The sequence below is a fragment of the Giraffa tippelskirchi genome, chromosome 3 (genome assembly GCF_054371585.1).
Source record: "Giraffa tippelskirchi isolate mGirTip1 chromosome 3, T2T-mGirTip1v1.2.pri, whole genome shotgun sequence".
Lineage (NCBI taxonomy): Eukaryota > Metazoa > Chordata > Mammalia > Artiodactyla > Giraffidae > Giraffa > Giraffa tippelskirchi.
In genome coordinates, this window is record NC_137277.1 from 161,642,887 (window position 1) to 161,772,754 (window position 129,868).

At 42.6% G+C, this 129,868-nt stretch overlaps 1 protein-coding gene and 1 long non-coding RNA gene across 2 annotated transcripts; one reads left to right on the forward strand and one right to left on the reverse strand.

The window, feature by feature from the left end:
- Positions 1-39,353: 39,353 nt before the first annotated feature.
- MREG (melanoregulin) lies at positions 39,354-108,619 on the reverse strand. Its single transcript, XM_081578199.1, has 5 exons — positions 107,744-108,619; positions 88,670-88,829; positions 44,058-44,148; positions 42,437-42,600; positions 39,354-41,183 (listed from the first exon to the last, which is right to left on the reverse strand). Exons 1-5 carry the CDS (start codon positions 107,836-107,838, stop codon positions 41,049-41,051), a joined length of 645 nt encoding a protein of 214 aa, XP_081434325.1. The 5' UTR covers positions 107,839-108,619; the 3' UTR covers positions 39,354-41,048.
- Positions 73,628-74,909, forward strand: LOC145541537 (uncharacterized). Its single transcript, XR_014079093.1, has 2 exons — positions 73,628-73,708; positions 74,516-74,909. It is a non-coding gene; the product is annotated as an uncharacterized LOC145541537 (long non-coding RNA).
- Positions 108,620-129,868: the final 21,249 nt, after the last annotated feature.

Consider the following 129,868-nt stretch of genomic DNA (forward strand, 5'->3'; position numbering starts at 1 on the left):
TATATAAAATGGCATAGTATTTGCATGTAATCTCCACTATACTTTAAATCAACTCTAGATTACTTATAATACCTAACACAATATGAATGTTATTTAAATAGTTCTAGTAAATACAATGTAAATGCTATGTAAACAGTTACAAGTACACAGCAAATTCAAGTTTTGCTCTTGGCAACTTTCTGGAATTTTTTCCCAGATATTTATATATATGGATCACTTTGGCTCAGATGGTAAAGAATCTGCCTGCAATGCTAGAGACCCAGGCTCCATCCCTGGGTCAAGAAAATCCCTTGGAAAAGGGAATGGCAACCAACTCCAGTATTCTTGTCTGGAAAATCCAATGGACAGAGGAGCCTGATGGGCTACAGTCAGTCCACGGGGTCGAAAAGAGTCAGACGTGACTGAGTGACTAGCACTTTCACTTTCACATTTAATAAACACTAATTGCACTCATCTCACATGCTAGTAAAGTAATGCTCAAAATTCTCCAAGCCAGGCTTCAGCAATACGTGAACCGTGAACTTCCAGATGTTCAAGCTGGTTTTAGAAAAGGCAGAGGAACCAGAGATCAAATTGCCAACATCCAATGGATCATCGAAAAAGCAAGAGAGTTCCAGAAAAACATCTATTTCTGCTTTATTGACTATGCCAAAGCCTTTGACTGTGTGGATCACAATAAACTGTGGAAAATTCTGAAAGAGATGGGAATACCAGACCATCTGACCTGTCTCTTGAGAAACCTGTATGCAGGTCAGGAAGCAACAGTTAGAACTGGACATGGAACAACAGACTGGCTCCAAATAGGAAAAGGAGTACGTCAAGGCTGTATATTCTCACCCTGCTTATTTAACTTATATGCAGAATACATCATGGGAAACGCTGGGCTGGAAGAAACACAAGCTGGAATCAAGATTGCCGGGAGAAATATCCATAACCTCAGATATGCAGATGACACCACCCTTATGGCAGAAAGTGAAGAAGAACTAAAAAGCCTCTTGATAAAAGTGAAAGAGGAGAGTCAAAAACTTGGCTTAAAGCTCAACATTCAGAAAACTAAGATCATGGCATCTGGTCCCATCACTTCATGGGAAATAGATGGGGAAACAGTGGAAACAGTGTCAGACTTTATTTTGGGGGGCTCCAAAATCACTGCTGATGGTGACTGCAGCCATGAAATTAAAAGACGCTTACTCCTTGGAAGGAAGGTTATGGCCAACCTAGATAGCATATTTAAAAGCAGAGACATTACTTTGCCAACAAAAGTCCGTCTAGTCAAGGCTATGGTTTTTCCAGTGGTCATGTATGGATGTGAGAGTTGGACGGTGAAGAAAGCTGAGCGCTGCAGAATTGATGCTTTTGAACTGTGGTGTTGGAGAAGACTCTTGAGAGTCCCTTGGACTGCAAGAAGATCCAATCAATCCATCCTAAAAGAGATCAATCCTGGGTGTTCATTGGAAGGACTGATGTTGAAGCTGAAACTCCAATACTTTGGCCACCTCATGCAGAGTTGACTCATTGGAAAAGTCCCTAATGCTGGGAAGGATTGAGGGCAGGAGGAGAAGGGGACGACAGAGGATGAGATGGTTGGATGGCATCATCAACTCAATGGACATGGGTTTGGGTAGACTCCGCGAGTTGGTGATGCACAGGGAGGCCTGGTGTGCTGCAATTCATGGGGTCGCAAAGAGTCAGACACGACTGAGCGACTGAACTGAACTGAACTGATTTATTGTATTTGTATTTATTTCACATGTAATAAATACAATGCAAATGCTAAGTAAACAGTTGCAAGTACACAACAAATTCGAGTTTTACTTCTGGGAACTTTCTGGAATGTTTTCCCAGATATATGTGTGTATATATATATATATTTAATGGCTGATTCTCGACTTATTAAAAAGGTTGATTTAGGCATCGGCAATGGTGACTTCCACCTCCTCCTGGCTCAGTACTGATGGAAGTGATCTGCTTGACAATCTCAGAAGGACTGTGCAGGTCCATGAGTCTCTTGTAGATCCTCACTGGAATCAATCCCAAGTCTTAGAATCTTCACCACACTGAGTTTTCCTTGTAGTTATTCTCAGTCTTGGTAGGCATCGGAACAGGTCTTTTCACGTGGAGATTCCTTTCCTTTGAGCCTCTGATCAGGTCAGCACATACCTTCTCCAGAGACTTCACGTTGCTGGTGATGGTGATCTAATCTGGTGAATGGCCACCTCTGGCTCCACGGGAGTCTTGCTCGTATCTTTAAAGGCCATGGATGCTGCAGCTTCTTGACCAACTCGTTCCTCCACAAGAGCAAACAGCAGTGAGTCAGGAGCAGGAGTGGGTGGCCCGGGGTTCCATTGCAGCAGAAACTGTGTTTTCCTCAAAGAGCTCCCAGATATTTTTGATCTGAGGTTGGTTGAATCTGTGGATACAGAACCGCCAGATACAGATTGCTACCCGTTCTATTAGTTACCTATTAATATTGTATTCCAAAATTATCATCTATCCTTTTAAAACATAAATTCTTCCTTACCATCTCCAAATTCAAAAGATTCATGCAGTCATGAGTTTAATGTACTATTTTTATTATTTCCTTAACTGACACTTAAAGAATTCTCACTGTATATCAGGTCTCTCTCTAAATACTTTATCAATATTAGCTTATTGAATCTTCACAACAACCCTATGAGGTAGAACCTATTATTCCCATTTTACAGATGAGGAAATTGAGGCTTAGACTGATGAGCAGGAAATCACAGTAGTTAGTAGAACTGGGATTGGAATCCAGGTAGAAGGGATCTAAAACTTGAGTTTCACCTGAGTTTAAGTTAACTCCTATGCTATTCTGCTATATCCTTTTTTAATACAAAATTTTTAAGCTATTAAAAAGTTTTTATTTTAATTCATATACTGTCTCTAATCATCTCATAGACCACTCGGTTTTACATCAACACTTGGAGAAATACCAGCTGAATGTAAAAGAATTCTGGATTCAGAGAAGAAGACTTGATTTCAATTCCCTTTTCACTCCTTACTTGCTTTGTGGCCCTGAGCAAACTTTCTGACCAGCGTAAGCCTCAGTATCCCCCCATGGGAACCTTAGCTAGGGATTCCTGCTTCTCTCACTGGTGGTTGTAGAGACTGAAGAAATCATGCCATTGCAAATGCTTTGGGAAACATTATGGCCACAAGTCAACATCATCCCCTCTAATGATGAAATGGTTAGAATTAAGGAAATGGTGCCCCTACTTTTTCACTACAAGCAGCCCCTGCTGGTTGAAAAATCTTTCCAATAAAAAAGTAGATCCTTACGTTTCCTTTGTGCTGTAGAGGCTGTTGCTGCTGCTGCCGATCCAAAATAAATTACTTCATGAAGTAAGGTCTGTTTATATTATTCCACTACCTGATGACTTCCTGTGTATAACATTCAAATATGAGCAACTCAGCCAAAGGTCCATAAAGCCACTTCCCCCACACTTTACACTTCACCGTGCTAAACATCTGCTTTTCTTGGCCACCTGAGTTGATGAGTTTCAATTTGCACCATGGTGAGGTCCAGGTGTCAGGCGAGGACCCAGACATGTTCTTCCCTCATTGCCTCAAGGGGGGTTTGGTTTATAGTCCCATTTCCCCCACAAGAGCTGGTGATGAGGGAGACACTGCAGCTGGGCGTCATTACCCTCAATCAACGGCCGTGACATTTTTTGAAAGTAGCAGGCAGGTCTGAAGAAGGTTGCATTCTCAACATTTTCAGCCAGGTTGGAGCTGTGGCCATCTGGAAAGACGGATATGAGTATAAACCTCAATGAGGGAACTTCAGTTTTTCTTTCTTTGGGAGCTCCTACAACTTAAAAATTCCTGGTGTCCTCATCCTGGGAGGAACGTGTTTTCTAGATGCAACCTGCAATAGTACACAGGGATCTCATCTCTGTTCCTGTCTGCTCCTCCTCGTGATCCATACGAAGTGAGATAAGGAAGGTGATGCTCGTGGAGTGTATTGATATCTTGGCAGGGACAGTTATATGCGATGAATCAATGAAACCTGACATTACAGATGCCTTTGGGGGGAGGGGGTTCCAGGGGGGTCTCCTACCTGATTGCAACAACCCTTTGGTATCAAAGGATTTGAGTCCTGTGTCCATTCTCACTATGGGGAGCACGTCTCTGTGTAAGAGAGAGCATCACCTGATAGCGAATCACTGTGAATGAGAGGCAAGATACACACAGAGGAAACATCTCCTAAATCCCACCTGGCTTGTCCCTGTGCCTCCATCTGCAAAACCAGAGCCTCCCAACATGTACAGACAGCAATTCTCTTACTGAAACAATCTGGATTGTACCAGAGGTTATTGAAAAAATGATTCAAAATGTGTTGCAGCTATACCAACACACTGATATCCCAGGCACAGCCCTTCACAGCATTTTATTTAATAACACAGGGACCTTCATGGTTTGATAACTTCTCAAAGGATGGCAGTACAAATGGAAAATGGACCAAGAGTGCAAGCTTACATTCTCTCCTGAAAGAGATTCGTGTACAGGGTACTGCCTGTCTGATGCAGCTCTGTCCTGTATACAGTCAAGTCTTGCAAAGAATTGTCCTCAACCTCCTCCATTGCCATGAGAACAGATCATGTTTTTTTTAATGGTCCTGGTTGGCTATAAATAACTCTATTCATTTAACTGCATGGGATTTCTTCTTCAATTGTACCTTTATTGCTGAGATAAATTAAAACTGGATTTTTTAAATTGGCTTCAAAAATGTGACCTGTCCGGGAAGTTCCCCAGCAGTGTCCAGTGGCTAAAACCCCATGATCCCAGTATAGGGGTCCCAGATTCAATTCCTGTTCAGCAAACTAGATCCCACATGCCACAACTAACACCTGGCACAGCCAAATAGTTTTTTTTAAAAAAACAGATCTGTCCTTATATAGATACAGTGGAATACGACTCGGCCATTAAAAAGAATGAAATAATGCAGCAACATGGATGCAGCTAGAGATTGTCATACTAAGTGAAGCAAATCAGAAAGAGAAAGACAAATACCTTATGATAAAGCACTTACATGTGGAACCTAAAACGTGACACAGATGAACCTAGTATCTATGAAACAGAAATAGACCCACAGACATAGAGAATAGACTTGTGGTTACTAAGTGGGAGGGAAGAGGGGAAGTGGGAGAGGGATGGACTGGGAGTTTGGGGTTAGGAGATGCAAACTATTATTTACATACAGAATGGATAAACAACAAGGTCCTACTATATAGCACAGGGAACTATATCCGATCTCCTGGGATAAATCATAATGGAAAAGAATATTTTACAGAAGAATGTATGTAACTGAGTCACTTTGCTGTACAGCAGAAATTAATACAACATTGCAAATCAACTATACTTCAATTAAAAAATCTTTTAAAAATGTGAACTATCCTTCATATCACCCAATATCACTCATTTTATCACTCCCCCAAACACACCCCCTTTTTGCTACTGTGGTTTATATTACCAGACTATGGCCCTAGAGTGCATCCTGTCTCTAAAACCTTCAGGCTTTAGATTCAATCCACCTTTATTTACAAGGGATTCTGCTTCAGGTGCTGTGTTAGACATCTCCCCATGCACTCCCTCATTTGATCCCCAAAGTTTTAAGGTAGGCAGAATGTCCCCATTGCACAAACAGGAAAACCCAGGCAGGTAGGGGAAACAGACCTTGCAGTGGTTGAGCCAGGACATACTTCCAGGTCTACTCCAAGTCCCACACACTCTCTGTTAAATAGAGAACTTCAGCTCCTCTTCCCTCTGCTCTGAGCTACCTCAGCCAGCATCACGAGGTACTTACTCTCTTCTCTGTAGGAAGGGTTCTCTCTCTTTTCCATCCACACTTAGAAGTCCAACCTCACCGGGCTCTTCCAGGACCTATCTTCCCTATAGCTCATATTTCCTCCTTTCCACTGACTCCTCCATCTCCTTTTCTATTGCAGTCAGATTCCTAAAAAACCACATTGTTCAATTCCTACCTGCTGCTCACTCCCTTAAAATTGCCCACCAGAAAGACAGTTTCACTTCACTGCTGGTCTTTTCCTTTATTTTTACTATGTTCTGATTCCATCCAGATTTCAGCCAGACAAGCATATGCTGATCTGTGTGCCAAGAGGAGATATATCCAGATATACACTCTCATCCACAAATTATTTAAAGCAGCTTACTAAATATTTTTCCAGGTCTTTTGTTTCCCTTTTAATTGTTAAACTATTCAAGCCACCTCAAAGTAAGAATTATGTCCTCTTGTTTCCAGTAGTGAGTGCAGGACATACAGGCAATCAAATCAGAATCAAATAAGAACTAGAATTCAACCACGTTTACAAAACAAAATCTCCAAATACCAAAGCTCCCATAATATCAGAGAACAGAAGAAGAGTGATGTTATTTAGGAAACAAAAAATTTTTTGCAAGTTGGCTAAGGTTACACGTGAAAGTGAAAGTGTTATTTGCTCAGCCATATCCAACTCTGTGACCCTATGGACTGTAGCCCACCAGGCTCCTCTGTCCATGGAATTCTCCAGGCAAGAATACTGGAGTGGGTAGTCATTTCCTCCTCCTCCAGGGGATCTTTCCAACCCAGGGATTGAACCTGGGTCTCCTGTATTGCAGGCAGATTGTTTACTGCCTGAGCCATAGAAACCCCACTTTCCACAGATGGAGGAGAGATGAAAAGAAGAAATTGTTAGTTCTGTTAAAAACTCGAGGTAACTGTGTTAGCAGGAATACAGAGGGAAAAACACTCCAGTGCATTGCTGGTGTGAGTGTTACTAACACATTTTCAGTAAAAAAAAAAATGTATTAATATATATGTTAAAATAAAAAATGCACATACTCTTTGACCTAGCAGTTCTACTCTTTTAAAACTAATTCCACAGATTTACTCATATCTTTTCACAAAGAAAGGTGTGTTGTAATATTGCAGCATTTAAAAAATGAGGCAGCTTAATATCATATGAAATGATCTCCAAGATAAGATGTGCAAAAAAGGAATATGCAGAACAACATGTATAAGGTGCTAATGATTGGGAAGTTAGGACACACACACACAGCTGCATTTGAAAAAACTGTAAACCCATGAACACACACATGTACATTTGGACTTGAAAAGACTGTCTCTGGCAGCTTATACCAGAATATTCTCTTAGTGCTTGTCTTTGGGGAGAGGAATTAGGAACTGGAGACCTGGGGTGGGAAGGAAACTTTCTTTCGTTCTACATTTTTACGTGCTGACTTAAAATTTTTCTTTGTGCCAGCATTAAAGTTTTTTTTTTAATTTTTAAGTGAAAAGAATTTTTTTTTTTTAATTTTTAAAGCTTGAGTTAACATGACTTTTTTTAAAATCTCCAGTTTGGTGTTAAGAATGGCTGTAATTTAAATATTTGCAATTAAGTGTGAAGAGTTGCTGTAAAATTTGAAAGGGATGCTTAGGCCAGCTCTGAATTGAGGTGCACCAGCCACAAATCTAAGATGAAAGAAAATTTCCTGTTGCCTCCCATTGGTTTTGAGTTTCACCATTTATAGAACTTTTCAATGAAGTGTTACTATAAGAAGGTAAAAATTACTTAATCCAGAGCCAAAAGCCAGTCTTACTAGTTCACATTCATGTCACTTTGGTCATAACAATGATCATCAGCTATACTTAAAAGATGTTTCTAGCGACAATCTCACTGTTCCATGAAACACATTTCTGTCTTACAGGTTTTGAGTCTCAGGATGTAAGCAAAAACATCCACCAGCCACAGGCCAGTCTGTCTTTATAGCAGATAGAAGGAGCCATCTTAAGGTCAATAAGACTCAAGTCAGTATCACGCCATCATTTCAGCTATGTCTTCAAGCTCTCTATTCCCAACACTCAATTGCAAGTTTATGGCACCAGGATAAGTCCAGACCTTCAGTCTCTGGCTCAGAATAACTTTGCTATACTCCCTCAGAGGTCCCCCTAATACAGTATCTTCTCAGCAATCAACCTCACATCCCAGGAAAGAAGGGGGAATTCCGGAGACCAGGACCCCCTGAACCATCCAGGAGGCACCAGAAGACGGCCATCAGCAGACATCGTGGGACCTCAGGTAGTTCCGGTCCTTGTCACGGGAGTGATCGGAGAGGCAATTTTACAGCAGCCACTGTTGTCAAGTGGAAATAAATTTTTAATAATAAAGATAACAGCAGTGGATTGATACTTTGGCTCTTCCAGAACAGCCGTCCAGGGATATTCCAGCCTTAAAGTGTTATCCGTTAAAGCCAGAACTGATGTTTCCATCCCACCGGGGAACAGTTCAGCCCTTAATCTCTTGCAAGGAGCAATCGACTTGAGAACCAACAGCAGCTGAAGGCCTGGCCAAGGCCAGGTAACCTGTGAGTGAGTGACCACTGAGGAATTGAGAAGTTTCTCAATGTCTCTGTCTTTCTCACTAGTCTTTCTTTCCAACTTCCCTGTAGGTATGGTAAATCCAAATGCATAGGTCTCAGAAACAGTAACGCATTTTCTCTGGGCACCAAGCAATCTTAGAATGCTAAGACGCTTTTAACCACCCACTGTTGCTTCTTCACCAGAGCCTCTGGCATCGATCAAGAAAAGGAGACCACCTCATATGCCCTCCTCAATCTTGTTATGTGCCATCCAAAGACACCTATGGGAGGAGAAATACTCGCAGGCACACGATGTGAATTATGTCTTTACACACCTGATCTACTGACTATTCCTAAGCCCTTGTGCAGTATGAAAGAGAACACAATGCAAGTCAAACCCGAATTGATTTTAGCCAGATTTTTTCAGGAACAGGGGCTTATAAATCACTATATGTGTCAAACGCTGCCCTTTCCCCCTGATTTGGTAATCACTCTCTTAGTAACTTGGGAGATCTAAACTAGACATGTGTAGCTACCATGGGCTTGACTGGGTTATTTATTTAATTCAGCTGAGAATCGGTGATGTTAGGTTCTATTAATTCACTGACAAACGACTTTGAAGTTAATGCTGCAGAGCCAACTTCTTTTTGAGATGTGCAGTAAGAAGTAGTTCTCCATTTCTGGTTTCGCTTTGTTGTTGTCCTAACTATTCACATGAGAAAGCAAAACCCCTCAAATGCTCTCAAGTTTCACAGACATATTTTTCTTCGTATGTTTACTCAGAAAGGAGTCCAAGCCTACAGTTTCATTTTCATATTTTAAATTAACAGCCAGTGGAAGATTCCAAGCCAATCCAAAAATCCTAGTTATTCTGAATTGAAGCTACAATTATGAAAGCTTGTTATAGCCATAAATGATGTCTGGCTTTTAAACTATCTCCGTTGCACAGATATAATTTAGCCACACTTTGTGTTAAAAGAGTTTTAATGATTTTTAAAAGAGGGTTTGTGTCCTTTCCTTTTATTCCAACTGACTTGTTCAAGTTCTGAGGTGCTGAGACCTGGAGTTAAGTGAAATATTGATACTATTATTCATAACGGACTTTTGAAAAATTCAAGTGCAAGAAGAGAATAAAAGCTCTCCACTGTTTGCCTATTGAAGGAAGAGGAGAAACGAGTAAGCAGTCAGAGGTTTCTGATTCAAAACAATGGCCTGTACTAAATTCCTCATAAACAGGTAAATTCTCAAGGATCACCTTTTAACCCCAAGACTAGAGGTTCGTGGTCCCATGACTCAGAAATACCAGCCTGTTTCAGTCACATTGCTTTCCCTCATCCATATCTACATCTCCATCTTTAAAAAGGCATACATTTCTTTCCTATTTTTACCACTCAACTTCAAATGGCCTCTTTTGGTCTGAGCTACAAGATCAACAAAAACCGGTCAGAACAGAATTTTCAGATGTTTTAATTTTTTTCTTTTCTTATCTTTATGAGGATGCTCTGATAAAAGGGAAAAACACATGGCCTCTGAAAACTATTACTTAGAGAATTTCATGGTCCTCCTCCCAGAATGCTCCTTTTACCTTAGATGGTGCTCCCTCCGCATATCCAAGTCCTTCCCACCCTCCAAATTACATTAAGGATGGCACTAATGACATTTCTTCCCCTTATGTGTGTACTCAGTCACAGTCGTGTCTGACTCTTTGTGACCCCATGGACTGTAGCCTGCCAGGCTCCAATGTCCATGGAATTTTCCAGGCAAGAATACTGGAGTGGGTTGCGATTTCCTACTCCAGGGGATCTTCCCCAACCAGGGATTGAAACTGCATCTCTTGTCTCTCCTGCATTGGCAGGCAGATTCTTTACCACTGTGCCACCTGAGAAGCCCCCTTTCGTCCCCTAAGACCTAGCAAAGAAGCAACCCCACATGAGCACAAATAGGACTGTGAAGGGTGATGCTGTCCTTTTCTGCTCTGGAGGGAGCTCTAAATCACAGTCTCTCATGGCTTTCATGTCTCCACAGGATGAGCTCAAGGTGAGGCAGAGGCTAGATAAGATGACATCCAGGGTAATAACACTTAGTCTAAAGCTTAGCTATAACTCTTTTCTCTGAGGCAGTATGCCACACACACCTGTGGTTAAACAATGGCTTCTTTTCATTCTTTCCTGCTCATCCTTCAGGCTATCCATAGACATTTCATCCTGACTTGTTGGAGTTGTCCAAAGAGGAAGCTACTCAACAGCTTCTTTTCCTGAAAGTACAGTCTATTTCCCAAAACAAAATATCACTATTAGATAATCAAACATATATAGGTGTAGGAAAAAATTGTAAAAGACATTGTAATGGTGCCAAACAACCCTTTGGACTGTAGCCCACCAAGCTCCACCGTCCATGGGATTTTTTCAGGCAAGAATTCTGGAGTGGGTTGCCATTTCCTCCTCTAGGGGATCTTCCCGACCCAGGGGTTGAACCTGAGTTTCCTGTATCTCCTGCATTGCAGGTGGATTCTTTACTTTCTGAGCCATGAGGCTGTCTTTGATTTTGAGCTATTTTGTAATCTTATAAGTTGTGGATAATAGATGGTAATGCAAAGGATTCTTGTCCATAGACATTCAAATGAATTTTGTTCCCTGAAGATACAATTGGTTGTTCTCTCCTTCTGCGGAATGAGCTGCTTTTGCACCTACTTGTAAATTTATTGCTGCATTATTGCCTGGTCTTTGAATCTTCCTTTGAATCAGTTGGAACATCTTACTCGTGCCCTCATTCATTAACGATTTAAATAACATCACTAACCCATGTTCATTTTGTATCTGAGGTTCATGATGATATTCTATTTTGAAAATCATTCTTTAACAGGAGGAATCCAGGGGACAGTACAAAACTTTCCTTTACTTTTCTCATTGAGTGATAATCCACGGGGTCCACCTCAGAGGGGCATCAATGGCCACCCCCAACTCTGGTCTCTATGCTTGTTCTCTGCCACCCTCATCCCTAAAGACTTCTCCTTATTTTCAGTCATTTACCCCCACAATGGGCTCCCAGCCAGTCAGTTCCACTGAAGGCAGGAGAGAAGAATATTCTGATGCTTCAGTTTCCGCAGCATATAACAGCTATAGAAAAAATAAACTTTCCTATTGCTAGTGTTAATGAGACCTAAACTCCAGTGGATTATACTAATTCCAATTTTTAGAAATTCCCTCCAAGAAAGGGTGGGAAGGAAGGGCCTAAAATTCCACCATATTGCTCTGTATTATCTTTCTTTCCTGTTAAAAAGGTATGTTGCCCTAATAACTCGTAAGGGAAAAGAATCTGAAAAAAAAAATTATATCAGTTCAGTTCAGTTCAGTTGCTCAGTCATGTCCAAATCTTTGCGGCCCCATGGACTGCAGCAGGCCAGGCTTCCCTGTCCATCACCAACTCCCGGAGCTTGCTCAAACTCATGTTCATCAAGTCGATGATGCCATCCAACCATCTCATTCTCTGTCATGCCCTTCTCCTCCCACCTTCAATCTTTCTCAGCATCAGGATCTTTTCCAACGATTCAGTTCTTCGCATCAGGTGGCCAAAGTATTGGAACTTCAGCATCAGTCCTTCCAATGAATAGTCAGGATTGATTTCCTTTAACATTGACTGGTTTGATCTTCTTGCAGTCCAAGGGACTCTCAAGTCTTCTCCAGCACCACAGTTTAAAAGCATCAATTCTTCGGCACTCAGCCTTCTTTATGGGGCAACTCTCACATCCATACATGACTACTAGAAATACCATAGCTTTGACTATACAGACCTTTGTCAGCAAAGTAATGTCTCTGTTTTTTAATATGCTGTCTAGGTTTGTCATAGCTTTTCTTCCAAGGAGCAATCGTCTCTTAATTTCATGGCTGCAGTCACCATCTGCACCATATACATATACTGAATCATTTTCCTGTACACCTGAAACTAACACAACGTTGCAAATCAACTATGCCATAATTTAAAAAGTGGGGAAGAAAGGTATGTTGCTAATTTGTCTTCCCATTAATGAAGAAGGTTTCTGTGGCTCTACTTTACACTTTCATTCTGTTTCTTTCATGGCTGTTAACCAGTTCTGTGAAACACTGAGTGTTTGCTAGATGGCAGGACTGTCCTATCTGCTAGAAGTTCACAGATTTCAAAGCGCTCCCAATTTTGAGAGAATCACCTCCACATGAACTAAGAGTCTTAACACAATAGAGACATGCAGCCACTAAGAAACCTGCACACTTTCAGGGTCTCTATCTTGAAGAAAATGTCCAGCCTGCGGCAAAATCACACAACCAAAGGCTCAGCAGAGCACTCAAGCCTAAGGTTCTTGACTTCTCTGGCATAGATTTGAATAAACCCAGCAATTTCAGGCTTCCCTGGTGGCTCAGATGGTAAAGAACCTGCCCGCAATGCAGGAGACCTGGGTTCAATCCCTAGGTCAGGAAGATCCCCTGGAGAAGGGAACAGCAGCCCACTCCAGTATTCTTGCCTAGAAAGGCTGCTGAGTTACAGCTCATAGAGTTTCAAAGAGTTGAACCTGACTGAGTGACTAACATGAGACGACAGACAATCTCAGACCAGAACCAATCTGAACACAGAACAGTACAGATCAGGCACTTCTGATGGCTAATTATCAAGTTACTACTAACAATCCTTTTATTGTGCCCATCTTTGTATGAAATATTCCCTTGGTATCTCTAATTTTCTTGAACAGATCTCTAGTCTTTCCCATTCTATTGTTTTCCTCTATTTCTTTGCATTGGTCGCTGAGGAAGTCTTTCTTATCTCTCCTTGCTATTCTTTGGAACTCTGCATTCAAATGGGTATAGCTTTACTTTTCTCCTTTGCCTTTTGCTTCTCTTCTCAGCTATTTGTAAGGACTCCTCAGACAACCCTTTTGCCTTTTTGCATTTGTTTTTCCTGGGGATGGTCTTGATCACTGTCTCCTATACAATGTCATGAACTTCCATCCATAGTTCTTCAGGCTCTCTGTCTATCACATCTAATCCCTTGAATCTATTTGTCACTTTCACTGTATAATTGTAAGGGATTTGATTTAGGTCATACCTGAGTGGTCTAGTGGTTTTCCCTACTTTCTTCAATTTAAGTCCGTTGGCAATAAGGAGTTCATGATCTGAGCCACAGTAAGCTTCTGGTCTTGTTTTTGCTGACTGTATAAAGAGCTTCTCCATCTTTGGCTGAAAAGAATATAATCAATCTGATTTTGGTATTGACCATCTGGTGATGTCCATGAGTAGGTCTTCTCTTGTGTTGTTGGAAGAGGGTGTTTGCTATGACCAGTGCATTCTCTTGGCAAAATTCTGTTAGCCTTTGACCTTTGAAGCATCAATACGAACAAAGCTAGGGGAGGTGATGGAATTCCAGTTAAGCTATTTCAAATCCTAGAAGATGATGCTTTTGAAGTATTGCACTCAAAACGCCAGCCAATTTGGAAAACTCAGCAGTGGCCACAGGACTGGAAAAGATCAGTTTTCATTCCAATCCCAAAGAAAGGCAATGCCAAAGAATGCTCAAGCTACCACACAATTGCATTCATCTCAGAATGTTCAAAATTCTCCAAGCCAGGCTTTAACAGTATGTGAACCGTGAACTTCCAGATGTTCAAGCTGGATTTAGAAAAAGCAGAGGAACCAGAGATCAAATTGCCAACATCTGCTGGATCACTGAAAAAGCAAGAGAGTTCCAGAAAAATATCTACTTCTGCTTTATTGACTACACTTTATTGACTACTTCTGCTTTATTGACTACTATTGACTGCGTGAATCACAACAAACTGTGGAAAATTCTTAAAGAGATGGGAATATCAGACCACCTGACTTGCCTCCTGTGAAATCTATATGCAGGTCAAGAAGCAACAGTTAGAACTGGACATGGAACAACAGACTGGTTCCAAATCGGGAAAGGAGTTCATCAAGGCTGTATATTGTCACCCTGCTTATTTAACTTATAGGCAGAGTACATCATGTGAAATGCCAGGTTGGATGAAGCACAAGCTGGACTCAAGATTGCTGGGAGAAATATCAATAACCTCAGATATACACATGACTCCACACTTACGGCAGAGATCGAAGAAGAACTAAAGAGCTTCTTGATGAAAGTGAAAGAGGAGAGTGAAAAAGTTGGCTTAAAGCTCAACATTCAGAAAACTAAGATCATGGCATCTGGTCCCAACACTTCATGGCAAATAGATAGGGAAACAGTGGAAACAGTGACAGACTATTTTTGGGGGCTCCAAATTCACTGCAGATGGTGACTGCAGCCATGAAATTAAAAGACGCTTGCTCCTTGAAAGAAAAACTATGACCAATCTAGACAGCATATTAAAAAGCAGAGACATTACTTTGCCAACAAAGGTCCGTCTAGTCAAAGCTATGGTTTTTCCAGTAGCCATGTATGGATGTGAGAGTTGGACTGTAAAGAAAGCTGAGCTCCAAAGAATTGATGCTTTTCAACTGTGGTATTGGAGAAGACTCTTGAAGAGTTCCTTGGACTGCAAGGAGATTCAGCCAGTCCATCCTAAAGGAAATCAGTCCTGAATATTCATTGGAAGGACTGATGCTGAAGCTGAAACTCCAATACTTTGGCCCCTTGATGCGAAGAACTAACTCATTGGAAAGGACCCTGATGCTGGGAAAGATTGAAGGCGGAAGGAGAAGGGGACGACAGCGAATCAGATGGTTGAATGACATCACCAGCTTGATGGCCATGAGTTTGAGCAAGCTCCAGGAGTTGGTGATGGACAGGGAAGCCTTGCGTGCTGCAGTCCATGGGGTCACAGAGTCGGACATGATTGAGTAACTGATCTGACTGACTAACAATCCAAAAAATGTCACTGCTTAGCTTGCCTTTCAGGATGACAGTTTGTGAAATACAGGGTTAAGAAAGCTATCTCACAGAGCCTGTGAGTGATGGGGACACTCTGCATTGAGACTCCACATTTAGAGGGGACAGTTCTGGTTGGGCATCCCCTCCTAAAGTAAGTGGGCAATATATTTTGCTGACCTCCAAGAGGCTTCCAGAGTTTGTCATGTTTTATGAGTCATTTTTAAAGTACATTCTAGACCTCCCTCCCTTTCCAAGGTCTCAGGCTTCACTAGGCTTTTAAACTTTCTATTTCATTACAGTACAAACAACACTACTAGCAGGCCTCCTGCTTCTCCCCTCAGGCTATGCAGAATTATTCATACTCAAGGTCTAAAGTGGAAAGGGAGCACGAAGGGAAAACAGATCAGGGAGTGAAAACAAATTAGCAGTCCAAACAGCCCTCTCCCTGCCTGTCATGGAGAAGGCGTTTGGTGTCTCCTCCCAGAGTCAAGGGGTTTTCTGAGTTGAAGATTAAAGGATACATTTTCAAGATTCAGAGAACAGACTCTGAAATGTATATTCACCCAAGGCGACCAGGACAAATCTCACATCTACAGAACCAGGCTGTTCCTTCAGCCCTGCAGGAGTCTCCACGCTGGATTAGCCTGGCATGAAAGTTCAGTACTCTGCACCCACCAGCAACAAGCCGAAAAGCACAGTTCATAGTTTCCTTCATGCTTTAGATGGGAAAAAAGGAAATGAAAGGAAAAACCAGAAAAAAGAAGAAAGACAAGCCATTAAGCTCTCTTTGGGTGAGTTGTAAAACCTTATCTTAAAGCAGTAATTCTCAATGGGGATGATCTTTCCTCCCCAAAAGAAACACTTGGCAAGGTCTCAAGGTATTTTGGATTGTCAAAACTCGGGAGCAGGAGGTGCTTCTGGCATCTAGAGGGTAGACAACAAAGAGGATGCAGCTAAACACCCTTTAATGTCCAAGGCAGCCCCTACAATCAAGAATGATCCAGTCAGTGATGTCATTAGTGATGAGGTTTAGAAGTCTACCTTACAAAGAGTAAGCAATTAAAATAGAATTTTTAAAAAGCTTCTCCCCCACTTTCTCTCTCTCTCTCTCTCTCTCACACACACACACACACACACACACACACTCACACACTTCACCCATGTAAAGATGCACAGGCCCCCACACTCAGAAGAGCCACTGTACTTGTTAGAATCCAATGCTGCTGCCAGGGCTTCCCAGGTGTCACCAGAGGTAAAGAACCTGCCTGCCAATGCAGGAGACATAAGTGATGTGGGTTCGATCCCTGGGTCAGGAAGATCCCCTGGAGGAGGAAATGGCAACCCACTCCAAATTCTTGCCTGGAGAATCCCATGGACAAATGAGCCTGATGGGCTGCAGTCCAGGGGGTCGCAAAGAATCAGACACAACTAAAGCTCAACTGAACACACATGCACCCTGCTGCCATCTTGAAATTCTTAATAATTTTGAGTAAGTCCCGCATTTTCATTTTACCCTGAGCAATGCTTTACTGCAGCAGAACCATGTATTCTCCATGGCACCCCTTTTTCACCCCCAACATTCTACTTCAACATTGCAGTGTGTGTTATTGTTCTGTTTTTAAGACCTCTTTTTGGCTTATGGTGGAGCTGAAGCTGGAAAATATCCCTGTGCCATGGATTTCAAAATGCCTGCAGATGCCCCTCTCTCGCATCAAACTGTGTAGGAAATCCACACAAGGCATCCAGGGGCAGGCAGCAAATTGTGTGACATAAACAGACATTGTCTCAAGGAAGAGAAACTATAGGGACTAAAGAGGGTGTTCTTTCCTGCAAGAGCCGGAGGGCTCTGTTCCAATAACCCTTGTAGAGATGACAAAAACCATCCATCCTGGGCAAGCATCTTAATACCTGTAATCAAAATCAGCTTTCACATCTATCCTCCTCTTGTGAGTCAATATATGTGTGTGTTAGTCGCTTCAGTCGTGTCCGACTCTTTGCAACCCCATAGGCTGTAGCCCGCCAGGCTTCTCTGTCCATGGAATTCTCCAGGCAAGAATACTGGAGTATGTTGCCATTCCCTTCTTCAAGGGATCTGCTCAACCCCGGGATCAAACCCAGATCCCCTGGGAGATTCATTACCATCTAAGCTATCTGGGAAACCCTGTGAGTCATAGAACATATAATGGTCTCCATTGTTAACAAACCTTTGAATGTGCTTAAAACACACTATGAAAAACCCCAGTGAGATAAGAAACCTCTCTTTGTTTCTCGTTAATCACTTTTAGCCTACTCCCATAGGTCCACCAGCAACAATTTACAGAGCAGCTGTGAAGGAGGCGGAAGATCCTGTACACAAGTAATCTTGTTCAGTTTTCCAAATGGATCCCTTACAAGGTCCTGTTTGTGGGATTATCTGTGATGCTTACGTGGAAAAAAACAAAAAACAACAAACAACAAGAGCAACAAGAAATTCAGTTTTTGTTACCGGGCCAGTCTGAGAAACCCTGCCTAAGAGGCCTGGGTCCCTTTGCAGGGACCTGCACAGTGTGTCTCTGCTGCCATCATCTGGTAACACATCCAGCGTCCATTAGCAACTGCCACTCAGGGAATCCACCTGAGCACTTAAGAGCTGCAGTTACAGAGCAAATGGGCTTTGAAAAAATATTAAAGCACAAATCACGGTCGCTGCCACATTAGTAAACAGTTGAAAACATCAATAACAATTTCCAGATTTGCAGGCAACTGACTTAAAACCGCGGAAACAGAGCAGAGCTCAACCCTGTGCTCTGTGAGCAGGCAGCCTGCACTCCAGAGGGACCCACACCAGAACAGTGGGGAAGGCCCAGGGAGAGTCCACAGGCTCTGATCATAGCAGCTCGAGGTCTTCAGAGGTTTTTGTTTGTCTGCTCTTATGAAGGAGAAAAGATGAAAAGCCTTGAGCCCGTTTTTCCAGGTAAAGTAGAAATATGGTCCATCGCCTGCTGTTGTACACAGCAACCCAGACCAGATTTGCAATAATAATAATAGTGATGATGATGTAGATTCCACACGGATATGGACTTGATTCCACCCACTGCTGTATTTCCAGGACTAGAACAACGGTTTGTAGAGGGTGCTTAAAAGATACATGTTTACCAAAAAAAAATGGTCATAGCTGTCATTGATTGAATGCCATATTTTATGCCCAGTCCTTTACCATTCTTATTTCATCTTTATAATAACCTATGAGATATGTATTACTATCCTTTCATTATTGATGCAGAAAATAATATTAAGCAGATTTGGTAATAGCCGGACAGAACAGGGGGAAAATTCATATTATATTACCAGTAGCCCACAAAGAGGTAACTGCATAATAATAATAAAATTGTAGCACTATCTACGATAGCCAGGACATGGAAGCAACCCATATGCTCATCAATAGATGAATGGGTTAAGAAGATGTTGTACACATAGACAAAGGAATATTACCTGGCCATTAAAAAGGAACAAAACTGGGTCATTCGTAGAGATGCAAATGGACCTGTAGTCTGTCATAGAGTGAAGTCAAGTCACAAAGAAAACAAATGTCATATGTTAATGCATATATATGGAAACTAGAGAGATGGTACAGATGAACGTATTTGCAGGGCAGGAATAGAAATACAGATGCAGAAAATGGATGTGAGGACACACTATGAGGGAAGAGGAGGATGGGATGAATTGGGAGATTCATATCAATATATACATACTTCCATGTGTAAAATCATCATGGGAATCTGCTGTATAGCACAGAAAGCTCACCTTGGTGCTCTGTGGTGACCTAGATGGGTGGGATGGAGGGTAGAGTGGGATGGGGATGGGGTGGGAGAGAGGCCCAAGAAGAAGGAGATACATGTATGCTATTGTTGCTGTTTAGTCGCTAAGTCATGTCTGACTCTTCAAGACCCCATGGACCATAGCCCGCCAGTCTCCTCTGTCCATGGGATTTTCCAAGCACACTGGAGTGGGATGTCATTTCCTTTTCTAGGGGATCTTCCCAACTCAAGGATCAAACTCTATAGTCTCCTGAATTGGCAGGCAGATTCTTTACCACTGAGCCACCTGGGAAGCTCTGGACATATGCATACATATAGCTGATACACTTTGCTGTACAGCAGAAACTAACACAACATTATAGTATAGTAAACAACTATACTCCAATAAAAATTTAATAATAATAAAATCAGTTATTGAGTAGTTCCTCTGTGCCAGGATGGCGCTCAGCATTAATCTTATTTACTCCTAAGAACCACTCGGTGAGCTAAATATATCTGGATGGTGCCATTTAGAGAAGAGGATCAGAAAGTTGAGCATTTTGCTGGGACTCGACCCAGGACTGCCTCACCGACATATCCTGACTCTCAGGATACACATCAGGCTGCACACCTTCCTCCAGGATGTCACCCGTGAAAGTAACAAAAACATGAGCCATCTCCTACACAGAATGCTCACCAGCTGACTCACTGTAAGATACTACTTCCCTCCAACTTTAGATGCCTGGATAAAGACTAGACAGAGTCCTGAGAGGTGGCAGTCTGAGGACTCAGTTTGGTTGGTTTACTGGGGAATGGTGTCTCAGTACAGTGATGAAGGTCAAAAGGCTGGAGGAAGAACGCACAGACTATGGCAGCAACTGGACTTTGCAGTCTGGGAACACTGCAAATTTCATAAATTTAAACAAAACTCATGGATACCCACACTAAAAATTGTATGCAAATATTTATAGCAGAATTATTCATAATCATCAAAAAGCAGAAATGATCCAAGTGCCCAACAGTTGATGAGTGGTTACATACAATATAGTATATTGATACAGTAGAATATTAGTCAGCAAACAAAAGGAGTGAAATACTGGTACACTTTACAATATGAATGAACCTTGAAAACATTATCCTAAGTGAAAAAAGTCAGACACAAAGGCTACATATTAAATGATTCTACTTACACCAAATGTCCCAGACAGAAACCACATTAGTGGTTGCCAAGTTGGTAAAGATTCTGTCTGCCATTGCAGGAGACACAGGAGATGTGGGTTTGATCCCTGTGTTGGGAAGATCGCCTAAAGGAGGAAATGGCAACCCACTCCAGTATCCTTACCTGGAGAATCTTCTGCACAGAGAAGCCTTTCAGGCTAGAGTCCATGGTGTCACAAAGAGTTGGACACGACTGAGCACGCATGCATGTTGTTTGGGGTGGAAGAGGAGGTTCTGATATGAAGAACTAGGAGGGAGTGACTGCTAAAGGGAACAGGTTTTCCTATGGAGGAAAGAGAATATCCTAAAATGATTGTGGTGATAGTTGAACAAGTCTATGGATGTACTATTAAGAAAAACCATTGAATTATACACTTTCAGTGGGTGGATTGCATGGTATGTGAATTATGTCTCAATAAAGCTATTACCAAAAAACAATAACAATAGCATATAAAACAAAAAGATTATCAGTAACATTTTGCAGTATTGAAATTCATAATATTGGGTATAATATTGGCACAATTAATTTCCCCACTTACTATCCTAGTTTGGATTCAACATTTTGGGATTTCCCTCACATAGTTCTAAAGAGAATCTTATACATTTGTTCTGTTTGGTGTTAATATAATATAGATTAAAGAAGTACTTTTCTTCTGGGTGTGGTTCTCCATGCAAAGGTTGGATGGTTTTCTGATATTGAATATCTCAGAGTCAATGAGTCTCTGTTCCCAAGTTATGACTCAAAGAGGCTAGCAACTCATGCATATTCTTCCAAAGTTCTTACTGTTGCAGAAAAAGGATAGTTTTGTAGTAGCATCAGTTGTTGAAGGATGAGAAAGGGTGTCCATACTTCAATTAAATGAGAGGCAAGGAACCAACGATGGAGGACCAGAAGTAGTTGGGCCAAGGAACCAACGGTGGAGGACCAGAAGTAGTTGGGCAGATGTTCTGGAAGATTCAGATCCATGACTGCCCACGTCCCTGTTTTTTATCCCTCTACCATGTCAAACCACGTGGAACCATACTGTCTCACACTGTCTCAAGATTCTGACTAGAGAGGTATGCAGGGAGCTTTAGAGCTCTACATTCGTAACTCTCAAGACATTCTGACACAGAGTCAAGGTTGGAAAACACCACTGTGAGCCAGGCACTGTGAAAAATGTGGGTCACAGAAGCACAAAAATGACCAGATGCTATCCTAGAGGAATTCTCTTCTGGGAGCAAGTTATGTAAACAAGCATTTCAATGCAATATGATAAACATTCTGAGCACATTGTTCTGAAAGTACAGAGTGGGCGCTGTCTCTGAGTCATATTTGTGCTGAAGAATGAGGGAATTTTGAGCATTAATATGAAGCAAGCACTCTCCAATGTTATGTGCAATGTTCTATGTTTCCAAATAACTTTTAGTGATCTGCCTTTGAGAGAGACACCTCTTTACCATCCATCATAGAGAGGTCAAAACTGGTTTTAAGAGGCCCATGTACCTTTCGGAGAAGGCAATGGCACCCCACTCCAGTACTCTTGCCTGGAAAATCCCATGGTCGGAGGAGCCTGATAGGCTACAGTCCATGGGGTCGCTAAGAGTCGGACACGACTGAGCGACTTCACTTTCACTTTTCCCTTTCATGCACTGGAGAAAGAAATGGCAACCCACTCCAGTATTCTTGCCTGGAGAATCCTAGGGACGGCAGAGCCTGGTGAGCTGCCGTCTATGGGGTCGCACAGAGTCGGACACGACTGAAGCGACTTAGCATAGCATAGCATAGCATAGCATAGCATGTACCTTTAGTGCTCAGTTTGCTAAAATTATAGTGATAATGAAAGGAAGCTGTAAGAACTTCATAAGTTTTGTTAAATGGCATCCCAGACTATACGCTGTGTGAAGAGAAACCACCTTGCCATGGTTGGCATGTGAGTGTTGCCTGGGTTGCTAGAGGAGGGATCAGAGACTTTATTAAAAGTAGGGAGTGACGAGTAGTTTTGAAGATGGATGATGACCAACGATAGACAACAAGAGTTAGCATAGATTTTATTTAAAAACATTTGGGCTCTGTGAATATAGTGGGATGTATAAGGAAATTCATACAGGGGTATTTTCAGGTTGGAAATGCAAGCTGGAAAGGACCTTGTACTGTCCTTGACATGGGCAGCCTACAATTGTATGCCCAAGGGATCACAAGTATATCTTGATAGTTTTGAATTTTTTATAGAATAAAATGCCTAAAAATATATACAAATTTACAAAACATACAGCTATTGTAAATCTATCTTTAAATTTAATGGTAAATTTTTCTTTTAGATGATTCCTGAAAATACATTTCAAAAGCTTTTGAAAATGTATATGCAGGAGTGGTCTTCAAAAGAGATATGCAAGCCGAGCTAGCAGAAATCGAATTGAAGAGTCCCATCCTAGAAATACTTTTTGGAAACAGAACTGGGTTTGAATGGGACTGTACCATGAATTAGCTGCATCAATCTGGGGAGTTCACTGGACTCTCTGATCCTCAATTTCACTATCTATAAAATGTACATGGGGACTTCCCTGGTGGTCCAGTACTTAAGAATCCACCTTCCATTGCAGAGGATGCAAGTTGGGAATTAAGATCCCACAGGTATCAGGGCAACTAAGCCCATGAACCACAGCAAAGACCCAATGCAGCCAAAATAGAAATTAATTAATTAACTAAATAAAATTTTAAAAGGCCATGAGTCACAACTTGCCAAAAAAAGTAGAATTGTAAAATCTACCTAAGAGGAAGATGAAGTAGATAATTATGTAAAGTTTGATGGTTTTTAAAGTGATGAGATAGTTGGTGGGGTTTGCTCTACTAGTCTTTCTACTCTTGTAATAAAACATTTTTAAAGTGAAAAGTTTGGAGGGTTATAGTGAAAAACCAGTAATGGAGACAGTAAAAGGATAAGTGGTTGCCAGGGTTTAGGGAGAAGGGAAGAATGAATCCTCGGAAGAAGGAGGATTTTTAGGGCAGTGAAAATATTCTGTATGACATGGTAATGGTAAATGCATGTCATTATGCATTTGTCCAAACCTATAAACTGCACAACAGTAGCAGTGAATCCTCATGTAAACTATGGACTTTGGGTGATAATGACATGTCAGAGTAGGTTCAACAGTGGTAGCAAAGGTACTGCTCTGGTGAGAGCTGTTGACGATGTGGGAGGCTGTGTGAGGTAGGGAGGAAAGAGTGTGTGGGAAACCTCTGCACCTTTTGCTCTATTTTTCTGATGAACTTAAAACTGCTCTAAAAACTAAAACCTATAAAAAGGAAAAAAAAATCCATAATGCCGCCAACAACCTGACCTGATGAGTAATAAATGCAACCATTAAGCAAATATTCTAATAGTCAAATAAATTCCAAAGGTGGAAACAATCTAGTACATCAGAGAACTAGATAAAGAAACAAGGAAGACTGAGGCTTCGCTGGTGGCTCAGGGGAGGATCCTCCTTCCCTGGAGGATTCGTAAAGAATCCTCCTGCCAATGCAGGAGACTCAGGTTCGATCCCTGATCCAGGAAGATTCCCACATAACGTGGAACAGCTAAGCCTATGTGCCACAACTATTGAGTCTGTGCTCTAGAGCCTGGGAGGCACAACTATTGAAGCCATTGTATCTTAGAACCTGTCCTCTGCAACCAGAGAAGCCGTGTAATGAGAAACCCTCGTACTGCAACTAGAGAAAAGCCTGTGCAGCAACAAAGACTCAGCACTGCCAAAAAAACCCTAAACAAATAAATATTAAAGAAAAAAAGAAACAAGTAGACTTGAGGGGAAGTGGAGTGTTTTCTTCATCAGAAACTGTTAGATACGCCCTGAAGAAGGAAATGGCAACCCACTCCAGCATTCTTGCCTGGAAAATCCTACGAACAGAGGAGCCTATAAGACTATGGCATGAAAAGAATGAGATGCAACTAAGCACACATGCATGTATCTCAACATGATAAAAAAATAGTGTATAAAAAGCCTACAGCAAACATCATATTCAGCGGTGAATATCTGAAAACTTTTTTCCTAAGATCAGGAACAGAACAAAGATGCCTACTCTCACCATTACTATTCAACATATTATTCCCATATCCCATATATTATGGGATTCCTAGTCAGATCTATCAGTCAGGAAACAATTATACAGGAATTCAAATTGGAAATAAAGAAGTAAAATTAACTCTTAAAAAAAGAAACTGATACAAAAACGATCTTATTTACAAACCTCAAGTGTGAGCTAAGTGACATTCATGCATCTACGTCTCTCCATTTTCTGCCAATTGTCAAATGTTCTGTAGAAAAAGACCACCTCTGGAATTTATTAAGAGAAAAAAACTCTCTAATTCAGTCATTAAAAGAGAGGAAAATTAACAGAACTTTGCATATTTACTCAGGCTTTTTTTTTTCTTTAATTGCATCTCCTGGCAGAGACCAGAGTAAAACTCGATGTTAACAGATAACGGAGTGAGTCAACAGCGGCATCTAGTGTTCAATCGGGTTCTTTCAGCAAAGCCTTTGAAGGGCGACTGGAGGATCCATATGTTACTGTAAGAAGCAAATTTGTTCCTTTTAACCAACCAACCAGCCGAGACCATTCAGAGGCACTTACCTGAGTATTTACAGTGCTGTTTCTACAAACGTTCACAGGGAAAGCATGCAGGTTGTCCCAATTCCAGAGACACCCAACACCTGGAAGCCTTGGAGCATACCGGGAAATAAGGAGTTGGTTCATCCCTTCTGCCTCAGCCTTCCCTGTTTGTATTCAAAGACAGGATGATAAGAGAGTCCCAGGGGTAAGAGCCCAGGGCCATTGCTTAACAGACTTGTCTTGGAGTAAATGGAATGAATAGATCCTGTTTAACTTTGGGAAACAATCTTGGTTTTCCATTAACTTTTTCTTGACATCTTGAACTTCTCAATGAATAGCAAATTCTGAGGGGAACCATTTAACCTATTGCATTCTATAAATAAGGGGTTATTTTTTATCTATGCATGCAGTGGTTTTCCTCTTTTTCCAGGTTTTTTGAAATATAATTGACATCCAGGACTGCATAAGTTTAAGGTGTACAACATAATGATTGACTTACATACATTATGAAATGATCACCACCATAGGTTTAGTGCACATCTGGAGAAGGCAATGGCGACCCACTCCAGTACTCTTGCCTGGAAAATCCCATGGATGGAGGAGCCTGGTAGGCTGCAGTCTACGGGGTCGCTAAGAGTCGGACACGACTGAGCGACTTCACTTTCACTTTTCCTTTCATGCATTGGAGAAGGAAATGGCAACCCACTCCAGTGTTCTTGCCTGGAGAATCCCAGGGACGGGGGAGCCTGGTGGGCTGCTGTCTATGGGGTTGCACAGAGTCGGACACGACTGAAGCGACTTAACAGCAGCAGCATATAGATACAACATTAAAGAAATAGAAAAAATAGTTTTCCTTGTGACAAGGCTAGTGATTTTCAATATTTTTTTAACTAGCAGTGGAACCATTTCCAAGAAAAATGAAATATTTGGAATGACAATTTACAAAGAATAGATAAATTAGGTAAAATAACCCTTAATCCTTAAAATAATCTTAACCCTTAAGAAGTGGTTGTCCCTTTGACCACCTAGGGTATCACCAATCTTTGTGTGAAATTACAGCTCCCCCCCCACCCCCTCTGCCTCTGCAAAGCCACAACCAACACGCTAAGACTATGACCATTGCTGTAGAAGGCACTGACCTTGCACACAGAGCTCATGCTTATGAGCCGTCGATGCCACTGGTGCCAACTCAGCAGACATCTCCCAGTGTCCCATGGGGGACACAGAAAATAGCTTGTGTAGCTTTTTCTCTGTTTTTCACATCTTCTCACTTTAAACTTCAGAGATGAGGCCAGAATGAGAAAGGAGAAGGAAAATGTCAGTGGCAAACCTAGCGAGGCTCAGAGCGCCTCTCCTCCATCATTAACCTTCGTTCTTGAAGCAAACTCTGCCTCTCCTCTCTCATCCCTCAGAATGCAGGCTTCCCTCCTTCATTCTCCCCACTAATATTAACTTAATATCTTCCATATGCCAGCCATCCTATTAGGCACAAGGAATAGATCAATGAGCAAAGATAGATGTGGTGCCCCCCAGCGTTGTGCGGCTAGCATTTTATGGAGCAGGGAATCACCCATTTGATAATCACATAGCCAAATTCAAAATGATGACTGGGCTAAGAACCATGGAGGAAAAGTGCATGTTGTCCTAAGAGGACGTGTTTTACAGTGGGGTCTAAGTTAATCTCTAGCGTCGGGGAAGAGTGTGTTCATGAACTTGGATTGAACTGAAACATGAAGATCTAAAGAAAGAGTGGAAGTTAGGAGCAGTAACAAGCTGAGAGGGAGATGCCTGCAGGGAGCTGGAGAGTGTTCCACATAAAGAACACTTCATGCTCAGGCTAAGAGGGGAGAGAGCGCAAAGGATTCTATGCTATTAGAAGGCCACCTGATTCAAAGAGCTGACTCATTTGAAAAGACCCTGATGCTGGGAAAGATTGAGGGCAGGAGGAGAAGGGGACGACAGAAGATGAGATGGTTGGATGGCATCACCGACTCGACGGACATGCGTTTGGGTGAACTCTGGGAGTTGGTGATGTACAGGGAGGCCTGGCATGCTGCGGTTCATGGGGTTGCAAAGAGTCAGACACAACTGAGTGACTGAACTGTAGCCAACTTGCAGAGTGAGGCTGAAAAGCAAGCAAGGTCCAAAACTGCAGAACCTCACAGACGTGTTTAAAAGTTTGAACTTTTTCCAAAGGATGTTACTTTAAGCAGGAGAGGACATGAACCTCTTTGTATTTTTCAGAAAATCACTTTGCTATCGAAGAATGGAAAGAAAGGATGAAGAAAGGGTATGCACTACTTGCAGAATATAAATACATCGTTGGTGGCAGCTCTGGGAAGCAGGTACTGCTGACTGCCCACCTACCAGCCACCCTCCCCTTCTTGCTCACTCACAGGATTATAGTTTTTTTCAAAGTTCCCGGTTAAAATTATTCACCTTCTCAGATTCCTCTGTATTCATGGCTGGCCCAGTGACCCAGTTCTGGACAATTCCATTATATAAGCAGAACTCTTTTTTTAGAGTGACAGGTACAGATAACATGCCTTTGTTCCTTTGCTCTTGTACCTTCTGCTTCCCTGGATGTAGATGCTAACTCTGTAGATGCTAACTCTGGGCTAACTCTGTAGCAGCCCTCTTGGAGCCATGAGGATTAAAGTCATAGTTAAGGATGAAGAACTGGAAGTAAGCTCTAGACTCAGCTGAATCATGGACTGTCCCACCCCAGACTTTTTTTGTTGCATAATACAAATAAGACCTTATGTGTAGGATTCTCTGTAACTCACAGTTGGGGAATTAGGTAAAAAAAAAAAAAAGGGAAATATGAATAAAGTATGGACTTTAGTAGATAATAATGTATCAGTACTAGCTCACTGGATGTGATAAATGTACCATATGTCAGATGTTAATAAAATAACAAAATTGAGAGTTGGGTATGTGAAAACTTTCGGTACTATCTTTACAATTTTCCTATAATTCTAAAATTATTCTAGGGCTCCCCTGGTGGCTCAATGGTAAAGAATCTGCCTGCCAATGTAGGAGACACAGTTTCGATCCCTGATCCGGGAAGAGTCCACATGATGCGAAGCACCTAAGCCCGTCCACCATATCTATTGAGCCTATTAAAGAGCCTGTGTGCCACAACTACTGATGCCCATATGCCCTAGAACCTGTGCTCCAGAACAAGAGAAGCCACGGCAATGAGAAACCCACATACTGCAACTAGAGAGTAGCCCCCACTCGCTGCAACTAGAGAAAAGCCCTTATGGCAATGAACACCCAACACAGTCAAAAATACATAAATATTTAAAATAAATAAATAAAACTATTCTAAAGTTAAAAGTATATTGAATTAATATTCCCAGTCTCCATGCTAATCCTACAGAATCACACTATCATGAGTGGAATTCAACCACCTTTGTACTTAACAAGACCCTCAAGTTTGAAAGTACTGGTTTAGGCCTAATCTGAGATCTCTGCTACACTTAAAAGGCAAGACCCTACAGGCCACCTCCTTGGCTGCCACAGACAAAGATGCAGACCCTTCCACACACAGGGATATTCTGGATACCCAAAGTAAACATTCAGCTTCTAGAACAATGCTGGCAATTCCTTTTTTGTGTGTATTTTATTAACATCGAATGCCTTTGGATAGAAATCATGAGTTCAGTGTTTTGCCCCCAGATTGAATTTGAACCTCTGCCATAATGATGCTAATAGAGTTACCCCTAATAAAATATCTAAGCTGCAGTTTTGTGCTTCTATGATTAGTAAAGCAAGCATTTGGAGATTTAATTTTTCTTACTTCTTGGCTCCCACTCTTACCCCCATAATCTCTTGGAATAAAAGAGTAATAAAACCAATATCTATAAAGGTTTTCTATGACTCTGTGAAAATTTTTCAACAGGCTTGAAAGAGCAAAATAATTACTTTCTATAATGAATTGCTGACGTGAGTATACAGAAATGTAGTCATTCGTTAGTTGAATTCAGATATATCAGGATCAAATTATATTGCAAACTGTAGCAACACATGCAACAATAGAAGAGGAAGGCGGCATGGTGAAATGGAAAGGAAATTAAACCAGGGGTCAGAGGCCTAAGTAGTAGACGGTGGTGCTGTACTGGCTAGCTGTGTGGTTTTGGAGAAGTAATCTGCACTCAATTTCACATCAACAAAATGAGCAGTTTGGAATGGACAACTTTTAAGACCCTTCTGAACTCTGAAACTTGGAATATGGACTCTCAAAACCAAGAGTATTGGTTTAATAACACAGTATTAAAACCTGCATTTATAAACTCAAAACAATTCATAACTAATAATTCAGAAACCAATCACAAAATATAGGTGTCAAACTTCAGCAGTCTTAATCCTTAAGAATTATATCCCACACAATTAAGAGACACAGCCAATACCAAAGCCTATTTAAAGATGCCTTTCAATTCATTTTGCCACTGTTACAGATGCTGCCATGTGAGACAGTGAAAATGCCCAGAATGAAAGCTGACAGCAAGGAGAGAAAAGAAAAGCCCCATAAAACAGATGTTTTAAACATGAACCAGGTGTTGATGTTTATTTATACCTTGCTTTATAGCTTGACATTGTTACAACTTCAAAATAGGACTTCACCCTGTAGACAAAGGGCAACAGAAGAAAATAGACCAATCACAAAAGAAATAAAAGTGGTAAAGAAGCATATGGAATAATGCTCACTCTAATAAACAGACATGCAAATTAAATCAACAAGGAGGTACCATTTTTTTCCTTTGCCAGTTTTTTCTTGGTATATCCTTGAATGATGACAATGATATGCTGAAACTATATTCTCATACATCATTGCTGGAAAAAGCATAAATTAGTACGAACTTTTTGGAAAATATTTAATGATGCATACAAAATAGGATTTAGGTATTCCTGTTCTGATTGTTTAATTCCACTAAGAACACAAGAAAAAGCAATGAGTATAAAGATGTTTGCTGTAGAAAAAAATTGCAAACAACCACTACATGTTCAAAAATAGATGAAAGATAGTAAAATTGCTTCAGTCAATCAGTTCAGTTGCTCAGTCATGTCCAACTCTTTGTGACCCCATGAACTGCAGCACGCCAGGCCTCCCTGTCCATCACCAACTTGCGAAGTCCACCCAAACTCATGTTCATTGAGTTGGTGATACCATCCAACCATCTCATCCTTTGTCGTCCCCTTCTCCTCCCACCTTCAATCTTTCCCAGCATCAGGGGCTTTTCAAATGAGTCAGCTCTTCACATCAGGTGGCCAAAGTATTGGAGTTTCAGCTTCAACATCAGTCCTTCCAATGAACACCTAGGACTGATCTCCTTTAGGATGGACTGGTTGGATCTCCTTGCACTCCAAGGGACCTTCATGAGTCTTCTCCAACGCCACAGTTCAAAAGCACCAATTCTTTGGCACTCAGCTTTCTTTATAGTCCACCTCTCACATCCATACATGACCACTGGAAAAACCATAGCCTTGACTAGATGGACTTTTGTTGGCAAAGTAATGTCTCTGCTTTTTAATATGCTGTCTAGATTGGTCATAACTTTCCTTCCAAGGAGTAAGTGTCTTTTAATTTAATGGCTGCAATCACCATCTGCAGTGATTTTGGAGCCCAGAAAAATAAAGTCAGCCACTGTTTCCACTGTTTCCCCATCTATTTGCCATGAAGTGATGGGACCAGATGCCATGATCTTAGTTTTCTGAATGTTGAGCTTTAAGCCAACTTTTTCACTCTCCTCTTTCACTTTCATCAAGAGGCTCTTTAGTTCTTCTTGGCTTTCTGCCATAAGGGTGGTATTATCTGCATATCTGAGGTTATTGATATTTCTCCCGGCAATCTTGATTCCAGCTTGTGCTTCTTCCAGCCCAGCATTTCTCATGATGTACTTTGCATATAAGTTAAATAAGCAGGGTGACAATATACAGCCTTGATGTACTCCTTTTCCTATTTAGAACCAGTCTGTTGTTCCATGTGCAGTTCTAACTGTTGCTTCCTGAACTGCATACAGGTTTCTCAAGAGGCAGGTCAGGTGATCTGGTATTCCCATCTCTTTCAGAACTTTCCACAGTTTATTGTGACCCACACAGTCAAAGTTTTGGCATAATGAATCAAGCAGAAATAGATGTTTTTCTGGAATTCTCTTGCTTTTTCGATGATCCAGTGGATGTTGGCAATTTGATCTCTGGTTCCTCTGCTTTTTCTAAAACCAGCTTGGACATCTGGAAGTTCACTGTTCACGTATTGCTGGATCCTGGCTTGGAGAATCAGGAGCGGCGGCTGCGCGGCACAGGAGCTACCCCACTTCCAAGGTCAGGAGCGGCGACCGAGAGGAGTTACCCCATGCCCAAGGTAAGGAGCAGCAGCTTTGCTTTGCTGGAGCAGCCGTGAAGAGATACCCCACGTCCAAGGTAAGAGAAATGCAAGTAAGATGGTAGGCACTGAAACCACAGTCACAGACAACTAGCCAATCTGATCACACAGCCCACAGCCTTGTCTAACTCAGTGAAACTAAGCCATGCCGTGTGGGGCCACCAAGATGGGCGGGTCATGATGGACAGGTCTAACAGAATGTGGTCCACTGGAGAAGGGAATGGCAAACCACTTCAGTATTCTTGCCTTGAGAACCGCATAAACAGTAAAATTGATTACATCTACTCAATATGCAGCTTTGTAAAAATGATGCTTTCAGAAGGTACTTAGTAACAGAAAATATTTATGATCTGCGAAATGTGGTAACCTGTCCATTCTTATATATATATATCTTTGGCTTACATGATGTTTTTAAATTTTAAAATTAGTAACCGTATTTTAAGATGGATAAAATTTACATAAAAATCATGCTTGTTTGGATCTTGCCAAAAAATCAGAATAACAAACAGAACTGAGCCCTTATTCAATGACAACAATCATTTGAAACTAAGTAGTAGCTGTTCCTTTTTCTTTTTTAGGTAAGAAGTGGATTTATTTACAGAGAAACACTCTACAGAGTGTGTGTGGGCTGTCTCAGGAGACTAGAGGCTGTATTTCCTTTAGAGTAAAGTGAAAAGTGAAAATCACTCAGTCGTGTGTGACTCTTTGTGACCCCATGGACTGTAACCCACCAGGCTCCTCTGTCCATGGAATTCTTCAGGCAAGAATACTGTAGTGGATTGCCATTCCCTTCTTCAGGGGGTCTTCCCTGTCCCGGGGATCGAACCCAGGTCTCCCGCATTGCAGACAGATTCTTCAGTGTCTGAGCCAGCAGGGAAGCACTGCTTCAGAGTTAGGAACACATAACCCTCCTTGATCCACAGTCCCTATGCAGTTACCCTCGGAAGCATTTGCACTCATTACCCCGACCTAAATTTAATAGGACAGAAAATAAGTATATACAGATTTCAAATATACCTATAAAAAATGAACCAGGGCTTCCCTCGTGGTCCAATGGTTGGGAATATGCCTTGCAATGCAAGGGACAGTGGTTTGATCCCTAGTTCAGGAAAAGCCCACACATCTCAGAGCAACTAAGCCCTAGCCCCACAACTACTGAGCCCATGTGCAGCAACCACTGAAGCCCAAGAACCTAAGAGACTGCTCTGCAGCAAGAGAAGCCACCACAGTGAGAAACTTGCACACCACAATGAAGTGTAACCCCGGCTTGCAGCAACTAGAGAAAACCCACATGAAGCAACAAAGACCCACCACAGTCAAAAAATAAAATAAATAGGGGACATCCCTGGTGGTCCAGTGGTTAAGACTCTGGACTTCTGATGCAGGGGGCACAGGGTCGATCCCTGTTAGGGGACCTGAGATCCCACATGCTTTGAGGCTTTGCCAAGAAAATAATAAATAAATTAATCTTTTAAAAAAATAAATAAATTAAATAAATAAACAAATCTTTTTTTTTTAAGTGAAACCTCCCAAAATGTTTTGAATAGTCACATTAGAATTTGAGTATCATGGTTTTGTTTTTTACTATTTACTTTTATATTTTTTATATATAAATATTTTACTATTACTTTTATATTTTTAAAAGACAGTAGAAGTTGAGTTAAATCACTGTAACCTTTCAGCAGATGTCCAGTCTTTGAGTAGATATCAATGATCTCCAGCAATTACAAGAAAATGAAGGCTGTAGGTCTTGTCTCCCATAACTTGCAACTGAGTGAAAGCAGATCTTAGCCCAAATTCTTCTAAAGATACAACACTCATTAACCAGGAATTATGATCGGCTTCCTGTAATCCCGAAGTCTCCCTTTTTTCTTTTCTTAGCACCCACAATATTGAAATAAACATTTGAAAGACACTGAGTGAAAGCTTCATTCTTAGGCAGACACAACAATATTCCAGTAACTAAGTGGAACAACTTGGTGTGAGCACTTTGAAGTAGGCAGACGAAGGACAAAAAGGTGCTCTACCCCTCAGCGCTGCTGGTTATAATGGATTCTTTTTTCATTATTATTAATTAATTTTAATTGCAGTATAGTTGCTTTACAATGTCACGTTAGCTTCTACTGCACAACAAAATGAATCAGCCATGTGTATACATGTTACCTCCCTTTTGGATTTTCCTCCCATTTAATATAAGGACACCACAGTGCATTATGTAGAGTTCCCCGTACTATACAGTATGTTCTCATCAGCTGTCTATTTTACACACAGTATCAGTAGTGTATATATGCATATATGTCTTCATCCTTCAAAGAGGATAGAGGTTGGTCAGTCTTTCTAGCTAACCACTTATCTTGAGTGGTTTCATAATTCCTAAGTGGAAAATCATTTTTTAAATGGAAAATCATTCCTAACACTCTTTATGCAACTTGATGAACTTTCTGGTATAAATTTTGACAAAGATGATTGAAATGAGTGAACAACTCTATTGGAAAGTAGTTTCCTGATTAGGATACTTCAAATGCTAAATACATGTCTCTAGGATATATGATAAAAAGTTTACTTACACATTTCACGCTATTAATGTGGAAGAATTTTTTAAAGTAAATTGCTACCTAAAAACTACTGCTGTTGGTTTTTGAAAGAGTACTGATCTATATGTCTGTGCTTTATTTAGCTCTTATAAATCTCACAATTTCATTTTTGTTCTTTTTATAATATATAATATAGAAATATATTAATATGTACACATACATATGTACAAAAGACTGCTCTTTCTAAATTTAACATCACTAAATACTTAGAATTGAGATGAGTAGCAAAATTAGCTAAATCTTATTTAGTTACTAAATAATTAAAGGATGAGAATCAGGTTAAGACTACAGAAAACCATACAGGGTTCTAAACACATCTGATAAGGAAGTTGAAAATTGAAATCCCATATGTCCAGTTGTAGTCTGTCAAAGAAAAATATAGACTAATACTCTGCAAGCTAATAATAACACTCTTTGAAACATTGTAAGAGAAAGTTCAAAGTGGCTGGCCATTTTCACTCTGTACACAGTAATGATTTAGAAATTATGAGTATGCTCCTTTCAGTGCAACTTAAACAGATTTTCTGTGTAACAAATCACTGGCAACAAATCACATAAACTAGTTTCTGAGGCTGTCAATGCAGTCCTTTCCCAGAAGTTACTGACTTCAATGTCTTAGGTAAAGAAAAGTTAACTTTTATGATGGTCTTTAAAAATGATTCAACCAGGCTTCCCTGGTGGTCCAGTGGTTAAGAATCCATCCACCTTGCAATGCAGGTCACACTGGTTACATCCCTAGTCTGGGAAGATCCCACATGCAGCTAAGCCCATGCAACACTACTGAGCCCCTGCTCTAGAACCTGAGAGCTGCAACTACTGAGTCCATGTACTTAGAGCCGATGCTCCACAACAAGAGAAACCACTGCAATGAGAAGCCCTCACAGTGCAACTAGAGAAAATTCCAGGCACAGCAACAAGGACTCAGCACAGCTGAAATAAATAAATAATTTAACCATTTATGTTAAATGAATTTACAAATAACTACCTAATAACCTTTTAAAAAACAATGCCTTAATACCAAGGATAGATACCTGTTTAATACATTTTAATGACTCATAATGAAATAGTATGCATTTCAATAGATAAATGCTCCAGTACAGTTCTACTAAAATTAACATAGAATCACTATGAATGTGTTAGCTACAATTGCAGACTTGCATATTGTGTTGTTGACTCAGATACTGTCAGGATGCGGTTTCCTGAGAAAAAGATTCTGAGATGGAGATTGGCCTGCAAGAAGTTTGCAAGCAAATATGTACAGCAGGGTTGGGAAAATTGTTACTGAGATGTTGTCACAACAAAAGCCTCTGTCAATCTAGTGGGGAGCTCCAGAGCTAGGATAACCCTTCCCACTCCTGCACCAGCTAACTCATCCATAGAAGCAGGATGGTCCGAATCGGGGGACGACCTTGGACAAGGCAGCTCTCACTGGTTGATGGCAATTCCTACAGAGAGACCTGGTTGAGATCTCAGACACCAATACTGCCAGCAGCAGAGAGGATGGATATTTCCGTCCCAAAGGGGGCAGACTAGAGCATCTCCATGCTGCCTGAACTGCTTGCTTTTCATGGCACGTCCTGGGAGAGGCTCCTCCTGGAATCTAGTGTATTTCTTTTCCTGAAGAAAGGCTAATTGGATGACTTACAGCCCCACTGCCACAGTTGGTCTCAAAACTACACCAATACTTATCATCTTTCCCCTCCTAGATTCCTGAACAGCACTCCTCAAAACTGTCAAGGTTACCAGAAGAAAGGAAGGTATGAGAAACTATCACAGGCTTCCCTGGTGGCTCAGACAGTAAAGAATCTGCCTGCCGTGCAGGAGACCAGGGTTCGATGCCTGGTTTGGGAAGATTCCCTGAAGAAGGAAATGGTTATCCACTCCAGTATTCTTGCCTAGGAAATCCCATGGACAGAGGAAACTGGCTTGCTAAGTCCATGGGATCTCAAAGAGTTGGACACGACTGAGTGACTAACACTTTCACTTTCTTTCAAATGCAATACTGTATCCTGGATAGGATCCTGCAAGAGAAGGAGACATTAGGTAAAAACTAAGGTATCTGAATAAACTTGGACTTTAGTTAATAATAATACACTGATAATCGTTCATTCAGTTCAGTTCAGTTCTGGTATTCTCATCTCTTTCAGAATTTTCCACAGTTTATTGTGATCCACACAGTCAAAGGCTTTGGCATAGTCAATAACAAATGTACCATTCTAAGGTACTAAGGTTATTGTTAGTTGGTAATTCATGCCTGACTCTTTGAGACCCCATGGACTGTAGCTCACCAGGCTCCTCTGTCCATTGGATTCTCCAGGCAAGAATACTGGAGAGGGTTGCCATTCCCTACTCCAGATATTCCTGACCCAGGGATCAAACCTGCGTCTTTTGTTTTCTGCCTTGCAGGTGGATTCTTTACCGTCTGAGTCACCACGGAAGCCCCAGGTACTATACTATGTTAATAATAGAAACTTGACATGAGGCATATGGGAATGCTCTGTACTACCTTTGCAACTTTTCTGTAAATCTAAAACTATTCTAAAATTGAATAGCTTATATTGAAAAATAACAGAAAAAATAGATTGTTGTTAGATTTGACCTTACACTTTCATGGGTCTGACAAAACTCCAATTCACTATGAGCAGTTTTTCAAGTAATGTGTAATCATCCCTTGAAAATGGCATGGCCTTACTCCAAGACTCTTGGAGTCTGTATTGTCGTTTTCTTATTGAGCTGTCCATAAATTTCACATGGCATCGTTTTTTGTTTTTTTTTTTTTATCACCAACTTTCAATACTAACGGGTCTGTAGGGTCCTAAGCTACAAGTGTCAGGCAACTTGGCCACAGCCTGGACCTGCAAGCTCTTTCCTGCCCTGCACCTCATTCAGAGCTGGCAGCTTTTCACATCATCCGGTTAAATGGGATGAGTGGTAGTTACAGGTGGCAACATAGAGAGGCCTACCTAGCATTCTGGTGGCTCCTTAGAGGTGTACAATGAAGTAACTCAACCTTCCTTTTGAGGGGATGTTTCAGCATATTGCAGACCGCTGGAACCCTAAGAACTGCAATGAAGTGCCGGGTTCCTGAGATTTTGTAGAATTTCTGTCTCATCCTCTGAACTGTCTTTCGTCAAGGCCTCCGATGCATTTTCCACTTTGCATTTATCAGATCTAATGTTACTAATTTATCTAATTTTACCATTTATCTAATGTTACCATATAAGAACCAAAGTGATACTCTGTGGAATCCAGAGGGTCCAGATCCTTTTTACTATAACAAAGGGTAGGAGAGTCTTAGCTCTGGAGCAATACCAGAAATAGATACTGCTGTCCGTCTCAAGTGAATGCAGTTTCTGAACTTCCTTTCTGATGGGTATGGAGAGAATGCATTTGCCAGATCAATACCCACACCGTAGCTGAGACTGGTTAATTTACTCTCACCAAGATCCCACATCTAGCTCAGCAGCTGCAATTAAGCCTTCTACTTAGCTGAATTTTCAATAATTCACTTTCATTCTCCGATATCCATCTAGTTTCAGGGTCAGAATGGTGAATTGAACGGAATTATAATTAGGACCGACACTTCTGCATCCTTTAGGTCTTTAAGGGTGCTCATCTCTGTTGTCTTTCTGGAATCCAATGTTAATTTGGGTTTACTATCTTGGCCAGGGAGTGAAGCAGTTTCAGAGTCTTCTACTTAGCTTTCTCAGTAGGTTGGTTTTTAACCCATAGGCCAAAAAACGAATGTTGTTTCTGCCAAGTCCCAAGTATGTTCCATCCAGGAATTTAATCTGGAACTGGGGAGATGACCACTGGGTAGATCCATGAACTCAACTGACTGATTGTGAATTAGACGTGGGGTAGGACTCCATTTATTAGCTGCATTCCATGTGCCCCATGCTAAACGGCACACTGTAATGACACTCTTGCCCCTGGGTATCTATGTCCACTTGGACCTCGTGTCCCCTGTCTGCAGTGTGACTGTGTAGACTCCTTTCCCTAGTGTAGTTATCCCAGTAAATAACCACAGGTCCTTTTGAGGGATGACCAGGGGAAGCATTGGCATGTCCCCTTGCAGTGGTGTTTCAAAGTTTCCCCTCTTAGGGATCCAGTCTTTCCTTCAGTCTGTAGTTTCTGGGTCTGGAAAATAGTCAAAGTCTGGAAAGCTGGTAAGAGATCGTAACTTTTTCTTAAACTGGCTGTGTCTGTGCCCTACTTATCTCTTGATCATCCATCCTTGAGATCTTTTTTTTAAATCTTTTTCTTAATATTCATATATTTTTGGCTGTGCTGGGTCTTTGTTGCTATGCAAGGGCTTTATCTAGTCGCAGTGAGCGGAGGCTATTCCCTGGCTGGCAGCATGAGGCTTCTCACTGCAGTGGCTTCTGTTGCTGCGGAGCATGGGCTCCAGGGTGCGTAAGCTTCAGTAGTTATGGCTCTCGGGCTCAATTGTCCCATGGCATGTGGGGATCTTCCGGGACCGGGGATCGAACTGGTGTCCCTTGCACTGCAAGCTGGATTCTTAACCACTTGATCACCAGGGAAGCCTTGTCCTTGAGATCTTTTGATGGTAAAGTGTGAGGAGTATTCTTATTGGCTACCCATCTATTTTGCCCCTAGAGAGGCCATGTTCCATCAACCATCTCCAAATCTCTCTACAGGTACTCTTCAGGTCTGGTCACTCATTATAATTGTGTCCACTTGGCTTCCGACGGTGAAGCCCTGCCACTGGGCCCCTCTTCTTCCATCCCCATTGCTACCAGTGAGCGCATTTCTGGAACAGTCTCTGCCCTAAGGGATACACCAAGCTTTCAGAGATGTTAGTGACTTCTCACCAAAGCATTATCACTTTGGTCAGTAGGTCCACTCTGCCTTCCTAGGGAACCCTTTAAGGAAACATAAATACTTTTTATTGTTGGTTGTAATTATACTCATGAAATAGGAAATCTCGTGTTCTACCTGCTAAATTACAGCCCCACACCCACCCCCCGCTGCTGCTGCTGCTGCTGCTTAGTCACTTCAGTCGTGTCCAACTCTGCAACCGTATGGAGTGCAGCCTGTCAGGCTCTTCTGTCCATGGGATTCTCTAGGCAAAAGTACTCGAGTGGGTTGCCATGCCCTCCTCCAGGGGATCTTCCCTACCCAGGGATCAAACCCAGGTCTCCTGCATTGCAGGCAGATTCTTTACCTCTGAGCCACCAGGGGAAGTCCTCACCCCCTCACTTCCTTGGTGCATGTTAAAATAAATAACTATTAATATAAAATTTTCCATCCATCCACCTGAAACTGCCCTGCATACACACATGAACCCCTGGATCCTGTTCCTGCTGAGCACCTTGTGACTTCTGAAGTGGTCACTTCTGTCACCCTCAAGCCCCTCTCATGTCCTTCTCAATGGACTTGAGCACAGACTGGCCCCTTGACTGGCTTTAGAATGACCAGAGGTCCTTAAGCCCATCTCTCTCAGCCTCTTTATCTTTAATTTAAAGGGATTAAGGAAAGAATATCTGTTTCCTCTTTATTCTTGGAAATATAACACACATTCAACTGAAAAGTAAATATAGAAACATTTTAATTCTTTGCAATGAAAGTTTCCTGGATAATTCCTTTTTATAATCATAGAGACAGTTTTAACCTTACTTATTCATTACCAAAAATAAAGACTATGGTTATAATTTATTCTCTATAGATGCAAACAATCTCCTCTATTTTGACATCAAAAAAGGCAGAAAGACAAAACACAAATTCCATGGACAAGGATGAAAACAGTATGATCTTCAAATGTATTTTGTTAATTTATTGTTTCTTTTTGGTTTGGTTTGTTTGTCTCACTGTATGGTTATCTTGCAAGAGCCTACAGAAGTGAGAGAAAATATCTGCAGGCTAATTTTAAACACGAGAGAGGTATTAAGAACTAAACAAAACAAAATAAAAATGTATTATTTATTTTAAAAAATAAAACTTTTTGTTTACTTATTCAACTACGAAAAATTTTCCTGAAACATGTCAATTAACTGGTCTGCAATGCACTCATAAAGGACAACATGGATCTCCTCTAACAAATATTTTAAACAAAGTATTCACTACCAAAAGAGCTAGTTGGGGTAGGGAAATCTTCCAGTCACAATCCCCTGCACAGACTACATACAAGTTACTTTTAAACTTGAAGTCAGAAAAGCAAAATCTGTAAAAGTAAGAATATTGCCATTATTTTCAGCAATCTACTGATAAACCTGAAAATTTCTTTTCAATACAATGAACCCTGATTTCATGGCAAGCTCCTTGCTTAAGGGGCTATTAACTTTTGAAGCTGAGCTGCTCAACCTGTGGCAAACTGTATTGACAGAAATGCTCCATTCTGAAAATCATCTTCAGGATGGAAGAAAGTCCAGCAATGACTTTCTTCAATGTAACACGGCCAACAGAGTTGCAAATATGCACGAGAGGACTCTGGGCAGGTGTAACCCTCAGTCAATAAGCTGGAAACAGGCTAAAGATAAGAGAAGACAGTGAAGGTCAAATATCCCCAATAAAATATCAGGCAGGGGCTTGTGGACCAGAGCTGGACACTATGCAAAAATGAGGTAACCAGATATCAGTAACGTTAAGAATTTGAGATGGCTGTACCACAACTGAAGACAGAGCTTTTTACGTGGAGTTCCGCTTAGGATCATTCTACTTAGGACTCCCTCCTGAACAATACTCCTAGATATTTCTATTATTTGGTACACCTAAACTTCTGGATATTCTCCAGCTGATGCTCCAAACACCTCCAAGGTTCTGTAGGTGCTCCAAAATCAAGGAAGGTCACATCATGCCTCTAGTGTTTTGGTGTTAGCCTATATTATATAACAGTTATTTAAAAATTGGAAATCCATATTGGGGCTCAATGATGGCTCCAGTAATCTTATTAACTAGAATATCCCATTCTCCCAATAGGATCAGTGGTCAGAGCTCATTATACAACTAAAACCAAAATGGGGGCAATAGAATCTAATCACCCATAGTAAAACAGCCCACTGACCAACTCTCTGATGCAAGATCACCAGGACATTTCAATGCAACCTCAACATTTCATAGAGTTTCATGATGACCAGCTATCCAGACTCTTAGGTTTTAGTAGGATTCAAAATCCTTTTTCTCTTAGCTAGCTCTCTTCTTGCTCATTCTCGTCTGCACGCATTTGCCCAACTTTGGTTGGTTGTTGAGGTCCAGTGGAAGAATTTCCATTCTGCCTGGTAGCTTCTCCTTTAGGGACTTGGAAAAGGAAAGTACTGCAGTTCTTTCTGGCCATCTGCCAGGCATGGGACCCCAGCCTTCTTGGGGTAAGTTCGACTAGCAATTTTAAAGAACTCTTCCGCAGCATCAAGTGCAATGAGTCGGTCCTGCCAAAAAATTAAAAACAAAAGTTGTTGTCAAAATGAAAACAAAGCCGTGTCTGTGGCAAAATTCATCTAAAAATCACATCCATCTAGAAATAACAATGAGTGAGTACAACATTTATTAAATTTTTCTCAATAAATTTAGAGACACTCCTTAATCACTTACATTCTCCAGGAAACATTCCCCTGCTCTTAGAGTCCTTTCAAATCATTTTTCAATCTTAGGTTGTATACCCACTATTTCTCACATCTCTTGGACCTAAAAATGGTTTAAAAAGATGACTGCACAACAAAATTGGCTGAAAAATACAGATTCTTGAACTACAACCCAAGTCTCAACTGGTCTAAGTGTATTCCAGAAACCTGAAGTTTTAAAAGCCCTCCAAGTGATTATGATGTGCTGGCCACTGGACACCAAGGCATAAGATGCCAGCACCATCTGCACCTCATACCATGGTGAAGTTCATGGGGTCAGAATGATGAGTAAGTATACGGACTAATAGAGAAGCAAAAATTTAAAGCAAAATCAGGAACCTAAATGTCCATCAACAGAGGAATGGGTAAAGAAGATGCAGTACATCTATACAATGGAATATTATTCAGCCACAAAAAGGAAAGAAACTGGATCATTTGCAGAGATGTGGATGGACCTAGAGACTGTCATTCAGAGGGAAATAAGTCAGAAAGAGAGAAACAAATATTACATATGAAAGCATATATGTGGAATCTAGAAAAATGGTGCAGATGATCTTATTTGCAAAACAGAAATAGAGACAAAGATACAGAAAACAAATGTATGGATACCAACAAGGGGGAAAGGGGAATGAGTGGGATGAATTGGGAGGCTGAGACTGACATATACACATTATTGATACTGTTCATAAAACAGATTAACTAATAAGAACTACTGTATAGCTCAGGAAACTCTACTCAGTGTTCTACTAACACAACATTTTAAAGCAACTATGTGAGATAAGTTGCTTCAGTCGTGTCTGACACTGTGCAACCCTATGGACTATAGCCTGCCAGGCTCCTCTGCCCATGGGATTCTCCAGGCAAGAACACTGGAGTGGGTTGCTATTCCCTTCTCCAGGGGATCTTCCCAACCCAAGGATAGAATCTGATCTCTGAAATCTTCTGGATTGCAGGCGGATTCTTTACCATCCGAGACACCCTTCAAAAGGACAAAAGCATCTATATTCTAATAAAAATTAATTTTTAAAAATTACAAAAAAAGTAAGCAGATTGACACTTACCATAACAAAGAGATATCTCTCCGAGAGTTCCCAACTGGTTGGGAAAATACTGGTCTCTTCAGCCAGTCTCAACAGTATTTCCCGAGCTTTCCTTGTGTTTTTAGAATCACTGATGGTGCTCAGTTTTGTCACTGACAACAAAGAGTCTGCTTCTCTTTGAAAACCTGTGTAAATAAATTAAACCCTCATGTGAAGCAGTCACAAGGAGACAACAGACCTGCAAGGGATGAGGGGACCCGTCGATGGCTTTGGAGTAAATACGAGAAAACTGAAGCCCAAGGCACCACGCTCTCTGCTGCCCTGCAGCTCAGAGGTTGGTCGGGTCTTTAATTAAAATGCTTTTGCAGTTTCTTTGTATCAAATTTTCTTTATTTTTTTTATTTTCAATTAGTTTATTTATCTATTTTTTAACTTTACAATATTGTATGTGTTTTGCCATACATTGACATGAATCTACCATGGGTGTAAATGTGTTCGCCTTCCAGAACCCCTCTTCCACCTCCCTCCCCATCCCATCCCTCTGGGTCATCCCGGTGCACCAGCCCCGAGCACCCTGTATCACACGTCAAACCTGGACTGGCGATTCATTTCACATATGATAATTTACATGCTTCAATGCCATTCTCCCATATCATCTCGCCCTCGCCCTCTCCCATAGAGTCCATAACACTGTTCTATTTATCTGTGTCTCTTTTTCAAATTTTCTTTGTTAACCTTTCCCTCCAAGTTAAGCCTCTGCTACTCACCCACTGACTGCCTGCCACCCACTTTATCAGTTTGGAAACCCTCCTCCCATTTCGTACTCTTCACCTCCTCCCCTGTCCCCAGAATTCCTACTTGCCCCCTCAACCTGCAAAATGGTCATCTTCAGGTCCAGACTCCTCCAAGTCCAGATTCCCTCCCCCAGGGCAATATCGTTGGCTGGCTAAATTACTTGTACAAAGGTCTAAAAGACTCACAGATTTAATACAAGCATAATATAAGCAACAGGGGATACCAACTTGGTACCCACATTTGCGAAGTTATAACGCCAAGGTGTAATGTTCTCTTTCAAAGGAGAAGGACTGAGGACTTCAAAATTGATAAATTCATTTTTTCTGAACATGAAAACAAGCTTCTTTATAATGTGAGGGCCATATTTACTGAATTACAATCCTGGCAGAATTAAGAAAAATCAATACCCAATAGCTACTCTAATACACAGGTATTTGCTGTCTCTCTTACCAGTAATATTTCTCCCAATCTGGTCTATCTTATAAAGCTATCAGAAATTGGCAAATCACTCCATTTAAATCAATCAATGTACAATACCCCCAAATTCAATGATCTTGATTGAATGAATATCCCATATGATTTCACTGCCCTGTGCTACTTGATAGTGAAGACAGATGGGGTAACACATGGCAAAATATGTCGTCAAGACAAGGTCTGATGATAACAGAAACATCAGATGTTTATGCTGGAGGATACAGAGAGGATGGCATTGGGAAAACAATTAGTACACAGTAGCCTTAATCAGTCAGTTACTGACATTCCTTTTATAAAAACCAGGCTGGAGAAAGTAAAGAGGAATAGCCACAACTGGTTATTTTTGCCATTTTATAATCACTTTAAGACTCACCTAAATCTTCTAAAATGCGTTTCCATCTACTTCTCACTTCCCTTCGAATCTGTCGCAGGGTGTAGATATCATAATTGAGTTTTTGCCACTCCTATAGGGAAAATTAAAGTTCAGTTTTATTTTTACACTTCGGCCTAAATCTGTATCTAATTCCCAAAGTTAACTTATTAATGTGTGTGGTTCTCCTCTTCACTAATCTTCAAGGCATATCCCAAAAGAAGAGAAGGAGCTTGGTGAGATGAAGTCAGCAGGAATACATCACCTCCATGTCTGGAATATCAGCTATGTACCAGGTGACGTAACACATCTCAGAAACTATCCTAATTAACCTCTTCACATTATCTAATTTCCCAACTACAGTGATAGCACCTATAAAGTGGGGATAACAACAGTGAATATCCCATTTAAGAATGTTATAAAGATTGAAGGTATGAAAAAAAAACCTTTTATATATAAAATACCCACACACTTCTATATATAAAATACCTGCACACAGTATTACTAAAGACTTTTTATAGATAAATAAACTGATGCCCAGAAAGTTTACTTAGCTAATACAATATCATCCAGTTAATAGGTACTGGAATTGGTATTTGAATCCAGGTCTGACTCAGAAGTTTCTGAGAAAAAATGACACCCAAAGAATTTGTATCTTCCTTTGTTATCAGAATACAGTGGAGTTGGGAATCCCAAGTTTCTTGATTTCCAGCCAATGTTTCCTTCACCATATTTCAGCACTGCTCTCTTTCATTTATATTCCCAAGACAGGATAAATGTTCAAGCACTCAGCAGAACTATTAAAAGGTTATCTTTTTGAAAACTTCAGCCTTATGGGTAGTAGGTCATCATTGTTATTGTTATTCAGTCACTCAGTCATGTCTGACTCTTTGCAACCCCATGGACGCCAGGCATCCCTGTCCTTCACCATCTCCCGGAGCTTGCTCAAACTCATGTCCATTGAGTCGGTGGTGCCATCCAACCATCTCATCCTCTGTCATCCCCTTCTTCTGCTGCCATCAATCTTTCCCAGCATCAGGGTCTTTTCTAATGAACTGGCTCTACGCATCAGGTGGCCCAAGTATTGAGCTTCAGCTCCTCAAACAGAACTTAAATCTTTCAGGAACGTTGGAATCTTTACTGAGCTACAGATTTCTTTTAAACACCATGGAAATTTGTTTTCAAGGAGCCTTGTCTATATGGAAAATTCATTTTATAGAGTATACCTTTTCTGCTTCGCAAGAAATTAATCACACAATTATGCTAAAGTACAGCTTAAAAGAGCATCATTCTAAATGCTCAATTTGAGACTCATATTATATGGTATTTTGACTCCTCTAACTGAAAACATTTCAGTGATGCCAGGCTTGCCTTGCTCATCCCTAATCAACTTTCATGACTGGTTAAGAGAAATCAATTGAGCTGCCACTCCCAAACATTTATAGATAACCACTCTAAGAAAGAAAAACTAGCAAAATAAAGCATGTTTGGTTATGATTGCATTTTAAATCTTGTATCTGAAGGTACAAAGCCATCAGAAGGTCATGGATTTCACAAAACTATAGTTCAAAAAGATCCATGTTCACAGCAGCACTATTCACAACAGCCAAGACACGGAAACAACCTAAATGGACATTGACAGAGGAATGGATAAAAATGATGTGGTACATCTATACAATAGAAGACTACTCAGCCATAAAAGACAATGAAATAATGCCATTTGCAGCAACATGGATGGACCTAGAGATTATCATACTAAGTGAAATAAGTCAGAAAGAAAGACAAATACTCTCTGGTATCACTTATATGTGAATCTAAAATATGACACAAATGAACCAGAAACAGAATTGCGGACACAGAGAACAGACTGGTGGTTGCCAAGGGGAGGGGAGTGGGATGGGATGGATTAGGAGTTTGGGGTTAGCAGATGCAAACTGGTATATATAGAATGGATGAACAAGGTCTTACTGTATAGCACAGGGAACTATATTCAATATTTTGTGATAAACCATAATAGAAAAGAATATGAAAAAGAACATATATATATATATATACACACATATATATATATATATATAATGAATGAACTGCTTTGTTGTATAGCAGAAATTAACACAACATTGTAAATCAACTGTACTTCAATAAAATAAAACTGTTTTAAAAGTTCATGAATTTCAGCTGTTTTTTATTAGCCAGGAAGTGGTGAATCTGAGTACTCTTGCCTGGTCCTCTGTTTTTGATCAAAGGTGTGTATGCACATGCATATGCATGAGTGTGCAGTGACTGGAGTCAGGGTGAAGCCTGTGACACTGGAGGGCAACGTTAACTGGGTCATCTCAGAAATGTGCAGTCCTCACCATGTCTTTAGCACCATGTTAAAGCACTCCCATCCAATGCCCTACAGACTGTCTAAGTATTCGGTACAGCATTGCCATTTTCACTGGATGTGTCATTCAGTATATACAGCATCTTGGAAAAGAGTACGGAGGGTTTGAATTCCAGTTCCATTACTCATCAAGAGCCTAACTTTGGGCAAGTTCATAAAGTGACAGCATGTCACTGGCCTAATCTGCAGTATGGGATAATAATACTGCCTTCCTCTCGGGCTTATTATGAGGATCAAATGCTTTCATGCAAGCCCTGAAAATAGAGCTTGGTGCACATTCTCCTCCAAAGCAGTGCAGGCACAGCTAAGAAACAAGACTTAGGATGATTTCTATTACAAGGACTGAGGACATTATATATGGCATGAGGCAGTACCTCATCGGTGATGACCTTCAGAAGAAACGTTTCTCTGTTCTTGACATCAGGTAGGATTTTGCTTTCCCCGAAAATTATTTCACTGTTCTGAACACTGAATTTTTATAACTGATTGGTTTCCATGCTTTCCTGAAAACGTAGAGTCCTATCATGGAAAATGTACAGAATCTTGAAAACATTTTTGAATTATCAGAAATTTTTACTACTTTTTATATCTTTTTTTTTCTTCTCTTTTCTAGTTTGTGCTCTCTCATTGTAGTTTCATGTGAGTTAACTTAAGTCCTTTCTGATTTAAAAAAGATTATAAACATATAAAAGATTACACAGAGCAGCGCTGTGCTTCTTCTTGATGAAACTGACCCTCCTTGCCGGACTAAACGACAAGCGATCAGAGTCCTGATCGTGCTGGATAGAGACTCACTCAATCAATTCGCAAGTAAGACACTTTATACATTCACATAACCTTAAATTATCTAACAAACCACTAGGTGGCTTCATTACCTTGTGATGGAAAGTATCTGCTCATTTTTCTTTAGCTCCTTGGGCTTATGGTCAGAACTTCTGTCCTGAATTAAGTGTAGTCAAATCTCTCTTTTTCAGACACCCATTCATCATTGGGTAATCCAGGCTTCAGATTTTTTTTTTTAATCTTTCTTTTCTTGCTCTCCATCTGTCGATTATTTTGCTATTCCTCAACACTAACACTTAATGTTACACAAACTCATTCCATTTCACTGTCTGTTCCTCTGATAAACTGTCAAGGAGAAGCAACGATGCAACATTTTAAAATCTGCTGAGGATGGATGCATGCGATAAGTGCCTGTTAAGATTAACAGAATGAAACTCAGCATTTCATAAATCCACATTATTACTGTCTTCTTTTGACAGAATAGTCATGGATAATCATAAATGAAAGCATCTGAAAGCTTTGTGCAGAAATTAAAGCTCTAAAACCAGAAGTAGCTTGGGCAGAGTTTTAACAAAGAATTGGCTTTTGAAAAAATAAATGATAAGAGGAGGTTTGAATTTCTTTTTAACATATGATCCCAAAGAACAGAATCTAAATGTAGCAAATAAGAACGGTGATGAACAAAGTCTTACCTACAACTAAAGACACTAACTCATTTATTCCTTAGTATTCCTTAGTATTAGAGAAAACAAGTCTTATGATACCCTTCTACATTTTAAAAATTGCACCAATTTTCTTCAGACAACTTGAAAATAACAAGTCAAATATTCTTCACAAGTGACTTGACACTCAAATCTACTAGACATCAAAAGTTAAACTCTTATTTTCTAAAATAATCTTTGTTTACTCATATTTCTGAAGTAATGCAATGTGGTCATTGTGATGCTATGGCCTGAAAGTTGAACAATGAGTACATTAGCAGAGGTGTAATCAAAGAAATCATGCAAATTTAATTTCATAAGATATCTGGGAACCAAGTAAAACTGAAAAACATCTGATTGAGAAAGAGCAACTGAAGATACTCAGCTGAAGCCTTGAGGTTTTTCTCCTCTCTAGTTGTTGGCCAGATCAGATTAGAGCTGCTAGGTAAGAAGGGTGAGGCCAAACATGAAAAGCAGAACAAAGCACAATTGGCTTCCACCATCAGGAGCCAGCTCTCCTGCAGCTTTTCCATCCCACGAGCTGGTCTTGACCTTGAGCTCTGATTTAAGCTCCAGGGGTCATCTTCTCATACACAAAATTAAAACATCTTATTCACACCTGTTCTGTATTATTGTGAGGTTGTGGATACACGGCACAGTTAAAAAATACTTCTTCTTCCTAAAATGGAGATTTGTACATTTAAAGAAATGTACTCTAACAACAGATGACATATACTTTAAAATCATCTTATACTTTTAGGAGCAACTTCAAAAGATATTAATTTATTTTAATTATACAAATAATATAATCACAAAGAAATAAAAATTCAAAGAGAACAGAGGGCATAAAATGAAAACTTGCTGCATCTACTTGGCTTGAGTTGGGTTACATGCTCTTCCTTGAGCCAATGGGATATGCTGATTGGCTTATGTTATTGGATTTCAAGCCAAGAACCCCTTCAAAGGATTCTGATTTTGTTGCTCTGAGAGGTGGGTCCCAAGCACAGATATTTTAAAATAGTCCCTTATTGGTTCTAATATCTAGCCAGGGTTGAGTTTATTAGCTTAAGCCAATCAGTGTCCTATTTGAGCTGTCGTGCTGGAGAAGACTCTTGAGAGTCCCTTGAACTGCAAGGAGATCAAACCCGTCGAAATCAGTGCTGAATATTTATTGGAAGGACTGATGCTGAAACTCCAATACTTTGGCCACCTGCTGCAAAGAACTGACCCATTGGAAAAGACCTTGATGCTGGGAAAGACTGAAGGAAGGAGGAGAAGGGGATGACAGAGGATGAGATGGTTGGATGGCATCACTGACTCAATGGACATGAGTTTGAGAAAGCTCTGGGAACTGGTGATGGACAGGGAAGCCTGGCACGCTGCAGTCCAAGGGGTCACAAAGAGTCGGACATGACTGAACAACTGAACTGAACTGAATCAGTGTCCACGCTTAGAACTGAGATGTAACTGTTCTCGCCAAAGGAAATTTGGGACAAACTTGATAGACTGATGAGAGAAAGGGAAAACAAGTCTTGGAGAAGCAAAGATCAAGCATCTGCTTGTGGCAGACAGATCAGTTACCCCAGGGTCTGTATTATGTCTTGCTTGTTTGCTACTGGAACCAAGATTTTATTTGGGGCTGCAATATGCCAGCCCCAAGGGACAGATCATGATCTGTGCAAATGCTAGTGAGAATCTGTGTCCCTACTTGTCCACCTCCCATGCAATGAGACAGAAAGATGGAAGAGCTATATTGCCCCATGTACCCACATGTATCATACACTGTGTACATCCCTATGGGAATTCCCACTTCAACTCAACATTCACATTAAAAGAAGACTCCATAAGACTGTGGCTATAATAGCATTATATTGCAAAAATTAAACATCTAACTCAAGGAACTACAAGGTGCAGAGTAGTCAAATACTTTTACTAGCAAGTGACAGCTTTTTGATAAAACGAATTCTTTGAACATTGTAACTGCTATCTCTTTCCTTTCAACTTTCACCAATTCATACGTATCATCTTATGCTACTTTCTACTCAAAATGGAGAGTCTCCAAAAGATATAAAAAAAAAAAATGTTGACTGCTTCTCCCATTTCATTTTCTTTCATTCTGCGGGTAGATAAGTAAGAAAAAGACATGTGATATATGGGGGTGAGGGAATATCTGGATTTTAATAAGCCTCTAACAGATTCTCTCATGCTTGCTTTGCACAGAGAAATGTGAAGTGGATAACACAGACTAGGGTAGTCTTCCAGCTACTGAAGAGCATTCAAAGCTGTTGATGTCAGCCTGGAGGAAGGTTTTTAGTGACACAGGAAAGGGCTTGGTTTCTGAGCCTAGTCATTTTCATCAGGTACTGCATGGGGTCAAAGGTCACAAAAGTAGCAGAGATGACTAACACAGGGAATGTGAGAATCAAGGCTTGAAACCTATAACAAATAAGGCCTATGATATAAAACCTATAAACTGAAATTTATTAGCAGCAGTTCATGCAAAAGACACGTCCCTGCATCTGGTCCTTTGGCTATGTTGACTTTTTTCAATCTAAGAGTTGGGTGCATTTTTATTTGCTCGTAATAACAAGAACTAATAACTTTATTCCTTGTTCCAATGAGACTTGTTCGCGTTAGTGGAAGCCACAGAAAGATCGATATAGACGGAACTTTCCACACAGGATTAAGGTTTTCTAAAAGAATGGTATCTCCATCGCTAGAGCTCCAGGTGATAGTTGCTGTACTTTAGGGGCTTCCCAGGAAAAAGAAATGCAAGAAAGCAAAACGGCTGTCTAAGGAGGCCTTACAAATAGCTGTGAATAGAAGAGAAGCGAAAAGCAAAGATAAAAAGGAAAGATAAACCCATCTGAATGCAGAGTTCCAAAGAATAGCAAGGAGAGATAAGAAAGCCTTTCTCAGCGATCAATGCAAAGAAACAGAGGAAAACAATAGAATGGGAAAGACTAGAGATCCCAATGGCAACCCACTCCAGTACTCTTGCCTGGAAAATCCCACGGACAGAGGAGCCTGGTAGGCTGCAGTCCATGGGGTCACTAAGAGTCAGACACGACTGATCGACTTCACTTTCACTTTCGTGCATTTGAGAAGGAAATGGCAACCCATGCCAATGTTCTTGCCTGGAGAATCCCAGGGTCAGGAGAGCCTGCTGGGCTGTTGTCTATGAGGTCGCACAGAGTCAGACACGACTGAAGTGACTTAGCAGGAGCAGCAGCAGAGATCTCTTCAAGAAAATTAGAGATACCAAGGGAACATTTCATGCAAAGATGGGCTCAGGGAAGGAGAGAAATGGTATGGACCTAACAGAAGCAGAAGATATTAAGAGGTGGCAAGAATACACAGAAGAACTGTACAAAAAAGATCTTCATGACCCAGTTAATCATGATGGTGTGATCACTCACCTAGAGCCAGACATCCTGGAATGTGAAGTCAAGAGGGCCTTAGCAAGCATCACTACAAACAAAGCTAGTGGAAGTGATAGAATTCCAGTTGAGCTATTTCAAATCCTGAAAGATGATGCAGTGAAAGTGCTGCACTCAATGTGTCAGTAAATTTGGAAAACTCAGCAGTGGCCACAGGACTGGAAAAGGTCCGTTTTCATTCCAATCCCAAAGAAAGGAAATGCCAAAGAATGCTCAAACTACCGCACAATTGCACTCATCTCACACGCTAGTAAATTAATGCTCAAAATTCCCCAAGGCAGGCTTCAGCAATACGTGATCCATGAACTTCCAGATGTTCAAGCTGGTTTTAGAAAAGGCAGAGGAACCAGAGGTCAAATTGCCAACATCTGCTGGGTCATCGAAAAAGCCAGAGCGTTCCAGAAAAACACCTATTTCTGCTTTATTGACTATGCCAAAGCCTTTGACTGTGTGGATCACAATAAACTGTGGAAAATTCTGAAAGAGATGGGAATACCAGACCAGCTGACCTGCCTCTTGAGAAACCTGTATGCAGGTCAGGAAGCAACAGTTAGAACTGGACATGGAACAACAGATTGGTTCCAAATAGGAAAAGGAGTACATCAAGGCTGTATATTGTCACCCTGCTTATTTAACTTACATGCAGAGTACATCATGAGAAATGCTGGGCTGGCGGAAGCACAAGCTGGAATCAAGATTGCCAGGAGAAATATTAATAACCTCAGATATGCAGATGACACCACCCTTATGGCAGAAAGTGAAGAGGAACTAAAGAGCCTCTTGATGAAAGTGAAAGAGGAGAGTGAAAAAGTTGGCTTAAAGCTCAACATTCAGAAACCTAAGATCATGGCATCTGGTCCCATCACTTCATGGGAAATAGATGGGGAAACAGTGGAAACAGTGAGAGACTTTATTTGGGGGGGCTCGAAAATCACTGCTGATGGTGACTGCAGCCATGAAATTAAAAGACGCTTTCTCCTTGGAAGGAAGGTTATGACCAACCTAGATAGCATATTTAAAAGCAGAGACATTATTTTGCCAACAAAAGTCTGTCTAGTCAAGGCTATGGTTTTTCCAGTGGCCATGTATGGATGTGAGAGTTGGACGGTGAAGAAAGCTGAGCGCAAAGAATTGATGCTTTTGAACTGTGGTGTTGGAGAAGACTCTTGAGAGTCCCTTGGACTGCAAGAAGATCCAACCAGTCCATCCTAAAGGAGATCAATCCTGGGTGTTCACTGGAAGGACTGATGTTGAAGCTGAAACTCCAATACTTGGGCCACCTCATGCGAAGAGTTGACTCATTGGAAAAGACCTTAATGCTGGGAAGGATTGGGGGCAGGAGGAGAAGGGGACGACAGAGGATGAGATGGTTGGATGGCATCACCGACTCGACAGACATGGATTTGGGTAAACTCTGGGAGTTGGTGATGGACAGGGAGGCCTGGTGTGCTGCGATTCATGGGGTCGCAAAGAGTCGGACACGACTGAGCGACTGAACTGAACTGTGGTGTTGGAGAAGACTCCTGAGAGTCCCTTGGACTGCAAGGAGATCCAACCAGTCCATCCTAAAGGAGATCAGTCCTTGATTTGGGTGGGCTCTGGGAGTTGGTGTTGGACAGGGAGGCCTGGTGTGCTACAGCTCATGGGGTCACAAAGCGTTGGACACGACTGAGTGACTGAACTGAACTGAACTGGTGGCTCAGACAGTAAAGAATCCACCTGCAATGCAGGAGACCTGGGTTCGATCCCTGGGTTTGGGAGATCCCTGAAGGCAAGCATGGCAACCCACTCCAGTATTCTTACCTTGAGAATCCCCATGGACAGAGGAGCCTGGTTATAATCCATGGGATCACAAAGAGACACAACTGAACAACTAAGCACACAGCACAGTGAAAATACACTATGTAATTTATAATTTCTAGAAATATAACTTCTGTAGGCTCTTTCAACATAATATATTCCTTCTGTGCCGCCTGGAAAAATTAGAAAAGGATTTGAAGACATTTACAAAAAAAAAGACAGTTAGACAGACAGTAGACAGACATAGATAGATAATATTGACAGAGTACTTACAACTTCCCAGGTACTACTCTAAGCTCTTTATATGTATTTAGTTAGTTCTCATAATATGACATGTATGAGATGGATTTTCTAAAATATTTTTATTTATTTGGATCTTATTTGCAGCAGGCAGGATCTTTAGCTGTGGCACGCAAACTCTTAGTTGCAGCATCTGGGATTTAGTTTCTGGACCAGGGATCAAAACCTTGGCCCCCTGCACTGAGAACACAAAGCCTTAGCTACTGGGCTACCAGGGAAGTCCCAATGAGATGGATATTATTATAACATTTGAAAAATGAGGAAACTGAGGCTCAGGGAGATGAAGTACTTGACCAGGTGTACACACCAGTAGGTAAGGAGCTGGGATTTCTGACCCAGGCAGTCTGGTTGTAGGGCCAACATGCATAGCCACTGTCCACCCTGTCTCTTCAAACAGGAAAGCCGGGGGGGGGGGGGCGGGGGGCGGGTGGAGCATGAGCAAGGGAAGAAGGAAGGTAAAGACGAAAGAGCAGATTATTAGAACAGAGATCAACCTGAAGGAAGAACTAAGAAAACACAATTAAAATCATGGAAGAAAAAAACTTTTCTAAAAGCAAAGTATTACCAGGCTTTAGGCAAGAATGCAGCCATCCAAGAACATTCTTCTCAAGGGTTGACTCCCTGGGAGTCCTTCTTTGGGGGACTTCCGTTCCGCCTCCCCTCCTCGGAGCAGGTGGAAGGACCTCAACCCCCCTCAACTTTCCCTCTCCCACACCCTCCTGTCCACCTGGCTACTGTCATCTCTGAGAAGTGAGACAAAGGCAAAACCACTCCCTTCAAGATGCAGACGGGGTGGGCAGTGAGGGGTGGCAGAAGCCAAGATCTGAGATTCCGAGGACAGAGGAGAAAAGGTCAGTATCTGGGACCGGGTTGTGCTTGTCTGCAACACAGAGAGAGCTGAGAAACTGCCCACACTTTTCTGTAACTAGACTTCAGAACTGAGAAAGGCCCCAAGTTTCTTAGACTCACCTACCTACTGGGTACTTCCTTTGCTCTTCCCCTTGAAGCCCCGTCACTCATTTCAGAAGGAGACGGGTCACACTGTCTCCCTTCCCTTGGAAAAGTCCCCGGAAAGCTGGTGGCCCTCTCCTCCCAGGCTTCCGAGCTGACTGGGTCATAGGACATTTAATTTAGAAACCTGGCCAGGGCCACAATGGGCTCACAAGACCAACCACAGTTTCCCTGGCTCATGTGACAGAGTGAGCTTCTTCCTTCCAGAGTTCATCAGCTGGCATCTCTGAACAAACACCCAAAAGCTTCAACCCCAGATGCCAAATCCAAGAAATGGAGTTCTGCCAGGAACTGGCTCCCTCTTCCTGAGAGGTCAGAGGGTTTCAATGACGTACTATCAGGACGCCCTTCCCTTTACCCTGCTTCCTCTAATGCCACGTGGTTCTCCACCCTCTCTTCTTGGCCACGTGGCTTCAAAGGGGGCTTCCAGAGCCTTCTCTCTTCCTCCTCATCCCCTTACTCATCAGCGCCTGGCCATCAGCTTTTCAGACCTGCTACCCACGGCAAGTACCAGGGTCTGTCCCTCACCTCCCCAGCTCAGGAGTAACCCGACAGGAGTGGCCTTTCCTAAAGCATTGGATGCTGATGTGCCCCACACCCACTTCTTCCCATGCCTCCCCAAGTCTCTACGGGAAAGAAGCAATAAGCATCTACTAAGTGCCCTTCAGGACATCTGGTGGGGTAGGGCCCCATTAGTCCCCCCATACGGCAGAAGAAAGGTCTGGTTCTTGCCTAGAGTCAGCCAGCAGGAGGTCTGAGGTTCAGACTCATTGCCTCTAAAGTGCCTCCTCCCACTCCACTTCCTCACTCTCCTCCCTCCCTCTGCAGGTCCTTTTCCTCCTCTGCCTCTTCTCGTGCGGTCCTCTCCCAAGGCTCTGTGTCGGGTCTTTTCCTTTCCACCTGCCTGGATGATTTCCTCTAATGCCCCCACCTCTGCTGTCACTAATTCCCGGCCGGTGACTCCCAGGCCTCCTTCTGGGGCCCTGAGCCCAAGCCTCAGGTCCAGGTCTCCATCGTCCCCTTCCTGTCAGATGCCTCCACATGGATGGGTGGCTGACCCGGCCACTGGACAGAACCCAGGCTGACTCCCCACCGGCCTCCACCAAGCCAGCGCCGGCCCTCTGACACTCCCAACGAGGCCGTCTACTGCTCACTCCCCTTCCAGCCCACCTTCGCATCATATCCAAAGGACCCAGTCCTGGTCCTTCTGCCTCTGTCACAAGATTCCTCTCTTATCTCTCCCCACTGCCTCAGCCTTCATTGGCCTGAACAGCTTCAGTAAAGGTCCCTCTGCTTCCAGAAGCTAACTACTCCAGTCTCCTCCCAACCAGCTATCTTCTGAAAGGTCAGACTGGGTCATTTCTCTCACAGAGAACTCCAGTGGGTACCACTTACTGAAAAAGCAGTGTCAGTCCCAGACAGGCTCTCCACCTTGACCCTGTCTGCCTCTGACATTCACTCCTCCCCACATTCCACTGTCATCTAGATCCTACCCAGTCTTCCAGGCATAGCCAAATGCCGCCACTTTGAGAAGCCTTCGCCTTTCTTACCAGCTCAGAGTAACTGCTGCTTCTTTTGAAATTCCTCAGCCCCTTTATGGGAACTGCCACAGAGTTATTTACTGTCAAGATATTGTCATATAGGGGTTTCCCAGGTGGCTCAGCAGTAAAGAATCCACCTGCCAATGCAAAAGACACAAGAGACATGGTTTCGATCCCTCAGTCGGGAAGATCTCCTGGAAAAGGAAATGATAATCCGCTCTAGTATCCTTGCCCAGAGAATTCCATGGACAGAAGAGTCTGGTGGGCTACAGTTCATGGGGTCACAAAGAGTTTGATGCAACTGAGCACACACATTGTCACATAGGCACTTGTAATATCTCTTTCACTACTAGATTGTGGGCTCTGGGGTTACAGGAATCTGGATTCACCCATGCCGTACACAGTCCTCTGCACACAGCAGGCGTCCCAGTGGGTTGGCTGAACTCACGTGAAAATGACAATTCACAGAAAAGCCACCTTCTGCTGATGACTGAGTGCCTGCTTTGAATCTAGAAAGCAGCACTAATTTTTATCAGAAAAAGCCATGTAAGTTCTACTTCATGTGGATTCTGAACAAGGCAGGTTTATATAATCAAGATAGTTTGATCCCCATATTTTGGGGAAGCAGAATAAATTCAAGAAAGATGAAATAAAACAAAATAACCCATTCACCTCTCCTGCTCTGTGCTGATCAAGCAGCTGACATTTGAGAAGTACTTTTCACATATGTCTCTTTATATAACAATAGACATTGAGGCTACACTGTGAGGCAGGCCTTGTCCTGAGCATTCCACATGTGTCCTTGTTTTCATTAGAGAATCTGATGAGCTGGGTTTGTGGATCCTTTTCTAGAGGCGTGTTAAGTGAGACCCTAAGAGGTTAAACAACTCAGCTGCGACCTCACAGCTGCTAAGTAGGGAACCTAAAATTTCAACTCAAGTCTCTTTGACTCCTTAACCCATGCTTCTCCCAGTGCCCTAAGGTGCACCAGTTAGGCCCAAATTTAGCTCATTCCATGGCCCTTCCCTGTCACCAATGTGGAAACTGGGACACAGAGAAAGAAAGGGAACATAATGCAGGGACTTTCATTCCTGAAGCGGCTCTGGCAGGGCCATTCGGATCCAGAGGACAGACAGGCCCCGCCCTGCCCCCCACACACCCCTGACCACACACCCCTCACTGCCCAGCAACCAGGTCCCAGTGCAAGGGGCCTTCGGGGAAAGGAGAAAAGAGGAAATTATGCAGAGGAAGCTCAGAGCTTGGTCTGGACAGAGTCAAGGCCACTCACCCAGGAGAGGCACCCTCCGTCAGGACTATAAAAGCCCATTCTCTCCACCTTCCACCCTACGGTGCGTGAGCAGCAAAGACAGGACTGTATTTCACTGTTCCTAGACTGCCACTCCACGCATCAGCCTTCTGCTTCCACCTCGGCCCAAGTGGCACAGATCAGATGAGAAAGTCGGTGTGTTAGAGGAGAAACCGCAGACCAGATGAACACTGCAGATCATGGTGGTAGGGCGTGGAGGCCAAGGAGGATCCAGTGCCTGGGGACCTGGCGCTCAGTGCTTGGAGGCTCCAGAATTTGGAGGGCCCTCCAATAGCTCCCAACAAGGCTTGGCCTGATTGAGGCAGGAGGGAAGGGGGCAGGGCACAAATGTTAAATGAATGACATAGCGGGGCTTCCCTGGTGGCTCAGTGGTAAAGAATCTACCTGCCAATGCAGGAGACGCAGGTTCGATTTCTGTTCTGGGAAGATCCCACATTCCTCAAAACAACTAAGCCGTGTGCCACATCTATTGAGCCTGCACTCTAAGAGCCCAGGAATTGCAATTATGAAGTCCATGTGCTGCAACTATTGAAGCTGGCACGCCCTAGAGCCTGTGCTCCACAACAAGAGAAGCCACTGCAATGAGAAGCCCACATACCTCAATGAAAAGTAGCTAGCTTTCCCCTCACGGCAACTAGAGAAAAGCCCTTGCAGTGAAGAAGACCCACAACAGCCAAAATAAATAAATAAATAAAATTATTTTTTTAAAAAAAGAATGACATAGTTGTTGAGGATGCAACATGAACTGGTTAGAACCTACTAGGCCCAAGATGGCAAAAGATTCAACTTCCAATAGACCTTGAGCCTCATTAGATGCTCATTATAATACATTAGCATAGGCTAAATGATACACCCACCAGCACCGTGACAGTTCCAAAGCCAACCATAAAAGTGGGCAGTGGCCCAATTCCTGGAAATCTCTGCCCCTGCCCCAAAATAGTTGGAATAATCCCCCTACTCATTAGCCTATGAAATTACCCAACCCATAAAAACTAACCAACCCCACATCTCATGGCCTCTTGCCTTCTGAGATGGCCCAAACTCTGTCTGTGGAGTGCGTCTCTCCCTGAATGAACCTGCTTTCCCACTTAGCTCTCAGGGCAGAGCCCTCTTGCTTGCCCATTTGTGTCTTTCATAAGCAACCTGTATCATTAATCTAATTCTTGCCTATCACTTGGCCTCTTGCTGAATTCCTTCTGTGCTGAGACACAGAGAACCTGCTTCATTAAGTCCTGTGATCAGACGTGCAGTTTCCTTTTTTTTTTTTTTTTTTAATATTTATTTGGCTGCATTGGGTCTTAGCTTGCACCCTGCAGGATCTTTAGCCAACTCTTAGTTGCCGAATCTAGCTCCCTGACCAGGGATCGAACCCAGGTCCCCTGCATTGGGAGCATGGAGACTTAACCCTGGACCACCAGGGAAGTCCCAGACTGTTTCAGCTGGGCGACTGTGGGTTCGAGTCCCCTCCTAAGCCAGAGATTGTGGGTTCCCATCTCATGTGTGGCTGAATTCCAGTGCCTTCCAAAGGAAAGAAGTTAGAAGAGTGGGCTCAAGTCCCAGCTGAGGTGAGCCTGGGTTTGGGTCCCAATCTGAAGTGTGCAGTTTCATTACTGCTTCAGCCCAGACATCTCGCTACTCTGGAACACCTGCTCTACGCAAGACCTTCAGTCAGTAACTAAGGCCTATGGAAATGAACCTTTTCAGTTGAGAAGGTCAAACTCTGATGAGGTTCTCTCTCCCCCAGTCTCCTCAGACCCACCAATCCAGTGGGATAAGAACAATGCAGGGTATGCAGATTCAATTCCTGGTCAGGGAGCTAAGACCCCACAGGCCTTGTGGTCAAAACAAACAAACAAAAAATTGAACAGAAGCAATACTGTAACAAATTCAATAAAATTTAAACTTTTAAAATGGTCCACATAAAAATAATCTTTTAAAAAAATAAAGCTCATATTTAAAAAAAAAAAAAAAGGAACAAGCCTGTGACTTATAGGTTTGCATCTCTGAGCAAACTCTGGGAGATAGTGAAGGAGGTCAGGGGAGCCTAGCATGCTGCAGTCCATGGGGTCACAAAGAGTCAGACACAACTGAGCAACTGAACAACAACTCCTTCCTACTGACCTTCCAGAGCCATCTACTTGCCTTTTCTCTGAATCCCGGAGAAAGGTGGGCCTTAGCTGGGTGAGCCTGCTGCAGTGATCACTAGGCTCGGAGATCCCCACCCCAGATGCTCTAATTAACAGGAGTCCCCCAACCTCCAGGCCACAAACCAGTACCTCCTGTCAGATCAGAGATGACATTAGATTAGAAATAGAGTGCACAATAAATGTAATGCACTTGAATCATCCTCAAACCATCCCCCCCATGCCTGGTCTTTGGAAAAATTGTCTCCCACGAAATTGATCCCTGGTGCCAAAAAGGTTGGGGACCTCTGCTCTGATACTTAAAAGATAATAAAGTGAAACTTGCCCGAGGTCTGGCAGTTTGGGCAGTTTGACCTGACCTACCAGGCAGAGCCTCAAACCCCAAATAGCATCCTGGAGTTCCTGCCTGAGGCACCACGGAAAAGTACATCCTGAGATGGTTGGATGGCATCACCGACTCAATGGACATGAGTCTGAGCAAACTCCAGGAGATGGTGAAAGACAGGGGAGCCTGGTGTACTGCAGTCCATGGAGTCGCAAAGAGTCAGACACAACTGAGCTACTGAACAACCACCACCCCTGGTTGCTAATGTAGATCCACTGCCCTCTGCGAGCTCTTGTGTTAAGATCTAGAACCAGGGCTAGAAGTCTGACCCAGAACAAGTCAAATGCAATTACCAAGTAATGCTTTTCCAACTCTCCCTGCTTATTTATGGTCCGCAGTTCCACTGGAGTTCTGGAAACAGACTGCCTTGCAGCCAGTGGCCACTGACCTAATTCTTTATCTGGTTTTAACCAGATTAAGCCGAGGGATAGCTTGCAGCTCCGGCTGTGGATGGATGCCAGCAAAGCCACGGATGGGGCTGTTAAGCAAAGAGATTTCAAGTCAGTCTCGTCGAATTTGGGGGGTTCCAGCCCACACACAGTTTTAGCGATGGGAGAAGGGCCCCACTCAGGAAGCGATCTGGCCAACACGGCCAGTGGAAAGAACTGGGCCTCCGTGTTTTCCTGTGACACTGTAACTCCTAATCAACTCACTGGAACCCATTCTCGGTTCTGCTGCTCAGGCCACGGCAAGAAAGAAACAATTAGTTGTTGTCACTAAAGGCAAAGGATAATAAGTCAATTCCTGTGCATGGAGTGGAAAGGGGGGCTTGAATTTCTGGCAAGACAGAAACAGCCAATTACTTGAAGTGTGTACCATCGCGGAAGGGAGCATCTTCAAAGTACCGAGGCAAGTCTGGATGTAACCATGGATTGTCTGCCTGCAAAGTCTAGAGGGCATCACAAAGGTTAGCCCCTCACCCTCAGCCTCTAGCCCTGGGCTGTGCAATATGGCAGCTGCCGGCCACGCCTGGCGAGTCAGCACCTGTAGTTAGGCTCATCCAAATGGAAAGATGCCGTAATGTAAATACATGCTGAAGAGTGGCAGTTTGCGAAAGGACACCTCTTTATCCAGACCTTACCAGAAAACGTTCCTATGTGGGTCCATAAGAAATGCGGGTTCTTTCCAGGTGACAGTCCGGGGAGAAGTCACTGCCCCTATCATTGGTGGTGTGTCTTTCACTGTCTAAAAATGCTTTTGTACCATAATCTCATTTAACTGATACCTATACCTAGACAAATGTCATACTACTTTGAAAGACCTCCGAGGCAACAGAAAAATAAGTAATTTGACTAAATAAAAACCTGAAACTTTTATTCACGGAGAAAAAAATAATAATATTAGAAAGGCAAGTAACACAGTGGAAAAAGCATTTGATGCAAGTATGGTGTTTAGTCACTCAGTCATGTCTGACTCTTTGCGACCCCATGGACTGTAGCCCACCAGGCTCCTCTGTTCATGGGACTTCCCAGGCAGGAATACTGGAGTGGGTTGCCATTTCCTTCTCCACTGATACAAGTATAGCAAGGGATGAATATAGAAAGAACAGAAGCCATGGATAGATAATTCATGAAAGGATCAATTAGGAAATAAGTATCATACCCTTCAAGAATTCTCAATGAAACAATAAATTTTGTCTTGTTGTTGTCTAGCCAAATTCTATAAGAGCTTCCCTGGTGGCTCAGATGGTAAAGAATCTGCCTGCAATGCAAGAGATCCGGGTTTGAGCTCTGGGTTGGGAAGATTCCCTGCAGAAGGGGATGGCAACCCACCCCAGTATTCTTGCCTGGAGAATTCCACAGACAGAGGAGCCTGGCGGGCTACAGTCCATGGGATTGCAAAGAGTCGGACACGACTGATCAACTAACCAACCCTTACTAACCCTTACATTTAGCCAAATTATCTATTAAAAATAAAAGAAAATGAAAACATCCAGTGCTGGGAAGGGTGTGGTGAAAGGAGCTCTTTTGTATTGAGATTGAGTTATGAAATTGGTGTTACTTTATTTTTTTTCACAGATAGTGAAAACTATTTGGCAGTATATGTCAGAGTATATAAAAATGGATAAAATCTTTAATCTATGAATTCCAGTTTGAAGAATCTAGCCTAAGGAAATAATCTCAAATGCAAAAAAGGTCAATGCAAATAATGTGCTTTAAAGCACTAATTAAAAGGTGAGGGATGAAAAATGACTTAAATGATACATTAGTGATTAGTGTTAAAGCAGACTATATATATTTATCATAACATATTTTTGAAACAATAGTGTATATATTAATATTAGTATATATACATTATATACATATACACACATAATATATAATAGTGCATATAGATAATACATATATACATAAAATATGTATATACAGTCTATATACATAATATGTACACTATACATAATATTGTGTATATATGTATTATTATGTATATACGTAATACTATGTATAGTGTATATACATTACATATATATATATATATATATATATATATATATATATATTCTTCCTCTGGAGACAGGAATGGCAAATATTCTTGCCTGGAGAATTCCATGGAAAGAGGAGAATAAATATATACATGTCTGCACATGTCTATATATATATATATATATATATATTTTGTCTCAAAGCAAAAGAAAAATGCAATAAAGTAGTATAATAGTGTTTAATCTAAGCATAAGATTATGTATATATGATTTTTTTCCCTACATGTTCCAAATTTTCCATAATGATCATGTACTGCTTTTATATTCAGAATAGAAACTTTAAAATCCTCAAGGATTATTTTTATTGATTTTTATTATTTTTAATGATTTCCTTTATTAACCTAACCAAGTATCTAATTGCTACAAAAATAGAAAAATCTAGCTATGGGTATCACTGTAAGTCTAATTTATTTTAAAAAGTATTTACCATGTTCTGTATTGCAATGCACAGACCTTAAGTCACCTGATTTCAACGAATTCTGCTGAATTGAAAAGCCTGTCAATAAGTCTGCAAGTTCCTGTGCATGTTACAATATTTAGGTGAAAACACTGTTGCTTCTGTGGGCATTTACTCTGAATTCAGGATCTCTGCCAACTTCAAAGAGGAGGAGGAAAAGGGGGAAAGAGCAAGGACAAGATGATACCCGAAGTGAGCGGCTGGTACAACTCAGTAGAGCCAGGCAGAGAGACAGCAGGGGAAGGAAGGAGAGAAAGGAGGAAGTTGTCATTTGCTTTGAAAAACTAACAACCCCCCAAATCTGAAAGTTCCCTATTTTTTTTAACAAAAATACTTCTCGTTTTAGTGACAACCCTTTCTGTAATTACTCTTTTTCCATACTTTACTACCAGGAACCCAAATTATAATTGTCCTTCCTTTATTTGAAAGCTGCCAAATTGCTTTTATTTCTGCCTGACCCTGAATAATTTCAGTTCTTTACACCTTCAGTAGTTAAACAGCTGGCCCGTGGTCCATTTACTGCCTCTGTGTGAGTGTGCGTGTGCGTGTGTGTGTGTGTGTGTTGAGGGTAGGGATGGGTGAGCCTCCCCAAAAAAGGAAAGAAGGCAGGTGCATGCATGCATGCTAAGCTGCTTCAGTCATTTCTGACTCTGCTCAACCCTATGGGCTTCCACAGGAGCTCAGTATTAAAGATTCTGCCTGCAGTTCATGAGTCACAGGTTCGTGACACGGGTTCGAACCCAGGGTTGGGAAGATCCCCTGGAGAAAGGAATGGCTACTCACTCCAGTATTCTTGCCTGGAGAATCCCATGGACAGAGGAGCCTGGTGGGCCACAGTCCATGGGGTCACAAAGAGTCAGACACGACTGAATTGACATTATGGACTGTAGTGTGCCAGGCTCCCCTATCCATGGGATTCTTCAGGCAAGGATACTGGAGTAGGTTGCCATGTCTTTATCCAGGGGATCTTCCCGACCCAGGGACTGAACTCGCCGCATTGGAAGGTGGGTTCTTTACCAGTAGTGCCACCTGGGAAGCCCAAGAAGGCAGGTAAATCTATCTGATTTCCTTACCAAGTGAACCTCCAGGTAACTACACTAACAATAATTGAGAGGAAGAAAGTTCAACTACAGAATACCCTTAGCAAGATGTCTCTGCCATGGGATGACTTGGACTCAAGATCAAGTATCTTTGGGGTATGGCCCCTGGAGAATGCCACATATTCTACAGAATAATGAGGGGGTATACAACAGAGCTCTTTCATAATTTAAATGCTTTGCACTGTGTGAAGTAACCCCGTGAACCTCACTGTGCATCGCCTAGTATTCTGAGTCAGGGATGCATGCTGTGGGGTGCAGGGGGCCCTAGGGAGACATTCTCAGTGTCTCAGACTTCTCTCTGCTTCTCCTGAGCCTCTCAATTGTCTGTGTCATTGAAAGTGCTAGTAAAGCCTGGAGGAGGTGGTGGTTTAGTCGCTAAGTCATGTCCGATCCTTTGCAACCCCAAGAACTGTAGCCTGCCAGGCTCCTCTGTCCATGGGATTTCCCAGGCAAGAATACTGGAGTGGGTAGCCATTCCCTTCTCCAGGGAATCTTCCTGACCCAGAGATCGAACCTGGGTCTCATGCATCACAGGCAGATTCTTTACCAACTGAACTCTCGGGGAAAGTTTGACACTGTGTAAAGTCTATGATTCGTGTGAATCTGATTTAACAATCTGCGTTCACCCCACCTCTCCCCTCACTTGATTCCTACTCTCTAATTTTTCTACTCTAGACCTGCTCTAAGTGATCTATGTCCTTTTGAAGACATGGACCTGTAAACTGAACCACTGCCCAATCACTTGAAGAACATCTCCAGCATATTATACCCCCAAGGACACACCGCGGAGTCACAAAGACCCTTTCAAAAGAGGCACAAAATGCTTGCCCTGTCACCTGTCAGCGATGACAGGGTTCCTATAACAACTGGAAGTTATTATTTAGAGTCAAGCCTTGTAAAACATTTTTCCTTACAATTCCAGTATCTTGCCTGCTGTCCATGTTTTACTCCTCTACCATCTTCAGCAGAATCCGAAGATGCCGCTCCCCCCACTCAAGTGTTTGGAGGTGACTCTGACAAAGCCCCAAGCATGATATAATGCCTCCGCCTCAAGGCAAAATAATGGCTTAAGTGGAAGCAGTCCTGTAATTGCCTGGAAACTCACTGGTTAACACATAGTTTATAATTACTCCAGTCTTCACTGGCTGTCATAGACACATGGATGACCCTTTGCCAAGCCAATTAGGAAGCTGCCTTCATGAATCCTAAATTCGGCAGCCATTTCCAGTTTTCCAGACCTCTGCCTTGTCAGTCACCTGCTTGTTTCCTTATCAATATGGCAGGCTTTAATTAATTCAAACAAAGCCCCTAAAACAATCCCTCTGTATTTAAAATTCTCAGAATGTTAAAACAGTGGCACCCATCCATGGTAAAATGAACATGTTTAGAAATGCTAGGGTGTTTTTTAAAATGTTGACTAATCTAACATGATACATAACTGTATAGGCATTTTTCAAAAGAAAAAAGCATCAGGAATTGAAAGCTATTTTGCACCCATAAAAGAAAAGGCTGAAAGGGTCTCTCAGGTTCCAAAGAGGATGTCTTCTTCCAAAGTATCATCAAGCAGTGGATGTGTGGAGCCCTCCTCAAGGGGGGTTAGTTATGTGTCCTTGTTGTCTGAAAATATAACCTGCCACACAAGCATTTGAGCCAAGTATGTTGTCATTGTTTGGTTGCTAAGTTGTTTCCTACTCTGTGACACGTAGCATGCCAGGCTTCCCTGTCCTGTCCTTCACTATTTCCCAGAGTTTGCTCAAATTCAAGTCCATTGAGTCAGTGATGCTATCTAACCATCTTATCCTCTTTCACCCTCTTCTCCTTTGGCCTTCAATCTTTTCCAGCATCAGGGTCTTTTCCAATGAGTTGGCTCTTTGCATCAGGTGGCCAAAGTATCGGAGCTTCTACTGAGCACCAAACCACAAGCAAAGCTTGGATGGTGTCAAGCCAGATACTAATATTTTAGGGTTTACAAGACACATTTAACGGCTTTTCATATTTCACAACACATACTTTACAAAACATATTTCATATGTTTACAAGACATATTTAATGGTTTTTCCAGTAGTCATGTATGGATGTCAGAGTTGGACCACAGAGAAAGCTGAGTGCCAAAGAATTGATGCTTTTGAACTGTGGTGTTGGAAAAGGCTCTTGAGAGTCCCTTGGACTGCAAGGAGATCAAACCAGTCGGTCCTAAAGGAAATCAGTCCTGAATATTCATTGGAAGGACTGATGCTGAAGCTGAAACGCCAATACTTTGGCCACCTGATGGGAAGAGCTGACTCATTGGAAAAGTCAGACACAACTGAGCGACTGAACTGAACTGACAAAACACAAGGGTCTCCATCACAATTACTCGTCTTTGTCACTGAAGCACCAAAGCATCCAGAAAACACATATAAACAAGTGGGAGTGTCTGTGTTCCAATAAAACTGGAATTTGGCCCGTGGACCACAGCTTGTCTAGACTGTGGAGAGACATGTGGCATGGGGGAGCCCAGTCCACCTGACTGACTCTCAGAAACACTCCCACCCCCATTCCCACAGTGCACACATCTCACTCAAAGGAGGTCTGGATCCTTAAAATGCAGACACCCAGGATGACAGCACTTAACATATCTTGCGTTAAAAGCCGCATCAGTGCTTCATGGTTCACAGGCCTTCAAGCACAGAAACTTCTGAGATCATGTCCTCACTTCGCCCTTTAGGTTCTTGCCTTTCCTAAGACCAGGGCAGTTTCAATTATATCTGTTTTCTGGTAGATTTCATGGAAGAGGGAAGTGTGAAGAGCTCCAAAAATAACAGAAAAAAAGTTTCAAAACCACACACATACAGCAAAGCATTGACCCATGCTCAAGCTCTCAGTCATGATGCCAATGTGAGAACTATTTTAAGGGTGTTGAGAACTGTGAAGCATCTGAAATTTGACTCACAAGCCTAGAAACTAATATGGTCTCCTGCCACAGTTTCACGAGTGCTGGCAAAAGACACAAGATTCCAGGGTCAGAGACAAAGAATCCAGCAGGAGCAGATCAGCATTCTTCATGCCAAATCCCACCCAGTGATGAGAAGAGAGCTAAATGATGCCTACATGTGCAGTAGGCTACATTACAGGAAAGGAACCCTAAACTCAGGGAACCTGACCTTTTATAATGGGATAGACCCAACCGCCCTTTGCTCCAGAAGGAGACCTGGCTCCACCTCCCAAAGCTGTTCACTGTAAAACACCCTGACAAGACAGTCCAGACAAAGGGCAGACAGTGTGCCTCTGCTCAGGGTGTGTGCAGAGATGAGGATTCCCTTGGAGATTCTCGTATCTCGCAATGGAGAGGAGAGGCATGGTGGAAGGCCAGGCCTGCTCAGGACTCCCAGGGAATGCAAGCTGCCCAGATTAGAAGTAACTGGGGCCAGAGAAGAACAGATCTTGCAAAAGAACCAATTAGCATTTCCTATTTAATTAATTCAAAAGCACTCCCTACCCCTTCTAGAATTCAAAACCCTCACTGTGCCGACCAGGCCTGAGGGGTCTGGTCCTTACCAGTCTGCTCAGGGTCATGCAGCACAGATCCTCCCCTGGCTCCCTCTGCTGCAGCCACACTGGCCTCCTTGCTGTCCCCGGCACACACAGCGCTCATCCCTGCCTCTGAGCCTCTGCACGTGCTATTCCCTCTGCTTGGAATGCCATTTACAAGGCTCAGTTCCCAGCCCCTTCGGCTCTCTGCACTGAGCCCAAAGCCACTTTCTGTTCCCTCATATTATCTTATTTTTCTTCCAAATGCTTATCACAACTGAAAGGGGAGAAGGTTTTGTTACCCTAAAACATATCTCTTTGGCATAAGGATTATTGGGTTGGCCAAGAAGTTCATTCGGGTTTTTCCATAAGATGTTACAGGAAAACTTGAATGAACGTTTTGCCCAACCCAATATTTGCGGTTAAAGTCAATCAAAACCCATCAGATTTAAGAAAAGTTTTTTTATTTCCCTTCAATCACCTAAATTTATATTGGAGAGGAGGGCCTGTACCCATAATTATTTTTATCTAGGAAACTTATCTGCCTAACAATGAAACTTGTTTTTCAAACTTCTCCTCTGCCTTCCCATGAATGGCTTTCCTCCAACTTTGAACCCCCAGACTCCTACACCCCTTTTCTTCACTCAGGATGTTACATAAACTTCAGTTATGTGGTTGCCCTTTGAGTCTTCATATCTTTATGGGAATCTCATATATACATAATTAAGTTTATTTTTCTCCTGTTAATCTGTCTTATATCAATTTAATTATCAGTCCAGCCAAAGAAGGGAAGAAGGGAAAATTTTTCCACCGCTACATAACCTTGTATTGTTGTTGCTCAGTCACTAAGTTCTGTCCAACTCTTTGTGACCCCATGGACTGCTGCACGCCAGGCTTCCCTGTCCTTCACTATCTCCTGGAGTTTGCTCAAACTCATGTCTAATAAGTCGGTGATGCCCTCCAACCATCTCATTCTGTTGCTCCCTTCTCCTCCTGCCTTCAATCTCTCCCTGCATCAGGGTCTTTTCTAATAAGTCAGCTCTTTGCATCAGGTGGCCAAAATACTGGAGTTTCAGCTTCAGCATCAGTCCTTCCAATGAATATTCAGGGTTGATTTTAATCTTTAGGATTGACTGGTTTGATCTTGCTTTCCAAGAGACTCTCAAGAATCTTCTCCAACACCACAATTCAAAAGCATCAATTATTTGGCATTCAGCTTTCTTTATGGTCCAACTCTCACATCCATACATGACTAATGGAAAGACCACAGCTTTGACTATATGGACCTTTGTCGGCAAAATGATGTCTCTGCTTTTTAATACACTATCTAGGTCTGTCATAGCTCTCCTTCTAAGGAGAAAGCAAAACCTACTTTATTTGTTGTCAGTGTCCTTTTAATAGAATGTAAGCTCCCTGAGGGCAGACTCTTTAAACACTGCTATAGCCACAGGGTCTACATCTGATGACCAAACAAAGTTACTATTTGTGGTCCCCATTATGGGTTGAACTGTGTCCCCTCAAAATTTGTATGCAAAGTCCTAACCTCCAATGCCTCAGAATGTGACTTTATTGGGAATCAGTGTCTTTACAAAAGTGATCAAGTTAAAATGAAGTCATTAAAGTGAGCCCTAATCCAATATGACTGATGAGCTTGCAAGGAAGGCAACATGTGCCAGAAGCACACTGTACGTTGCCACGATAGGTTAAAAAGGTGATAGATAGTGCCAGACTTCCCTGGTGATCCAGTGGCTAAGATTCCACACTCCCAATTCCAGAGGCCTGAGTTCAATCCCTGGTCAGGGGACTAGATCCCACATACCACAACTGAGGGTTCACATGCCACAATTAAAGATGTCATGTGCCTCAACAAAGATCAAAGGTCGTGCGTGAGGCAACAAAGACCAGGTGCAGTCAAATAAATAAACACTTTAACAAAAGAAAGGAAGGAAGGAAGAAAATAGGCCACCGCAATGAAAAAAAAGAAGAAGCAATAGTGCCAACTACTCTCCACCCAATAGAGAATCATCCCTCTGAAACACTTCAGCGTGTACCTTCTAGTGCTTTATGTTCAAAGCGTTAGTCATTCAGTCATGTCTGACTCATAGCGACCCCATGAACTGTAGTCTGCCAGGCTTCTCTGTCTGTCGAATTCTCCAGGCAAGAATACTGGAGTGGGTTGCCATTCCCTTCTCCAGGGAATCTTCCCCAACCAGGGATCGAACCTGGGTCTCCTGCATTATAGGCAGATTCTTTACTGTCTGAGCCACCAGGGAAGCCCAAATGCTTTCTATCCCCCCAATGTCACTTTAAAGCAGATAAAAGATAAATAGCATGTCATGGATCAAAATACGAAGGTGAGAACTGAAGCATCAATGAAAATGCTGAGAGTTCAAAAACATTCAGCAATGAAAAACCTAGATACATGTGGGCTTGAGCCAGTTCCTCTCAGTGACTAAATCTTACCCTACATCCGCCGAGACGTTCACTTTAAATACAAGCACAGACAGGGGTGAAAATATGAGCAAGCAAAATGCAGAGAAGGATGGACCAAAAAAATCAGGTTCTGCTTGTTTCCCTACTGGGACATGTTACAAAGCCCTGCCCTCTGCTTTCCATGGTTGGAAGAAGAGCCAGGAGCAGGAGAAACAAGAGAGGAAGAAAAGACCTTTCCAAACTAGGGCAGAAGAACAGGCAGTGAGTGGTGTGAATGGCAGCCAGTGTTTTCACATCAGCAGAGGATCTGCCAGCTCAAAGGGAGATGGCATTCAAATGTCCCCGCCTTAACCTGACCTCAGTCAGATGGTTAGCATATCCAGGCACCCCCAGCTCATTGTCCACATTCTTGTGCAGCTCAAGGCTGGTGCTTGCTGTGCTTGATGCTGACTGCCAGTCCATGTCAAAGTCCACCCCTTTCAACAATTCAGCCCTTGAGCCCCACAAAATCCTTCGCAATAAGAAGCAGACTGGCTCATCCAGTGCCCTGACCTCCAACCTCAGGGCCCTCAGACAGGATTCTACCCTACCCCAGGAATCTCACATGGCATGCTTCTGGCAGTGTTTCCAAGGTGATGAGGTTGCTCGAACCCCAGGCCAGGACCAAAAATCACAGTGACATCAGGCATGAACACATCTGGACACCCAGCAAGAAACCACTACACCGAGGGACCTCTCTGCTCAGAAAACCTCTACTCTTCCTCACATTTCACCAGTGATGATGAGTTTGGGGTCACACAAACCCTCCTTCAAGTCATTCATACTCTTCACTGAATTCCTCTAGCTTTGACCTAATACCTGTTTCTTTTTAATTTCCAGTTGAGTTGAGCCTACAGAGAGTAAAAGGATGTTGAACTGGGTGGAAAGATGGGAGGAAAAAAAACGTTAGCTATGGGATAACTGGGGGTAGGGGGACCAGGCTTGATGAGGAGCCAACAACAGGGGCACAGCCAGAGGGTACCATGAGAAGAATCTTGGTGGCGGGGTGGTGGTGGGGGGCTCGAGAAGTCAATGGGGCCCCAGAAAGGAGAGAGAATAGTTCTGCACTCGAAGGTTGCCCATCTTGGGGGTGACAAATACATCCCTGGGTAGCTCAGTCTTACTTCAAGCAGTCTCCTGTTTGCACATCACCCTTTTTCTCACACCCCATCACCATTCCCTCCAGACTTCTGCCTAGAGGTAAATGGATGATGGCTGAAGAGCATGGCCTACAGTCATTTCCCAGAAGGAAAAAATACAGAAACCGCACTGACTTTAGACAGATGATAGTCTATGCAGTGTAAGATGACAAGAGGGCATTTTAAAACTTATTTTCGCACATTGCCAAGGCTGGGCTGGAACAGCAGACACCCTGACCAGTCCTTGGTCTGAGGGTCTCTCTCTTCTTACAAGCTGTTGACACTCCCATCCATAGCTCTCCTCAGAGTCCACCAAGCTTTAAGTGACTGCTGGCAAAGAGTCAACATATAAAAGCTCGTGTCCTGGAAGCATGTCCTGTGTTTAACAACAAACTCAACTGCAGGGACATTTTATTTCGACCATTTGTACATGGTTTCAAAACTTCCTGGTAAACTCGCCAAGGCTGGCAAAAACAAGTAAGAGTAAAAAGTAAACTCCGAGAGACTGAGGTGCGTTCAACTGCACAATGAAACACAAAGTATCCTGGTGGGTCTGTGAGGCCTTCCTCCTGCCTGGCCCCTCCCTGATGACTGCCCAGCATCTGGGCCTAGGGAAGCGGCAGGAGCACAGGATCTTCTGGTTCTTGGATCCACAGCTAGGACAGAAGACGTGGGGCCCAAACACACACTGCCCACTGCGTGTGGCCTCCTACAACAAACCACATCCATTGGAGAAGGAACCAGGTAAACTTGACTCAGGTCCACTGAAACTAGTTCCAAGTTATTTACTTTTTTAAGGCTTTGTCTATGCTTACTTAAAAATAATAATAATAACTTGGAGCCAGTTTCAGTGGATTTTTTTAAAATCTTTGTGCTTACGTACCCACTCCAGTTATGACTTAAATCAAATCTCTAACGATTATACAGTGGAAGTGAGAAATAGCATACTAAAATGCAGAGACATTACTTTGCCAACAAAGGTCCATCTAGTCAAGGCTATGGTTTTTCTAGTAGTCATGTATGGATGTGAGAGTTGGACTATAAAGAAAGCTGAGTGCCAAAGAATTGTTGCTTTTGAACTGTGGTGTTGCAGAAGACTCTTGAGAGTCCCTTGAACTGCAAGGAGATCCAACCAGTCCATCCTAAAGGAGATCAATCCTGGGTGTTCATTGGAAGGACTGATGTTGAAGCTGAAACTCCAATACTTTGGCCACCTGATGCGACCCTGATGCTGGGAAAGACTGAAGGTGAGAGGAGAAGCGGCCGACAGAGGATGAGATGGTTGGATGGCATCACCGACTCAGTGGACATGAGTTTGATTAAACTCTGGGAGTTGCTGATGGACAGGGAGGCCTGGTGTGCTGCAGTCCATGGGGTCACAAAGAGTCAGACACGACTGAGCGACTGAACTGACTGACTGACTGACCCACTCCAGTACTCTTGCCTGGAGAATCCCATGGACAGAAGAGCCCTGTGGGCCACAGTCCATGGGGTCACACAGAGGCAGACATGATTGAGCAACTAACACACACACACATTTACTTAATTTTCAAAAAATATTTTAATGTTATTGGAGTATAATTGATTTACAACATTGTGTTAGTTTCAGGTGTCCTGTAAAGTGATTCAGTTACACATATACAAATAGTCATCATTTTTTAGATTCTTTTCTCACATAGTTATCACATAATACTGGGTAGAATTCCCTGTGCTATACAGTAGGGCCCCTTCGGCCATCTACCTTATATATATATCAGTGCTGGTGTGTTCATCCCAAACTCCTGATTTATCCACACACCCCTCAACATTTCCTCTTTGGTACCCGTTAAGTTTTTTTTCAGCATTTATAAATCTGCTTCTGTTTTGTAAATGAGTTCATTTGTATCTTTTTTAAAAAATTAGATTCCACATGTGAGTAGTATCGTATGGTATTGGTCTTCCTCTGTTTGTCTTACTTCACTTAGTATGATAATCTCTAGGTCTAGGCTCCAAGTTGTTTAATAACAACAATGACAACAGCAATGTGGTAAACAAGCTTGGGAGTGACTTTACCTGACCTCATTTCTAATTAAACAGGAGGATTATTTCAAGAGCGGAGACCCAGTTTGTATTCATTCATAAGCCAACTGACCTGCCTCTTGTATTGCAAACGCATCAAAGGGCACAGCTCCCTCCAGGGTGGGGAGACAGCGTGGTCACGTGGTCTAACTATGCTATAACAAGTTACCCAGGGACTGAATACCTAAATGGAAGGGTGGTTTCATACCAAGAAAAACATGATCTCCTTCCAGAACACTCTGGGGATTTTAGGACTGAGAAGTCACAGATCTGAGCCCCCAACAGAACCGGCCGGTGCTGCCATCCACCCCCTCTCCCCCCAGCTCCCACTCCCCACATCCACTCAAAACCAGAAAGCTGTTTTTACAGAGGACTCCCCTTAAGCCTTCCGCGATTCCCCAGCTGAGCACATTCACGCCCTGCAGTCCCAGCGCACCAGTATCCAGGGCTCTGGCAGGCTCCGTGCAATTAAGAGCCATTTTCAGTTACTCTAAGACGAGCAAGACCAATCAAAGGAAGCGGCGGGGGAGGGGCAGTGGAGAAGGTGGGGGTGGGGAAGCAGCGGACCACCGCGGCTCTGTTCATTACCATGTGAATTCACAGGCGGTTGGAGGGGAGGTAAGCTCCAGAGAAAGAGCCTGCTTTAACAGATGAATCTTAGAATGTTAAAAAGATAAATACCAACTGACTGCTTCATGCACATTCTGCCATTCAGTCCATTTTGGCAGGACTCCTCAAAGCGTGCTCCAGGTTCCTCCTAAGCTATCTCTCATTTTCTCTCTTAATCTCTCTTGTCTCTCCCTTCCTCCCTCTGTCCTTCCCACTCCTTACCCTTTCTTCAACATACCCACACTAAAACAAGACAGATTAGAAAGACCCAGGGAAATAGCCTCCACAAAGTGTGCTGTGAAATAATTATTTTATACCAAGTAGATGTACACAGAAGGAAAACACACGTATGTACTGCTGTCAGATAGTAAAGATCATGAAATTAAGAGAGCAAGTATCCTTTTTTCCACCCACTTCTACTCCCCAGAGGTCACCAAGGCTAAAAAAAAAGTTCATAGGTGACCTTTCTATGAAGAAATTTTATTGTTATGTATTAGCATACATATACTTTTATACAAATGGGATATTTTTCTACACATTATACATACCCACTTAGCAATAGATCATAACTATCTTTCCAAGGCAGGATCTGTAAATCCTCATTATTTTTCTCAAGATAAATATTTTAATGCAACATTTTTTAAAAATCAACATCAAAAAAATACACAGTGAACAAATAATAACATTTTTCAATACAAACAGTATAACTGACCTTTCTTTTTGCCTCAAGCTTCAGTCTGGCTCATCACAGCACTGCTTTCTTTTTATTGTTTTTAAACCTCACTATTTTTTAACCATCAAATATTTTTATTTCAGATGTTTACTTTTCAAAACACTACTGCAAAGAACACGTATCTTTGTTTAACGGTATAAGAACATGTATAGGATGGACTGCCAACAGCAGAACTGCCCAGTGAGTTGATGTAACTTGGATTTGATACTTAGGCTACTCCACCTTAAAAGAATTTCAAGCCAAGGAATGGGGCCAAAAGGACTGATGAGGAAGCAAGGAGCTATTTTGATCACAAGGGATACCACTCAGAAGCCACCACTTCCCCTGGGCTCTCTCCTTTCTGCCAAGAGGAAAACATATAACTTTACTGAAGGCTTTACACAATCTATTTAGGCAGAGATTCCTCAAAGCTCAACAGCCTCCTCAATTTCCATGCCCTCAGTCCAGCTTTATATATTAAATAACAAATTAAGAAAATGAATGTGTCTTTAATTTTAGAAGTGTAGCTGTCCATAGGCAACACAGATGACATCACTAATGGACTGAGAAAAGAGTCAAGAGGTTTCCATGGGAGAAAATGGGATAGGAGGACTTGCTGAGCCTTGGCAATGCATTAAATTCTATCTGCAATAAATCTACATAGATTATTTCACTGGAACTGAAATGGCTAGAGATCTTACCTTCCATTACTAATCTGCTGGCTCTGTTGGGTATCTGCCTAGCCTCTTCAGTTTAAAATATCTGAAATATCTCCCTTGCCCTCTGGAGAGGGAAATGGCAACCCACTCCAGTATTCTTGCCTGGGAAATCCTATGGAGAGAGGAGCCTGTCAGGCTGCAGTCTATGGAGTTGAAGAGTCAGACAGGACTTAGTGATTGAGCACGAGCACAGTGTAATGTACTTAGAGCAGCACTGGGTACACAGTGACTGTTCCACTGATGTCAGATCCCACTGATCTCTGATCCCTCTTCCCCGGTCACCTTCTAGTGTGATCACTAGTTTCCTTTATATATTTCATTATATGGGACAGGCTGGACAGATTAGTCAAGTTTATGGCCCATCAAATGGTTACATACATTTGGGTTTACATGGCAGTCTCTTGCAAATTTGGTTAGTGTTAGTAAAATCCTCTATGATGGTCCATCTTTGTGTCAAGTTGGCTGAGTCACAGTGCCCAGATATTTGGGCAAATATTCTGGATGTTTCTCTGAAGGTATTTTGTGTATGAGATTAATATTTAAATTAGCACACTGGGAGCAAAGCAGATTACTCTCTATAATGCAGGTGAAGTGAAAGTCACTCAGTCGTGTCTGACTCTTTGCGACCACACGGACTATACAGTCCATGGAATTCTCCAAGCCAGAATACTGGAGTGGGTAGCCTTTCCTTCCTCCAGGGGATCTTCCCAACCCAGGGATCAAACCCAGGCCTCCCACATTGCAGGCGGATTCTTTATCAGCTGAGCCACAAAGGAAGCTCAATGTGGGTGGGCCCTACCTAATCACTTGAAGGTTGTGATAAAACAAAGATTACTCTCCTCTCTGCAGGAAGGAATTCTGCCTTTGAACTTGAATTGCAACTACCCCCTAAATCTCCAGCCTCCCCCATCAGATGCTGACTCAACAAGCCTCCACAACTGTGTGAACCATTTCCTTTAAAAATAAAATGTAAATAGATAGGTAGACATGGTAGAATGACAGAGATAGATAAGATAGAGAAGTAGACATAGATAGATATAGGTATAAATATACAGATACAGAGATATAGATACACACACACATCTTCCTGCTTCTGTTTCTTTGAATAATATGCTCCCTAAATTCAAACAGCTCTATGTGCCTTGAGAAAATCAACTGCAGAGACCTGCAAAGCTGATTACTAGATCTGGGGCGGAAGTGACACACCCGCGGTATTATAAGCCTGTGAGATTTGCATGAGCAAACAACCCTGGCGTACATGCCCATCACACTGACCTAAGAACAGTTTTGAAATTTAAAGTGGGTCCTTACTTTGAGGAAAGCAGAAATTCTAACTCATGGCAAATAGAAATCACTTCGTCCTTGTACTGAGTTGAGAGGAAGGAGACTCAGGAAGAGCATAAAGGAGTTTTCCGCATTAACACTAAATAAACATCAAGACTAGAAAATACTAGACTCTCGGGGATATGCAGAACTGAAAGCACTCATCTGAAATCAAGCTTGCCTAACTGAACATTAGACACATTGTTTCTAATAAAATTAACCAATAAATAGGTTAGACACATTAGGCAGAATTTTGTTGAAACAAATCCTAAATAGCAGATACCCTGAAAAATCAGACACACTGGTATTTTTTGAAGAGGGAAATAAGTTGGAAAGTGTTTTACATTCTTCTCTATAAAGTTCTAGGCCTCTAGGCTTATTTTACCACATGATTATTTTTGCTCCCATTTAAAATAAAGAACAGAGACAATCATACAGCTATCTGCCCTAAATCCTCAGATCCTGTAGCTCTTCTCCTCCCCAGAGGGAAGGGCATCGAACTCTGAGTCAGAAGCCCATTTCTGCATGCTATCAGGAAGAGAAAACCTCTTAGTGTCTCTCTCGCACATTCTTTTCTTTTTTTTAATTTATATATATTTTTGGCTGCACGGGGTCTTAGTTGTGGCATGCACGATCTTTAGTTGTGACATGTGGGATCTAGTTCGCTGACCAGGGATCGAACCCGGGGCCCTATGCGTTGGGAGCTCAGAGTCTTAACCACTGAACCACCAGGGAAGCCCCTCTCACTCTCTTTTTTAATAAATGACTCATCTACATCAAAAGACTGCTGTGAAAATCCAGGTATTGTGTGGAGGAGGCTCCCTGACTCTACACAGGCAGGTATTTCTGATGATCTCATTTGTTCAAGGAAAAACCAAAGTCATCACCGAGGTAGTTCACTGAAGGCTTAATTTGCTGATAATGCCTCATGTTTCAAATTTATAACTAGTTAACTATAACTTAAAAAAATACAACTCTTGAGGCAGTTGGATCACAACAAACTGTGGAAATTTTCTTAAAGAGACCGGAATACCAGACCACCTCACCTGCCTCCTGAGAAATCTGTATGCAGGTCAAGAAGCAACACTTAGAACTGGACATGGAACAACAGGCTGGTTCCAAATAGGGAAAGGAGTACATCAAGCTTGTATATTGTCATCCTGCTTATTTAACTTATATGCAGAGTACATCATGTGAAATGCCAGGTTGGATAGAGCACAGGATGGAATAAAGATTGCTGGGAGAAATATCAAAAACCTCAGATATGCAGATGACACCACTCTTATGGCAGAAAGTGAAGAAGAACTAAAGAGCCTCTTGATGAAAGTGAAAGAGGAGAGTGAAAAAGTTGACTTAAAACTCAACATTCAGAAAACTAAGATCATGGCATCCAGTCCCATCACTTCATGGCAAATAGATGGGGAAACAATGGAAACAGTGAGAGACTTTCTTTTCTTGGGCTCCAAAATCACTGCAGATGGTTACTGCAGCCATGAAATTAAAAGATGCTTGCTCCTTGGAAGAAAAGCTATGATCAACGTAGACAGCATATTAAAAAAAAGCAGATACATTACTTTGCCACCAAAGGTACGTCTAGTCAAAGCTATGGTTTTTCTAGTAGTCACGTATGGATGTGAGTTACACCATAAAGAAAGCTGAGCGCTGAAGAATTGATGCTTTTGAACTGTGGTGTTGGAGAAGACTCTTGAGAGTCCCTTGGACTGCAAGGAGATCCAACCAGTCAATCCTAAAGGAGATCAGTCCTGAATATTCATTGGAAGGACTGATGCTGAAGCTGAAACCCCGATACTTTCACCACCTGGTGCGAAGAACTGACTCATCTGAAAAGACCCGGATGCTGGGAAAGACTGAAGGCGGGAGGAGAAGGGGATGACAGAGGATGAGATGGTTGGATGGCATCACCGGCTCGATGGACATAAGTTTGAATAAGTTCTGGGAAATGGTGATGGACAGGGAGGCCTGGCGTGCTGCAGTCCACGGGGGTCACAAAGAGTCAGACACGACTGAGCGACTGAACTGAACTGAAGTGAACTGAGGCAGCTTTATGGTTTCTGTTTCTTCTCAGGCCTAATTGCTTTATGCAAGTTGTAAAAAAACTAACGGGGAGATACAATTCTTATCATCAAATGATCCTGCACATGAGCACAATAAACATGTGGTCTGCCCTCTGGAAATTCACCAGCATAAGCGCGATAACTTAGGAAACCCAAAAAATGCAGCCACCTGTTACTGCGACAGTGAAGTTCTAGTAATGGAAAGAGATGGACAGCTCCCTGCCCTTCTCCTCCAGGCATTGCATCTTCCTGGAGGTCCCCAAGGCATTGTCCATCTTCTCTGTCACTGACCTGTCAGTACTCCCAAGGTGTATTATCTACTACTTTTCTGGAACTCCAAGGAAAGGAGGCCAGTAAGGACAATCTAAAGAACAGGAATATAAAGAGGGCCTGGCCATTACATGTTAGCATGTGGATGCTCAGGAAAAAAACAGAACTAAATTCACATACAAAGAGCTCTCCCAGTCTTCTGATCTCTCTGTTTCTCTTCCGTGGACAAGTGGTTCAGAAGGAGGCTCTGCTAAGACATCAGTTGCTTCTGGGTTTATAACACTAATGCTAATATTCAGTGGTGGTGAGTGGTCCACAGCTGCAACTGTCTCTATCTGGATGTGAAAACTGATCAATCTGAAGTCATCAGCTGTTTCATTGATCATTGTGGAGGTTAAGAAAGGTGATCTTACTAACAAGTGTTGGTGAGGCTGTGGATAAATTAGAACTCTCACGCTTTGCTATTGAGAAAGGAAAATGGTACAGACACTGTGAAAGAGTAAGGTGGTCCCTCAAAAAATTAAACAAAGAATTACGGTATGATCCAATAATTCTACTTCTGGGTATGCACCCAAAAGAATTCAAATCAGGGACTCAAGCAAATATTTGTATACCCACGTTCATAGCAGCATTACTCACATTGGCCAAAAGTTGGAAGCAACCCAGATGCCTGCTGACAGAAGAATGAACAAACAAAATGTGGTTTATACATACAATAGAATGTTCTTCAGTTTTAAAAAGGAAGGAAATTCTAACACATGCTACAACATGGATGAACTTTGAGGATCTTAGGCTAAGTGAAGTCAGCCAGTCACAAAAAGACAAATATTGTATGATTCCCTTAATACGAGGTACCTAGTATAGTCTCATTCATAGAGACAGAAAGTAGAAAGGTGGGTTTCAGGGGCTGTGAAAGGGTAGGAGGGAGTTATCGTGTAAGGGATATGGAGTTCTAGTTTGGGAAGATGAAAAGTCCTGGAGGTGGATGGTGATGATGGCTGCCCAACAATGTAAATGTACTTAGTTGCCACTGAACTGACACTTAAATATGGTTAAAATGGCAAATTTTATGTTATTTATATTTTACCACGATTTTTTTTTAAAAGGTGATCATACATCCCAGCTTGTCTAGAGCAGTTTCAATTTATATCTTTGGCCTGGCATTCTCGGTGGCTCAGTGGTAAAGAATCTGCCTGCCAGTGTAGGAGACTCAAGAGACACGGGTTCGATCCCTGGGTCGGGAAAATCCTCTGGAGTAGGAAATGGCAACCCACCTCAGTATTCTTGCCTGGAAAATTGCATGGATTGAGGAGCCTGGTAGGCTATATTCCGTGGGGTCACAAAGAGTCAGACACAACTGAGCACACATGCATATACATACTCAATATTAGGAAACTTCTTTCTCTTTCTTCTACTTTTTTAAAAAAATTTTTTGGCCATGGCATGCAGCATGCTGGATCTTAAGTTTCCCGACTTGGGATCGACCCTCGGTTCCTGCACTGGAAGCACAGAGTCTTAACCTCTGGATGACCAGAGAAGTCCTCCCCCTTTCCTCTTAGTTAAGACCTTGTGATCATGTCCCAAATTGGACAATAAACAGTAAGAACTCCCTGAGGTCAAATAACTAACTATTCAGCGTCATCTCAGGACATGGCAGAGGTATGACTCTCATCCCCAACTGTCTAATTCCAAAACGCATGCTTTTCACCACCTCACATCCTACTGAATATCTAATGATTTTCCCTTTGCCTGCTTCGTTTTCTGTCTCAGCTCTGTTGGCTCACACAGAGTTTTGATGTGCTACCTACTTGCTAAGAAACACGTATTACCTGAATGCTAATATCCAAAATGCTTTGATTTTTTTTTTTAAGTCAGGGGTGGGCAGAGAATAGAAAAGAACATTACAGACAGACAATGTCTTCTGGTGGAGCCCAACAGATCTTTTGTACCCAGAATGCTGCCTGAGGTGTTAAAAGTTCCCCAGGCAGCAGCACCTGGAGGCTGTTGCGTCCACTGCACAACACAAGTTTGCTGTTTTGTTAAGTCTCTGAGTCGTGTCCAACTCTTTGTGACCTCACAGACTGCAGTCCACGAGGCTCCTCTATCCATGGGATTCTCCAGGCAAGAATACCGGAGTGGGTTGCCATTCCCTTCTCCAGGAGATCTTCCTGACCTAAGGATCAAATCCAGGTCTGACGCACTGCAGGCAGATTCTTTACTGTCAGCCACCAGGTAGGCTGATACTAAACAAATACCAACGTCATCCACTCTGTGATTCAGTTGGTGCAGGGTGAGGAACAGTTGACAAATACACAGCCCAGGGCAGCTACCTGGCAGGAAGTCAACACCCATTTGGCTTCCCTGGTGGCTCAGATGGTAAAGCATCTGTTTGCAATGCAGGAGACCCGGGTCTGGGGTGGGAAGATGCCCTAGAGAAGGAAATGGCAGCCCACTCCAGTACTCTTGCCTGGAAAACCCCATGGATGGAGGAGCCTGGTAGGCTACAGTCCATGGGGTCACAAAGAGTCAGACACGACTGAGCGACTTCACTTCACTTCACTTCAACACCCATTTGATTAACACCCATTCACTTTGTCTTTGACCAAAAAGATTCCACTGAAGCTCTTTCTAAAGGAGATGGGGGCAAGTGTTTCCGTTCATAGAGACTTCCAGGTCATACACACAGGCTGAACTATGATCCCAATTGCCTCACTCTCAATGCCTTGGACAGATGACCGAAAGTCTCTGATCTTATGTGTCAAAACTCCTTCATAGGGTTACTGTGAGGCTTGAGTTTTTGTCTGGAGCACACACATTAAGAAGGGCGCTTCTGCTCAGCACCCAGCATGATCCCCCATAAATATTATTACCTAGAACACAGAGGATAAGACAACTTGATTCTCAGATTCTAATGAGTGCTTTTATTCTCTCCCCCTCTAACCCAAATAGTCACTAGCAAAGTCAAATAAAGAATGCTTGCATGCCTGGATGGGAGAGGAGTTTGGGGGTGAATGGATACATGCATACGTATGGCTGAGTCCCTTCACTGTTCACCTGAAACTACCACAACATTGTTCGTTAATTGGCTATACCCTAATACAAAATAAAAAGTTAAAAAAAAAAAAAAGAATGCTTACATTCAACAATCTGGATCATCTGCATCCTAAACAAAGAGGCCTTTTGAGAAGCCCGGAATTATCTAGAGAATCGCTTCCATTTTCCACTGTTATTTTGCTCCTTGATGCTTGGCTTAAAACTTACAGTCCTATCGCCAACTGTAGCCAGTGTTCACCCACTTGTAGAGAAGTCAGAGGGCCTGACCAAAGCAAGCCCCACCCAGCAAGTGGAGACTTGGAGGGAGTGATGCAGAGCCCAACCAGAACATCCCACCTCCAAGCGCTTCCAAGTGATGTGGCTGGTACCCAATCATCTCAACCCTCTCTCCACCTCCTCACATCCTCCGACCAGACATTCCAGTTAACTCGCTTGTCCTTTCTTTTAGTACCAGGGATATGACAGGCTGAGCGTATAATCCAGACGCTGCAAACAAACCCCTGGGAACATCTGTCGCTCTTTTAAACATTTTATAGGAACTGTTTACAATGCCTGGCTACACTCTGCCAGCAGGGAGTCCTGACACACAGGAAGAACAAACAAATTGTAAACAGGAATATTTTATGTTTTTGCCTGTAAAGTTTTGAAAAATAATAACATACAGCCCATTCCCTGGGGCTCAGCAGAGGGAGATTTTCAAGTTTTCACAGGATCCCTTGAGCCACACAGCATCTGGTATTCACGTGGCTCCTGCCAGTGCATAAACACTGCTTCCCTCAGTGATAGAAGGTCATCATCAGAACGAAGTACATTTCCGAGCACATAATTATTTAATAGCTTTAAAAACAAGCCTAGCATTTCTATCACCGATTGTGCCAAATAAACATTACCTATTTTGAACCAAAATGTTCCTTAATCGTGTTTATGAGAACAGTTTGATTTTCAGCACTCACATTCTTAATCAAAAATCTAAGTATTTCTGAACAGAGTAAAAATCTTAAAGCCATGCACAAACTCCTAAAAGATCTATTACTGAACCATCGGAAGAGGCACCGAATAACAAGACGAGAGAACACTAAACAACGAAGGGCTAAGAAGAAACAAGATGAAGAATCTTGGAACTAATAAAACCGAAACACTTGGTTGGAGTCTTAACCAGCTGTACTCAGTGTGTAGATGCATAATGTGGGAAAGGTGGATTTTGACAGGGACCACTTTCTGAACTTCGGTCACAACCCCCAAACCAAACACAGTTCTCATCCTACTGATGTGAGACTGCCTTTCACATCACTGGTTTCAAAAAGTCACAGAAATAGACTTTGGATAGATTCCGCCCGTGCATTCTGAAATCTTCATGGAAGCACATACAATATCTAGTCCTCTCTTACAACTTCAATCATGGTGCTCATTACATTTTACGTCTCTAGATTCACAAAGTCCAGATTCAGATCCTGGCTCCATATTTCAACTGTGTGGCCTTGAACAAGTTGGTTCAAAAAGAAATAATAATGGCATCCACCTTACAGCTGTTGTGTAGAGGAACTAATGTATGTCAAGAGGCTGAACAGGGCTTGGCACAGTTTTCATTATTATCTTAAAGGGCAGGCTTGGTCAGTATGATTAGAATTATTTATACAAAACAAATAAATATGGTGCAATGATATTTCATTAACCATTATTAGGCCCCCTAGAATACAGAGTGTTATATGAAGTAGACAGCTAGGTTAATGAGAATGAACATAAGAACAATGATTTATTGACATGATTTTGTGGTTGTTTACTATTTTAAAAAAAATTTGTTGGTGGCTTGGAATGTGGGGTCTTACTCCCCAACCAGGGATTGAACACGCGCCCCCTCCATTCAAAGCACACTGGACCACCAGGGAAGTCCCTATTATTTCTTAGTTAAGCATAAAATATTTTCCAAAATTAAAGACAAGAGCAAAATTTTTCCACTACTTGGAGGTCTGTAAATGTGTCAGTTCTTCTGCTGTCTTCAACCTTTTGAAGGCTTGTGTAAATGAGTGGATTGTGTTAGAATTAAATAGTGTTACTATTTTATTTTCTGACACTGCAAGTAACTTTAAATTCAGGCCATGTTTCATTATTTGCCCTCCTATATATCGTCTTTTCTGATTTTTTTTCCACTTTGGGACAACACTGCAAATTTAGCCTTAACTATATTCATGGCTCTTCTCCCACCAGCTCCAGATTCAGTAAGGGAATGTAGGTGATACACACACTGTTTTGCAATTACTCTTCAATTTTCAGAGAATTCCAAGTACAGACGTTCCTAGGTTTTTCATGCTATTGCTGCTCAAGGAAAAACATAACGTTCGATTTTCCTTAATGCCTTGCTTGAGTTTCTAAATCGTCCTCATGCAAAAATATCTAGGGTTCCTTATTCCTTAGTAGGTGGAATTTGTTTTTCTCTCAAAAAACTAAAATCCTCTATTTTATTAAAATTTGTGCCAATTTTATCCTGCATGAAAAAGAAAATAAGCAATAGATACACCCACCACCAGCTTTCTACTTCTACCTTCTAAATTAACAGTTAGTTCATTTTTCAATCCTATTGAACAAGTAACAATAATATTGAGTAGTAGTAGTCTGTATTTTTGCCTGGAGAATCTTGTGGATAGAGGAGCCTGGTGGGCTGCTGTCCATGGGGTCACACAGAGTTGGACACGACTGAAGCAACTTAGTATGCACGCATGCATGCATGCATTGGAGAAGGAAATGGCAGCCCACTCCAGTGTTCTTGCCTGGACAATTCCAGGGACAGAGGGGCCTGGTGGGCTGCCGTCTATGGGGTCTCACAGAGTCGGACACGACTGAAGCAACTCAGTAGCAGTAGCAGCAGCAGCAGCAGCAGCAGCAGCAGTCTCTATAGTAAACATTAAGTATATAGCCCGTAAACATATTTTGTTTAGCTGACACATGTTTAATGTGAGCTATCATTTAATAATCTGAACATTTTATATGTAAATTTAGAGTTTTAGTTTCTTCTAAAAATCCAGAGTTCTGGCACTTCCAGATTCACAGTCTCAGCATGGCAAATAGCTATCTGGAGATCAGCAGCTGCTCCTCTTAAACAATGTGTGAATTTCCTGTGTTAGTCAGTTCTGCACCCTGAAGTGTTTTTCCTAGGTTCTTTCACAAAGGAAGCCCTAAGACAATTCCTACATTTTAAATACACATGTACTCTTTGATCCAGTAATTCTACACCTGAGAAAACAACAAAAGATCATACAAGTATATATGTATACCCACTGAGGCATTGCTTCTGCTCCTAACAACAAAAAACCTGAATCAACCTAAATAACAACAGGGACTGTCTGAATAAATCATGGGAAATCAATGCAAGAGAACAGAGAGCCCCTCAAAACAATAAGGGAAATCTACACATGGCGAAATGGAAATATGTCCAAAATACATTATTAAATGGAAAAAAAACAAAGTACAGAATGATATGTAATATATGATCCAATCTGTGGGGAGAATGATACTGGGAAAGATTGAGGGTAAGAGGAAAAGGGGGCGACAGAGGATGAGATGGTTGGATGGCATCACTGACTCAATGGACATGAGTTTGAGCAAACTAGGAGATAGTGAAGGACAGGGAAGCCTGGTGTGCTGCAATTTACAGGGTTGCAAAGAGTCAGACACGACTTAGCAACTGAACAACAATCCTTTGACATGCATATCATACTTTTGGTAGAAAATAAACTTTTTTTAACCATGTGTATATATATTCTTGCCTGGAGAATTCCATGGACAGAGGAACCTGGCAGGCTACAGTAGTCCATGGGTCGCAAAGAGTTGGACACGACAGAGCAACTAACACTTTCACTTTCTTTTTCATATATTATGTATGCATGTATGTATAGATGCTGCTGCTGCTTAGTCACTTCAGTTGTGCCCGACTCCATGCGACCCTATGAACTGCAGCCTTCCAGGCTCCTCTGTCCATGGGATTCTCTAGACGATAGTACTACAGTGGGTTGCCGTGCCAGCCTCTAGGGGATCTTCCCGACCCAGGGATCAAACCCAGGTCTCCTGCATTGCAGGCAGATTCTTTACCACTGAGCCACCAGGGAAGCCCATATACCTTAAAATACATACTTTATAAACACCTTTATATGTATAGGGCTTCCCTGGTGGCTCAGCTGGTAAAGAATCCACCTGCAATGCGGGAGACCTGCAATGCAGGAGACCTGGGTTCAATCCCTGGATTAGGAAGATCCCCGGGAGAAGAGAAAGGCTGCCCACTCCAGTATTCCGGCTTGGAAAATTCCATGGACTCTATAGTCCATGGGGTTGCAAAGAGTCGGCCACGACTGAGCGACTTTCACTTTACATGTATATATGTGTATATGTGTATGTATACACATAGATATAGTGTGTTAGTCACTTCAGTCATGTTTGACTCTTTGCAATCCCATGAGCTATAGCCTGCCAGGCTCCTCTGTCCATGGAATTCTCCAGGCAAGAATACTGAAGTGTATAGCTATCCCCTTCTCCAGGGGATTTTTCTGACGAAGGGATTGAACCCATGTCTCCTGCGCTGCCGGCAGACTCTTTACCATCTGAGACACCAGGGAATATATTTATATATCTATTTTACACCTAAAAGAAGGAAGCGCTATGAGTAGACATTTCACACCATTTCATCATCATCACCACATCATCACATCTGCATGTAGTTGACCTGATGGCCTGTCCTGGTTGCAGGGTTTCTTTCTCTAGAGTTAAACTTGATGTTACTTTTTAGGCAAGGAGAAGAAACAGCCTTCAGGAAGGCCCTTCACAAAGGCACAAGAGCAGCACAGAAGGACACAACGGCCTCTTTGGAAGCTGTCCTTATTCAGAGCGATTTGCAGCTCACGTTGCCTCCTCCACTGATTCTTCAATAGCAAAGGCAAACAGGGCAGAGAAGCTAGAGCTCCTCTGAGAGAGCTGCCAGGGCCAGGGCAAACACCCTGCAAGCCCCTTTCCTAGTTGGCAGGAGACCCTGCCAGGGGGAGAGGGAGAGGCGTATGACATGCATCATTTCTCTATTACAATCACAGCTTTGAGCAAAGTGGGGAAAGAAAAAAAGAACTGGTTCCATTCTCACCAGCAGAAACCCTAACTGGTTAGCCCAATAGCGTAGGGTAAGGACTATCTCTTCCCATTAAAGGAAAAACCAGGTCATGCATGCATCGCTGTCCATATGCTCAGGAAGGGCAGCCAGGACGGCTGTTTCTGGTCTAAGCAGCCTGTATGATATCTTTCGAACGTTACCAGCAGAGGAGGGGATTGCAGTGGGGATAAGGGAAGCCGGGGTAGCAGGTGTGTGGCCACTAGCAGGATGTTGGTGGTGGTGGTTTAGTTGCTAAGTCGTGTCCGACTTTTTTGTGACCCCATGGTCTGTAGCCCGCCAGTTCCTCTGTCTATGGGATTTTCCAGGCAAAAATACCAGAGTGGGTTGCCATTTCCTTCCCCTAGTCTTTGAGTTAAGCCCTGTGACCAATATTTTGTAGAAGTGATCCTCAGCAGGACCCCACAGCCAAGGAAGCATGCTCATCAAAGCCACTGGGGGACTCTCCAGCTACCCTTACCCCAGGTCCTAAGAACCAGAGGCAATTGTGATTCCTCACTTTTAAGTCCACCTCTATCCCCCTAAGGTACCCCAGGTCACACTAGAATAGAAGGACTGGGACACGAGGCTCTTCTAAAAGTTATTGGGACTTCCCTGGCGGTCCAGTGTTACAACTCCTCACTTCCACTGCAGGGGGCAGGCGACTGACCTCTGGGCTGGGGAGCTGAGATCCCACATGCCATGTGGCCAAAAAAAAAAAAAATTTATAGCCTGCTACAGCATGTTTTGGAGAAAATACAATTAATAATCAAAAATATAAAGAAACCTACATAAGAAACAGACCTCCCTTGCCATAACTGCCCCATACACACACATTCTGGTACTTTACTTCAAAGCAAGAGCCTGGCATTTTAAATGTCCCTATTCTTCTCAATTACTATAATATACAAAGGAACACATAAAGTCATATCTAATATAAGTATCTACTCAGAACTAACAGTTGAACACAGAAGTTAGAAAACTTAGGCTGTATTATATGGAAAAAGACACCCATAATATAACATTATACTGTATTGTTATAGTATATAATATTACTTTTGAGAAAAAAAGAGAAAATAAAATATGATCCCTTTTGCTGTTTTCTCTTAATTTATGAGGTCACCTCCTTTTCAATAGTCTAGTGCTCCTGTATCAATAACCTTGATTAAAAGTCCATTAAGAGTGGTTTCAAGCCTTATCACACAAATCATCTCAAATACGCCAGATACACTATTTGATCAATAAGCACAATTCAAGAAGATAAAACAGAAAAAAAACAAAAACAATTCAGGCTCCATTAATTCAAAACTGGAGATGATACAAAGTACCCTCCAAACTTCAGTCTGAATGTTGAACTGCGGCTTGCCAAACAACTGGAAAGATTAGACATGGACTGGTTAAGCTATTTAAGACCATAAAGTATCTTCATGATCTGAACAGCATTGCCTTGCTGTTTCCATACAGTTGCAATTTATATCATTAAAGCAACAATTAGAAATCAGTCTTATCTGTATATTAAGCAGGTATACCAAGACCAGCTATAATTCATGACTAGATGCTGCTAAAAGACCTGCCCTTCGTTTCACACATATCATGCTTCATTCTTTTCTCTATTTCAAGCTGTTCTTCTCTATCATTGCTCTCTTTTGCTGTGCATTACCATCTGCACATAGCAAGATCTCAAAAGCTGCTTACCTCTGAATCTTTGGCCTGCTGATTACGAACGACGATCAGGTTGTACAGGATCCTGTCATCGTCTGCCTCCGTGTGGGACACGTCGTGAGGCATACTCCACAAATTCTTTTCATCATCCCTTGCCAGCGTGGCTCCAAACGAAGAATATGGATTGCTACCACTATGGGATAGAAAAAGGGGGTGTGAGGGCTTTGAAATACATATTACATATAATACATACATTAGGCTTCCCTGGTGGCTCAATGGTAAAGAATCCACTCGCCAATGCAGGAGACATGAGATCGATCTCTGGTCTGGGAGGATACACGTGCCGCGAAGCAACTAAGCCCAAGAGCCACAACTATGGAGCCTGTGCTCCGCAACAAGAGGAGCCACGACCACAACTGGAGAGTAGCCCCTGATTTCCAAAACTAGAGGAAAGCCGTGCAGCAACAAAGACCCAAAATAATTAACTAAATATATATATACACCACATGTAAGTAACATATAAATTAAAATGTATTACATATTACATAATGTAATGATAGCTGATGGTGAACAGTGCCACCAGATTCATGGTCTCCGAAGGAGAAGATTTAACTCTGGGACCAAAGACAGGTCTCAGTCACTCAGAGCTTTGTGTGCAGAATTTTATTTAAAGTGACAGGACAAAGAAAGCTTCTGACATAGACATCAGAAGGGGGTAGAAAGAGTACCCGCCTCACTAGTTTAGCAGGGCCTTATATACTTTTCTGCTAGCTTCTGAGAACAGAAAAAAAAAATACCTCAGGGCTGTGAGAATTTTGCACAGACCATTTCCCATAACATACATCCCAGGATGACATCAGCATGAGATTAGCCAGAAGGAACAGGTTAACTCAGAGCTCAAGGCTGTCGAAGTTTTTACCCAGACTTTCTCCCATAACATACATCCAAAGCTCGAAAAAAGGCAGGTCCTTGAATAAGAGATACTGCTGCCTATGAGGCCTACTTGTCTAAGGCAAAAGAATGTGAAAAAGAAAGAATGTTTACCTCTTCCTTAAAGGGGGCCTTAGGCTTGGACTTCTTATCAACCTGCCTAAGTTAACTCTCCTTAATGCTTGCTCCTTGGAAGAAAAGCTATAACCAACCTAGACAGCATATTAAAAAGCAGAGACATTACTTTGCCAACAAAGGTCTGTCTAGTCAAAGCTATGGTTTTTCCAGTAGTCACGTATGGATGTGAGAGTTGGACTATAAAGAAAGCTGAGCGCCAAAGAATTGATGCTTTTGAACTGTGGTGTTGGAGAAGACTCTTGAGAATCCCTTGGACTGCAAGATCAAACCAGTCAATCCTAAAGGAAATCAGTCCTGAATATTCATTGGAAGGACTGATGCTGAAGCTGAAGCTCCAATACTTTGGCCACCTGATGTGGAGAACTGACTCAATGGAAAAGACCCTGATGCTGGGAAAAATTGAAAGCAGGAGGAGAAAGGGACGAGAGAGGATGAGGTGGTTGGATGGCATCACCGACTCGATGGACCTAAGTTTGAGCAAGCTCCGGGGGTTGGTGATGAACAGGGAAGCCTGGCGTGCTGCAGTCCATGGCATGGCAGAGTCGGACACGATTGAGTGACTGAACTGAACTGAACTGAAGTTAACTCTCTCAGTAACATAACAGTTGTGGTGGGAGGGTTTACCTGTTGTGGAGCACGGGCTGTAAAGCACAGTGGCACTAGTGGTAAAGAACTCGCCTGCCAATGCAGGAAACTAAGAGATGGGGGTTAGATCCCTGGGTCAGAAAGATCCCCTGGAGGAGGGCACGGCAACCCACTCCAGTGTTCTTGCCTGGAAAATCCCATGGACAGAGGAGCCTGGTGGGCTTCAGTCCACAGGGTTGCAAAGAGTCAGACATGACTAAAGCGACTTAGCATGCACACACAACATATAAATATATATTCCAAGCAAAAGAATCTGTGCTGCTTTTAATAATGAAGCATAACACAACAGAACAATTAAAAAATCACTTTTAAAACAACAGAGGACAGCTAAAATAGGATATCTGGCAGAGGTAATTTTACCATGTGAAACATGAAATTTATCATGAGTACCCTGGCAGCTAAGACAAAAAAAAAAAAAAAGGACTTCCAATGAGGAATAGAATTCTCATGTGATTAAAAGAAGCAAACGATTAATATGAAGAGATGAAATTTTTACTGGTTCTGAATTCAAGGAAATAGAGTGAATTCAAAGTACAATGGTATGTATTAACATTATCTATCAAATTCCTCACGACAAGAAAATTAAGTAATAAACATGCATATCTGAATACTTTCAATAAGCAGTACTGGATGTTGAGTAAGGATTTCAGGAACCACATGCTGACACCTGTGTCATGATTTACCCTTTCTGAGGCAGAATCTATGTTTACGAGGAGCTGAATGACAGAGTGTCATACCTAGGACATGCTTATACAAAGACCTGGTTAACTTCTGTGGGACTGGTCAGGTCGGGTCATGGTGGGGTCATCCCCTTCATCTGACATCAATAATATGTACAAGTTACTTACTCCATGTTACTCACAGGGCTTATAAAATTGTGAGCAACACAGACGTGGTCCCTATCCTTGAAACTTGGAGTCTAGGGAGGGACACAGAGTAATGAATGATCACATGACAATATAATTAAAAACAGTGGTAAGTGCTATAAAGGGGGAATTCAGGGAGCTGCGAGAGGTAGTGGGGATAGGCATCAGGTAGGTGTTGTGAAAAGGGGATTTAAATGAGTTTTAAGCTGAAAGACAAGAAATAGAGTTCCAAACAAAGAACATGGCATGTTCAAAGGCCCTGAAGTAGGGCGAAGGTAGGAAAAGAAGGCGGATGTTGGCTCATGAGTGAAAGAGAAGCTGAGGTGGCAGTTGGGGCCAGAGAATCTTGGCTCTGCAGGCCATGTTTTATAACATTCTTTAGAAATGTGGTCTTTATTCCTAGGAGCTAGGTAAGATCTAGAATGGCTTTAAGAGGACTGTAATGTGACATGAACAATATTACACCTTTAAAGATTTTTCTGGCTGACTTATACAAAAACACTAAGAACGTGGCATCTGATCCCATCACTCCATGGCAAATGCAAGGAGAAAAAGTGGAAAAAGTGATAGATTTTCTTTTCTTGGGCTCCAAAATCACTGCAGATGGTGACTGCAGCCATGAAATTAAAAGACGCTTGCTCCCTGGAAGAAAAGCTATGACAAACCTAGACAATATATTAAAAAGCAGAGACATTACTTTGCCAACAAAGGTCAGTATAGTCAAAGCTATGGTCTTTCCAGTAGTCATGTATGGATGTGAGAGCTGAACCATAAAGAAAGCTGAGTGCCAAGGAATTGATGCTTTTGAACTGTGGTGTTGGAGAAGACTCTTGAGAGTCCCTTGGACTGCAAGGAGATCAAACCAGTCAATCCTAAAGGAAACCAATCCTGAATATTCACTGGAAGGACTGATGCTGAAGCTGAAGGTCCAATACTTTGGCTACCTGATGTGGAGAACTGACTCATTGGAAAAGACCTTGATGCTGGGAAAGACTAAAGGCAAAAGGAGAAGGTAGGGGGTGGCAGAGAATAAGATGGTTAGATAGCATCACCAACTCAATGGACATGAATTTGAGCAAACTCTGGGAGATGGTGGAGGACAGAGAAGCCTGGCATGCTGCAGTCCACGGGGTTGAAAAGAGTCGGACACACTCCGTGACTGAACAATGACAACAACAAAGATTACTCAAATTCACATAGTCAGAAAGTACACTGGGGACTTTCCTGGTGGTCCACTGGCTAAGAATCCCAGCTCTCAATTCAGGGGATCCAGGTTCTATCCCTGGTCAGGGAACTAGATCTCAGATGCTGCAACTTACACCCAGCCCAGCCAAACAATAATTTTTTTAAAAAAATAAAAGAAAGTCATTGGCAGATGTGAGGGGCCAGAAGTGGGAGGGAGGTGGGGAGGGGGAAGGGGGTCTTAGTGTTTAATAGGGACAGAGTTTCGGTTTAGGAAAGTGAAAAATCAAAGAGATGGATGATGGTGACAGTTGTACAACAATGTGAATGTACTTAGAGCCACTGAACTGTACAGTTAGATACAGTTAACATGAAAGTGAAAGTCACTTGGTCGTGTCCAACTCATTGCGGCCCCATGGACTGTACAGCCCATGGGAATTCTCCAGGCAAGAATATTGGAGTGGGTAGCCTGTCTCTTCTCCAGGGGAATCTTTCCAACCCAGGGATCAAACCCAGGTCTCCCGCATTGCAGGCAGATTCTTTACCAGCTGAGCCACAAGGGAAGCCCAAGAATACTGGAGTGGGTAGCCTATCCCTTCTCCAGCGGATCTTCCTGACCCAGGAATCGAACCAGGGTCTCCTACATTGCAGGTGGATTCTTTAACTGAGCTATCAAGGAAGACCGTGGTTAATATAGCACGCTTCATATTATGTGACTTTTACCACAATTAAAAAAAAAAAGATCTTTCTGGCTACAGTGTGGAGAATGCTTCAGAAGGGTGAAGAGTGGACCTGAGGGATTCATTAAGACGGAACTGAAGCAACTCAGGTGAGACAGGATAGGCATTACCCTGCATAATCCAGGAGCAGGAGAGGGTAGAAGCTCTCTGGCTTTTCACCTGGATGGTGAGTGATGCCCTCGTCTGAGGCAGAGCTACAATGCCCCACGGCCATAGGGTGGCCAACAAATCTGCAGGTGTGATGGGAGGGAATGGCAAAGGAGGACAGATAGTGGGCGCCTGATAAGCAGACAGCATCTGGGAAGGAAGGATAAGAGTAACTGACAACTGGGCCGAAGGTAATGTTAAGGTTTAAACCAACATGAAACATTCAGAAGTTGGCAGTAAGGAGATGTTGCAACAGGAAGCAAAAGTTTGGGTCTCCAAACTGGTGTTCAGCACAGGAATCCTCCCAGCTAGGGATGGACTCCAACACTCGAGTAATGAGGTCCGGGTCAGGCTTGGGAGAGCCAACCACGGCCTGCTTGTGAAAACTGGGACAGAGAAGGGATAGGAGCTTGGAATCAAGGTCTACAGGAGGCCAGCTACCTGAATGGATGCTGAAAAGTGCTCTTGAAGTCTCTCCAGTTCAGAAGTGCAGGGGCTGAGACTGCACAGAGTGATCAGAACTATGGAGAAGGAGCGACTTTCAGGGAGTCAGACACAGCTCAGCCACAAAGTTGTCAGAAATTCCCTGTTTTCCCTTAGCTGCCTGACCCCACAAAAGCTGAACAGAGAGACCCACCACCCGCTCCTTTTAAGAATGATTAGCCAACAAATGGGGAGGCAAATGATGCCTTGGTGCCCATACGAGCTTTACCAAGCATGTCTATCTCATTCATTCATTCATGCATTCATTTATTCAACTGTATACTGCTACTGGGCTGGGTGCTCTAGGAACTCACAAATAAACAGGGCATTGTCCCTGTTGCTGGTGTAACTATAATGCAAGGAGGCAAGTGAATTTTCTTTTTAAGTGCAAACAGAAGGTTGTAGGAACAGAGAAAGAGAGACACATTATGTGTGATGAGAAGGAAGTTCAAGAAAGGTTTCATGGCATAGAAAGTAACCCAGATGTGAGGAGTACACAGTCTTTCTCCAGGAAGAGAGGCAAAGGGAATGGTGTTCTTGACAGAGGGAACACCATCTGCAGCGTATGGAAACTGAAAGTGTCCGCAGGGTGGGGGAACTCCCAAGTGTTCACGCAGGGCTCACCACACAGGCTCCCAAGGAGCTAAATGGAGAGACAGGAAGAAAAGGACATTTGGGGTCTGCTGGAGTTCAAGTTTTGTTCTGTGAATGGTGACAAGTTATCGAAGCAATTTTGAGCCCTGTCAGGTCTGAGTTTTACAGCAACAACCCTCAATAAAGAAGGAACAGGGCTTAGGAGGCTGTCACAATCAACGGTCACAAGAGGGTAGGTGTGGCTTTCCTGCCGTGGTCTTTGAGTTCCTAGTGTCGGGGGCCTGGGGGCCACTGTGGGGGAATAGTGGGGCAGGAGAGGGGCAGGGCTGCCCGGCAGAGAGAGGAAGATGCCCCACAAACCAACCACAACCAGAACAGCTGGTTCAAATCTGTAATTCATGCGAGTTACAGAGAAGATTCCTTTGGGGCATAGGAAAGGTGGTATTCTATTGCTAACTAAGTCTATGTTTAATTCAATACATTTTGAAATACTGGCTGGGGCATGAGTGAAGGAAGCTGTGGGCTTGAGAAATAGAGGTGGGAACAGCAAGCGTGGGTTCCTGCAGCATCAGAAACTCAGTCATGGCTGCCCTATTGACCCCAGATGGGTAACACGGAAGTGGGAGGAGGGGAGTCAGTGCTGACCGCATGAGGATGATGCCTTTATGGAGGACAGGAGGAGCCACGGCTGACCTGCACACCTGCAGGACATGCAGAGAGCACTCAGGATCTGGGCTTAGGACCGAGGACAGGGCAGGAGACCTAATGTGGGAGAAACGCTCATGCATCTCCATTACCGCAGAAGCCAGGGCACCAGAAGAAGCATCTGGAAACAAGGAGGAAGGAAAGGGAGGGAGTGAAGAAGGACCTCAGGGGAATGGAAAAGGAGACTACAGAGAGCAGGAGAGCCCAGGGAGCAAGAACGCTGGACAAAGAGGAATTCTCCAGAGCAGGTGGCACCGGACAGCGTCAGAGCGTGAAGAGCATGAACTCCAACGTCTTTATGCCCAAACAATTTTGCGGCCAGTGATAAACCACACAGCACTTTATCCCAGGTCCTCCACACCCTATCCCTCCCTCTGTACAACCATCTGAGGTCTCAAGGGGGCAGGTGACAGTGACGCTATCCCACTTGGCAGATGGGGACGAGACTACAGTTGTTTGACTTCTCCCGGGACAGGATGGTCCCCACCCTCCAGCACAAGGTCCCTGATGGGGCATCTCTAAGCAGCCACGGTCATAGAGTTCATAGAGTGCGTCCAAGTGCTGTGATGGGATGGGTCCTCAAACACAGCGGCTCAGATACTGACTCCAGGTGTGAAGTGGTTCCCGACTTCCCTGGGAAGCAAATTCCCCTGGGACTTCTCCTCAAGGCATCCAGACCCCGGGGGCACAGTTTTCACCAGGACAGTACACACCCCTCTCAGATTCTGAAACCTGAGTTACGTTCCAGAAACTCAGTCTTTCATTTTTCCCCAAATCTGTTTCATTTGCTTGTCTCATCAAGTTGATAGGTTCCACGCCTCTAAGGTAGGGATGAAAAGTGAAAGTGTTAGTTGCTGGGTCATGTCCAACTCTTTGTGACCTATGGACTATAGCCCGCCAGGCTCCTCTGTCCGTGGGATTTCCCAGGCAAGAATACTGGAGCAGGTTGCCATTTCCTTCTCCAGGGGATCTTCCCAACCCAGGGATCAAACCTGGGTCTCCTGCATTGCAGGGAGATTCTTCACCATCTGAGTCACCAGGATGTACCCAGTATTTCTTAACCCACATCACCTGGTGGGGGCGGGTACAGACAAGCTGCTTTACAAGTACTTTTAAAAGTTACAGAGCTGTGACCCCAAAGTACTAAAGGAAATCCCAGACATAACTCATTAAAAGTTCCCTAATGCAGGAGGTTTAGACATTAGCTAGTATCTACTTGAATGGGTGTGTGCTCAATGGCTCAGTTGTATCCAACTCTCTGTGACCCCATGGACTCTAGCCCACAGGGCTCCTCTGTCAAATGGAATTTTCCAGACTAGAATACTGGAGTGGGTTGCCATTCCCTTCTCCAGGGGATCTTCCTGATCCAGGGATTGAATCTGAGTCTCTTCTGTCTGCTCTGGCAGGCAGATTCTTTACCATTGTGCCACCTCGGAAGGTGATAAATAGCATCTGACCTTGAATAATCTAGCCACTTGTGGCTTCATAAGCCACAATTTCTTGGCTTGTTTTGAGAAGATTATGACAGGTGCCTTCTTGGCCAGTCGCTCATTGTTGCTTAGTAGCTAAGTCATGATCGTCTCTTTGCAACCCCATGGACTGTAGCCTGCCAGGCTCCTCTGTCCATGGGATTTCCCAGACAAGAATACTGGAGCAGGCTGCCATTTTATTCTCCAGGGAATCTTCCCAACTCAGGGACCAAATCTGTATCTCCTGTATCAGCACGTGGATTCTTTACCACTGAGCCACCTTGGCCAGTCAGTCCTACCCTCTCACAGTCAATCAGTTAATCAATATCTCTCTGTCTTCTCTCTCTTCTCCCCACCCCACAAGCACGCACACATACACACACACACACACACACACACACACACACACGACTCTAGCCAATGTCTAACAGTACCATCCATCCTTAACCTGAAATACTGAAGGCAGCTCTGTAGGAAGGTCAACACTGGCTTGTTTGGATGTCTCCTGACAGGCAGTGCCTCTCCAGCATCCCCTAATTAGGAGCAGTGCTGCCCTGACAACCCATGAGTCTCAGACTCTGCCTAGTCACTGATCCTCTCCCCAGGGGACAATATAAAACAGGAGAGAGAACCAAGGGCTTCTGCCCCAGGGTGAGCAATGACTCTCATCCGAGTGATGCTCTCAAGCTTGGGATCTGGGCGGCTATCCTCCTCTGCAGAGCATCCCCCTATGCCGCTTGGTTGCCTCCCTCACCTGGACCTCGCTCCCACCACCTTCTTCTTATCTATTCAAGTTACAAACCTTGTTTGTTTGAAGGCCTAGAGAGGTGGGGCGCACCACTAAATAAATCATTAAGTTAATAATTTCACCAAAACACCAATCAAGGTAAAAGTGAACGAGGACCTGTCAGACCAGCCTGGTTCCCAAGATCCCTGCTCCCCATTCCTTTCATCTTGTTCCACCACCCAGGCAAGGCAGCATCCGCTTTGTTTTAAAACTTTGAACCCTTAGGGTGGAGGGTCCAGAGCGAAGAAAAACCTAAAGCGAACAACTAAAGCAGCAGCTTGGGAACCTCTGCACACTCAAGCCTGTAAAGCACTGTGGGATCTTTGTGTAAAGCGAACTCGTGCAAAGGCCCTGGGGTCTGGGACAGAGCCCAGAAGGACAGAAGGCAGGGAGAAGAGGGCACTGAAACGGAGCTTCACTCTCCCTCCCTCCTCTGTAAAATAATCTCTAAAGGTTCTGAGGAAAGTGAGAGGGGCCGTTTCGCCCCTGGCCACCATCTGCTGATGATAAATATTTTATGAACTTCGGGCATCTGAGAGGTGACTCTGAAGTTACACATGAAGCGAAGCAAAAGCTGCTTTTCCTCCCAGATGGTAAGATGAGCAAAGTCTCAGGTTCCATACCCAACCCCACCTAGGGCGTGAGGCCAAATCTCTCGGGATTCTTTTCTTCCAATCTAGGGCTAAGGGAGACTCCAAGCTTAGAAACACCAATGTTAATCCAATGTTTGAACATGATTGAAACCCAAGTCTAAACATTGTCCCATGGATCCTGGCGCTTTTCTCATTGTTTAACCACCTGGTCTCATGACATCCTTCAACAGAAGAACTATCTACGTTCTCAATATGTAAGAAGAAAGACTCTGGGTGCTTTTCTGGGCCCTGCTTGCTCCCTGACATGCTCTCACCCTTCAGGCCTTCCCATCCCAAGGCTGAAACAGAGCCTCATGTCATCACAGGTTTCATTCACTGCTTTAAATGCTTCAAAGGCTTGAAGATGGTTCTGACAAAAAGTCTGTGAAGAAGGCAGGGGAAGCATGATTTTTCTGTCTCCCAGATGTGGAAACACTGGTGCTCGGGAAGATTAGACTCAGCCCTTGGTCTCTGCCTTGTTTACACTAACTCCTGGTCTCATGGCTTTGAATGCCATCTTCTTGAGGAAGAGTCTCAAACCTGTAACTGAGTCCCCAGCTCAGACCACGCTCTCAAGTCCCAGACTCCTGCAAGGCCTGCCTTCTTCCCTTCTCCATAAGGATGCCTGGTCCACAGCTCAAGTTCAACATGGTGCACCAAGCCCCCGACCTTCCCTCCAAACCTCGCCACCAACAGTCTCCCCACCTAGAAGATGGGAAACCTAGCCTTCCCCAGGCCAAAACCCTTCAAGTCATCCTTGGTTCTCTCACCCTCAACATCTAATCCAACAGAAAATCCTACTGACCATACATTAAACAAATGCCCACCTCTACCACTACCACTCCCCAGGTCAAAGAACCTCTGTCTTACAAAAGAATTCCTGCAATTTTTTTTCACTGATCCTTTTTCCAGGTCTGGAAGATCCCATGGAGAAGGGAATGGCTACCCACTCCAGTATTCTTGCCTGGGAAATCCCATGGATAGAGAAGTCTGGAGGGCTACAGTCCATGGGCTCGCAAAGAGTCGGTCGGACACGACTGAGTGACTAACACTTTCTTTCACTTTCACCTTTTTCAACCACTGCCTCTACCAATTCTCTTCTTAACACAATTAAAGTGATCTTTTCCATATGTCAATCAATTCCTGTCACCCCCTCCCTCACAACCCTCCAGCAGCTCCCATCTGACACAGAATATAAGCCCAGGTCACACTGTGGTCTATAAGCCCCACATGACATGCCAGCCACTCTGGTCTCTTTGCTGTTCCCTGCACCCACCAGTCACGCTGCCAGTCACGCTGCCATCTCCAGGCTCTTGCACTGGCTGATTCTTCTACCTATAATAGTGCTCCCTCCCCACCCCCACCCCCATATCCACATGCCTCGCTTCCTCCCCTCCTTCATATCACTGTTTAAATATCCCCTCTTCAATGAGGCTTACCCCGACCAATCTGTGTAAAATTGCATGCATGCTCTCCTGCCCCGGCTCTACCTCCATATTCATGGGGTCTACATCCCTGGGTTGGGGGAGGTGCAGAGGAGATGGTGGTTTCTGGAATCAACTCCCTGCAGATACCTAGGGATGACTGTATTTGTTTACCTTCTGATTTATTTATCAATACTATGTTTACTGTTTGTTGTGCTCCCCTAAAACCATAATGAAAACCCCCTGAGGATAAGATCTGTATCTCTTTTGCTCAGTGATGTATATGGAGTGCTCAGAACAGGACCTGACACTTAATGGATGCTCAATTTGTTGAATGAATGAACTGTGACTTCCCAACGTCACAGGGCTCTGAATGGCAGGAACGAGGCTGGAATCCCACTCTCCGGACTCACAGACAAGCTCTTAACATCTTTGAGCTGTTTAAATTCATGAAGGTGGGGCTCAGAGTCTTCCAGAGGAAGCAGACAGTAAGCATATATATTCATGTCTGGTGGTGATCAGCCTCTGAAGAAATAAGGGTCAGGTGGAGCCTGGTGGGCTGCCATACGGGGTCGCACAGAGTCGGACACAACTGAAGTGACTTAGCAGCAGCAGCAGCAGTGAAGGTGAAAAGTACGGTTTGAAAGAGGGTGGTCAGAAAAGATCTTTCTGATAAAATAACGTTAAGTAGAGACCTGAATCGAGGGAGGGAGTTTCCCGGGTAAGTGAAGGAAAAACATGCTAGGCAGGGAGGGCGCTAAGAGTGTATCTGAGGACCCAGGAGGAGGCTAATGTGGCTGAAGAATGAATAATTTGCCCTTATGTGCTGACTTTAAAATCTATACCGTTTGTAATAGCCCCAAACTGGAAACCACCCAAAAGTCCACCAACAGAAGAATGGGTGAACCAGAGGGAATGCATCATAACATCCATTAACAGAAGAATGGGTGAATCAATGGGAGTACGCCATAAAGCAGTGAGAACCACCGACGGCATGCCCCAGCTTGGACCGAGCTCACGAAGTCGAGAACGCACACAGTTTGATCCTACGTATGTAAAGTTTAAAAGCAGGCAAAACTAAAGTCCATTTTTAAGGTGCATACATAGGTGGAAAAGCTATCAAGAAAAGCAAGGAAATGACTATCACAGAAGTCTAGATATAATCAGGGGTGGGGGAGGGGGTTGCCCACAGCTATCTCTTGCCTTGGGCGGTGGTTATAGGAGTATCCATCCATCTTGTACCTGTTCTTTTTAAAAAAAAAGTTTTGTTTTTTTTCATGTGGACCATTTTTAAAGTCATTATTGAATTTGTTTCAATATTGCTTCTTTTTTACGGTTTTGTTTTTTGGCCACAGGGCATGTGGGATCTTAGCTCCCCAACTAGGGATTGAACCTGCACCCCAGCACTGGAAGCAAAGTCTCAAACGATCACCAGCAAAGTTCCTGTAGTTGTGTTTTACACTGACATGTGCTTGTATGTTTTCAGTCTTTGATATACAAACACAAGATTTTAAAAGTTAAGAAAAAAATAGTGAGAGGCAATTCCGTAAACTCTTAACTCCTTTCCAGGCAGTACAGGGGTTCTTTAGATATATACAGTCTCACCAAAATTATTTTCTAAAAAAAAAAGACACCCAAGAACAGAGTGCAGGGCATATTATTGGTGCAAAACAGATATGTACTGTTGTTGTTCAGTCGCTCAGTTGTGTCTGACTTCACAACCCCATGAACTGCAGCACGCCAGACTTCCTTGTCCTTCACTAACTCCCGGAACTTGCTCAAACTCATGGCCATCCAGTCAGTGATGCCATCCAACCATTTCATCCTCTGTCATCCCCTTCTCCTCCTGCCTTCAATCTTTCCCAGCATCAAGGTCTTTTCCAATGAGTCAGTTCTTCGCATCAGGTGGCCAAAGTATTGGAACTTCAGCTTCAGCATCAGTCTTTCCAATGAACACCCAGGACTGATTTCCTTTAGGATGAACTGGCTGGATCTCCTTGCAGTCCAAGGGACTCTCAAGAGTCTTCTCTAACACCACAGTTCAAAAGCATCGATTCTTCAGTGCTCAGCTTTCTTTATAGTCCAACTCTCACATCCATACATGACTACTGGAAGAACCAAAGCTTTGACTAGACGGACCACTGTTGGCAAAGTAATGTCTCTGCTTTTTAATATGCTATCTAGGTTAGTCATAGCTTTTCTTCCAAGGAGCAAGCGTCTTTTAATTTCATGGCTGCAGTCACCATCTGCCGTCAGCTATAAGTATACATATAACCCCTCCCTCTTGGTCCTCCCTCCCACGCTCCCCCTATCCCACCCCCTAGGTCATCAGAGAGCAAAAAGCTGAGCTCCCTGTGCTATACAACAGTTCCCACTAGCTATCTACTTTACACATGGTAGTGTATGTATGTCAACCCCAATCTCCCAAATCATGCCACCCTCTCCTTCTCCCACCGTGTCCACACATCTGCTTACTATGTCTACGTCTCTATTCCTGCTCTGCAAATAGATTCATCCATTCCATTTTTCTAGACCCCACATATATGCCTTAATATACAGCTATCAAATTTGAGGCAACTTGTCGCAGCAGTCCTGGAACCTAATAAAAGGTACCCCACTGTTTCTTTTAATTAACAAAATGAAATCTTGGGTTAAAATGTCATTCGCTATTTTACAGACAAATAAACAATGATCCAGCCATTCCAAAATGATCCATTTGCATCACTGTCCTGTCCTCAGCGCATATAGATATTTTGTTGTCATTGTGATCATTCCTTTCTACTTGAGAAAAACAGTGCAGAGAAGAATGACTTTCTGAACTTCAAAGCTTACACAGATGATGGACAATATGAACACTACAGGATTCATTCCTAAAACTGGGATGAGGGTGAGGACAGTGAGACTGAAAGCTTTGGCTTTTTTTTGGACAGAAGCCTGGTGTCAAGCCCATATCAGGCCATGGACCATTTCTCCAAGCCTAGACTTGTTCTAAGCTTCCTGGTGTTAGAAATGCCTATTCACATATTTGCTGGTGAAGCCGACCTTGGCAGCTGAATCACAGTCATGATTCACACATCGTAGGCCTTCAGGCTCCTTCCCAGGACTACACACAACCTTGCTGCCCCTCTATTCCATGTCAAACAGAATTTCAGCTGACATAAGCCCACAGAAAGAAGACAGTCTGCATCAAGCCTGGAACAGCTCTTCAAGGCTGCACCTTAAAGTCAGATGTCTTCCCTGGACAGAAGCAGCAGCTAAGGTTCAAGGAAGTTATGAGACTTCCCCAAAGTCCCACAGACAATTAATAGTTGGGACGAGGACTCAGGTCTCCTAACTCCCCCTAGGCTTGGCTCTTAAGGTCAGGTTGCCCCTGCATCCAGGTAGAAAAATTAAACTAAGGAAGGACATAGAAGAAAGGTGAAAAGGAGAAAAGAGTCACAATGGGCAGGAGCTAAGGCTAGTGACATCTACCAGTGTCTAGGATATAAACACTATCAGTTAAATTTGGAAACCGTTTGGTAGCTTTCCGAATTTTCTGCAATGCAAGGCATAAACTCTGAAGTCAAACAGACATGGATTCAAATTCTGACTCTCCAACTTACCAGTTGTGACTGTGAACTAATTATTTAAACACTCCAAGCCCTGAGTTCCTTACCTATAAAATGGGGAATAAATAACACCTATTTCATCTGGTCACTGTTGCTGTTTTAGTGGCTAAGTTGTGTCTGACTCTTTGGGACCTCATTAACTAATTAACTGCAGCACGCCAGGCTTCCCTGTCCACTGTCTCCCAGAGTTTGCTCAAACTCATGTCCAGTGAGTCGATGATGCCATCCAACCATCCCACCCTCTGTCGCCCCCTTCTCCTCCTGCCCTCAATCTTTCCCAGCATCAGGGTCTTTTCCAATGAGTCAGCTCTCCACATCAGGTGGCCAAAGTATTAGAGCTTCCACTTCAGCATCAGGACTTCCAATGAATATTCAGGGTTGATTTCAATCTTTAGGATTGACTGGTTTGATCTCCTTTGCTGTCCAAGGGATTCTCAGGAGTCTTCTCCAGCACCATAGTTCAAAAGCATCAATTCTTCAGTGTTCAGCCTTCTTTATGGTCCAACTCTCACATCCGTACATGACTACTGGAAAAAAACTGGAGTTTCCTCAAATTAATGTCCATTGAGTCAGTGATGCTATCTAACCATCTCATCCCTTGCTGCCCTCTTCTTTTGCCTTCAATCGTTCCCATAGTGACAGATGATAGAACGCATGGCCTTTAATCTTTCCCATAGTGACAAATGACAGAATGCATGTAAAAAAACCTTATACAATAGCACAATACAGTATGCTCCATTTATACAAGCTTAAGAATGCTACACACAGATTCAGTGTCGGGGTTACTTATGCAGGGCAAGGACAATGCAGTCATGGATGGATACACAGAGGGCTTCCACTCTACTGTTAATGTTTTTTTTTAAGGTGGGTGCTGGTATGTGGGTATCTGCTCTTTTATTCTTTATAACATTTTGTTCCAAATGTATTTTTTAAAATTTACACATAGGAAGAAATTAATATATTAACAGCTATTATAATTTTTATTAATCAAAAAGTATTCAGTTCTGACTCCATGTGGAGGACTGTGCTGGACACAACAGGGGATGCTAAAATAGTAAGATTCATCCCCCCTCCCCAATCTAGATTAGAATCTACAGTCTGACAGGGGTCACAGCCCCCATCTTACAAGTGAAATAATACCAGGGAGAGTGCAGTAAGGGACTTAAGGGGTAAACAGAAAAAAAAGAGACACCATAACTGTCTGGGGAGACTTTCTAAGACTTCATCATATAGGCGGCAACTGAAATGGGCCTTAAAAACCAAGTAGAATCTTCAGCAGTAGAGCAAACAAAAAAGATGTCTAGCTAACAATTATGCCACTAACAGCAACACCAGAAGGGAAACCAGCATGACTAGATGGATAACAGGCACAGAGATGAGAGAATGCAAAATCAGAGGCCAGAGAATGAGGAAATGGGAAATCAGGCCCGGATGGTCAGCACAGGGGCACTCCATGTACACCGAGGAAAGAACAGCAGACTTCTTTCTCTTGTAACTTTCAAGAGAAGAGTTTTCATATAATCATGCAGGGGAAGGAACCAGATCTCATGATGAGTGGGAGGCGAAGAAGGAGGTGGGGGTACAATTGACTGTACTTTAAAGACATCTGCGCCTGACACAAGGGAAAGCAGAGGATGCCAGCTAAAGAAAACAGCGACATGGGGATGAATTTATAGTTGGGGGAGGCCCCAGCATATTTCCAGAGAAAGGGCAAAGAAAGAACTCATGGGACAGAAAAAAATATAGATGCAAGCCAGACTACTGACAGCCATTCCCTTTAGGTACAAAATTCCAAAAAAAGAAAACAGAGCAAGATCAAAAACACAGGGACTTTCCTGGTGGCCCAGTGGTTAAAAATTTGCCTCACAATGTGGGAGACACCAGGTGGATCCCCGGTCAGGGACCTGGGATCCCACATGCTGCGGGGCAGCGAAACCCATGCACTGCCACAACTCCCAAGTCTGTGTGCCACAACTAAGACTTGACGCAGCCAAATAAATAAATAAATATTTTAAAAAACCCACAAGTGGCAATGTCAGACTGGCACAGGAGCTGAGATTAAAAACTAGTTTTGCTGAACTAATGAGATTCCCTGGTCTGCTTTGGAAAAGGACTGCAGGTGACCATGCACACAAATGATAACCGTCTTCCTTCCAACCATATCTCTTCCAGCACTATTGCCTTGGGGTATGAAATAAAGCTTGATAACCACTGTTTTATGATGGAATAAAGGGTTCAGTTGAGGGCAGGCAGTGTCTGTATAAAATCCTTTTTTATAAATGAAAAAAAATGACATGAAGAATGAAGTTCTTAACAAAATAAAAATTAAGACCATCTGGCCACATGACTTCACCACGTCAAGATTTCAAACCAGCCACTTTGGAAAACAGCCTGGCAGCAACTCAGAAAGTTAAACGTAAAATTTACTATGTGACCTAACAATTCCACTTCTAGGTATATACCCAAGAGAATCAAAAACATATGTCCACACAAAAATTTGTACACTAATGTTCACAGAAGCATTATTATAAGAGCCAAAAAGTGGAAACCACTCAAATATCTATCAACTGATAAATAAAATGTAAAACATCTATACACTGGAATATTATCCAGTGATAAAAAGAGTTAAGTGTTAATAAGCCTACAACATGGATGAAACTTGAAAACATTATGCTAGTGAAAGAAGTCAGATGCAAAAGGCCACATATTGAAGGATTCCATTTACACAAAATGTCGAGAATAAGTAAATCTCTAAAGACAAAAAGTAGATTAGTGGCTGACTGCAGGCCTGGGGGATGGCAGGGAGTGTACAGGGAGGGAAGGGCAGCAAGTGACGGCCAAAGAGTATAGTGCTTCTTTTTGGAGTGATGAAAAATGTCCGGAGTTAAGAGTGTTGATGACTGCACAGCTCTGTGAATGTATTAAAAAGCACTGAACTTCACATTTAAAAAAGATTTCAATCTAGACCTTCTAATGACTTGGGCAGGAAAGAACATGCTATCTATCTATACACTGCATCCCTTTGAGGTACATTCTATTATCATGCCCATTTTACAGATGAGGAAATTAAAGCACAAAAAAGTTTCATAACTTGTGCCAGGTCACCCAGGCTGGAATTTAACCCCAGGCAATCTGGCTCACGAGCACTATGCTATTCCGCCCCAACTGACTCTAAAGTCTTAAAATCACTTGCAAATTCGCTGACTTAAAGTGTAAACCAAGGCAGGAGAGGGTTGAGATTTTAAAACAACCAAAACTATTATCTTAAACAGCAATTCCCAACAGAATATTGAAAAGACCCAAGGCTCTGAGAATGAGACCAAGCTGAAGGCTGTTATTTCATGTTACTATGAATATTAACAAATTGAGGGTATAATCCAAGCCTGAAATTCCAGATTGCTATCCACTATTTTAAGACTAGGGGTAGATTACTGGGTTTCGCCCTGCTCAGAGCAGTCTAATAATCGAAGTGGGAACACCATTGCAGGAGCAAACAAAAACATTGTGTATGGTGTGTATATTATACACAGAAAACAAACAGGACATACATGTTTACGTACATATGTGCTCACTAAACCGTGAGGCGCAAATAGCAAGTTCTAAACCCTGAGTCATAGGAGAGAAAGATGAATTAAGGACGAAAAAATCAAAGGCTGTTTGAGGGGAACTTGAAAACTAGCATTTAAGAAGTGGCAGGAAGAATAAAGGTCACCACTTGAAACAAGCTTGGAGGGAATAAGAAGCTTAGATTGTTCCTAGAGCAGTAAGGATGCCTGTCTGATTAAATCAAAGAGTGCACAGTGTGTAATATACCGGAAAACAGGAGTGGACAGGAGGGAAGGGGTTATGTAAGATCTCAAAAGTCAAGAGGAGTGTTTGGACTTGGTAGAGTAAGAAAAAGGAAATCGTGTTTTAAAAAAGTTGTGAAAGCTTTATCATATTAGGTGCATATTTCATAAGAAACACTGGCTTCCATGTTTTTGCCTATGCAACCCTGGAATTTTGCTTCATCTACCATTACCTAATTTCATTTTAAATATTTTATTTCTACCCTATCTACACCCAAGTCATGCCGAAATGAAACCTTAATTTCAGCAGTCAAGATATAAAAATAATTGCTTACAATCACATCCCTGAACAAAGCTGTGTTGTATGGTCCCTTCACAAAGGCACTTAGCACATTGCTAACGTGCATTAATTTCCTCACACTTAATAGCTTAATCTGTCATGAGTCAACGTTCCAGTAGTGTCCCTTGAGAAAAATATGTATTTTTTTTAATGTGAAAAATATTTCCTTGCTCTCCGTCACTGTAAATGTCTTCTCTTCCTAATAAAATTGAATGATAACGTATCCAACTTTTTTCCTCGGTAAAAGAAATTCATAGTCGCCCATTTCCCTGAAATATGCCTATGAAACAGACAATCACAGTTGTATTTAATAGGACCCCTGGGCAAACTTCTCTCGGGTAGTTCTCTGCCAGGGAACTGCACCCGAGCTCTTGTCGTTTCCCACACGCATCTTCTTGGGTCTCAGGCGCCTCCAAGGATTTGTGCATTCTGGCAAAAACTTTACCCAAGGAACAACCCCCAAGGAGCAGTATCTCCTTTAAGGAACCAAGGGGCTTAGTCTGTGCCTCCGTGTGAGCTTAAAACAAGCGCACCTCCCCAGCTCACGGGGAGCACACGGGTACCCTCAGTCCGTGGCGCCCGGCGGCGGCCAGGGAGCCCCAGATTACGGCCGGGGCGCACGCACCCACCTGACCAGGGGCTCCTTCTCCGGCACGGCGGGCTCCTCCAGGCACTTGCAGGGGCAGCAGCAGCACGCGGTCCTCAGCCAGTCCCTCAGCCCCATGGAGAGCGAAGTACCCCGCCGGCGCCGGGCGACTCGCGGGGAGCCGCGGCGGCGAGAGAGCGCGGCTGGGGCGCGGCGACCCGACCGGCGTCCAGGTGCGGGGACAGTGGCGGCCGGGGCGTCGCGGGCCGGTCCGTGCGCATCCCGCCGCGGCCGGGGACGCGGGCGAGGCGGGAGGCGCCTCCACGGCCCCGGAGCTGCGGAGCCGCGCGCTTTCCTCCACTTGGGTTTTGTTTGGGGCGCGGGTTTCTTTGGGGCTTTTCTTCTTGCTCTTTAATTCCCCGGGCGCAAATTGGGGCGCATGCGTCCCCGAGACGCTCCGCTGCTGCCCTCTAAGGAGGAAGCCGGGACTCCAGCCGCCAGATGGCAGAACCCGAGGGCGCAGCTGGGGATGGGGCTGGGGGAAAGAGGAGCCCGCCCCCGAGTCACAGAGCACGAGGTTGGGCTGGATCTATTCATACGTTTTATTGGCTTCACTCCCGGAGGAAATAAAAGATCCTCCTTCCCACCCCCCACCCCTTGCCTTCAAAGCAGAGGTTAGGGCATATTTTTAGCGAGTCAGCCCCACACAGGGTGAAAGTTAGCAAAAATGGATTCATGCATTATAGAAGTGAGTTTTTTAAGTACTACGTTCACAACGAATTTTAAAAAATTGTTTTCAAGTCTCCCAGCCCCTGAATAATTTTCTCAAAAAAGGCAACCTCTGTCATTAGCTTTTTGACTTCCCCAGTGGCTCAGTGGTCAAGAATCCGCCTGCCAGTGCAGGAGAGGCTGGAGAAGCAGGTTGGATTCCTGAGTCAGGAAGATCCCCTGGGGGAAGAAATGGCAACCCACTCCAGGATTCTTGCCGGGAAATCCCATGGACAGGTGGGCCTGGGGGGCTACAGTCCATGGGGTCCCAAAGGGTCGGCTGCGACTGAATTTTTGACTATTTTCCAGATTTAAAAAACACTCTCACACATATACACTTAATGCTTATGGAAACGTGTAAGTATAGGCAAACACAGCCTTTTTCCTTTATACTCAGTGCCATACTCCACACATTTCTGTCCCTGGCTTTTTTCACTCAGTTTACAACGGAGATTGTCCCACCAGCACATGAAGAACTTCTTCTCTATGATTTCTTAACAGTTGCATTTATGTAGTTGATGCCCTTATGTTTTTTTAACCAGATCCCGATGGATGAATAACTTAAGTTCATTACAGCCTTTTGTTATTAAAATAATGCTGCAGCAAATATCCTTGATCTATGTGTTGGGACATGTATATCTTTTGAATAACTATTTGGCAGTTGAATTTCTGGGTCATAGGTAAGATGCCTTTTTAATTTTTGATGGATCTTGCCAAATTCCCCTCCAAAGAGGTAATTCCAGTTTACACTCTGACCGGCCACATCTGAAAGTATGTTTCCCTAGACAGCCACCAATGCTATGGAATTTTCATCTTTGTCAATCATGTTTATTCAACAAATGTTTATCAAATATCTGTATGTGCCAGGCATGTTCTAGGCTCTGGGGACACAGCAATGAATGAAAGAAATAAAAATCCTTACTTTTTTGGAGCAAACATTCTACTAGGGGAGTTAGACAAATGAAATACATTATTGAGTGTGTTAGAAGGTGATGTGTACTATGGAGAAAAATAAGACAGGAAAGGGGATAAGCGGTGCCAGGAAGACGTGTGTGTGTGTGTGTGTGTGTGTGTTTGTGTGTGTGTGTGTGTGTGTGTGTGTGTGTGTGTAGTGTACTGGGGAGAGGAGTGGTCACTGCAGTTTTAAATGGGGTGGTCAGGGAATGCCTCCCTGCATGGTGACCCCTTTAGGGAAAGACTTAAAGATGATGAGCAAACTAGCCCTGGTTTCATGGGGAAGAGTATTGCTGGGAGAGTGAAGGCTGCATGCAAAACCCCAGAGGAGAGAAAATAAACAGTAGGGTGCCCAAGAAAGAGCAGGGGTTCCAGGTGACCGAGAAAGGAATGAGCCAGGAGGAAGAGTAATAGGAGATGATAGGACGAAAGGCCTCTTAGGACGTGGTAAGAACTCTGGATTTTGTCCCATGTGACTGAGCAAACTTTTGGAGGTTTTTGAGTAGAGAGAGAGATGTGGTTTTTGAGTAGAGGGATGGCAATAGGATCCATTGACTGCTCTCTTGAGAAGAAACTGGGTAACAAGGACTGTTTTAGAAGAGGCAAGTGGAGGCCATCCTAATGACCCACGTGATAGATGACCATGATTTAGACCAGGGAGGAAGCAACTAGAGGTGGGAAGAAATAACTGGATTCTAAATGGAATTTGAAGGCAGAGCCAATGAGATTTATAATGGATTGGAAATAAAGTATAAATGAAAGACAGGAGTGAGTCCAACGTTGGGGGCTTACAAATTGTGAAATAGAATTGTGTTATTGATTGTGATAAAGAAGGATGTGGGGTGGGCAGGTTTGAAGAGGCGAGGAAGAAGAGCAAGAGTTTATTTCCAGAAGTGTCAATTCTCATGGGCAGTGTGTTCATTTAAAAGTGTGTTACTACATCAAAGTTTATCCTGTTCTGGCTACATTATGAGGCCGAAGGAACTTATCAAGCGCTTATTCATTGAGAGGCTGGCTACTGAGAGTTAAGGAAGGATAAAAAGAGAAGGTTCCTTAGAGCTCTGACTTAGCTGGGGAAACAGGATAGGGACCCATCATGAAAGGTTAAGAGGAATGACAGAATGCCAGTTGTCACCAGGCAGCACAGGGCTGTGGTATCGAATCCAGCACCGTGTCCTTGATCCCTTACAGCTGTGCCAGCGTGGAGACTGTCATTCTTGATAGCAGACTTGTTGGCAGTCGGGCAATCCTTTTGGTGGATGAACTTTTTCTGAAATTGGATGTTGGATTGAGTTCACTCACCTTTGTTCAGGTAGAAAGTGGACCAAGGGGGCTGCTAGCAAGAAGATGAAAGCTAGCATCTGACAACTTTTATTAACTACTGAAGTTGGATTTGTTGAGAATGGAGAAATCAGAGAAAATATTCAGTTCTTGGAAAATACAGGTTCTCTGCCCTTTACTAACCTTGATTTTAGGCAAGTCACTTAATTCATCTTTTTTAAGAAGTTTTATTTACTTATTATTTCTTTTTGGCTGTGCTGGGTCTTCATTACTGCACGCAGGTTTTCTCTAGTTGTGGAAAGTGGGGGCTACTCTCTAGGTGAGGTGCGCAGTCTTTTCATGTTGGTGGCTTCTCTTGTTATGGAGCACAGGCTCTAGAGGGCAGGCTGAATAGTTGTAGCGCTTGAGCTTAGTTGCCCTGCAGCAGGTGGGATCTTCTCAGACTAGGGATCAAACTCAGGTCCCCAGCAGTAGCAGGCAGGTTCTCAACCACTGGATCACCAGGGAAGTCCCACTTAATTTTTCTGAGCCTCAGTTTTCTAATTTGTGAAATGGAGATGCTGAGTCGTGAGACTCAGAGGAGACCATTGGAAAGCCATAAAGTACTATAGGAAGTAGTAGAACTCAACACAGTCGACTAAATCCAAATAGTAAGGCCTGCTGAGCAAATGTCAGTGCCCGTACTGCTTGGATGACATATGACAGTATTTCTTTTCACATTTGTACCTTTGCAGTGTGTGGGCATCTTTCATGTGGTCCATTTCAGACTGGATATTTCTGGAAAGCCATAGAACTATGTCCGTTTTAACAAATTTGATCAGAAGGTTAATGCTCTTCCTTACTAAGGATTACATCTAGTGTTTGCTTGCTCTAACAACTATTAATTTTTGTAATTAATGTTAAGTGTTAAAACTTTTAAATGAAATATTCCTCTAGAAGACTGAAATGTTACAAAGTTCCCTGTGATCACTATCCACAGTCCTATCTCCTTTCTAGCCTCCTCAGGGTAACCATTATTATCACTATGCTACAAACCTTTTTTGGACCCATACACACACGTATGTTCCCTATAATGTATACGTACCATCATTGTGTATGTTGTCCTTTTTTGGCCGCACTGTGAGGCGTGTGGGATCTTAGTTCCCCAACCAGGGATCAAACTCTCGCCCCCTGCAGTGGAAGTGCAGAGTCTTAACCACTGGACCACAGGGGAGTCCCTACCTCATTTTTGGTAGTGAGTTTGGTTTTAATATACAAGGCATGCAGTCATCTACCTGCAAGCTTTTTCCACTTAATGTCTCGGAGATATAGCCTTTTAGTACACATAATACTACCTCATTCTTCTTAACCAATATGCATCCATGCTTAGTTGTTCAGTCATGTCCAACTCTGTGCGACCCCATGGACTGTAGCCTGCCCAGGCTCCTCCGTCCATAGAATTTCCCAGGCAAGAATACTGGAGTGTGTTGCCATTATCTCCAACAGGGTTAACAGATGTGAATATTCTATTTATTAGTTTTCTAAAGATTATTATATTGGTGTTCTCAAGTATTAATCTTCCCAGAAGTTAAATACCTTCATGATTTCCCTGTTTTTTTTTTTTTTTTGGTAACTTGAGGAATGACAATGTTACCAAACTCTGCAGCTTCAGCTTATAGATAGCTGAGACCACATTTTGACACCCCCACTTCCTGTTTCAGATTTCATTAGCAGGAGAGCAGCAAGCTTTCCTTTTTTTAGAGTGATGTTATGTTGTTCCTCCTGCCTGAGTTGATGCCAACACCACCCACCACTGGCAGCAACATCTGACATTTACCAAGAGCCCTTGAGCACCTGATGTTGTGGGAGTGGGCAGTCCCCTGGAACAACTGGTGACTCAGAGACCCATCAGCTGCTTGTTACAAGACAGAACTGCCATCCTATAGTATCAGATTTCTCCATGGCAGAGAAAACTAGAGTTTGCTTTGAAGACAAGAACTGGACACAACTGAGCAACTAAACAACAGTATAGTTTGAAGTCCTATTTCTTTAAGAACTTACTGAGAGTTGGAGAAAAAGGCATACTATACGCAGGGTGGGAAAAATTCTTGCGTTCCAACACCATACAATTAGCATTCCACAGAAAAACTATGCTCGCAGCAACATTGCTCAAGTTGGTATCATTCAGTTATTCATTCAACAAATATTTATAGAGTCCAGTACTAGGATACAGTGGTGAACTAGAATGTAGGTTCCATTTATGAAGATGGGGATATTGCTTGTTCTTTGCAATATTCTAGCACCTAAAATAGTACAGACCTATCACAGAGAATAAATAGAAACATATGCTGTATCACAACTTTTAGAACAATGTAGGTACATGGTAGACACTCAATCAGCATTGAATAAATGTTGAATAAATGTGTGTATGAAGACAGAAACAGAGCTAATGAACCCAGAGTTTGCATTATGCCAGTTTGTGAAGAGTCTATTAATGAGCTTCCCAAATCCAGTAAAGACTTCAAAAGCATTGTCTTCCTTAGAGAAAAAAGACATCTTCTGAAACAAACAAGCACTCCAAGCCAAGGCCAGCATTATCATCCTCCCCAAGGGGCCCAAGATGGACAGCCCACATGCCTTCTATGGGACTCTGCAAAGGTCCCATCAGAGAGTGGACTGGATGTCACCAAGGTAAAGCCAGGCAAGGGTTCCTGTTGGGTCTGTTGTTTCTGCCTCTGCGGTGTGCCTCAAACCTCCTTTTGTTACCACCTCTTTTTTCTCCTTTAGGGAACACACCCCCCCCCTTTCAATTACATGAGCCAGGCAGACAGTGAAGGCACTTCCCCCACCTCTCAGTCCCTGATCTCCAATGAGGGATGAGCATGAGACCAAGATAGACCAATCAGACACTCTCCCTGAAATCTGCAACTTAAGGGCAAGGACCCAAAGATGGAAAATAATCAAGTTGAGATATGAATTATTTGAGGGACATCATCTTGAAGAGGAGGTCCAACAGCAATGAACATATTTATACCTGTAGCATTCCTGGTCCTGTATTTTCCAAAATCTAGACCATTCTAGCTATTTAGTTTTCCCATCATTCTGTGGGTTACTTCATAACTTGTGGATCGGTAGTTCTTTTTTTGCTTAAGTAACTAAGAATCAGATTCTGTTGCTTTCAGAACTAAAGGGCAAGGCAAAAAAGGGTAATTGTGACAGGAGAGAGAGAATTAAAGAGTTCTCTTTCAAGCCAAGCACAACAGTTCACTTTGATTTAGTCAGGTGAGACTTTTATTTCTGTTTCTCTACTTGGCTTCTCTCTGATGAGAAACATTCATTATCCATTATCTGAGAATTTGTCGGTTACATCACTCTGTGGTTTCCCATAATACTTTCTAAATTTTGAAACTATTTTTATTTGCTATAGTTTGCTGGTCAGTTTCACTTCCTTCCCTCCTCCCAAATGTATATATTCTGAGAAAACCTTAATAATCAGTCTTTGTTCCTTTTTAGTTCTAAGCAACAAACATCTTGTCTCTCCTCAAAATTTAGTTGAATGTCTTTTTAAAATAACTTCATACTTAGGAATACGTCAGACCTTTTAAAAAGAGGCCCTTGGAGAGAATAAAAACACAGTAAGCTAGAAAAAGGTATAAAGCATAAGGAAAGATTCTCCAAGAAAACTGGATTCTTACAGTCCCAACGTGAAGGGAATCTAACCCTGCTGTGTCTCAATTCTATGTAATATTTTTTTTGTCTAGATTTGTGTGATCTCTGTGATAATCCTTTGGGTCTTAGTTCACTAATTTTAAATGACAGAAACATCACTCAGACTAGTTTAAGTATAAAAAGAAATTTACTGTCTCAAGTACTTGAAAATCAGGAAGTCATGCTAGCTTTAAACATAAATGGATCCAGGCAATCAAAAGATTTTAAAAAAGGGCTGGTCTTTGCTAGAGACAGAAGGTTTGTGTTTCTCCCTGATTGATATGTTGACACCTAAGCCCCAATGTGATGGAATTTGAAGATGAGGCCTTTGAGAGGTGATTAGGTCATGAGGATGGCACACTCATGAATATGACTAGTGCCCTAATAAAAGGAGCTTCCCAGGTGGCACAATGGTAAAGAATCCACCTGTCAATGCAGAAGACACAAGAGATGTGGGTTCGATCCCTGGGTTGGGACGATCTCCTGGAGAAGGAAGTGGCAACTTATTCCAGTATTCTTGCCTGGGAAATCTCATGGACAAAGGAGCCTTGCAGGCTACAATCCACAGAGTCACAAAGAGTTGGACATGACTGAGCACTATGCACCCAATAAAAGAGACCCCAGAGAGCTCCCTCACTCCTTCTGCCATATAAGGACAAAGAGAGAGGATAGCTATGTATGAACCAAGAGGCAGGCCCTCACCAGACACTGAATCTACTGGTGCCTTAATCTTGGCTTTTCCAGCCCCTAGAACTGTTTATAAGCCACCCAGTCTGTGGAATTTCAGTTACAGTAGCCCAAATAGACTAAGTGGAGAAGGGAATGGCAACCCACTCCAGTATTCTTGCCTGGAGAATCCCATGGACAGAGGAGCCTGGCGGGCTACAGTCCCTGGGGTCACAAAGAGTTGCACACGACTGAGCAACTGACACACGGACACACAAACAGACTAAGACGCTTCATTGTCTTCTCTGGGCTCTGAGTTAGTGACACTCTCAGGCTCTGGGTAACACTGGATTTCATCATCTTTTCTGCTGATAATCTCAGCAGAAGATTAGGAGCTCCTTCACAGGCCTAGGTCCCACTTTAATTGGCCTGAAATGGAACCAATGCTCTTTCAGAGGGAGGAATATACCTACTGAGTCTCAAGTACACCTTGTAGTGTTCAAGTGAAGAGGAATGGGGGAGAGAGAAAAAGTAAGCCGAGTGGGAGGGTTTCCTAATGAAAACCAAATGGAGCCACCAAAAAAGGAATGGATGCTGGCAAGGGAAAACAACATATGTCATCAACCCCTGTGGCTGCAGTCCGGATTAGGTGAGATAATACGCAGAAAGCACTTAGTACAGTTTCATGAAAAATAGGAAGCACCCTGTAAATGCTAGCCATAATCACTGTTGTTAATAAAGCATACGTACTTTAGTCAGCTTCTAACCTATCACTTTACACAGCCAATTGTGACCACCTAAATTTATCCAATTTAACAAACACTTGTGCTCTGTTGTGCTTAGTCACTCAGTCGTGTCCGACTCTTTGCCACTTGATGGACTGTAGCCAGCCAGGCTCCTCTGTCATGGGGATTCTCCAGGCAAGAATACTGGACCAGAGATCAAACCCAGGTCTCCTGCATTGCAGGTGGATTCTTTACCATCTGAGCCACCAGGGAAGCTCCAGAATACTCGAGTGGGTAGCCTGTCCCTTCTCCAGGGGATCTTCCCAACCCAGGAATTGAACCGCTACATGTGTGCTCAGACGTGTCTGACTCTTCGTGACCCCATGCACTGTAGCCTGCCAGGCTCCTCTATCCACGGAATTTTCCAGCCAAGAATACTGGAGTGGGTTGCCATTTCCTACTCCAGGGGACCCTCCCAATCCAAGGATCGAACCCATGTCTCCTGCGGCTCCTGCATTGGCAAGCGGATTCTTTACCACTGTGCCCCCTGGGAAGCCCCAACTGAACTGGGATCTCCTGCATTGCAAGCAGATTCTTTACCAGTTGGGCTACCAGGGAAGCCCAAGAAGCACTTATTCAGTGTCAACTTTATAAACATGGCATTGTGCTCAACTTCTTATGAAATCAAAGATGGAAAATAAATAGTACTCATCTTCAGAGCACTACACAAAGCAAAAACTGGAAAATAATGAAACAAGTTGCTCATCTGTGCCCCAACACACCCATCATTTTAATTCTTGCAATGTGCCTTTTCTTACCTCACTTCTGACTTCCCATATTTAACTGCTATGCTTAACTATGCTCTCATAGCTAACTATCCTGTCATACCTTTACTAACTGCTGCTAAGTTGCTTCAGTCGTGTCCAACTCTGTGCGACCCCATAGATGGCAGCCCACCAGGCTCCCGCGTCCCTGGGATTCTCCAGGCAAAAACACTGGAGTGGGTTGCCATTTCCTTCTCCAATGCATGAAAGTGAAAAGTGAAAGTGAAGTTGCTCAGTCATGTCCGCCTCTTCTGGACCCCATGGACTGCAGCCTACCAGGCTCCTCCATCCATGGGATTTTCCAGGCAAGAGTACTGGAGAGGGGTGCCATCGCCTTCTCCGTCTTTACTAACTATGCTCCCACAGCTAGCTACCCTTGCTATACCCAACTATGTTCCCATAGCTTATTATACTGCTCCTTCTAACAACGGCAACCCACTCCCGTACTCTTGCCTGGAAAATCCCATGGACGGAGGAGCCTGGTAGGCTGCAGTTCGTGGGGTTTCGAAGAGTCAGACACGACTGAGCGACTTTACTACTACTTTTTCTAACAATACCCCCACTGTAACTATATTCCCACATCTAACTGTACATTTATCTAACTCTACTGTCATACTAACTATCCTGCTACAATAAACACTTTTCAGATACCCAGAGCAGCTTCAATTCTCATATCTTCAGATGTAATCTAGAATCAGACCTTTTCCCACCTCTGGAAGACCATCTACGCCTACAATCCGAAGAATTCTATATTTTCTAAAATCTCTCTATATTCCACCTAACTAAAGTTAAGCATAAACCCAGACCTTTCCATCATGCCACAATTATTCTAATCCAATTAAATTCACCTTAATAAACATTTATCAGTGTTTGTGGCTCGGATGGTAAAGAATCTGCCTGTAATGCAAGAGACCGGGGTTTAATCCCTGGGTCAGGAAGATCCTCTGGAGAAGGGATTGGCTACCCATTCCAGTATTTTTGCCTGGAGAATTCCATAGACAGAGGAGCCTAGCGGGCTACAGTCCATGGGTCGCAAAGAACTGGACACGACTGAGTGACTAACACTTTCACTTTTCAATAGCAGAAAATTTGACAATTCTGAAGCAGCGTTAATCACTGTCTTGTAGGTGTAATAAACTGGAGGGTGGTTGTTACATTCATCAAAACATACAACTATTTTATCTGAATGAAGGGAGGCAGCCTGATGCACCAAAAAATAAATAAACACTTATTAAACATCTGCTATACACAAGGTGACACAAAGTTGTATAAGACACGCATCAAAAACTATAGTCATGGAGAAAACATGACCACCATTCATATTTGCTATGAAAGGCACCTGAAAGTTTGCCCCTACTTAAACCCAGATCCTACCAATATGAGTGTTAATAGACAACCAAATTTATGCCAATGAGTCTTCAGCTTCCCATTCATTTATATTACCTCTTCCTCCACAACACTCACAGAGATACATATACAAACAGACCAGAACTCTGCAACTTTTCCACACTAGTTCTACCACTGTAAAAGGACTAGGTAAATCTCCCCATCAGTCCTGAATAATCATTGGAAGGACTGATGTTGAAGCTGAAGTTCCAATACTTTGGCCACTTGATTTTGAAGAAGTGACTCATTGGAAAAGACCCTAATGCTAGGAAAGATTGAAGGCAGGAGGAGAAGGGGACAACAGAGGATGAGATAGTTGGATGGCATCACCGACTCAATGGACATAAGTTTGAGCAAGCTCTGGGAGTTGGTGATGGGCAGGGAAGCCTGGCATGCTGCAGTCCATGGGGTCGCAAAGAGTTGGACAGGACTGAGCGACTGAACTGAACTGAACTGAAATTTCCCCATGAAGGTTGCGTAATAAACCCCCTGTAATTCTCCATGCTGCCACCTTGTGGGCTTCTGTTGTAAATGAACTACAGTTTCTCTGGAGATGGGGCTAAGGATCTGACATAGCTTAGAAAGTTACCACTTAACAGAGGAAAGTTGTAGCAGCTCCAATGCCTGTGTAGACTTGGATCTTTAAGGGCCAATTGAATTGTAGTATTCAATTTGGAGGTTTAAACTGGCGCAAGGCTAAACTCTAAACCTATGAGGGCACTGCTCAAGTGAGCAATAAGTCCTCTCTTCTCTTGACTTGCATGGGCCAAACAGCACTGATTGCTCTTTTAATCTTTCATTTGATCTTATTAACCATTGCTACTTGATTTGTTAGCTTGAAAACCACAGAAAAGAGCAGAGGCTATTACATATATTTCTTGACTTATATAAAAGGAGTAACATAGGTAAATGATTAAGGTGGAAGTGCTTTGGGTTTTGCATTTTAATATTTTATTTTGCACTTTACCAACTTTAATAAATCTATCTTTGAAACAGCTGGAAGACATAGATTCAAAGGTATGCATACAATTTCCCAGAAGAACATTTTGGCACATTTGGCTTTATTATTTTTCTCTTCTATACACACCTACACACCCCTATATCTATATATGTTGTCAGTTGGGTTTTTTTTTTTTGCCTATTTAAGATAAAATTGCAGCAATGAAGATTCATCAGCCCTAAATAATCTGATGTATCTTCCAGGCCTAAAATATGTTCTTATATAACCCCAGTGTAATTATTATCAAGTTCAAAGAATTTAACATTAATACAACATTATTTTTAAACATATACAATCAATATCCAAACTTTACCAGTTGCCCCAATATTATCCTTACATCAACTCTTTTTCCCAATACAGAATCTGTCATAATCTCATTCATTTAGTTTTTTTATGTTAAACTTTTTATTTTGAGATAATTATAAGAAATAATACAGAGAGACTTGAGTTTTCCCATCTTGTGGGAAATATGTGGCACATATCCCAAGCAGGATATTGACACCGACACAGCTCATCTCAATACAGGACGTTTCCATAGACTCAAGAATCCTGCAGGTTGCCCTTCATAGACACACTTGTTTCCTTCCTGCTCCACCCTCTCATCAACCTCTGGCAACCACTATTCTGTACTCCACTTGTGTTAACTGTCATCTCAAAAATGTTATATAAAGGACTTCCCTGGTGGACCAGTGGTTAGGACTCTGAGCTTTCACAGCAGGGGGCACAAGTTCGATCCCTGCCAGAGGAACTAGGATCCTGCAAGCTGTGGAGGTGCAGCCAAAAAACCCAAAATGTTATACAGATGAAATCACACAATATGTAACCTTCAGGAAATGGCTTTTCTCACTGAGCTTAGCTCTCTAAAAATCCATCTGGGTTGTTAAGTGTATCAGTAAGTTTGCTCCTGTTTATTTTAATGGATCACAGTTTGTTTATCCATTCCTCTGTTGGATAATATCTGGGTTATTTCCTGTTTTTGTCTATTACAAATAAAACTGCTATTAACAATAATAAAAAAAGAAGAACTGTCTTCATTTGGTGAAAGGTGTTAACAGGTCGTTGGGCTGTGCAAAGATTCCCTCTGATAGATGGTGTAGAAAAGGGGGAAAAACAGGACTACATTGTTCTACATAGAGATGGAGGCTGAGTATGAGTGTGAGGAGCAGGGGTGGGGACAAGCTGGGACACACAGGATGGAGCAGGAAGGAGAGAGGCCGGTACCAGAAGAGCATCGGCAGTGAGTTGTATCTGAAGGGAGGTGGTCTTCTGCACCTCCATCACAGAATAGCACCATATGCCAGTATTCAGACAAGGAAACAGAAACTCAGCAAGTTGATAGATGCTTAATGCTCTGTTTGGCTGGAGTTGACACTCTTTTAAGTATAAGCCATAAGGGTCCTTTCCTATGACTGTAAAGACTGCTACTTAAGTCTGTAAACTCCACTTTCCCTTCCCTTGCTGAACCCCACATCAGCTCTGCCTGAGCTGTTCCAATCTAGAAAGGTGTTCGTCACTTCAGGCAAGGGTTTTACATAGAGCCACCCTCCGTGTACATCTTTCCTATACACCCTATAAGAGGATAAGTTGTCCTGTTTTTGTTTTTTTGTCCATAGGCTACTTTAATCATAAGGACTCCTTAGTTAAAGGGAGACCCATCCTTGCCCAGGTCATATTAAATGTTGATGGTTTCCTGCCTCTAGAAAGTGTATTATAAAGATGAGGAACTTCCCCTGGAGAAGGCAATGGCAATCCACTCCAGTATTCTTGCCTGGAGAATCCCATGGACAGAGGAGCCTGGTGGGCTACAGTCCATGGGGTCGCAAGAGTCGGACATGACTTACCGACTAAACTACTACTACTACTACTACTACTTCCCCCAAATCCTTATATATTGTCTTTCTCCCACTGCCGCTTGAGAGCAGTCTCTCAGAGCTATCTGAGCTGCTGCCTTCTGGGCTGCAGTCCTCATTTTGCCCCAAATAAAACTTAACTCACACACAAAAAAAGGATAAGGAACTTGTATAACAATTTAACCCCAAATTTGAGTATATCCCTTTCCTGATTCCTAGCACCACTGAGGTCCTTGACAAGGCGAAAGAACCCTTGAACATGCATATCTTGGCCAGGTGGGAGAATGATTTCCATGGGAAATCAGTTCAGTCGCTCAGTCGTGTCCAACTCTAGAGACCCCATGGACTGCAGCACACCAGGTCTCCCTGTCCATTACCAACTCCCAGAGCTTGCCCAAACTGATGTCCATTGAGTCGGTGATGTCATCTAACCATCTCAGCCTCTGTCACCCCCTTCTCCTCCTGCCTTCAGTCTTCCCCAGCATCAGGGTCTTTTCTAATGAGTCAGTTCTTCACATCAGGTGGCCAAAGTATTGGAGTTTCAGCTTCAGCATCAGTCCTTTCAATGAATATTCAGGACTGATTTCCTTTAGAATGGATTGGTTGGATCTCCTTGCTGTCCAAGGGACTCTTAAGAGTATTCTCCAACACCACAGTTCAAAAGCATCAATTCTTCGGCGCTCAGTTTTCTTTATAGTCCAACTCAGATAAGACTTTTGATTTCCCTCGTGGCCCAGACGGTAAAGCGTCTGACTACACTGTGGGAAACCCGGGTTTGATCCCTGGGTCAGGAAGATCCTCTGGAGAAGGAAATGGCAACCCACTCCAGTACTCTTGCCTGGAAAATCCCGTGGACAGAGGAGCCTGGTGAGCTACAGTCCATGGGGTTGCAAAGCGTCAGACACGACTGAGCAACTAAACTTTCAAATAAGACTTAACAAATAAAGAAAAATCCTTAACTGCTCTCCATCCAATATCCAGAAGAGAGGTTGCTTTAAAGACGTTGAAAAGAGAAACGATTTTAACTTGGAGAGATGATCTCCGGTACAATAGCAAGTCTCCAGTAGGAAAAAGCTAAGCTTTTCAGCTTAGAGAAGGTGCCTGCCTTCATTCCTCCACTGGAATGCCTCATGGAACCATGCAAAATTTGGGACTATACATTGGGTTTCCAGGGAAGCAGACTCTTGAGATGGAGTGAGTTTACAGAAGATTAGCAGGAATCACTCAGGGTTTACAGGAGGCGTAATGGAAAGCACAGGGCTTCCCAGATAGCTCAGTGGTTAAGAATCTACCTGCCAATGCAGGAGATACGGGTTCCATCCCTGGGTCAGGAAAATCCCCTGGAGAAGGAAATGGCAACCCACGCCAGTATTCTTGCCTGAAAAATGCCACAGACAGAGGAACCTGGCGGGCTACAGTCCGTGGGGTTGCAAAGAATCTGACATGACTTAGGGACTAAACAACAAACAGTGGAGAGCACATGTCTTACAGGAGGTCTAGCTGGGAGTACTCAGAGGTATAGGAGGCTTAGTGAGGCACACTCATGGAACGGAAGGGAAGAAAAGGGAGCAGGGCTGGGTCTCAGCCAGCTCTATGGGGACTTCACGGCTGAGGTGTTCTGTGTTGGTACAAGAGGGCTGAGCCTTTCTACCTCCATGATATCAACCTCTGGATGAGGGCCACCTGGAAAGGCAACATGACCTTGGCTAGGGCAGCTCCCCAGCAGAGATTGGCTGGCAGGGGGCTGGTAGCTGCTGAGGGCTGACTGCTGGCAGCACTAGTAGCTGCCCCAGTAACTCCTTTATTCCTGAGGAAGATCTGGGTGGCACATCATAGCATCCATTGCTTGGCAACCCCAAGACCTAAATTCATCCCCCTGGTCATTCCAGGAGCTCAGAATTTCCTTCCTCTGTAAATGCCAGGAATTCTTGTATCAGATTACTTCAGAGTAAGATAGGCTGATCTTTATTTTCTTCCTCCTTTTATTGTAGTAACTGTAGTTACTGTAGTAAACTGTAGTAAACATGTTAAGTTCTCTAGGCATTATCACAAAGCCTTTTGCTCTTAAGAAGGAACATTTTAGAAATAAGGTCAAGAGAATTCTGTCCAACAGTGGAGGCAGTCTCACCTACATAAATTGATTAAAAACATATGCTACTATTTGGATGAACCTCAAAAGCATTATGGTACATGAAAAAAGCTAGACACCAAGGATCACATATTGTACAATTCTATATACATGACATATACCAGAATGGGTAAATCCATAGGGACAGAACTCTGCCTGATTGTTGCCAGGGCTGTAGGGAGGGGAAATGCAGAGCAACTGCTTTATGAAGTTCCCCTTTGGGAATATTTTGGGACTAGATAGAGGTGGTGGTTTCAGAACACATGGACATACTAAATGCCACTGAATTGTTCATTTAAAAATTGTTAATTTTATGTCAATTTCACCTCCATTTTTTAAAAATTTGTTTTTAAAAAAAACCTCTTCTTTGGAAGCAGTGTGTTATATTAAAACTAACCCTCTACTGCAGGAGCCTTCACTTTCGAGTAACTTGTTTAGTCGCTAAGTCATGTCAGACTCTTGGCGACCTCATGGACTGCAGCCAGCTAGGCTCCTCTGTCCATGAAATTTCCCAGACAAGAATACTGGAACAGGTTACCATTTTCTTCTCCAGGGGATCTTCCAGACCCAGGGATCAAACCCTGAGTCTCCTGCACTGACAAGCAGATTTTTTACCACTGAGCCACGGGGGAAGCCCCTTCTGAGTAACTAGGTATTATCAAAATGTTGTTAGTTCAGTTCAGTTCAGTCGCTCAGTCATGTCCGACTCTTTGAGACCCCATGAATTGCAGCATGCCAGGCCTCTCTGTCCATCACCAACTCCCAGAGTCTACCCAAACCCATGTCCATCGAGTCGGTGATGCCATCCAACCATCTCATCCTCTGTCGTCCCCTTCTTCTCCCGCCCCCAATCCTACCCAGCATTAGGGTCTTTTCCAATGAGTCAACCCTTCGCATGAGGTGGCCAAAGTATTGGAGTTTCAACTTCAACATCAGACCTTCCAATGAACACCCAGGATTGATCTCTTTTAGGATGGATTGATTGGATCTCCTTGCAGTCCAAGGGACTCTCAAGAGTCTTCTCCAACACCACAGTTCAAAAGCATCAATTCTTCGGCACTCAGCTTTCTTCAAAATCTGTCCTCAAAGTAAATCTAGATTACACAAGGCAAGTCAGATACTACTATTTGTTTTTAAAATCAAGCATCCTAGTCAAGCAGACACTGAATAAATCAAAATTATGTATAACTATAAGCAACTCATTTAAATGTGACAAGTAATTTCTATTTACAACTAAAGGGTATTTTCCTTCAAAAGGAGCTTGAAATATTGTGATTCACACAGCCTCAAAAATTTGTTGAAATAAAAAATAATGTTCAGAGATTTTAGAATCTCCAGAATGATTTGGAAACGCATACTCCAAACAAACAATTTTTAAAAATACTTCATGAAAATCATTCATCTTTTATTGGTAAAACATGAATAAATGCATCTGATTGTTTTCCTTTAATGTGTTTGGTATCTGGAAAACAAGAAATAGCAAAAGTTCATGTTCTACACAAGTGAGAGTCAAATCAGCTATCCCGTCTCCCATCCTCTCTGAAAAAACAACCACTTATAAATTTCATTGTTTTTCTAAAGCTTTCCAAATTTGAAGATTTTGTATAAAATGCTTTCTAAATTTCAAAACACATTTAAAACGTACTATATAATGAAATTTAAAATTTTAATGTTTACCTGAATTTTCAAGAATGCAATGTTCTTTATTTTTTCTTCAGTACAACTTCTTCATGCTAAAAATTTAAAATTTGAAGCATGGCATTTTGAATTCCATACAAGAATTTATATCTCTCACTAAAACTAACTAGCTAAAATTTCATGTAAATATAAAACATGCTTTAGATTGAAATAAACTACATTTGAAGTGTGTTGTTTGTAAACCAAAGATGCCTTTTATGAATTGACTCCAAAAAACTTAGACAATTCAAAAATATATACAAATCAACAGCAAAGTTTCTACTTGATCTTTCTAGGCAGGATTTAAATGTCATATCTTGATGTTTTCCCAGTTATTGTATATTAACTTAATTCTACTTGATCTTTCTATATTCTAGATATTTTCTCAAACATACTTGAAGTTTGAAAATTTGTATTTGTATACCATCAATGTAATATATATTTGAATTTATCCTCAGTTATTCGAGAAATTGGAATTCTACCTTAGGGTTGCCTATGAGTAAAATAAAGATCATATACCTAGAAATGGGTAAAATGGCAAGCTATATTATATATATATACTATAATTAATTATATTATATTAAAAATATATATATGGTGGTGGTGATTTAGTTGCTAAGTCATGTCTGACTCTTGTGACCCCATGGACTGTAGCCCACTAGGATCCACTGTCCATGGGTTTTTCCAGGCAAAAATCCTGGAGTGGGTTGCCATTTCCTTCTCCATATAATATATATGGCCACATTTTAAAAAGAGGAGAAAAACAAAGATCGATTTATCTACCTGAGAGAGAAAGAGAATTCTATTTCTGATTATTTTCCCTATCAGTATATAGAACTATATAGACCACTCAATATTTACAAATAGCAATTCTAATTAAGATAGTAATACAATCAAAAGGACATGTCATGTTCTTAATTATTTACTTTTAAAATAAAAGGACTCAGATAGTTTCATGGAAGGTGATATAAAGAAGGATTGGGGGAATTCCCTGTGGCCCAGTGGTTAAGAATCCGACTTTTAATGCAGGAGACACGGGTTCAATCCCTGGTCAGGGAACTAAGATCCCACATACTGCAGAGCAACTAAATCCATGCACTACAACTAGAGAGTCTGTGTGATGCAATAAAAGATCCCATGTGCCACAACTAAGACCTGATGCAGCCAAATAATAAATAAATAAATACTAAAAAAAAAAAAAAAAAATGGATTGAGGCTGCTAAGTTAGAGCAGACAAGGCAAATGATTAAAACCAGGCAGGAAGTGTGATGAACACTTCCCACTGCCCAGAGGTTGGCATTCCAGGTCTAGCAACAAACCTGTTTGCAGGTCTAGAAACTCAAACTTGTATCTGTCTCTCCAGAGTTCAAAGAATTCAGGGATGCTGAGTCATGCTCACAAACTCACCAGAAGTTGAAGGATGTGGCCTAGACTTACACACAACTCTCAAGCTGGCTGAAAATTCCTATGCGCCAGACCAGTCCATTAGTTCCCTTTAGCAAAGCTGTCCAGAAAATCAAAATTTATTTATTTTTGGACATGGTTTTGGAGGAAAGGGAAGTGGTTTAATTTAGCACTGAGAGTCTGATGTATCTTTCTGCAAAAGAGGGATGTATACACCAAGCAAGATGCCGAGTTAAGCAAACATTTGCAGCCCAAGGAGGGGGCGTGTGCCTTACGGCCAGTGGTAGGTGAGCACTACTGTTGGTGGCCACATGGGTTTCTCTTATGCTGTCATGGTGAATCACTGTTCCTCTTTTGAGAGTGATCTATGTTTTTCTGTTCCCATTAATATTTTCAATTAGATTAAAATTAACTTTCTGAGAAATGACAGGACATTTGAAATTTGCCCTAAAAATCAAGTAGGAGAGAGAAAATTTTGGAAAAATATAGATCATTATTAAAACTGGGTTGAGGCATGATGATATTATTCTCTTTACTTTAACACGTGTTCAAATAGTTCCATTAAAATTTTTTCAAAATTTTATTTCAAAAATTATTTCTTGATGTCTTGGTTTTGGTCATTCTCAGTATATGGCATTGGTCACAGGCTCTAATGCTAAACTCCTTTAATTCAAATTCTACTGCCATTTGCTAACTGAGATCTTAAACAAGTTACTTGATTGTTTATGCCAGTTTCCTCATTGTAAAATACTGTTACTGATGAAACCTACCTCACATGGTTTTTGTATGGTTAAAATAAGATCATTCATGGAAGGTGCTTGGCATTGTCTGGCATATAGTAATCACTCCATAAATGCTAGTTATTATTATTCATCATTAGTGATTCTGTAGTTTAACTTGGTGGGCAATGTATTTTTTATTCTCCAATTTGAGCTCAAAAGCCAACTACAAGGCCCATTCCTACACACACACACACACACACACACACACACACACACACACACTTTGCTCGTTCAGCAAAATGTACTCTTCTGTATCTACTAAAATCTCTCTAGTTTCATTCCTCCAAATGAAATAGTAAGAACTAATTAGTAAGAATCAGATAAAGGTAGCCACCCTCTGAGGTCCCCTAATCTCCATCTCAACAATGGAGAAGAGAAGGCTGCTCCATCTCTTTTCCCTTCTTGCCACAGTCAATCCCACTAACCCCAAATCCACACTCAATGCCTCACAAGTGAATCTTTTTGCAGGAAGAAATAGACTATACTTCTTGGTTAAAGAAGAAGCTGAAGAAACCTACCAAAGCAAAGATTTGATATATAGCTCTTAATTCAGAGTGTTAAAATTACAGGGTAAGGAATTCTGATTAACATCTACTCTGAATCACCCATAGAAATGTCTTTTTAAAATGTCTTTGCTATTTAAGTCCATGATAATTAGTAGCATTTGAAAGAAGGTGATTCTGTTGAGTCATACTTAGAACTACAAACTCTAAATAAATGTGTGATTCAGTCAGGACAGATGAAAAAAGAAATGGAATGAATCAAAATATGCAAGAGAAACCAGGAATATTGTTTTTACTTTGCTGATTTGAGTTTTTCCATATTTACCAACTGGACATCATGTCCCCATTCAAATATATGAACTCAGGTATATCAGTGTTATCAGAATATCAGATGGACTAGAGTCCATCACTTGCAACCCTCCATGTCTCCTCAACTGGCTTGTACTAGAACTAACTGGCCATGTTGACTAAGCCAGTGTGGGAGGCTGGCCAGGAGCTTGGATGGGTTACATCCAAGGTCTACAGGGCAGAATTCAGTTTAAGAAGCAATGGCTTTGTATCACCAAATACATACTCCATTTGGAACCTGGTCTCCCATGTCCTCTGTCACATAAACCACTAGCTGTCCAGTGAAAAGTCCTCCTGTTTCTCCCAAATAACCCTTATTTATAACCAACTAACTCTTGCTCGTGTTACCCTCTATCCAAGTAATTAATGAGATCATTTTTATTTTGTAATTGTGTTTATTTTAAAATTTTATTGGAGCATAATTGCTTTACAATGTTGTGTTAGTTTCTACTGTACAGCAAAGTGAATCAGCCATATGCATACATATATCCCCTTTTCTGGATATTCTTCTTATTTAGGTCAACACTGAGTAGTTTCCTATGCTATGCAGTAGGTTCCCATTAGTTATCTAATTTATGCACGCGTGCATGCTGAGTCCCTTCAGTCATGTCTGACTCTGCGACCCCATGACTGTAGCCTGCCACACTCCTCTGTCCATGGGATTCTCCAGGCAAGAATATTGGAGTGGTTTGCCATGCCCTCCTCCAGGGGATCTTCCAGACTCAGGGATCGAACCCAGGTCTCCTGCATTGCAGGCAGACTCTTTACCACTGAGCCACCTTATACATAGTATTAAGTGTGTATATGTCAATCCCAATCTCCCAATTAATCCCACCTTTCTTTCCCCGCTTGGTGTCCATACGTTTGTTCCCTACATCTGTGTCTCTATTTCTGCCTTGCAAATAAGGTCATCTGTATACAATTTTTTATTTGGGGAATTTCTGAACTTATCCAAACACAGAGAGAATAGTAGGATCAGCCATATACTGTATATACATATATGTGTATATATATACATATATAGCATATAGAGTATCTGTCACCTTGCTTTAACAATTACTACCGTGCTTCCAATGTTGTTTCATCTGCTTCCTGCCTCCCCACCACCATTTTTTCCCTAAACTGGAGTATTTTAAGGCAAATCCCAAAACCAACATTTCTTCCCTAAAAGGTAAAGGCATTTTTTAAAAAATGTAACTACCATGCCATTAGCAAATCTAACAAAATGACCAGTAATAATTTGACATTGCCTACTAAGACCCAATCCACATTCAAATTCCTCAATTATCTCAAAGCTGTCACCAGAGTAATTAAGTGGTGGAAGCTAGGATTTGAACCCAGGCAGTTGGGACTCCAGGAGACTCTAAAATCCATAACTCATGGAAAGAGAACCCACCAAGCACTCTGAAGAGATGGACAGTAAAGGACAAAATAAGAAGGGGGAGAGAATACAAGGATACAATAAGCATAAAAGTTATTAATAACCTCAGGGCTTCCTTGGTGGCTGGTAAAGAACCTGCTTCTAATGCCTGAAGAACCTGTCTGCCAATGCAGGAGACTCAAGTTCAATTCCTGGGTCGGGAAGATCCCCTGGAGAAGGAAATGGCCAGCCACTCCAGTACTCTTGCCTGGAGAATTCCCTCGACAGAGGACCCTGGCGGGCTACAGTCCATGGGGTCACACGGAGTCGGACACGACTGAGCGACTAACACTTTCACTTAATAGCAACCTCAGCTAAGTGGCTTCAATCAGAAGGGACTTTCGAAATGTTTCCTTTTAGAGAACTGACAGCCTCCAGGAGAGTAGGTTTGGAGGCCACAGAACCAGGTGAGAGGGCAGAGGGGGAATCAGGAGATTCCCCAGGAATGCAGTGCTGATGATGAAAGCATCAGGACCTGGCAGGCCCCCACAATCTGAACTCCTACTAGGGCAGAGGGCAGGCATGCCTCTTACTCAGAGGGACATGACTGGGCTAACCAACAGATGGATTTAGTTGCCATACAAGTCATAAACAGTGTTGTCCACAAGATTAAAAATATCCCTTAAGATAACTGGAGATAAGTATCCCTTTAGATGACTGTCTCAAAACAAGGGCTAGCTTTTGATCTAACACGCTAGCTAGTGATTGAATCACTAGCTTTTGATCTAATACGACTTTTTTGAATATGGTTTCAAACCTTTCTTC

Coding starts and splice junctions, on each gene's coding strand:
- MREG (XM_081578199.1), bottom strand. CDS start 107,838: ATGGGGCTGAGGGACTGGCTGAGGACCGCGTGCTGCTGCTGCCCCTGC. Junction 88,830..107,743: donor GAGAAGGAGCCCCTGGTCAG/GTGGGTGCGTGC, acceptor TCTATCCCATAG/TGGTAGCAATCCATATTCTT. Junction 44,149..88,669: donor AGCAGGCCAAAGATTCAGAG/GTAAGCAGCTTT, acceptor TTTTCCCTATAG/GAGTGGCAAAAACTCAATTA.